Source organism: Salarias fasciatus, chromosome 19 (genome assembly GCF_902148845.1).
Source record: "Salarias fasciatus chromosome 19, fSalaFa1.1, whole genome shotgun sequence".
Classification (NCBI taxonomy): domain Eukaryota; kingdom Metazoa; phylum Chordata; class Actinopteri; order Blenniiformes; family Blenniidae; genus Salarias; species Salarias fasciatus.
In genome coordinates, this window is record NC_043763.1 from 14,861,388 (window position 1) to 14,979,877 (window position 118,490).

General features: G+C 43.3%; 3 protein-coding genes and 1 long non-coding RNA gene across 6 annotated transcripts; 1 reads left to right on the plus strand and 3 right to left on the minus strand.

The window, feature by feature from the left end:
* Positions 1-4,374: 4,374 nt before the first annotated feature.
* Positions 4,375-7,672, minus strand: gsc (goosecoid). Its single transcript, XM_030117227.1, has 3 exons — positions 7,307-7,672; positions 6,345-6,604; positions 4,375-4,524 (listed from the first exon to the last, which is right to left on the minus strand). The coding sequence occupies exons 1-3, from the start codon at positions 7,620-7,622 to the stop codon at positions 4,375-4,377; spliced, it is 726 nt and encodes a 241-aa protein (XP_029973087.1). The 5' UTR covers positions 7,623-7,672.
* Positions 7,673-59,530: 51,858 nt separating this feature from the next.
* LOC115406257 (uncharacterized) lies at positions 59,531-79,887 on the plus strand. 2 transcript variants are annotated; one of them, XR_003933514.1, is made up of 3 exons: positions 59,531-59,603; positions 65,092-65,097; positions 79,871-79,887. It is a non-coding gene; the product is annotated as an uncharacterized LOC115406257 (long non-coding RNA). The 2 variants fall into 2 exon arrangements; XR_003933513.1 differs by lacking the exon at positions 65,092-65,097 and adding an exon at positions 74,110-74,114.
* dicer1 (dicer 1, ribonuclease type III) lies at positions 60,285-82,946 on the minus strand. The gene is made up of 29 exons (XM_030116147.1): positions 82,778-82,946; positions 76,612-76,720; positions 76,296-76,496; positions 76,011-76,173; positions 75,555-75,685; positions 75,036-75,170; positions 74,789-74,949; positions 74,541-74,709; positions 73,379-73,851; positions 73,100-73,232; positions 72,740-72,982; positions 72,508-72,662; positions 72,280-72,412; positions 71,640-71,715; positions 71,374-71,513; positions 70,630-70,809; positions 70,336-70,549; positions 70,076-70,229; positions 69,804-69,986; positions 69,346-69,451; positions 68,973-69,148; positions 67,888-68,650; positions 67,592-67,744; positions 65,387-66,028; positions 64,070-64,325; positions 63,717-63,985; positions 62,985-63,147; positions 62,818-62,893; positions 60,285-62,624 (listed from the first exon to the last, which is right to left on the minus strand). Exons 3-29 carry the CDS (start codon positions 76,407-76,409, stop codon positions 62,459-62,461), a joined length of 5,727 nt encoding a protein of 1,908 aa, XP_029972007.1. The 5' UTR covers positions 76,410-76,496; positions 76,612-76,720; positions 82,778-82,946; the 3' UTR covers positions 60,285-62,458.
* Positions 79,865-117,343, minus strand: clmna (calmin a). 2 transcript variants are annotated; one of them, XM_030116149.1, is made up of 15 exons: positions 116,950-117,343; positions 100,174-100,235; positions 97,901-97,996; positions 97,678-97,761; positions 97,502-97,594; positions 96,202-96,398; positions 95,926-96,119; positions 95,398-95,480; positions 93,176-95,272; positions 92,134-92,222; positions 90,910-90,997; positions 90,777-90,829; positions 90,175-90,315; positions 88,586-88,593; positions 79,865-79,890 (listed from the first exon to the last, which is right to left on the minus strand). In XM_030116149.1, exons 1-13 carry the CDS (start codon positions 117,032-117,034, stop codon positions 90,189-90,191), a joined length of 3,348 nt encoding a protein of 1,115 aa, XP_029972009.1. In that variant the 5' UTR covers positions 117,035-117,343; the 3' UTR covers positions 79,865-79,890; positions 88,586-88,593; positions 90,175-90,188. The 2 variants fall into 2 exon arrangements, with proteins under 2 accessions (XP_029972009.1, XP_029972008.1); XM_030116148.1 differs by lacking the exons at positions 79,865-79,890; positions 88,586-88,593 and having other exon boundaries at positions 88,652-90,315.
* Between the last annotated feature and the right edge of the window lie 1,147 nt (positions 117,344-118,490).

Here is a 118,490-nt window from a genome sequence, read left to right on the forward strand (position 1 = left end):
CGATTATATCTGTTAGTAAAAGTGGCTTAAATTGAGTTGTTTTACAGAAGAATGATTTGTATTTTTTATTTTTATTTAACTAATTCTAAACAGTATGTATCTATACTATACTCATCTTGCTCCACTTCTAACATGTGGATATAGATACATATTCGAAACACAAAGTATATATTAACCCTTTTCATTTCCAGACACAACAAATGTCTGGTGGCTCTCAATGGAAAAACATATGAGTCGAAACTCTGAACAAACAATAAAAAACCCACCAAGATTTATATTAAACTCACCTGGAGGCAAAGTCATGATAGAAGTCTGAAAAACAAACATTGAGGTGAAAAGTCTTACTTTACTCAATCTTATGTCTCATCATTAAATCACACATCTCTTCACTTTGGGCGACACTTTTTAAATGTTTTCACTGACGGAAAAAAAAAGTATACTATATCAGGCCAAAGATTTCCCTATAAAGCCTGAAATGAGCCAAAAGACAATGTTTAACTACTGTCAACAGCCAGAGAAGTGAACGACTGTATAAACCAGACTGACAGTGAGAATTTCACTGTTTTAATATATAACTAACGCAAGAATTTGGAATTTTACAAACAAGGGAAATACTCGTGTTACTATCTCACCTTTTTGTGTGAAAATATATGATAGTGTTAGAAACATTTATGACTCTGTGGGTCATTCGAAGAGTATTTCCTGAGACTGGATCAGCTAAAATGACTTCAAAACAAATTCTGAATAGATGTATGAGGCTGACGGTAACAGAAATTACCGCATCATGAAGGTGTGACTCAGGAAATAGCTGATCACAGACAGAAAAAAAAAAAAATCCTGCTTGGTGTCAAATTTCACTTCTTGATTGCTTCCTCCTTCAGCTGAAATGAATACAACTCAGTTGCTAAACCGTGGTTGAAGCCCTGAGAAGGTTTTTATCATTTCTGAGCTTGTTGGCAGAGTTTTCAGAGGATCCCCCTCTCAGGGTTTAACAGCAGTCCTCTCCTCTGACCTGATCCGGCTGTCAGGACCAGGATGTAATCTTTCCTTACCATGTCCATCTTTCAGTTCCACACAGCAGCCTTCTTCGGAGAGCTTACGTTTAAGGTTGCTTAAGGTTTCGATATCACTGTGGTTTCGTGGACCGTAAATTGTGGTCGCATGATGTAGGTTTATAACGGCGTAGTGACATTAAAAGGAGCAGGCATGTGTTATTGCCAAAAGCTGAAACACTTGAGGGGAAACAAGGCAGCGTATTTACGCATCTGCCTGTTGGATAAGACTGTTTAGAGAACTCTAAAAAAAAAAAAATAAACCCGGACTGAGGCTTTCATAAAGTCTTCCTGAAATGAAATGGGAGTCACTGAGGTTACTTGTTACTCATTTGTCTTGTGGAAGAGACATGGAGGGAAAAAAAACATTAAAATCAGTTGCTGTTAGTCAGGAAGACACACACACACACACACACACACATACACACACACACACAAGTAAAATAATCAAGGCATCTGATTTGGTTCAGATTTACTCGACTGCAGATTAACATAATAATCATATTGCCAGTGTCACTGAGGTCCTGAGGTTCGGCCCCAGCACACACACAGCCCTCTGATCTCAACGTCATGCAGTACGTTTAGGACTAGACACACAATTCTGGTCCAGCCAGCATCTCCAGCAGGTCTGTACTTACCGGTAATCCTGAGGCGTGTTTTGAACATCCTCACTGGAAACAATTGAAATTCTTCTGGGTGGAGGCTGGGATCACACTATAAATACATGAAAACCCACCGACAGTGAAACACCGTGCAGCGAAAAGCCAAAACAAGAATGCATATGATATTTACCTTCATACATCATGTTAAAAGTATATGGAATTCAGAGGTCAAAGGTCACAGGCCCACAGTGTATCCGGTCAGATCAATCTGCTGCAAGTGAATCGAGTAAAAACCTTAATCTGTAAATTCAATTCTGTAATTGTTAGTTATTTGTGTTCTGCAAAAGAGTGATGGCTGTGATTCACACTAACTTTGGTAACTAGATACAGGGTACTTTATAGTGTTGATGCAGTCGGTTGTTGTTTTTGTTTCTATCACAGATGATCTGGAACTTTGCTTGATATGTGTTCTCATTTAGATAAACACTGTTTGAAAAGTAATACGTGATTGGTTGGTTGTTGATGAGTTATTTTATTCTCATGCATGAATTGAAGTTTAGATTCTTTCCAGATTTTCAGCTGCCCGCAGGAATTTCCCTTTATGGAAATAAAGTTTATTGTATTATATGCTGAATTTTGGCCTCTTGTGCCACGCCTTCTTTCTGTTTGTTATTTAATTCCTTTCAATGTACTGAAGTCTACTGACTTTGATTAATCAAAGTATGAATAAGTAGGAATGTGTAAAAATCTCTCCTTTAAGACGTAAATGACCATGAGCTGAGCGTACTGTGGAAAGAAGCTCATTTTGTGGACGGAAACCAATTTGAGTACAAACAGAGGAGTTGAACAAGCGAAACACACAAGCAGAAACAAATTAGATTTAATACTAGTCATTAAGCCTCATCAACAATAACTTTTTATCTGAGGCACACAAATCTGTTATATTTTCTTTTGTGTGCAGCAAGAACTCCATCTTACATGAAACTGTTTGAATAATGGAAAGTACAATAAGGTACCAGTAACACGGCCTGATGAGCTCTTCTCATGGGATATGAGCTCCACAGCATGAAGGCATGAAGGCCTGGATGAATGGATGTTTTTTGTTTTTGTTTTTTTATATATATATATGTTGATACCTCCAAATAGATCTGAACAGGAAACCTTGAATTGCAGGATCAGTGGTATTAAATGCAGGAGTGAAATTATTATGCAAAACCTCCAGCATTTATACACTAATGTTATTTATTAACAGCAACGCAAATAGTGCCGCCTCTAAACCACAACCTGAAAACTGCTGCACAACAGTTGCTTTGTGCGTTCCGTTGATCTGAATCATGCACATTCATTTGTATATATTTATATTCCATCTGCAAACATAAATTCTAGTGAGCCAGCAGGTTAAACTGCATTAGTGTCATTAACATAAATACACCTGTGAGGTGGAGTGATTCCACCTGTGAAGCGTCCCAGTGCAGCTTTACTGAATATCAGCTCATCCAATCACATTCTTCGGTCAGAACTAACTGCTGGATTGATTTTAAATAGAATAGTATAAATAGTTATTTGTATCATGAGTCCCTCAGGTATAGACTACAGTGGAAATAACTAAAGAAGAAAAAAAAATCTAAAGGGAAAAAAATCTTAATTTTTAAAAGGGACCTAACGTGCTAGGACAACTTTTGCAATAAATGCACCAAAAAATACTTGATTCTGTTTGAAACTGATCATTCCCACCTACTTAAATACCGCCTCGCTTTGACTGTTGCTTTTTCACTCTTTCAATAAAAACGTTGGACATGTCTCGATATCTAATGAACAAACCTTTCTTGCCTCTGCATTCCTGTGGTATTTGTACTATTTCATAATTATGTATTAAACGGAAGAAGCGTGCTATTTAGGATGTTATTGAAATCAACCCAGCATGGACGATTTAAATACGATGATTCCTAAAACTCTTGATAAAATTTGGATCATATGACTTTGAAAACATTACATCCATTTTCCCCCTCTTTTGTGAGGTTAAATTTAGCTCAAACGTAAAATGGAAGCAGAAAAGGAACATTTTAATTTTATTTTAAATGTACAATTATCTTTGGAGAATTAAAACTTCCGTTTTTTTAAGCAATTTTATTTCTAATGACGTTGACGTGATCTCTTCAGGTTTTTGCGTAAGTTGTCAATTAAAATCATTAAATAATCCGCGACGCGCCAAAGAATGAAAGAAGACACGGTGCTGATGGTATTTCATTTATATTTTAATGTTTATAGTGGATGTCCGTTTAAGGTGTTTGTCCAATTATTTTTTTCAAAATAAAATCAGATAAAAATGGAGGCATTCCTGCTCACTGCTCTGAATATAGTGACTGTGAATAATTTTACAGACTCAAACGATACTGTCACAAATTAAAAAAAAAAAAAACGCACCAGATTTACAACATTTTATATCACAAAGAAAAAAAAAAACATTACGATATATTCACACAACGTCCGCTGGTAAAGTCACATAAAAAAATATTAAATTAAATATAAATAACTGGCACCATTAATAATAAAATGTAGATTATGTACAACTGTGCAACATGGCAACACTTTTTTTTATTATTGTTTTTGTTTTGTTTTTTTAATCACACCACCAGCATGTCGTCAGTCCGCGTCACGGTCCGCCGTGAGCGCGCACACGTGGCCGCTTCCTCCTCCTCCTCCTCCTCCTCCTCCTCCTATCAGCTGTCAGAGTCCACCTCGCTCTTACTCTCCTCCGTTTTCTCCGCGGACGTTTTGGCGGCTTTGCTCCATTTCTGAGAGTTCTCTGATTCCTCTGACGAGGAGCGCTTCTGCCGCCTCCACTTGGCGCGTCTGTTTTTGAACCAGACCTGAGTGACCGGGAGACACAGAGCAGGTTTTAGAGCCGAACATGCAGAATCCCTGATCTGACCTCCGTCTAAAGCCCCTGAACACACCGCCGGCACCAGAACAGGGGAGCTAGTGGTCATTTCAATGAGATCATGAGGAGCGCTTCTTCTCTTCAGTGATAATTATGTCATTAGAGAAGCTCGAAGTGCAAGGTGTACAACAAGTTGAATGGTGTGTGTGTGGTGTGTGTGTGTGTGTGTGTGTGTGTGTGTGTGTGTGTGTGTGTGTGTGTGTGTGTGTGTGTGAATACATTGGTTGTATTTAAGCAACACAAACTGTTTTCTGAATGATGTGATGTCTATTCTTCTTTACAGCATATTAACTAAATTTAATTTATAAGTTAAGGACTCATTAAGATCACAGACTGGTGCTCTATTGCTTAAATTAGTTTCTTCCTCAACTTGAAGCTCAACATTTTTTCAGATAAAAGTTTTGTCGATTGTGTCTTTATGTTGAAATCTATTTAAAACTCGTACAAAGGATCACTAGTGGATTAAACTGTTCAGACATGATTCTTAGCGTTTAGTTTTTCAAGACGTGAAATATGTTCTATGAATTAAACGTATACTTCTATTTTATCTAGTGTTTTTTCAATCTGTCTCCTCTGTCATTTTACCAGTCCAACTTATGTTCTCCAACCTGAGTCTGGTTCTCCTGGAGGGTTCAAAAAAAAAAAGAAAAGAAAAAGGTTTTCTTCCCGCACATCTAATGTACGCATAAGCTTCTTGATGTGATTGTTTTTCTGTGTGATTTACAGTGAGGTGAAGCTGTTCTGAGGTGACCAAGTCGAAAACAGTGAATCAGGAAATACAGTTCCGTTTTTGTACAGATTAAAACAGAAATTTCCGTATATAGTTTTTTCCCCCATTCATCAATAACACTGAAGATTGTATCTTTGTTGAAATTCATTATTATTATTATTATTATTATTATTATTATTATTATTATTATTATTATTATTATTATTATTGGTCAAATAAAATGCATTATACATGATAATGTATATTGTACAAAAATGATATGGCGGTGAGAATCATCTGAGATTATAGAAATCTCTGAGTGGAGTATCCATCAAACTAAACACAGATGTGGAGTCAGTGGTGACTGCAGCAGCTTTTTTTGTAAAAAGAATTTTAAAATCTAAATCTGAAACACTTGTATCCACCAAGTAATTCAAGGACATCGTTTGTTATATTCTGAGAGGTATTTGGTTTATTTTCTCAGGAGGTCTTGTGTTGAACTGTAATGACTTTATTGCAACGACGTTTCGCTTTCAAATATTGCAAATCCAAGTTTTTGTGGTTGTACTGTCTGATGTAAAATTGATCTTTATCACAATGGACTGATTTATTAAAGGTAAAAAAAAATCCACTCTGAAATGTTGAATCCGTTTCTTAGATTTTAAATAAGATAAAAAGCCAATTGAATTTCAATACGGGTATTTTTTTGTATTTTTGATAATTTGCGTATCTTCTTCAGAAACACTTTTTTCATTCAATTTTCACATTTTTCAAATTGTTGTTTGAACACATACGACGATAAGAAAAACTCTACTCCAGCAATAAATATTGAACAAAATTCCCATTTTGTTATCCTAATTATTTTAGATTCCAAACCCTTGAAGGAATAATAGAATAATAATAATAATAAAATAATAATAAAAACGTATAATTGGATGTAATGGAAATTGAATAAAGTTTCTCTTGAATCGGATCAAATCTGACGGAGGCGCTTTCATCAGAACCAATAACTTAAAGAAACGTCAAAAACGGGCTCTGACCTCCACCTTCTCCTCCCGGAGGTGGACCTTGCGGGCCAGCTGCTCCCGCGTGCCGACGTCCGGGTACTTGGTCTCCTGGAAGAGGCCCTCCAGAGCCTCGAGCTGCTCGTCGGTGAAGATGGTGCGGTGCCGCCGCTTCCTGCGGCAGTGCAGCTGGTTGAGGAGCTGCAGCTCCGTCCGGGAGAGGCTGCCCATGTTCATGTAGGACATCATCTGGTGGGGGACCGGGGAGATCAGCACCGAGCCCGGGCTGTCGTACGCTGCGGGCGCAGGACGGAGAGTTAAAGTGGTGAACGCAGGTCAACGTGCTGTGTGTGTTGATAAAGTACAAACCCATCAACACCCAAGCGTGAAAAACATCCTCGTGGCCAATAATGATGTGTTTGTATTTGTTCCACTAGTGTGTGAAATTACGGCTGATGGAAATAACTTGGAGGAGAAAACGATCAACAGCTATTCTGCCACATCTTATTACATTCAGAGCAGGTCCGAGACATTTAACCCGGGCACATGGACACTGACAACAATGAAATAAAAATTAAAAATAAATAGAAAGATTAAAAAAAAAAAGTCACAAATGTTTCCTGCTCCAGGTGTTCCACAAAGTCCTGTGCGTAATTGCGCAGCTTAAAATCGTGCGTAAAATGATCTGATATTTTCATTTTTGTAAACAGGTATCAGAAAAGTCCAATCACATAACATATGTGATGTCTTTTAAATAGTAAACTAGCACTGTCACGTTTTTCCCTGTTTATTTCTCTATTTTCAGCTAATCTGCGGCCTTTAATATCCGATAGACCACAAAACAAAGCGAACACCTTTTTTTCCTCTACATGCTATTTAGCAAGCAAAAGTGCCATTTACAATTATAGTCATTTTATGAATTGATACTTCTGTTCAGATTCCACGTTGTTATGATCTTAACTTCCAGTAAATATGAATCTGAGTCTGCGTTGCCCTACCTGTAGGGATGCAGGGGCACTGCTGCGCGCCGAGGCCGGGCACGGAGCCGCAGCACGGCGGCCCTCCTCCCGCGCCTTGGACGTGTAACTGTCCGTAGTAGTAGCCATTATATCCAATCCTGGTTCCGTTCACAGACTGCACCCCCGGAGGAGACGGTCCGCACGTGGCCGAGTACAGTCCGTTGTAGTCGGTGTAGAGAGAGTCAGTGAGGCCGGCGGACAGCACCACCGGGCCGCTCCGGTGCAGCAGCAGCGGCTCCTTGCAGCTCGGCCGTCCGGACAGGATGCTGTCGATGCTGAACATCCCGGCTGGCATCACACTGGCGCGCGGTGGGAAGCGAGAAAAGGCGAAATTCGTGAGTTAAAGCGTCTCTAAAGTCAAAAGCTTCCGGGCTCCTTCGGGGGGGAAAGGGAAAAAAAAAAACAAAAAGGTTCCTAAAACTGCGTCATGGTGACTCTGGAGAGGAACTTTTCTCTCCCGCGTGTCTCGCGCTGCAGTGGAGGACTGGAGGGTTTGAGGCCAGCTGCGCGCGGGGCTGTTCTTATACCCCCGTGACGTCACAGCGGAGCGGCGGCTCCGGGATGAGCCGCTGCAGCCGCGAACTCTTATCGATCTGTGTATTGAGAATTAATTCAATTAAGATAATCCGCACTGTTTGCAGACTTTTGGGAACGCGGCTGCTGGGTCACACACACACACACACAGGCTCTGCTTTTGCAGCGTAATCCGATTGTTTCCCTGACAGCGAAGGCGTTCTAATCTGTGAAACACATTTACACTGGGTTTACAGGCCGGGTGTCAGACGGGACACTTTTTCATCCATTCACGTAGAAACAATTTAACGAAACGAAATCCATTCACTGCAAAGTAGCACTTTTTTTTATGCTGTTTTAGAACCATTGAAATTCTGGATAATTTAGAAGACACTCTCATTACACTAGAATACATTTTTAAAATTGCAGCAACATGTGCATTAAAGCGGCTATATGGCCAAAACTAATGAACAAAGAGGGAAAAAATACTTGTGGCGTTTTTTTTATATGGCACTATTCCAAACTAACCGAGAAGAATCACAGCCCGTGCGTAAAGGTGCGGCCAAACAGTAATCAGTTGTTTATTTGTTTGTGTGATTCTTTAAGAAGATGCATATTTCCCATATTAGATATAACTGCCGGGCTTTATGTCTGAGACTCATCTCATTATCCACCCTCCGCTCTCCTCTCCGCGGGGAGCGCATCAGCGCGTTTCCTCTCCGGCAGCGGCTCCCTCTCCGCGGGTCAACGACGCCCAGCATTTCCCCCTGACCGGGATAAGATAACGGCCTATTATCGCCCCCGTTCAGCCCGGGAGAAGAGAACCTTTTGCATATTTACAAAGCCAATCAACATGGGCTGAGTGGATGATGATGAGGAGGAGCGGGAGGAGGAGGAGGAGAAGGCCGCTGGCGGCTGTGGAGGAACGTGGATTCTCGGTTCAGACCTTAATGGAACCTTAATGGAACATTTAACACTCAGCGGGGTCTTCACACGTGCTCGTGTCAGGCTGGTTAGATAAGTTTTGTGGTGTGAGAATGTGCCGTTTAGACGCGGGGAGTGATTACGGAGGAGCGGACGCGGAGTTGAGGCTTCGGGTGAAGTTTATTGCCCCGCGCTAATGCGTTAACGCAGCAGATTTCAATCACCTCTGGAGATGAGTTCCACGTGTTCTCCCGCACGAAAATACCAATTACCCGCAGGTAATTCTTCATTTTGTTTTGTGATCTCTCTGAACTGTGCATACATTTATTCAGTGTGAATATTAGATTTCAACCGATTACTGAGAGACACAATTGATGTATTTGTTTTATGGAAAGCCGTAATTTAAAGTGTTCTTTGTTCAATAGACGATAGCAGGAATTACCGGAAGAACTGGCTTTATTTAATTAAGGTTTGAACCAGGTTCTTAATCTGTGTGTGTTTTTAAATCACATTTTAGATTTTTTTAATTTATACTCAGTTTCACCTCACTTTCATATAAGTAATAATAATAATAATAATAATAATAATAATAATAATAACAAATTACATTACATGAAACTATTGGCAATATAATAAATCCAGGAGTTGAGTTTAAAACAAAACTAAAAAATATATATATTTTTATTTAGCTGTAAAATAGTTATTTTTTTAAATATCTGGCTGCTCTTGAAACAACCTTTGAATATCAATAACAACGACAAAAATAAGAAAATGGCATTAATGGCTGCCACTTACAATATTATTGATTGCATCTCTTTGGTGTTCACAAACTGCTTTTCATGCAGCAGGAAGCATCTCCTGAAACTCACTCCCTCTCTCCCTCTGTCTCTTATTACCAAGCAGAAAGGAGCTGAGCAGCTCCTCACCTTTCTTTTACACCACTGCAAAAAAAAAAAAACACTGACCAGGGGAAGGATTTTTGAGTTCCAATTTCCCCCATCATTTGATAACAGTCAACATTTCCACAATTCTGGGACTTTTTCAACCAGTTCTCCAGAACTGATAACATTTTGTAATATGCCATTTAAAATTCTCCTTAGTTACATTATTCCTTTCAATAATCAGAGATAAATAACTGCTTCTGTTCAACACTCAGCACAAAATGAAAGGGCATTAATTCATTAGGATTCTATTGTGTTCTGCTGCTTCTTTTGTTTTGAATACAGTAAGAAGACATAAGACAAGTTGAAACAGTAATCAATGCTGTGATTACATTAGTTTGTGTGTGTGTGTGTGTGTGTGTGTGTGTGTGTGTGTGTGTGTGTGTGTGTGTGTGTGTGTGTGTGTGTGCTGTCCTCCTATACTGCAGCAGCATACTGCAGCAGAGCCCAGCTGTTGGTTTTTTTGTCATTCTATGCATGTGTTCAGTAATATAAGAGGCAAAAGAGATATTGTAGGTTTAAAAAATAAATTTCAATTTTATTCCATTTCTACATTCCAGCTCAAATAATTTTACAAGTGAGTATCATTTGATTGTGACACATTTTATTTTATATGTACCAGAGAACGCAGATGAGTTTCTCCTTCTTTTGAATGTATGAATTTGATAGAGGCCCTGCTTTTTGTCATCTTTTCGAATGTGGACACACGTTGAAAAAAAATCTTTTCTGTAATGCAGTCACACTGTGATTCCACCCCAGTGGAAAGCGGGAGAGGAAAAAAAAAAGGAGCATATGCTGTTATTATTTTCACATTTATTTCTATATTTCTACTTCCCAGTCGCAGTGAAAGGAGCAAGTCAAAAGGGATTGCTACAAAACGAAATGTCCATTTGAAATTAAAAGCTGTGGAAAAGCACCGTGAAGGCAGCACTTATAGGTGAATAGAAGTGTCAATCAGGCTGCAGATGGAGGCTGAAGACTCACAAAGCCGCAATGGCAGATGCATCTTTATAACAGAGCCCTGATCTGTAAAACCTGGTTAAATAGGGCAAATAAAACAGGGAAACTTGGTAATGCATCTTTCCAACTGGGGATAAATACATGGTGAGAGATACCCAGACACTTGTGTCCTTTTACACCCAAGTAACGGCTGCATGATTCACACCGTGGAACCATCAGAAAACACCCGATAGATAGATAGATAAATAGATAGATAGATAGATAGATAGATAGATAGATAGATAGATCGAGCCCTATACAAAAACTGATTCACTTGTGATTACATCAAAAAGCTTGTATTGTATTTTTTCCACCTTGCCGGACTCCACATTGCGCCCTACAGGGATTAGCACAAGAGAAACTCGAGCTAAAATGAGGTTTGACAAGAAGAGAAAAATCCAAAATCTTTTACAGACTTGTTACAAAAACAAGCATCTGGTTCACGTTTGTTTTGCTTTTTGTGATCTTATCAATCTAAACAGGAAATTTGAACAATTTCTTCTTCTATTTTTTTTTTCCATTTTTCTTCTTTTCAGTTATTTCATGCCACCGAGCCATTCAGACCTGTTTTGAGCACTGACTATCAGGTGTGCAGGAATACTGGAGTGGAAAACTATGCCCCCGTTTCCTCCTGTCAGAATTCCTCACACGTCCATGTTGTCGACGGTTTGAGGCTGTGTGTGACCGTCGGGCTGACGACTGGCTAAGCTACACCAAAATAGTTCTTTCTTTTTTAGAAAATAATCATTACTCAGTTTGTTTAAAGTTGTTTCAGAGTTCTGTGAAACCAATATAGACGATTGGAATTAGTGCTGCTGAGCGTAACCCAAAGAGATCAATGCTCCTTCAGTTAATGGCAGGTGTGGCTCTCTTTATATATTTGTTGTCCAATAACCATAATGCTGCTGGTTCAATCGTCCATCTGAACCCCAAACTGCTCCCAGTGGAGGTCGATCACCTCGCATGGCTGCTGCCATGTTTGGTTTGTGAACATATTTGTTTAAAGTGAACGTGGAGAACGAGGTGAATCGCTTCTGGACCCCTAAAGCGTTGACTTGAAGTCCGTTCATCCCGGTTCTGGTTTATTTGGAACACTCTGGTCCATGCTCCGTTCACATTTTTCAAACAGACTTGCTTTCTTGTTTAGTGCACGTCAGGATGTGGATATTAATGCTCACATACATCAACACACTCTCTCCACAGTCACATCTGAATACAATAACAGCGCAGGATTGATGCATTTCATTGAGAAATCACGTGCAAACTTCTGCAGTTGTTGAGTCCTGCTGAATGGACGATGGCTGGGGCGTCATGGTATTCCCCGACATGCAACACACGAGCTGTTCTTTTGAAAGTAAGGACATATGAAGGAGTCTTCGGCATTACATCCTTCTCAGCCCAGTTTGAATGTGATTGTGCAACCTGTAGAGAGGCTCACTTTGCGTGTGTTCTCTCACTCATGATCTAATTAATGAAATGACTGGAATCCGGGCTGAATGTTCACAATCTGTAGTTCTTGATGTGTTCACAGTCCAACATGTTGATGCTGTCTGCTGTTTGTTTGTCTTTTATCCTGTTTCTTTCTTCTCTTACTCTCCCATGGGTCGAGGCAGATGGGCTTCTTCTTATTAGAAGGTTTTTTTTGTTGTTTTTGTTTTTGTTTTGGTGGTTTTTGCGCATCTGAGTGCGATTTTTAGACTTTTTTTTTTCTCCATAAGACAACTGTTGGAATTGACATTTTACAGACGAATCTAAACTGGATGGAGAATTCCATTTGAAGCAGACGTCCACATGCAAATGTCATTGCGTCATGTTTTATTGTGCAAAAGCAACTAATCAATGTAGGATACAGTCACTTTTTTAAAGATTGAACATCTTGTTTTGCGAATCCATGTGCGGCACTCGTCGCAAACCGTGAATGATCTGATGCGTCTCGTGCCGCCGAACACACTGGAGTCACCGTCATCCATATTTATTGTACATGTCAGGTCTGTCATGTAGAGTCTGCAGATCTTTGTGTTGGACGAGACCATCGTGCTGCGTTCACTGCCCGCTATGAAACCCATGTGTTCCCCAGAACCGTTTGCTGCAGTTCAAGGAGGCGGCCCCTCCCCCCTCCCCCCTCCCCTCCCCCCTCCCCCACCTCCCTCCACCCGCTCATCATTCCCACCACCACCCCATGAAAAGCGTCTGGTTTTTCAGACCCAACCACAAAGTGCCTTGTAGGCCGACCGCAAATTTAATATCTGCCTCACACATCAAAGGCCACGGATCGCAAAAAGTAGTTTTTTTGTTCGGTCGCCGTGTACTTGACACATGAGGTTCAAGTAAGTTGTAAATGTAATAATCCTCGCACAGAAAGGCTTCGGCCTACTGAAAAACAAGTGACAGTGATGAATGATGCGTCGAGGCTGCTCATGCTCGGGGCGAAAACTAATTCGACTCTCCTTCTTTTTAAAGTTGCATAAATCAAAAGTGGGTTTTCCTGTCAGTCGGCAACACTCTTCAAGACAATGGCGGCTTCCACAATCGATTTCTTATTGAATAATCACATAATTTTGTAGCTTGAACTGGATTGATTGCAGCCGTCTTTGAGGACAGTTACTCTACGTTGTGAAATGTCAAAGCAGCCAGTCAAACTGTATACAAATCACATATAAATGATGTCTGTTTAATCACGATTGGGAAGTTAAAGCCTTTTTTTTAACACGATATTCAGACAGTGTGCTGCACAAGTTAAAATAGTACAAACAAATCATAATGTGCCAATTTCCTACAGTTTGGTCCATGAAATGCACTTTGGGAGCATTTGAGCCTGTCTCACATCGGGATTGACTTTCCGGAGAACAGTCCTGAACTGTTAGCAGCAGCGGGAGCTCAGGTTTCTGGAGTCACATGAATATACAGACTATTCAAAGAGGGGGTGAATGGAAACATGTCCATTTTCAAAATGGCAGCGTGGTACCTGCTATTGAGCCCCTTTGCCCGCGTCCAGTCATTTTCTACTTAAATGGTTTCAATTCAGTGCTAACGTCATGCTGTCAGAGGACAGAAATGGCCCGGCCACTCTCTTTCAGTGGTCATCAATCATTCATTATAACTAGAATCCATCAGCCAATCCTGGTAATTACTGATTACAGGCAGCCAGTCATGTGGTGGGATCAGGGAAACACACACACACGCACACACACTGCCATCTGACTGTGTGTCATGTCAGGAATCAGAAACACATTTACACATTAGAAGGTCTGAAACATGCTCTCTGACTTCCCCCTCTTTTCACAGAGGTGCTACTTAACACACTTTGGAATTATAAGAAATTCAAATCAGCTCTGCAGGCTGTGGCAGGAACATAATGAAACCTAGAATTATTCTATCAAAACAAGCCGGCACAGACGTGGCCAGGATGGATTGAACACATTAGAATTTAAACCTCAGGCCTGTCTTAACACAACATGGCACTTGCACTTTACCATGTCTTTTACATATTCACGCCGGATTGTCATGGCAGTGCGTGGAAAAGTGACCCACCATGTATTTACATCCAGCTCCGTCACTTCTAACACCTCGATATGCATCTCGCTTCAATTCACGTTCCTTTAATCCATAAATATGCTCCAGTTTCATTGTAATGTTGAATATGTTTCAGTCTAACACAGATTCTTTGAGCGGTTGACTATACAGCGCTATACGAACGTAACATGAAAGACGACTGAAACAATGACACCACACTGCAGCAAGGTGTTTTCAGACGTTTCCTGTTGAGTTTTTGTCAGGTGAAAAAAGCTATGGTGACCATTATGAATTGCTGAAGCAGTTAAACATATGATCTGCATCGGGTGATGGATGTGGGAATAAAAATTCACAGCAGTGGAGGAAAAAAAAAACATGTATTTAATCACTCGTTGAGCCTCTTTTGGCAGTAATACCACCAACCAGGCTCCGTCTAGCTTTTGGTTACAGCTGGGTTTTCTTTCTTTTTTTTTTTCTTCTGATGTCCTCAATGTCTCAGAGAACATGTTGTCCTTCAGGCCTGCTGTGGCCTGATCTCATCCCACAGAATCCATTTTGGACTGAAATCTGGAAAAAAAAAAAGTCACTACAAAAAGCGCATCCTCTTTCATTGAAGCCATTTTGTATTAAATGTTTAAACTTCTTGCCTACTTGCATCAATTCTCTTCGGTGAGCATTAACCATCAGCTGAAATTATCCTGGAGAAATACACTGATAGCCTTGGGATTATTTTATGACTAAGCAGCCCAAAATCATGATGCTACCTCCACCATACTTCCCAAAGGCACGAGGATTCTTAGTTTTTACTTTGTAAATTGTAATTTTCTCAATGTTTACTGTAATGAAATGTTGTTGCTGCTACAGAATAAAGTTTTTAATTCAATCAAATTAAACAGGAGCCAGACAGTGGAGCAGTGGTCGGTCCTCTCGCCTCAAGGCGTCGGTTCGAGTCCTGGCTTTAGGGCCTCTCTGTAAATATTCTGCTAATGTCAGTGTAAGTTTTCCCTCAGTACTCAGGTTTTCTCCCAAAAACATGTGTGTGAAGTTAATTGGTGCCCTTAAAAATGCCCGTAGGTGTGAACGGAGAGTGTGTGACTTTGATGTGCTATCTGTCCATATTTAGCTTGATAAAGTGGTGTCAATGATGGAAGGAAAAAAAATCAAAACGTGACACAGAGTACAGTCAATGCAACTGTGTAAAAATAGTGACTTTTTGTTGACTTTGGCTTGTTGATGCTGCTCCGAGAGAAGGATTTATGTGTGAGTAGGTGGGTGAGTCTACTCCGCTGCTCCTGCTTCGATCAAAATTAATTCAAGAAAACAAAAATCTGTGAACGTGCTTGTTGGCGAAAGGGTCGTTGGCAGTTGCTGTAACTGGATGTGTTGTCTGCCTCCCCTGTTGAGCGGAGTGCTTTACCCTTCAGTAAAAAGCAGAGGGCCGCAGCGATTCACAAGCTGCCTCGGCAGCCTTGAGAGACCTGATAAATACCAAGTGTGGTGGCACGGCACCAAGGCTCAGGGCAGAGAGGGGAAGGGGAGCGCAGCGCAGCCCTGAAACAGAAACAGACTGTTGAAATGTGGGAGGTTTTTACCCAGCCAGCACCTGGCTTGCATGGGTCCCACCCCTCTGTGTAACTCAATCTGCAAGCTTAACTCTGTCAAGCTACTGGCAGAGGTCCCCCATTAATCCAGTACAGGTGCCAAACAGCCCAGAGTACCCACTGCAGGGGGAAAGGACCTTTCACTACCTGTTTGGGTGAATTTGCACAGATTTTGCGTGTGTTTTTTTCCCCTCCGATTGTGTTTCAAGGTTTGCATGTGTTGCTGGTAGATACTGAAGAAAACCCGGAGCGAAATGGGTTCAGTCTCACCAGGAAGTAAAGAGGAGTCTTTTCAACAACATGTTAAATCCCTTTAAACCCCGAGGGTCTGATGAGGGATTGATATGAGACAATACCCCACTTAAACTGCCTGCTCACTTCGTGCCCCTGGAAATTAAAGCTGATTTTAACAGTACCGCCATTGTGATTTACAAATAATTTGACGTAGAAGCTCAAAAATCTTTAATATCCACTGATGACAGAATGGAATTAGTCACATATTTCCCTCCAAACTTTCATTTCTTCCCCCGGTTGTGTAAGCCCGGGCCCTAATCCCATCTATATATGGCTCGAGCATTAACCCTCGTCAGAAACACTCACACACACGGGCTGCCGGGCCGCTACGAAGACCCTCTTGCGAGACGAGCTGTTTGTCCAGCGGCCTGAACGTGGCCTTTGTTGGGAGCATGAAGGCATGGCGGGGGGGGGGACCGCTGCAGCGTGCCAGCATGAGGGGTTATTCAGGAGCCTGAGAATCAATCCAGTATTACAGTTAAGCCATGTAATAATTACCGTCATTAGAGGTAACTGGAGCGTGGAGATGACCAGGCTCCGCTCGTAAACCTGAAGCGAATGTTGTGCGTTCTTTGGGACGTTTGTCATATACATAATTCAATAATCCTGGAAATACATATTAACATTCCCCCACAGCTGAAAACTGTCAGAACCTTGCCCTGCAGCTCCCTGGATCTGTGCTCGCTCTCCCAGGAGTTTACAAGGTCAACTTCCATATTCCCCCCCCCCCCTCCGCTTTTCCAGGCATAATCTCAGAGAGGAAGAGAGGCTTTTACTGCAAGAATCTGTGTAAAATTCAATTACTGAGTTGGTCTAGGGGTAATTCGAAATCATCACTACACTGCATTTTAATCATACAGACAAATGTAGTTTCAGGAAGAGGATAACACTCTGCGAATACGGCGATCTGCACACGTTTCAAGGCACAAAAGGGGGAAAAAATTGAGATGTGCAGCATCTGAAAACCACAGAAAAATCCGCAATGAATGGTCTACTCAGCCCACATAATCAAATGCTCTAATGCAAAACAGCATAAACAGATACACAGAGCAGCAGGAAGTGAGGGTGAAGTTCATGACTTCAAAATAAAAGATCAATCTAATATAAAAAGGCAGGAAGGGAGGAGATTGGAGGACTTAAGAAAGCAGAGAGAACATGCAGACCCAATAAATCCAACCAGGGATACGGTTATTATCATTTATAAAAATGGAACACAAAGTTGGCAGATCTGCTGTGTGACAGAGGAATATTGATCCACACCTGTTTTCTCATTTTACGCGGCATCTTGTTACACTGTGGCAAAGATCTGAGAATTTAAACCTGACTTCTAATTTTAATTGACAAAATGAGATCACGACAATGACTGCATGCTCACATACATGCACACACACGAGAATCAGCATCAGTTTCAACCATTTCAGCACAAGAAATGCAGCGCTGCTTTACAACGTTACATCTGAGAGAGAAATATGATATTTTTCAAGAAAATTCACTCACTCGACAGTTTAAGAAAGTTTTTAAATGAAAATGTCAAACAGCGGATGAAATTAATTCTGACAAAGTGAGGGAATGTTAAATAGAAACGGTCTTGGTTTAAACCAATATGCTTCTGTTTCAAGCAGTAATATTCTGGCCTCACTTGTCAGATGTTTATCAGTTCTACAAGCAAAGTGCAGAAAAGCAAAAATTCAAACACATACAACTTACTTTTGTTGCTTCTTTTCTTTCTTTTTTTTTTTTTTATTATTTTGAGGTCCAGCGGTGGCGCTGAGGTTGGAGAAGTGAGCGTGTGTTTAATCCCACTGTCAACAGGTTACCACTGTGAGTCTTTCATCCTCCTTCATGTAGTTCAGCTTAACTATAATTAGGTCAGATTTAATTTTACTGCTGCTCCTGAAAACAAAACTGAGCACAATGTCATTGAGTTTCTCCTTCAGAAGCTCCAGCTGGACTGTACTGCTTCAATATTAACAATCAGTATAACACTGTTATGTATTTTACTGCATATTTTAATGCTGTGGGCCTCAGGATTATCACAGCAGGATGAAACTGACCTGTATAACATTTTAAAATGAATATTGATAGAAATATGTCAATGATAAAATTGTTGATTACTTTATGAAAACAAAATTCTAAGAACTTAAAGTATTGTGACTGTAATAGAGACGGATCAAAACATTAAAATCAAAAAATTACAACAGCTTCAGACTATATATAAAGACCTGTGGACCCTACTCTATGATAAATCTAAAAATATCATTTAGTCCTGCTTTCAGCCAAAAATTACTTTCCTGTGTTCTGTATAGAAAAAAAAAATCCATTCCAGGAAAAAAACTTGAGCTTATATAAACAGTATTTCCCTCCAAGTTCTATGTTTCATATGAATATTAATGCAGATATGAATCCGGTTTTAACAGAATTTTTCATGCAGGATGTAACGGAGGAGTTTTAGATCTTGGCAGCAAATGAAAGAATGTAAATATTTTCATACGCAGCACTGAATCAGCTTCACCTTGACAAAAACCAAAAGATACAATTATGTAAAAATTCTGCATCTATTAAGGAATCACTTTCTATTTAAAACACTTCTAACCTCAGAAACCTCCGGTAGTCCGAGCCCCCAGCTTCCATTCACACCTGCAGCAGAATACACGTCCACTCAGTCTGAGGGATCAGCCAGGAATTTGGCCCGCTAATTGGGTCTTAACTTCCCAAAGAGAAAGAGAGAGAATAGTTGCTGGCATGCTCGAGCCTGAGAGAAGGAGGGGAAGGAGGGAGGGGGGGAAGCATGTTTTGAACTCAATTGGCTTTAATTTCCTCTGCAATGAAAGAGAAGAAAGATTAATGAAATATCCCCAAATCCATCCTGTTTCATTTCTATTAAATCACCAGTGAAATCCAAGCGTCCTGTCCAGGCCGAGCAGGGAGAACCCTGGGATAGCGTTTCCCCGTGTTGCTAAAGAGACGTGGGCCGCTTTCTGCTGGTGAGCGATGATATTCTGAAAATTCAATTGTTGCTGAAGTCCGTGTATCGAGTTGCACTTTGATTCCCCCTCAGACTGAAAGTTATTTAATTACGCTGGAGTTCTTACAATGTTTGGGATAAATAAGACATATTCCGTGAACCGGCCAGTCTCTCTTTTTCCCCCGACTGGCGGTTGCAGAAAAACACATCTTCTCAGGAGTCTCCCTGTTGGATTAATGAATAATAGCAGCTGTTTTGCTCGGTGCATTGTTTTCTAAGTCTGGGTTTGCGTAACCGCAGTCACACATGAAGCAGCGCTGGGCGGGTGAAGTGTCAATACAAATGCAAACAGCGTCCTCCTCATTGAAAAACACTGAGACGAGCCGATTGACTAAACCCCACGGGAGTTCCCTAATTCCATCTCAATTAAAATGCAGTGAGTAGTTTATCTGACAATGGAGGAAGCCGGGAACAAACGTCTTAAATGCTAAAACCATTAGACCTGCAGCTGTGTGCGTGTGTGTGTGTGAGTGGTGCGTGCGTGTGTGTGTGTGGTCTGTAATTTCCCTCCGTGTTGGCCCTGCAGGCATCACCCATACAGCGACAGGGCTCGTAGGGTCAGTTTTAGTGTTGATTCTAAGATTCTATCAGTTTTTTTTTTCTGAATTTTAGAACTTATCAAGTCTTATCAAGACTCCAAGCTTCATCATCTACGTCACTTCACATGAGCTATTGTAAAACCTTAGATTCATGAAACTCTCTTTAACAGACTTGATTTTTAAGGTTTATTATGCCTTAAAATTATTAAATGTTTGCTTTTAAATTTCCCTCTACACACTGTGTAATCCCATTGTAAGTGCAGCTATGGTTGCTGTTTTTTTATTTCCTTTCTTTCAACAAACTTCAGAAAACGGTGTATTTAAGTGGTGATTTGCAGGTATTGACAGTTTAAAGAGTGTTTTTAAGACTGAGTGTAAAGGTTAAACAGCTTCAGGAAGATCGTGATGGTTTGGATGAGGTGGAGAAACTAGCAGGTGCTGCTACTTTTTTTAGAAAGCAGTTTAATGGTCATTAGAATTTGAAGCCTCAGTCATCATTAAAGCACACAAACCTGGCTTTCTTTTTTGGAAAGTGGAGTTAAAAACAGTTTAAAAGTGGATTTTCATCACTGAGATCGACTTTACTGTAAGGCACATCTTAATAATGCTTCACAGAGTGCTTTGGAAGAGAAGATATTTACTTAATATTATCTGAAAGGGGAACACAGAATTTCAGTAGCAGGTATTTAAAAGACGTCATCGCCTGAAAATAAGTTGTTAAAAGTAAGTTTCAAGGAGCTTTTTGAAAGGAAGTACAGACTCTGACAGTCTTGTCGCCAGTGGCAGCTTGTTCCAAAGCACAGCCAGAGCTTATTTCACCTGCATCTTTTTTATGTGGCTCATCTTCTCATATGATGAGTAATTGTATTTGTGTGTCTGACTCATTTTACAAATGTGTAAATAAAGAGATGTCAAGAGATGAAAGTTGAATTTAAAAAACTTTGTAAGTCAATAGTGACGTCTTCCTGTGCTGCACGGCAGGTTAAACCCAGATTACTTTCTCACCTTGTAAAGAAGTGAGTTAATGCTGTAATTCAGACAAAGTCAGAAACACCCATCCGAACTTCAACTAACTTTGAAATTTAACCTGGTTACAAGTGTGTGCACGTCCCTGCGTGAGCCGCGTGCTCCACCTTTTCCTTTATTCTGCGTGTCCCAGGACTCCTGTCAGAGCTGTTATCGGTCGAGGAACGTATGTGGCTCACAGCCAGACGTGAACAGAATTCATCCTCACGCTGGGCGCACCACTGTGAAGACGGCAAGAAGCCCGTCAACTCGTTCCTGCTCGCCACATTATCGCCAAATTTAGTGTCGGAGCCGTCCAAAAGAACCTGCGGGCCGCTGGGAAATGTCCCAGAGCTCCCGGCGGTCTGTTCACACGTGCCGCCATGCATTCAGCTCGCCAATCACGATCTACAAGTGTGTGAATTTCTTTCTCTTACAGGAAAACACATAAAAGGTCGGAATCAGATCCCTTAATTTCTTGCAAAGATGAGAAAATAGAGTTTCCTGGATATCTGTCCACTGGGGGAACGTTTTGCTATCTTTGCCTCTCTGGAGGCTGCAGGTCAGTCAGGAGATGCTCCGTTTTTCAGAAATACTTCATGATTACACAACAAGGACAAACAAACAGAATGCAGGGAATATAAAATTTTTATTATGTTGTGGAAGTGAACATCCTCCCAGACAGTTTCACAGTGAGAACCATGACTTGGCGGGAACGAGACATATGACAGGAGGAACACATTTAAATCATAATGACACATCTGAAACTTCATTGTCTGATGAATGCATTTAAATAATTTGACTATGTGTTGCTCTTATTTGTCTTGATGTCAGAGTTAACTGATTTCATCCACTGCTTTAAAAATGTTTTACTTTTAATAAGCTAAATTTATACTTTATTGATAAAGAGTTTGTTTCTCAGCAAAGTCGCTGATTTTTGAGTTGCATTAAGGAAGAGTTTGAAATCAAAATGTTGCCCAGTAGAAACAAAGTTTCATACTTTTCCTATGGTTTGATTTGTCTATATATTATAAGTCATTTCCATTATCTTATCATTATTTTTTTGTCTTTCATTCACTGATACTTTGATATTTGGTTGATGTGGGTGTCTGTAAAACATCATGAAAGATTGGTTACTTTAAAAGACACATTTCATTGTTATTTTATATGATTTTTGTTCTGTAATGTAAGCTGGAGCTTCATTAGTTGTTTGTTTTTGGTGCCGAGAGCTCGAGGGTGTGTGTGTTGCATGGTTTGACCGTTTTGTTAGAAATTATTATGAATTCATCCGTGGAAATGATTCCAAATGTTTGCATGTGAGGAAAAGTGTAAAAAGAAACTGCACGGACTGTAAAAAGTGAATGTCAGAGTTTGTACTAAAAAACAAATTCAGTTCATGATTTTGAAATCAAAGAAACGGATTTCATGAAGAAAATTCTCAATCAAAGAGTTTAACAAACCATTTAATGGGTTAAAAACATTCCATTTGAGGTGATATTATGTGATTTAAAATTCACAATTAGTGAATTAACATTAGTGCACGAAGTGAATGAGGCTGATTTAACTCCTGTAGCGTACGATTTAACTGAAAACATGGCCGTGTATGATCTGTGATATCCTGACTGTTTGCAATAAGGTATTTATTGTTATACAGGCTTTTTTTTTTTCTTCTTTTTTGGTTCCCCCTTCATGCATCATGGAGAGCTGGATTTGAAACTGGATTCGTCCTGAACCAAGGAGGTGGCGAGCCGTCCCAGAACCTGATCTGATGACCCCCAGTGGAGAAAACGCTTAGTTCCTCGTCTCCACCTGTGAATCTCCGCCGTGCGGTAGGAACTCAGAGCTCATGACTTATGACTCCTGACTTTGGAGCCTTGACACCGACTTGATGGCAACCAACACTTATTAAAGGATCCCTTTCAATAGAAGAGGAAAAATACAAGAAAGCTTTCACACATTGGAGCAGATAACCTGCCTTTGTTGTGGTTTTGTGGATCTATTTGCTTTCTTTACTTTCATAGACGTGCTGGCTGTTAAGTTTCCTTTTGTTTTGAAGGTTCTTTAATACAGTTTGTGTTTAATTTCATCCCCTGTCTCCAGCTGATATTTATCTTTCTTGTGCATAACACCACCTCCTTCGAACCTGTTGGCCCTCGAGTCCAGTCGCCCTGTAAATTAGTCGAACCCATTGGTGTGCCTGATGCAACCTTTACCAACGGGTTAAAGCTCTGCAACTTCAACAACCTTCAAGATCTTCTGCCATTATCCATAAAATAAAATTTTCCTCATAAAATTGTGGATTGTACCTGTTTGGGTATTTTAGCTTTATTGGGCAATTTCCCCACTGCTTTTTTGTGTTGACCTTTTTAGACAATTTTTTTCTTTTTCTTCAGCCTGAGTTTAGTTGATTTTACTTTTTATGTTTTCTCGTGGTTTCATCTAATTTTGCTAATATTTGTGGGTTGTTTTTTTTTTTTTTTGTACTACTGGAGTGTGTCTCACCTGTTTCTGGGTCAAAGGTCTTCACAGGTCACCATTTCAAGACTGAAATACTGAAGATCTTTCAAAGCTAAAGAGAAACGAGGACTCAACGATGAAATCTGTTGTTTGTAGAGCAGAACAGCGACATTGTTCCAAGTTGTGCAGCTTTAGTTGGCCGGTGTACGATGGCATGGGGGGGGGTGGCACACAGGAAGAGTGACTGATAACTCCCAATTACACACCGTCATCCCTCCAGCAATGTGTGTGTGTGTGTGTGTGTGTGTGTGTGTGTGTGTGTGTGTGTGTGTGTGTGTGTGTGTGTGTGTGTGTGTGTGTGTGTGTGTGTGTGTGTGTGTGTGTGTGTGTCTAGAAGTGGCAATAGGTGATGGGGTGAGGTGGATCGGGGGATCATCAGTAGCAAATTGCCCGTCAGAGTGAGGGCAGTTAGATGAGCAGACGGCGGCACCTTCAGGATATGTGGCTTTTAAAACCCCATAAACCTGCTGAGCCGCGCGGCTAAACCTCGGCTCTCTGAGTGTCGCTGACAGTTGGTGTTTTCTACTCTTGACGATGATTGGTTTTCAGCGGAACACACCCCGCCAGCCTCACATCCAGCTATTTGTATACCTACACTTCGCTATTTTCTCCTCTTAGATTTCCACCTCTCTTTTTAATCTTCCACGTAGCTTTTGGTTCTCTCATGTTCGGGCGCTCCAGAGTCAGCAAACACACCGCCGCCGCCGCCGCCGCCACCACCGCCGTCAGGCTCCGTCTTCCACCCTAAACTCTGCACTCTGTCATTTGGAACAATAATAAACAAGCGCCGAGGAGAGCAGAAAAAAAAAGAAACCTGCTGAAATCTATTACGAGGGAACGGTGTGGTTATACGGCTGGGGAGAGATGGCGGGGGTGGGAAAGGGGGGGCGGCGGTGGCGGGCGGGCACTTCAACATCAGTGTAATTCCAAATGCCATGCTGATCTGGCCCAGGCTCGCCACATACACTTATCTGATCCTTACGGGTGGTCCGACCAGCACGGCCATGCTAGCGTCTGAGGCCCCTGGTGCTCCGGCGCTCCCTCTGTGGAGGAAGACAGAGTCTGCAGGAGCGACGGGGAAGGGGGATGAGTGCGGTTATGGATCGGCAGATGGACTGATTTTCAATGCTGCAGTTTCCTGTTTGTTTCATTTGAAGACGAGTGTGTTTCTCTGAGCGACAACGAGGACGGACCGCTAAGAGAATGGAGGGAAGCCAATCTGAGGAGTAATTCTCTAACAAGAGGCCGTTTCTGACATGTGTTGTGATCTAAACAGGTATTTATTGAGCGCCGGCTGTGGGGATTATTGGTTGAGTCAGAGCGGAGGACTTTCTGGGATGTTGAACTCAACCCCGTCTGAAGCTGAAGACTTTTAAGCTCCGTGTTTGTATGAACAAGTGAACCACAGACGAAACGTCACTCTGTGTCCTGAGCGAAGTCCCGCCTCCCCGAGACTCAGTGGCAAGATAAACTGTCGAAACCTCCCGAAAATTTAGAAAAAAAAATTCCTTTTGATCAAAAAGGAATGAAAATGTTTTTCGCTCTTATTACAGAGAAATAAAATGTCAGTTTAGAAAAATGAGCAGAAGGTGACTTCATGCTGGGAGTGAAATGTTGGGAGGAAACTTGAAATGCTCTTTTCTCCTCACCTATCCACCTCAGGGAATCCGTCATCTCTGAAACAGCAGCCGTGCTGGGAGGTCAGCTCCTTCTGTGTGATTTAAAAGGTCTGCGGCTCCAGAATTACAATGGAAAAGCCAATATTGGGAATTATGAATGAGGTGAGCCTTTATACTCTTAAATATAGCAATTAAATTCATGTTTGGATCCCAGGTGGCTGCTTGAACATGAATCTTGCAGTCATCCAGTATTTCTGTGTATCAGTGGAAAAACACATTTGTCTTAATTTACTTGAAAACTCAGAAACCATAATTTTAATTATTATTTTAAAACAGAATGCCATATAATACGTTTGCCTCATCAAACTCATGAAAAATAAGGGAGTCTAAAAAAAATTAAATTTTTCATCAACACATAGCTGCATCATGTTAATGAAACTATTGTTTTATATGATTTCATCTGATATTTGATAAAGTCGGATTGAAAATGGCTAAAAATGGGACTAAAAATGAACAAAAACAGGCTTGAGATGACAGTAAATATGCACAGCGTCACTCTCATTTAGTCAGTGGGTCAAAACATTAGAAACTACTTTCAGTGGGATGCAGTGAAGGTCAGACCCATCAATACTAAGTAATGTGTTACTGTGTCTTTCTGTAATGTTTCTGCTCAACAAATTTTAATCAGGTGTTCTCTGATTTCTCAATGTCACGATATTCATCTTTCATTTTTCCCTCACAAATTGTTATTATGCTTAAATCTGCTTCAAGCGGAAACGGAGGCAGCGGTGAGATCTTTGCTGTTTTGTCGTTACTGTGGAAAAGCCGGCCGAACAGGCCCCGCCGCTCCGCTCCCAGAGCAGAGGGGCCTGTGGACAGACGACACGTCGACATGTGACAGTAGGAAAAGCACAAGTGTTAAAGAGAACTCCTCTCAGTGTTTTAGGGGTTTTCTGCCGTGCGTGCCAGTTTTCTGTCACATTGTCTTTTTATCGGGAACACATGTGCTTCTGATGCTCAGGCCCAAAGTCTGCCATTAAAAAAAAAAAAAAAAGTCCCAGAAAAAGGAACACAAAACACATTTCTAACAATGAGACGCCTCCCGTTTGAGTGGGGTTGTCATAAATGCAATGCAGTGATCATCTGCATGATCCAATTTTCCACGGTAATCTGTTCAAAGTCTGACCTTCTTCCTCTTTGTCAGAGAAGATGAATCTGCAGTCAACAACACAGCGACGTTCAGGATGAGAAAACACTCCCATGTTCTTCACAGCTTCCTCTGTATGCAAATGTAATCAGAAAAAAAACCCAAAGTGTTTAAACTGAGAAACGTTCTCATAGTTATGGAGCCTAATTCTGGAACTTCATCTGGATGGAGGATGAACTGGTTGTCAGTTCAGATCTCCACAAATTTTAATAATTGAACAATTTAATGTTGAATACAGTTAAGAAGTATTGATACCAATAAGATTTATTTAGAAATAAGTGACCAAGTGAAGATCAATTTAAGAAAAAAAAAAAAAAATAGTGCACCAATATGCTGCTGGAATTCAGCTGCAATCTGCACCTTCTTGTCGAAAATGTCGAGGAAAATGACTCCCGGCGAGAAGTAAATGCTATTTCAAACTTATTCTAGCTGGAAATGCTCACAGTGAGCGGTAAGGGAGGACTGAAAGAAACAAAAGGAAGTTATTAGTCATGAGTGGAGTTCAAACATTAAACAGGATGTCAGAGGGAAAGAAAAATGACAGCATTGACATGGATAGATGGGAAATTACAAAATGACATATTGATTACATGTAGCGGTTGAAGTTAATGTCACTCGCAGGTGTTTTGGGAAAAGCTTTGTTAAACACTGGGATGAGTTTTGTTTATTACAATTTGTATAATTCATGAAAGAAAAATGTCTTTATCCTTCAAATTGCCAAATGCGAAGTGTTATGATCTCATTCAGAGCACCTGATATAACCCGACTCAAGTTTTATTCTCTGTGTCCAGTGAGTCCTAGTCGGGGTTTATTTCTCATTATATTTATAAAGCAGCGCTACTTATTACAGAAACTACTTGGGACACACAATTATGTTAGCTTTGATATAAATTCAGATTTGTATTCGATTCAGAAAAGTATGGGGGGGAAAAAACTATGAGTTCGGCAAGTAGTGTTCGTTCTATTAATTTTACACTTTAACGAACTGACTTGTGGTAAAGAAACTGTTACTTTTGAGTGACTATGAAGTGTGACGATAGTAAAATATTGATATGTTGTAATTTTCAATGTTAATGTCATTTTCTGGTTATTTTATTTAGTGTGATTGAAAGTACTATAAGGGAAAACCATCACTGTCATGTTAAAACGGTTTAATGGATTTAGTTGCTTTATATTTCTTTCAACTGGATTTTTTTCATGAAACAGTAACATTCACTACATCTGTACAGACTTTTCAAATTCACACTGCAAACATTTGTATCCAAAATGCTGGACAAGTACACAGTACTCTTCTAAAACTACTGACATCTTGACTTACCTTGCATTTCCATGTAAGTGCATTCTTAAAAGCAGACATTTGTTTAATTTTCCCTCAATTTACACTTTCCCCCAGAGAAACAAAGCATATATAATTTATATTTTGGCAATTGTTTTCCACTCAAAGGAAAAAACCTTACTGTGTACAAAAATACAGATCCAAAAGTTGCAAAGATGATTACATGGTGTTAATTGTGTTTAAGAACACTTGGAAAAAAACACTCTGAAGGGGTGTCATTTAAAGTAATTTGAGTATCTTTTAGTAATGTGTCATTCTAAGACACAATAAAACCCTGAATTCACTGATTTATCTTTAGGGTATGTTAAAAGAAAAAAAATTATTTGGGGTCTTATGCTGCATCTGTTATCTGGATCTTCTTGAATATCTCCTGAATCATCTATCTGCTGCGCTTTAGTGCGCCTCCGTATCATAATTCAGTCCTGACATTTCTAATATCTTTGTCAGTATCTGCATCTAACTGTCCACAATCAAATCTCCGCTGTGACCAGTGATGCATAGTTTGAATCTGAATAAAAACAGATGACATTTCATCGTGTCCTCTAAAGCGTCCACATTAAGTGAGCTGTACGTTGGCGTGTTCCACTAAATTCATTATTTCTCCCCTGCGGGAGACGTACGACTCCCCGACACCGGCTTCGGCAGCTGGCAGGCCGAGTTAGACGGGAGAGAGAGAGAAAAAAGCGAGAATCAAAGAGACGAACCTGATCTGGAGCTGCAGGAAAGCAGCTCGGTCCTTTGCAGTGAACCTTGCTGGCTTAATGTATGGGCTTTGTGTGGCCACCGCACAAACGTACATGCATATGAACCACCGCCTCGCTCGTCTGGCGTTTTCCGAACAGATGAGAGCAGCTGATGAAACCTGCCGTTTGCAGAGCTGCGTGTCCATGTGTGAATAATTATAGAGTGTGAGGTGAGTGGCTTTGATGAGGAGCGGGGCGGCGCGGCGGGCCTAATGCATAATCAATACAAACATTAACATTCATGGGGCAGAGTTTGAGCCCTCGACATCTCATTATTGGAGAGTCCATTTTTTCACAGGCTGTGTGAAGGGCTCTCATATACTTCTGGTGAGAGTTCAGTATTACACTCAGTCACTGATAAACACCACCATGACCTTTCATCTGAATCCAGTTTAAAGCTACCAAACCGATTTTTTTTTTTTTTTTTTTTTTTTTTTTTTTGGGATGAGTGAACCCGGGTTTGGAGAATCTGGCCTGAATGTAACATGTTTGTGATTCTAGATGGATACGGCTGTCTGATCTCCTATCATCTACTGCCTGTCATCTCCTTCTGGTGTTCTGCTGCCAAGGCCTTGGTCCCTAATGTTGAAATTCATGTCTTTATGTGTCAAATCCATGTTCCATGTTTAGACTTCAGCTTCAGATTCTTTTCTGTCCTTTTGAATCTTTTCCAGGTCTCCTCTGTAAAGTCTAGATCTACGTTGCTGTGCCTCATGTGCTCCTCCAATTGGAGCATCAACATGGATTTCTTCACAAATCCATCCTATCAGCTTATTATTTGGGTGAAACACATTCAACACATCCTCACATGCCAGGGAAGATCCAGTTTTGTTGAGAAAAAGTAGCTTCTAATCTTTATAGATGGTGGTAACTTGCTGCAGACCAGATGCACATTGATGGGAGGAGATGAATTATAGATAATGATGTGCTGATTTGTTTTACATCAAATGACTGAGTCCCAATAACTCTTCAAGAAAACATTTCACTTCAAATGTTTCGTTCATCAATGAACAATCAATGACTGCTGCATCAAGTCATTTTCTTTTTTTGCCGCTGTATTAGTGTGCATTTGTTAAACCTAAATATGCATGTTTTCTTTCTTTCTTACAGTCTTATCTTCCTTTCCTCATTTCCTGCTGATGCCTAATGCAATATTTACAGCATTAACACTGCAAATGATTGAGCCGAGTCATCTTTGCTGGAATCTCATTCCCAGACTGTAGGTGTTGAAATAAACATTTTTTATTATTTGCGTGCAAACCAGCAATGCTCAGGAGGTGGTAGAGAAGCCCGCTACTGAAGGAAATGTCACACGATATAAGTGTGAGCGAAGATTAAAACTGAAGTATTTGAATTATCCAGCTATCATGTTCTGTAATACCTGAGCTTTGAAACTTGAAATGCATGAAACACACTCAAAACCTGGGCTTTTGAGTGTGTTTCGTGGGTTGACGTCCAAAAAGACAGAAGTGCTATGAGTACAAAAATGTGTAATCTCACAAAGAAAAGAAAAAAATGTTTGATCATCTTTGTTGCTTTTCAGTGAAACAACAAAATGCAGCGATGCAAGAGCTCGTTATTCTGGTCTGAACTCTGGAAATACACAGCCTCATGCAGATTCCGCAGGAACTTAATACGAATGCACCTGGAAAAGTCGTTTCCCTCTTTCCATCCACATCCTTTTGTGTCACACTGGATTCCGCGGCAGCAGCAAACCACGCAGACCAGCCGGGCCTGGTTGTGGCAGGCAGTTTGGACACACTCATACGTCAAAACAAGCATTAAAAACCCTCCCTAACTGTAGATGAGGAGCGGGGAAAGCCCCGGTCAGACACAGCCATCCATTATACACGCTAATCTACCGACGCATTTTAACTTTCGCATCATGTCAGCTTCACGTAGCACATAAGAATTTAATAACAGCATGTCAGTGATGGATATAGAAATCTATTCATTTGTCCGCTGTACCTTATGAATGCACCATCAGTCCGAACGAGCAGCTCTCCTGTTGGTCCATGTTGCTCTTGGCTTTGGCCCTGGCTGGATTAGATCCCCTCCATGGAGGAAATGTATTTGAGATAGAGAACTGAAGGGACATACCTCCTGCCGTACCACTTAATTTGTTACATATGTATTACATGTGGCCCCAGTTATTACATTTACTATTTTTTCTTTCTTTTTTTTTAATCTGCCTTTCGACCTTTATTTATTTGTATGATTTTATTTCTTTGTTTTATCAGGAGAGCTTTAATGTGAAGAGAGAGCGGGAGGAAACATTTCTCATAAACAAACAGCGATTACTTTTAGTTCCAAAAGGTCAAAAGAAAAATATTATGGTTGCACAAGGGTCAAGTGCTGCAAGAAAGAGCTCATCCCCACACACGCTTAAGAAAAGGCCTCTAATGGCTGTTATTTAGTGGCCTTCAAGAAATCTTTCCTCTTCAAGCCTGCAGGAAGCATGAAATAACTTCTATTGTACATTTAGGATGGAGTGATGTGATACACTAAACATATAGTATACATTAATTATATCAAACAGCTGTGAAACTGCTTATGCATGCTTTACAATTGTGTACTTTTGAATACATCAGATTAATTAATGCAACATTCTAGATGAACACAAATGATGACGTCATTGATGATGGTGAACCATATTTGATTGTTTTATAAAGCTTCATGCCGGTTTCTGTTCTTTTTGGGACAAAATGCATTAAAAAAAACAGTGAAATAATGAAAAACATCTTGATGTCTCAGGAAAAGGCAGACGAGTTGTGGTCGAGGATCACAAGTTGTGTCAAAAAGTAGCCACTTAACAACACAGCAGAGAGCTATACTGATACTGCCGAGGGATCGGTGAAAGAAGGGAGCTTGTGCAGGTTCCACAGGTGAACCATCAATATGCTAACAAAATTTCAAAAATTCAAGTGACACTTCTTTTAAAACAAAAAGCAGCCTTGTACCTTTAAAGAGCAGAAAAATTACTTCTTAAATGATACGATCTTGATTTTCCATCAGTCCATCTTTTATAGGATGCAGAAATGAGGACTGGAGGCTGACTGGATGTACTTTCCATGTCACGGGAGAAGAAATCCAACCTGCAGCAGCAGCAGGTCACCTCTCCAGCACTGATTACCCAGGAACACTAGCCTGCCTCATCAGGTCCATCTCTGTCATTTCATGACCTGATAACCAGCCTCACAGCCCCGTACCGAAACCGCATCGGACGCCGGATCAAACCACGCTTGAAATTTGGACCTGATTGCATGGCTGCGTGCCGACTGCAATCGGCCACATCGGGAGTTGATGGTAGACTGAACTATATGTCCTGCAGCCGACGCGACTTTCAGCCCGTCATCAGCCTCGGCTGCAGACGCGGGAGTTTGAGGAGAGCTGCGTGAAAACGAAGAAGAAAAGTGGAGCGTAAATGAATGCGGGGCCCGATTCGTCCTAACCATCCTCTTCTCGAGGCTTTCTTAAGTTTCCAGCGATGCTATGAGCCAAGCGGAGGCACTGGGAAGAGGAGACAGGCCGAGGGGTAGAGTTTCCATCCCACCTACCATGTGCCGCCCCGGCCGGGCCCGGGCCCACTCCGCGGCTGCATTTATCTTATTACACCAATCTGCTGGGATCCACTTCATACACTCGCAGACGGAAAAATATGCAAGGCGATGAAAATGACAAGAAGCCACACTTGTGGTGCGTATCGAGTCCATGAATATAATTCTCATAGATCGCGCCTGCCAAACATCTCAGACCGGCTTAATACCTTTATATCAAATCCCTGTAAAAGCGCATAATTTCTAGTGATTGCTCACACTTGTGGCCTACTTACATTCACAATGACAACCGAGCGGTGGAACCGCTCCAGAGAACACACTCTGTCTCTCCACTGTTTCCTCGTGTTGCCGGCTTATTTATCCTGCACAGTTTTAAGTGGCGGCTGTGGAAAAAGGGAGGAAACAAAGAGTCATTCTCCGACCGTGTTAATACAGAACATTTTTCATGGGGTTCCACCGTTCAGCGGGAAAACGGAGCCCGCTTTAACCCCCTTCTTCGACTCAAGTGCATTACCGGGAGTCGGAGTGGACGAACTGCAGAGCTTTTACGTCATCCCTTGAAACCGCCAAAAAAATGAGGCAAATCAAAGCTGTCAGCTTGCTTCATTTGTATATTATGATTATATTATAATATGAACCTGTAAGTCGCAGAGAGGTTCGTTTACGTCTTCTCTGCTAGAGTCCGTTTGCAATCTAAAAGAGTACATGAAGGTCTGAGGTGATCAGAACTATTTTTAAGATAATTCAAACTGTCTCTATTTTAAATAAATGGCATTTATTATATCGTGATTACTTGGACTGACCTTAAATTGCCACAAGTGACGATACTCTGTTTTCAGATATAAGACCTAAAACTCATGTTAATCTCAAAACTTTATGCAAGTAATGTATAATATATGTGGGTATATACAGTATATTTATGAAAGGTGCAGTGAAAAATGACCACAAAGCCTTGCAAAAATACTGGTGCAGTAGGGGAAGGGGAGGTATGCTTTCTGCCGTCCTCGCTCTCACCCTCAAAATCCACTTCAGCAGCAGTGAAGAAAAAAAAAACATATTAAACAATCTGTTTAAAAATCTAAAGTAAACCTGATTTGTCACTTACTCATACATGCACATTCTGAATCTCGCCAAGTAGTGAATTTGGGTGAATGTCTGACTTCCTGTATTTTCCTCATATCTTTGCGAATGGCTGATGATTAGATTGGCACTAAAACACATTTGCTGATATGTACCGATTACAAGATTTCACTTTGGAAGACCATCCTCCTTCTTTAAATAATCACATTTTTCACTTTTTACACTCATGCCATCATATTATAATTGATATTATAGTTACATATTGATGATTTTCTGTTTTCACTCGACTTTCAACAGTTTAATACTTTCTCTAAGAGACAGATTGAGATCAATTGATATTGATTGAGAGCTCGTATCTTTGGCTGGCGGCTGCTGGTGTTGGAGTGGTTGTTGTACAGGGACTTCGCACTGCTACTTGGGGATGGGTTGAACGCAGAGGAAATAATTTCACTTTCCCATACATACCCATCATTTACATGATAAATATGGGGGAATTCTTTAGCTGTAGCTTCTTTTTAAAAGCTTTGGAGGGATGCAGAGCTGGATTTAGTGGCTAAAAGACCCCATTTAAAGATCGCACTGGCCTTGGTTTCAGCGAAACAGACCACAGGTAGTAAACTCACTTGCTTTTCTTTCCCACTGTGACTCCAGCCGACCAAAGAAAAGCAACCTGATCCGTCTGTATTTGGACATCTCTCAGCATGCCCTGTAATTTGGAATCTATTTGAAATATATGAGAAAGGGCTATAAGTGGGAAGACAAGTGGTACCACAGAGTTTCTGTGAGCTTGAGCACGTGCGCTAAGGATCACTCATATGATCATTATGTAATGAGCGGCGGGCCCTGACCACACCGACTGGGATCTTCCCAAAACACACACACACTTTGAGATCATATCCGGTCCACGGCTGTAACGGTCTGTACGATGCTCTGACTGCAGCAGCAGCAGCATCTATGGATGTCGCTCTAGCATCACCAGGCGCTGGGCGAAACTCAGTCAAAACGCTGACTGATGTTTCCTGCCATTGTGTTTGTATGCTGAATCATTTAACACTGAGCGCTGGCAGCTTCGTCTTTCCCAGACTTGGAAAAGAAATTAATTCTCATTTGCAGCCTGGACAGAAGCAAAGGAACATTGAAATTAATCACAAACTTTTGTTTGGCAGAAATACGCTGAAAGAAATGGAAAAAGCTTTCTTGCGCACATTAAAACAGCAGTGTAGCTGGAAGGTGAGAGAAGGTTTCTGCTCTAATACGAAGCAGATCTAGTCAACCGAGACTTTTACAACTTGTATCCGTTCAAATATGATTTTCGCCTGGTGAAATATGGATAGCTCTCAGCAATTGTCTTCATCACTATTTCAATTATAGACTGTAAAGTGCAAATGCTTCTGGTTTTGTCAATAAAAGATGCTTTATAGAACATTAAAACCTTTGTATCATTGCAATACATTCATGCATAATGAAACAAGACATAGTGAGCGCAAGTGGGCATGAAGTCTTTATGTGGGAGTTCACAGTCACTAGCAGTGTTTCAAACAGGACTTCATTCATTTCACACGTCGGTGTGTAGCTCATGTCGGGTCGTACGACTGGGAAAAATGTTACATATGTAGAAAGAATCCTGCGGCCGCTGAGGGTGCTGCGTGACGTCTGGAAAATGACTGAACTGGTGTCGGTGAACTCGCCGCCGGTCGGCTCTGAAGATCAGAGGTGTGAGAGTGAAGAGGCAAGAAGCAGTGAGCTCAGCCGACCCGTGAAGACAGCCACACATCCCCATGCCATGCGTCACCGCCGGGGGACGCGCGTGTGTGTGTGTGTGTGTGTGTGTGTGTGTGTGTGTGTGTGACCGAACGAACACAAATACAGTCGCTCTGTGTGTCCGACATCAAAGAGGAAGGAAGGAGGCAGAAGTGAGCTGCTCCCGATGTTTAAACTCACAACAAAACTTCAAACTGACCGACCAAACCAAATGGAACATCTGAAAATAAATGTTTACACTTTTTTATTAATTTTGTCACTACTATTATTGGATTTTTATGAATCATTTGAATATTGGTTGAGAAAACATTTGACTGTGTTGGTTAAAACTAGCTGTTCTTGTGACGGTCTGTTTCAGGATGGACGATGTTGCCTCTGGGTTTAGTTCCTGTGTTTTTAACTCCGTGCAGCTCCCAGCTCCCACTTCCTCGTGGATTAATGTGTGTTTTCTCACCATTATGTTAAGCAGCCATATTAGGAGGAGAACTTGTCATGTTATTGCTTCATTTTTTTTTTTCCTTCCTCGTGTCTAATTGTCTGAGTTAAATGTTTGCCTGCGCGCACCGATGAATATATGATTAATTAAGATCCGTCTCCCTAAGCGCCTCTGCGGCCGGGTGTACGGCCGGGTTGTAAGAGGAGACGGAGCAGAAGGGGTCGAATGACTCCGGAGTTAGAGGAGTCAACGGCAGGCGAGCCGCCGCTGCTCCCATTACCTCAGTCTACCCACACGCTGCGCCGCGCCGCGCCGGGACGCAGTGATGTCAGCCGGTTTACTCAGCTTCCAAGCCATTTGTTTCCCTATGAGTAGCTCTTTTGTTTATTTTCATAATTCTGGAGATCACTCTATGCCAGTTTTACACTGACACTAAAACTCAATTAGCCTAATGCGTCTTGCGTTCTCGCGAGCGCCCGGAGAAGTGCCCATTAAAACACCATTCCTGACACTCTGTTTGCTTTGCAGGGCTCAATTATCAATGCACCAGCACCTTTTACAGGACCCTTGGCTGGAAGGTTTTAAGAGCTCCAGGAGAGGTTAGATCTGTGATTTTTCCAGGACTTTCCAGGGGGAACCTTGGGGGGCGCTAAACACCTTCACTGCTGCCAATGTGAAAGCCTCCAAACTGGAAAAAAAAAAAAAAAACAACACTCCTGTTTTCTTTTAGGACCCCTTCTTCTTGATATCAGTTAGCCTCCAGATGATCCATGCTGAAATTATACAGCAGAAATGTATTCCAACTGCTTATAGGCGGTATAGATACAGTATCATGACCTGCCCCCAGGGGTAATAATACAGCAGATAGATTGCTCTCAAATTATCTGGCCGGCTTGGTGACTTAGGATGTCAAACTGATAAGATACTGTGACCGTAACCACACAACACACAACAGCGTAATCAAGCAAAACAGAGGAGGAAGAAAAGTGAATTTCCTCATACCGGGGCCTTTTACTTATTACCTCACCCGAGGTAATTGTTCAACTCTGCAGGGACAGATTTTGAGTGAAGGCATCAGCATCATGCTATAAATTCTACCTATGAGCTGAGAAGGGAAGAAAAGAGACTGAAAGTCCAAGTTCAGTGAAAGTGCAGGCTGAAGCCGGGGCCTGCAGCCAGCTCTGGGTTTCATCTGATTTGCGGTGGCAATAAAATTTAAAAAAAAAAAAAAAAAATGTCAGTGGGCCACATGCCGGTCATCTTAGATGTGTTTTGGATTGAAAATAGGATTAATGTGCTAAAGTGTGATTAAAATGGTTAAACGCAATTAATTGGAATGGACTCCAGTTGGCCGTGGCGGGGAGGAGGAGGGTCGGGTGTGTGTGTGTGTGTGTGTGTGTGTGTGTGTCAAAGTGTTTCTGGATAGATTCCAGCTGAACCGAGTGAACAAAGCATGCTAACTGTCCAGGATATTCCATGTCTTTCCTCCTGTATGTGTCTATGTGCGTGTGCTGCGTGGAAGTGTGTGTTTGTGTGTGTGTGTGTGTTCACGAGCGCACAAGTGCCCTTTCCCTTTGCATTTTCTCATAGTCAACTTGTCTCAGAGCAGATTGAACACAGCTGAGAATGTTGGTCTAGGCCTGCAGCGCAGCATCCTGGGGGAATAGGCAGGAACCACGAGGCTGGACTTGGCTCGCCCCACGACGGCTGAAAACAGCCATGCACCCAGGGCAAGGGTCCAGGTGGATCGGCTGGGGAGAAGGGAGTAATTTGGGGGTTATTTAAAATGATCTATTAAACCCCTGAACTTTAATCAGGGTTGCTACTATACTGACAGCCGTGATTTACCTACAAATCAGTAGGACGGGGATGGGAGGGGATGGATAGGCTCAAAATGGGACCACTTCATCTGAATTATTTTCGAGGGCACCGGGGTTGGGGCATTAGCATTGATGAGGCCCGAGGAAGAAAAAAAAACACCAATAGCACTTAAGAAATCTGCATTCCTTTCCAAACGCGGCAGCTCAACATCATCCACGTCTGGCTGTTGACAAAGAAATTGCTTTATTATCCTTTTCCATCAGCGTGGCCTGCTGGTATTAGCATGTCTCGGCTGAGAGAGGGCTCAGCGCAGTCAATAGGCAGCCTCGGTCGTGTCAGTGCGAGCCAGAATACCTCACACGGGGAGCAGACCCCCGCTTGTTTGAAGCGTGTATAAATACGGGCCGGCTCTGACAGACACCCAAAGTCAAACTGGTTTACCGAGCGCCGGCGCAGCCAGAAAACAGAAACCAAGCCCTCACAGGTCATTACCAGCGCCTGCTCTGTCACTGGGGTAATTGGAAAACCACAGGGGTGTGATGTAATCCACCGCCAGATTACGGGCGAGTACGCACATAAATATACAATCATCGCCGCGCAGTGACCAGGACAAAGGGATAAACGCCTAATTGCGCGCAAGGTGAACCTCTGGGCGGCCCCGGTTCACGTCGAGGCGTCGGTCAGTTCAGGATAACGCAGATCAAATAAATCAAAAAGAAAGGGAGGGTTTGTACAAGCAACAGTTGAAGAGAAACACTATCAAAAAGTCATTAAAATTTTTGAAATCGGTGTAGAAATAAACACATTCAGAAGTCGCGGTAAGGCATCTGCGCACAGAAACGGAGATATCAGAGGAAGCAGAGCTGGTCGACCTGAGGTCGAGAATTCACGCCGAGAGGAAGCAGGAGTAAACAGGAGGGGCGCTGCTTTTCCTTCTCGTTGGCTGTCAGAATTAGATTTGTGCATGTTTATGACAGCTATAACGCAATACTGTCTGAGATTTAGAGCAGACGTGGGAACGCGTCCATAGGTTTTATGCTGGAGAGAGTGGGAGTGTTTACATTCGCCGCAATGTTTTGGTCAATCAAAACTCGGAAAGAGGGTCGTCCGGGGTGGAGATTTGTACCACGAGATGATGTAGTGTCTAATCTGTGAGCTTCATAATGGCAAAAAATATATATAAATAATTAAAAAGTGCATATTTTACTGTTTCTGTCTTTTTCATCTCTCTTTTCTGAACAAGACTCCTGTGATTTTAGTCCATCTCTGAACAAACATGACGTTCCTCCATGTTGTGTTCAGTGTTCTGCCTGACAGACATTCTGTACATGACGGGGTTAAAAAAGAGCGTTCGGTTCACACTCGGCTCGGTTTCACACCTCCTCACACCTGGCCGGCGTGATGCCGTAATGCCTCTCCAGCTTCACAAATACATTTGGTCAGCATCATGTGGAAAGAAGTTTCAGATGCCGTGAGGTGACATGACTAATAGTTTGTTAAAAGTCTTTATTTGGGTATTTGAACTCCAAAGCGGCCAGTTCGTGGCACTTCAAGGTCCTGACATGAATGCACGTGTCAGGAAAAAAAAAAAACAACATTTTGCTATGAACCAAGTATCAAAAAGTCCTCTCATCTCGACTCTGTTTTCAGGCCTGTCTGTGTGGAGTTTGCATGTTCTCTCTACACTTGCAAGGATTTTCCCCGGTTCACTCAGGCCACAATCGAAAGACATCACAAAAAAAAAGGTTGGCTAGATGAGCAGGTAATTTTTCTCACAGATTTATTTTGAAACTTCACATCAGGTTTGATCTAAACTCCAGTTTTTAGGTATTTTGAGCTGAGGTAACCTCAACGGACTTTCATCCATCTATCCGTCTTCTACAGCACTTTATCAAACTCCGGGTCACGAGGTAAAGTGACCATATGTGAAGATAGTTTACAGGAAGATGGCAGAGTCAGAAAGTCACACACACTCCCACATAGAGACAGTCTGAATTCACGAAATAACCTAAAACGCAGAGTTTCAGATTGTGCTGTTTGGTTGAATCAGCGTTCATCATCAGCGCAGGAGACAGAAAGACACTGTTGAAAGCCGGCAGATGTAGATTAATGACTTAAATACACCAGAGAGACGTCTATGAGTTATTAATATGATATTAGATTTTTCCTTTAACCTTTAGCGGGACATTTCTAAACCAAAACCAAACGCTTAAGTTACCCAACACCTATCATTTTCTAATGTCGCTGTTTTTGCCTCAGCCACAAAGTTTTATGGAGCCTTTTCTTTTATGCTGCCTCCGTATGAACTCCCAGTTTTACAGGATTATCATCAATTGATTTTCTGCTTTGCAGATATGACTTTTTAATTAAATTCAGTGAAATTACTGTAATCCAGAGATCATATAACTCTATTTGAACTTGAGGGTTGCAAACGATATTATTATATCAACAAGTGCATTTGGCCGCCATCGCTTCTGTGACCTGCATCGTGAAGATGAAGATCCTTACCATCGCATAAAAAGTATATGGACTCAGGCAGCTGGAGCTAATAAACAGCTGCTGAACCCTGTAAAACCTTTTATAAGTTCCTACCCGAGGGCGAAGGGGAGAACGGGGAGGTAAAAACAGGATGAACACGGGGGAAGGCACCAATAAATCTGCACGGATTAGGACTGAAAACAGGGATCATACGTTTACTGTCAGAGTGAGTCAGCCGTGTCTTCTGTCACAGCTGCTGGGTGGCTGCGCACGGTTGATGTAAATAGTGCCGACGAGCTTCGCAGATATGAGCCGATACAGACGCACGTGGATTCTTAACCTTTATCACTGGCTGAAATTGCTCCCTCTCAAAAAATAAAAAAATAAGTAGCTGTAATTGCAAGAAAAGGAAAGAGAGAGAAAAATAATTCTTTCTGCAGCACTTTCTTGTACGCTCCAATCTAAATACCCACCATCTATTGGCAAACACCTTCACAGTGAAAGAGCCCTGCTTTATGAGAGTGTTAGCTGAATTAACAAATTGCAACGCCAACCAGAAACGCGCCTGCGAGTAAAAACAAGCCGATGCGCCTGTCAGGCTTCCAGCAGGCCGCGCCACCCCGTCCATCTCCCAGGAATTCCAGCGGGGAGCCGAGAAGCCGAGCCGAGGTGTTTCTCCAGATTAGATTTATAATGTTCTGCACTCGGCGAGAGGGCCAGACGTTAGCACGTTGCTAGCCTTCTGGCCCCGAGGAGCGCCTGCAGTGGCTGCGGCCTGACAGCTGCGGGGAGAATTCCGACGCGGCGGGACTTAGAGCGAAGCTTCGCTGAGGCCTGTCGGTAATTGCCCCGGGTCACGGCCGTCACTTCGCTGCAGATGACCCAGGCAGGCATTATATATTATTACCAGGCAGCGATTTCAAACCCATCATAAAATTAACTATCAAGGGTATTGCTCCCAACTTTTAGCTCTGGGGGCCTGGATTTTGTTAAAAATCAAGATCCCACCCCCCCCCCCAAATCCCTGTTCCCCCCCCTCCTCCTCCTCTATGTATGGGCTATACATACTTCTTTTCCACCCCCTGTCTTTTTTGAACATTAATTCCAAACAATGGTACTTTTCATTTGAGAGAGAGCAGAGCGAGGCAGGACTCTGCACACATGGTGAGCAGTGAGGGGCCGGAGATGTGAGAGCGAATTGATCCTAAGTTTTGTTTTCTTCAAGCGCAATCCAGAGATGATCCGACAGACGGACGCTCACGACTCGTGAAATCTCTCGTCCCATCACCCAGCGAGCTCAGGCGTGGCTCGTGGCGCCCGAGCCGCTCCGCCACGTTGTTTACCTTCCCCGCTCGCTGCCTGTTTTTTGCTGATTTCAGGGCGGCTGGTTAGTGAACCGCGCACATCACATGGAAGCTAATTCATAAAACATATGCGAGCAAAGTCGAAATGTCCTAAAGACTGAGGAATCTTAATGAGGTATTTGGAAACAGCCATCAGGAGCAAGTCAGCTCTCGTTTGATGAATGCTCCCTTTAAATGACCTCCTCCTACCATGTTCACAGTCCAGCTGTGTATGAGTATGATATGTGGACTATTACTGATAACTCTGCTTGTTGAAAAGCTTTGGTTAAGTGGATAGAAAAATCCCAGTGAGAGCGATCGTATATCTGCTGGAAACCAGACCTTAGTTTTTTCATACAACTCTTAATCCCTTTTTCCATTATGCAGCTAATGCATACAGTTTTTTTTTTTTTTGTTTTTTTTTTCTTGAGCAATATGTTGCCCTAAGAATGTCTGTGATTTGTGACCAAAGAAATTAAAGACTGTCAAGGAATTTATTAAAAAATAACTTTCTGGATTGGGGGCATTTTCCAAGTTTGGGCGGTATTAATTTCACATTTTGTGTCAATTTAGCTTTTTTTGATGCCAGATACAACACACAGCCTCTGGGCTAGAAGAGCCTAAATTCAAATCTTGATTATTTAATATGGAAAAATGATAATATCACATTGATGCACATACATTTTCTCATCTACTGATCCTAATGACCATTTTCATGCCCAACATTCATAAAAGCACGTTCCTGTGCTGTTAGCACACTTGAATCCCGACATGTCATAGTTTTGTTTTTCAACTTCTAATGTCAATTATTTAAAAGAAAAAGAACATTTTATTAAACCAAATGAAAATTATAGACCTCAGTTAATGCAAGCTTATGTTTAAATCAGATTTAAAATGTTTAAAATGCATTTGCTTTGGCCTTTTTTAATAGGCAATAGCTCCAACAACACTACTTTGAAATGTTTTTTTTTTTACTAGTTTATATTGAAGCGCTACTCTGAGAGGAAAACCTCACAATGCGCCGGTTGTGTTTGTGCATTATTCAACAGCGGCAGCCACAAACCTCTCAGCCAGCTTTATGAAAGCTGGAATACATAAGCTTCAGATAAACAGTCGCATACTGTAATGCATTCGCCGGGTCGCCTTAATGTTTCACAGCTCTTTTGAAGCTTTTCCCGGTTGTAAGGCCCTTATCATCTCCCCTAATGCATAGGTAATCACATGTGTGTCACTTCTGGCCACTTCCCCCTCTGACAGGCCAATCGGGCAGCCACTCCAAACATGAAAAACATCCCTTTTACAGTGTGTTTTTCCCCCTCTTCTGCTTCTTTTTTTTTTATTCCTCCAAAGCCTGTGATGGACACCCAGAGAGACTGTGTGACACTGATGGCTGGGTGAGGGCATCATTTCCATGAGTAAAATATCAAGCCCCTGTCAGACCTGTCAGCTGTTTCACACACAATCATCCAAACACACACACACACACACACACACACACACACAAACGCAGAGCATGCCAGGAAGCTTGTGCAACGCCTCTGTCTCCAGATGTGTATTTTTTCATTCTTGGATTTTGCTTTGAGTGCCAGATGGATGTGGTGGCTCATTTGAGGAATGAAAACATTTGTGTGCCACTTGAGGTGGGCCGCTCGTCCTCGCTCAGGTTTGCTGTCTGGCCTGAGGAGAGTGGGGGGGTGGGAGGGTGGGGTGGGGGGGGATGCTCTCTCACACACACACACACACAGAGGGAGAGAGCGCTTTGGGAAGAAAAGTCATCTGTGTCCTTTGTTTTGTTTCGACTTGCAGAGTTTTCACCATGGTGAAATAAAGCACTGCTGTATGACGGGACGTGTAAAATGGGAAACGACCAGAAGACGCTTCAGCTTTTTCAGAGGTTTTATATTCACACGTGGTGCAGGGGAGGCCAGTCTGTTTGCTTTTTTTAGTAATATTTGCTAAAGATGACTAAAACTGTGAATCATCAGTAAGCAAAACAAACAAAAAAAAAAAAGAATTCATTTGCGTTTGAATTTTAAATGTACATTAAAAAAAATTTGGTAAAGGTTAGATTGGCAATATTTATAGTGAGTAAAGACAAGTAACAACCTGTATAATTTTCTGAGTACCTGGAAAAAATGAATAAACTGAGCAGTGGATCACTTACAAATCATTAAATCAGTCTTGTAACACTGCCTGATATGTCTTTACTTTAATGCCGTAAACTGTGTCTTTGAATGAATTCTATCCAACTAGTTGAGTCTTTTTAGCTCAGTTGTTAGAGAATACTAACTAAGTTGTTTTTTAAGGTGTTACCTAAATAACAGCATTATAAAATAATTGACCACAATGTTGGTCACATATTTAAACCACATTAAAAGAGCACATTTCTCTTGGAAGTGACAGATTGAAATGTCTGGTGTCTTTATATTGCGTGGCTACATGATCATGCCGTCAGAGAGCACAGTAAAAGACAAAACAAGCAGTCTTATGGATATTTGTTCTATTTTATAACCAAGTTTTATAAATAAATTATGCTTTTTGAAGCTCTTGTGAGAATAAAATACAAATTCTTACTGAAGACCACGAGAAATGACAATGCATATGGTCATTAAAACCATAAAGATATTTAATTATCCAAAGTTTATTCAGCTTCTTTGTAAAGAATCATCCCCATAATGCCCGATACAGTGCTCAGGCGCTGGATTTCATATTTGACGTTTTCATTCTTCACGTCTCCCGTAAAGCCAACAGGGACATAAAACTGATCCTGATCCTGAAGGTCTGAATCCCGTCTCATAAACCCGGTGCCGGTGTGCCGGCAGGACAAAAAGTGGCAGCGGGACAACGGGCCCTCCTCAGAGCCGCGGCTTCATTTGTCTGCTTTGCTGGAGTTTGACTTGAATATCAATCCGGCAATTAGCTCCGTGAAACACAGTTATCTCCCATCGCCCCCACCCCTCCCTCCACCTCGCCCACCTCCACCCCTCACCCCTGCTGCTTTCTTGAAGGAATCCACTGTAAAGTGTGATGGAAGAGATTAATTCAGATTATCAGGTGCCGGGGGCCCCTCGGCTCCTCGCTCCCGATATGTTTTCCCTGCATTTAGGGGCCTAATAAGGAAAGCAAACAGAGATATTGCGGCTCCTTATTTGAGGGCCGTTGTTGCTGATGAGCTGGAGGGATAAGGGGTGGAGGATGTGGAGGAAATTGAGCTCTTTCTCCGGCCCAGCAGGAGGCGGCGGGGCAAAGCTTGAATAACAAATGAGTTTTGCCGAGGATTTGGCTAATCATCTCGGGCCGCCACCGCCCCGGGACAACTGGACTTATCAGAGAGCGGGAGAGCGAGGGAAACCCGGCACTTGAACCGGGGACCCTGGGCCCTAATTAACGGCGGCCGCAAATGAAAAGCAGCTGGCAATAATTACATAATTAAAGTGCCTTTGGGGGGAAGAAAAGCATAATTTCTGCAGCCATCGCCATAAATCTTGTGCTGTCCGAGTCCATACGCTTAACATGAACTTTCCCGAGCGGGTTAATGCATTACTCATATAAAAAACACAGTATCCCTTTGTGTTTTGCTTGGACCTGCTTAATCACAGAGAGCATAGGACCGGCGGTCGGCGGATGGCTCTCAGAGAGCCGCCCGAGCATGAAGAGCAGACACCTCCACTTACCTCCATGTGTGAACTTTCTCCCCTTTCTCCCCCCCCCTCGCCTCAGAGTCAAAGCAGAGCCCGGCTATTACTTACTGTATCATAACAGAGCGTTGCCGGGATAAAGCATGTTCAGGAAATCGATCCGGCGGCCCGCGCGTTGCTCGCCGGGAACTCAACCCATTACAGGCGCGTCACTACAAAGCAGGGAACTTTCTTATTCGCTTTAAAGTGTTATTCTGCGCGGTTTGATCATTTATTTGGCAATAGCCACCTTTTCAGCCCGGATGCTGCCCCTGTGTGCGCTGTAAAAAAAAAAAGAAAAAGAAAAACCCACAATCACACTCCCGTTTGAAATCGGCGCGCTCGACATTTGGTTTTACTTTGGATAATTCCAGTGAAACTCAAGTCAGACGGTAACTTTTACTCCCAAAACACTGCAGCCACCAACAGGCGAGCAATTAAGCAATTACAGCCATTTCAACAAAGTAAGCCATAAACACCTCTAAGTGTATTGTGAATGGGCCCAGCACGCTCCGCCGGACCCTCGCCCTGATCTTTTGTCAGACGCTCGGGGGGGATGATTAATAGTTTAATTTTTCTAAATTATTTAGACACACAAATAATTTGATACAACGAGGGGCTATTACCACACCTTGTAATAGACATGTTACAATGATGAAAGCTTTAATTTGTTTTTAGAGCACTTACAGGGGTTAGAAAAGCCACCTCACTCCCTATCATCAATCATGTGTCACTTAACAGAAGTGTTATATTATGGGAGAAATGCAAATATGCCGTGTTAAATGCATGCTGTCCGACAGCTGGCGTTCACCCCGGCTCTTTGAATCTCTGCTTACTGTTTGCACTGTAAGGAAAATTACAAGTAGTCGTCTGGCAGAGGATTTGTCCTCGCCGAGGGAAGAATGGGATCGGCAGCAGGCATGACGCTGCTCTCGGGCAGCCTGTAATTAGCAAGGACAGACAGTGTGAAGGAAATGTGTTTCCGCTCTGCAAATCACACACTGGACGATGTGGACATTTCTGAGTGTTGTAGTCTGGCGGGAGGATTTATGCAAATGCTCCTACTATGTGTAATCGCTGGCATTTACATCACCGGGTTATAAATGTTCTTATTCACATGTAATAAGCTGAGGTAACGGCTCATTTAAATGGAATTGTTTTCACTGTCGTTTGCATATTCTGCCTGGGTGTGTGTGGATTTTTTTCTCCTGCAGGCTGTTTGAGATCACTTTGGTGACGTTGAGCTGCCGGCGTGAATGTGCGAAGGCGGTTTTGTCTCTCTGCCTTCATGATGGATTAGTGAACTGCCCAAGGTGTGAGCCATCTTTACTCATCGTTGCCATGGTTTCAGTACCCCGCGATCGAAACTTGGCCAAAATGGTGCATGAATGGATGGATGTGGGTATTTAGAGGTCTGGGTGTCGGTTTAGCCGAGGACATCAACTTTGGCCAGAGCAAAAAAAAAAAAAAGCGAGTGTTTTCTGTGAGGAGTTTGCATGTTCTCTCTTTGTTCTCCATTACATTACACCTGGTGTGTCTGTGCATCATGCATGTGAATGGACATTCTCCATTTTCACACTGAAATCAGAACTAAAACATGCATAAAGAAACAAAGTTCAGTTCAGGAGCCAAAACATTATGACAGCGATGACAACCTCGACAAGCAGGGACCCTCCAGTCAGTGTGTGGGATTCATTAGACAGCGTTTGCTAACTTTGTATCACAAACGCTGTGGGAAATGTGTGATTGTGAAGAACTGAGCGAGTTTGACATAAAAAAATCATGATGGCCATGGCATCTCAAAAATGGCAGCTCTTTTGAGTTCCCCAGTCTGCAGTGGTCAATGGCAGTGAACAGTGGGATAAATAATGGCCAGTAACATGATAATTTTGGTTATTCTGGAAGCTATAAAGACAATAACATAATTAAGCAGTTAAAGATCTTTTCCAGCCCTGGTTGAGATTTGCTGAGAAATGAATGAATATGACGACAATCCCACGGAATTCCCATAAAAAACTCTTTTATTTCCAAGAAATGCAGCTTAGTGTGTATATTACGAGATTTGTAGCTGCATTTTTGCATTATTTAATGCTCCTTGAATCTCATAATATCTAATTACATCATTGGAAAAATTTTATAATAATAGACTAAAGGATTAAATATTTTATTACTCTATTGGAAAGTAATGTGATGAGCTTTATGATAATAAAACGGGCAAAAATATGAAAATATGCAGGTATTAACTAATTATTCGTTGTTGCATGGGGAATCAAGTAATTTTTTTTCCCAATTAGTCGATACAAAACGTAAATTACAAAGCGCCAATTGCTGCAGAAAAGTATGTGAACGTCAGAATTGGACCAATGAGAAACAGAAAAGAGAAAATCACTCTCCTGATCGGAACACGTCACCAGGAAGTGCGTTCCTGCAGGCCACGTGGAGGCTGCGTTGAAACGCACCACAGTGATGTAGACCACGAGCACGGCTACATGGAAACAATATTCCCCGACTATCAGTGGCAGCTGTCAGCAGGATTACTCATCCAAAGATGGATCAGGAATGGTTTAAAGAACAAAACGAGGAGCTTGATGAAAGGATTTCGCATTGGTGATTGATCGTACTGAACAGGTCCAATCCATGCACGGCGACTTAAAGGATCTGCCGCTGGGAGAAAGACACCACAGCTCGCAGTGAGATGTGTGGCGGAGTCCAAGCCTTGAGGAGTCAGGGCTGTCAGGACGGTTGGTTATTGTCACATAAAAGTATATGGTTAGTTCATATTAGAGTTGAGTAATGAAGCAGACGAATTAAACACCACATTTTTTTACCACTCTTCATTCAGATTGTTATAATCATAAATGACATTTTTGTGATTTTATACTCTTTAAATGTCCTTCAAATGACATAAAACCAGCGTAACCACACACAGATGCATGCTCCGGACTTCACCTTGCTCATCTCGCCAGAGCCTTTCAGTCACTGACACGTCCAGCAGAAGGCTAAGAGCTGTGTGTGCAGTTCAAGGGGATTACGAAGCGCGATGCTGTTCAAGGTCCCGGAGTCTCCTCAGCTGAAGGTCGGCGGCGGCGTTCCCACTGCACCCCCCCCCCCCATTAACCCCCCCTCCTCCACCCCTGCTCCTCTCTTTCATCCAGACCTCTGTGTGTGTTTTCTTTTCCGCCACCAAAAGATGATGTTTTGTTGTATTGTAGCTGGGTTCAAAAGGTCGCATGAAGCATGAAGCCGAAAGAGGTTCCAGCATTTAAGGTAATCACTGACAGGGTCAAAATCTGCACCAGATTTATCACTATTTATGTTTCTGCTTTTCCTTCTCCTTCTTCTTTTTTTCCTGCAGGGATCTACGCTGTGCCGTGCCGTGCCGAACCCGTCCGCCTCGGTACTGTGAAACGACTTTTCCGGGCCAGTTTTTTTTTTTTTTCTAAGCGGCCTTGTTGACACATCAGCGTGCTGCCACACAAACGCAGACCTGATTGGGACCATGAGCGTTCCAGCGCATTTCAAGCGTCTTGACAGACTTCAGGGTTAAGATGTTCTGAATTAGATTTGAATTACAACCACTAAATGCCCCTGTCAAAGCTAATTACGGCTGACACTGCCCATGTGTGTTCGGCCGACTCGCTCTTAGAGGAGAGGCACAGAACTTAAACAAAGAAATCCTCCGATGGAATCGCCCCCGATATTGTCACAGTGTAAAAGGGTAATAGGGAGGTATTTCGCAGCTGAGAATGCTAATCCACACTCAGACTCTGGTGGCGGCTTGGCAGATAAAAGGCCCTGCAGAAAAAAAAAATCACCGGAGGTGTTGATCTGCAGACGAAAGCCAAACACGGCTATTTAGAGCGAAGGTATACGCTTTTATTCTGGAAGATTTTCTGCTTGTTTTGTGTTCAGCTTAATAAAATCGCAGCTAATCGGGGGGAAGAGGTCAGATCATTCCCGGTGCGATGACACAGAGAGGAGGTTTGTACATAACGCCGGCTCCGATGGAGGACCTTTCCAGATACGGACTAAATCTCCCTCAGTGGCTGCAGATGTTTAAGCTCACTCTTTCTGACACGGTAATTGCCCGGGGAGCCGAGGTATCCTTAAACAACGGTCAGCGTCACCGAGAAAAATGAAAGGACGATGAAATAAATTAAAATTCTTGTGTGAAACGGGGAAAATAAACAGCACGTCTGAAATGGCACCGACGGCCCACAGAGGGGGGACTCTGGGATTTCTCAAGGGCCGGGACCGGCGGAGCCGGCGTCCAGTGCGAGCCTCTCCCGCTCGCCTTCTCTCGCTTGTCCAACAGCTCAGGTGTGAAGGAATCAAAGCGATTCCCCGCCGGACCCTCCGGCCCTCAAGCGCCTTTAATCAGGCTCGGCTGGACGAGCCAGGCCTCGTCCTCAATCCAAGCAATCGCAGAAAATGAGAAAATTCTGCTTTTCTTTCTTTGATTGTTTGCTTTTGTTCTGATCCTCATATGACATTGATCAGATGAAACTGTCTGCTTTCTAAAAGCATGCATCATTTTTTTTTTCCTTTACTTTTCTGCATCTTGACTTGACGTTGGTGACGTGCATTTCAAAATTACTTTTACACATTTTTTTTTTCCGAACAATAAGTAAATTAGGACCATATCTTGTACCCAGAACAATAGTCTGTGGGATTTAGGCTTAAAGAGCATATGTACTTAGTTGGGTATATTTGCATCAAAGCAATATGAGACGAGGTTTGTGTCAAGTGAAGAATGAACCCTTTAATTATCTTTTTCCCATTTTTTCAAGAACTTCTCACTGTAATTTGTGGATTTGATCACGCTGTCACGCTGAAAACAGAAAATGAATAAAAGGAAAATCTGCATTAAAAGATTTGAAGTTATTGCCCTTTGGACTCAGCACTGCCCCTTGAGGAGGAGGAAGGAACTGCTTCAACTCCTGCTTTTTCATTCCAGTTTCATGTCAAATCATAACACTAACCAGCGACTGTTCAGTGGAAAGTTAAGACACGGAGAGAAGGAAGACGACAAACCAACCAACGCAAATCCAACAGACTCATCCTGCAGTTTGTGGCGATGCCGACCTCAGAGCTGCTTCGGTTCCTCTGGCTTCATGTCGTCGGCCCGGAAAAGATGCAAGACTTCGACAAGATCATTGAAATGGTTGAAATTACAACCAAAGTATTGTCTACGCACATGCAAACACACACACATAATTCCATCCTTTGCTGAACCCGCAGTGTGCCAGGATGACTTCACTCACATTTAGTGTTCAGCTCAGAAAGGTTAATTTGAGAGATGTTTCAGACAACTTCATCTCCTTACTCTTTTCAGTGTAATTGAATATATTAACAACGTCTGCATTTTGACAGATATGTTATCTGTGAACGGTTCTCAGTTACTGCAAATTTTGCAGTTTGTTTCAGTAAATGTGATATTTCTTTAATATTGCAAATCAAAAGTGATTTGTCTTTAAACTACATATTACTGAAGCACTTGCACTGGAAAAAAGAAAGAAAAAGGTGTTTCTAATGCAATAAAACTACATAATCAAATCGTCAGGTCTCCTGCATCTTCAAATTGTTAAATACTGTATAATTGTTAAACCTCTAATAATTATGTGGGAATTACAATACAATATCAACAGTATGCAATATGCATTATTGTTTTTTATGACGGCCTTGTGTTTCTTTGGGTATAGTGAAATGTAGCTGTGACGATACGGTTGACATATAAATATAATGAAAGATGCTGCTGTAAATTTGAGGTTTTATCAGCTCTGTGTTGTTTTTCACAGTGAGCAGACTTCTGCTCTAAATATCTAAATCTCCCCTGCATCATATCAGTGGAAGGAGCCCTGGCTGATTGGGACACGTTTATGTCCGCTACATTTTTTGTTTATGGTGGAAAATAAAATATTAAATCACCCAGATCTCTGCCAAGAGAAATTTCAGAGTGTTTTTCGAAACGGTATTAATGCCTTTACGTCATTTTTTTTTTTTTTTTTTTTATACAGGGGTATTATTGTTTTCTCTCGAATATCGTTTTGGAGCGCCGCTCGGTTTATTCGTGTTTACAATGGCTCTCATGAGCTCTGATGTAATCCGACTCTAAAAAACAGGTCCAGCAACACCTCGTTACTCGCCGAGGTAGCCCTGCTGTTGCCTTTGCCCCCTGAACCCCTCGAGGTGCCCGTTTGGTGACGCAAGCGGGACCCCCTTTCCCTCGGAGCCGCCTCCCTCCAGAATACAGCAGCCCGCCACTGACCTACCCCGCCGCCATTGCCGCCGCCGCCCGCCCCCCCTCCTCCTCCGCCTGTACGTTGGTGTGCATTACATACAGCAAGTGCAAATTAGGTTACTGAGTAATATCCACGGGGCCGGGGGCCCGCGGGTCTCCAGCCAGCGCTCGTGAAGCATGTTTAAGGAAAACAGTTACAGAGCCGTTATTATCAGGGGTGGGATTAGAGCGGGATTTGGCCGGCCGTAAATATATCACAGCTTCATTAAACGCGGGCGGCGCGGGAGGGGAGGAGTGGATTGGGACGGGGGGGATTTGGAGGTGGAGGATGTAGGTTTGGTGTTCAGGACGGGGCGGTGAGGGTCGGGGTCTGGACCGGGGGGGCTTAGCTAATTCTCTTATTCGGGGCTTGAAGGGGGGTTGATAAGAGCACGGCGAGGCCTGAAAAGCCTTTCCATCTGAAAGCACTTCATTAAGGGCCTCCCCGCGCGGCGGCTCTGCCCCGGCTGCTCCGGGAAGGCATTAAACAGCTGAGAGGCCCCGGCCCATTCAGCACCAAAGTGGAGCCTTGATTTGGTCCGTTTATGCCTCATCATCAGCCGGTCGGGTCTCAGCTTACACCACGGGACGGTCGCACACACAGCTACAGCCGCTCTGATGCAGTTTGGAGAGATTTCACAAACAACCACTTGAGCGTTTAGAAGGATTACAGAGGAACTGGAACAACTGAGCCAAGAAAATGGTGAAAAATAGAAAAACAAAATCAATCAAAACAAACAACAAGACTGTGGTTTCTGCTTTTTGATATTATGAAATGATAGTGAATGATGAAATAATCATTTAACATGTCAAAAACAGGTTTTCTATTCTTTCCCATTAACCTGTCAGTAAAACAAACAAAAAAATATTTTCTGTTACCACAAAAAACAGGGTAGAGATCTCAGTGAAGCCCAGAAAGAGAAATCCAGCCCACTTATCATCAAACAAGGTGGAGGCACCATCATGTTGTGGGGCTGCTTCGCGTCCAGTGGCACAAAGGAAAAGATGGACCAGTGGAAAAGTGACCAGCGATTGTGTTCCTGGCATTGATATGACTGAAAACGTGTGTGTGTGTGTTTTGATTTTTGAAAATCATTTTCACCATTTGTATGTACGATTTTAATCCGCAGATTACTTAAACCAGCAGAAATAGTCATGAACATGACGATATAAAGTACATACCATGATATAAGACTGAACTTAATGACGGTCATCAAGAGCGACAGTGTCAGCGTTCACTGAGCCGCTTCGTCGGATCGCTATGGAAATGTTTATTACGCCGACGTATGAAATCCTATAATAATTTAGCCTGGTCCGATACGATGAAACAACTGAGAGCCTTATTTAGCTGTTGAATGAGCGAGCCACCCAGAACTCTGTGACGGCCCACATGCCTTCTGTCAGAGGCCTCACGCAAGTTTACCGCTGCAAATCAAGTGAACGCTGAAGCTCCATGGGGCCAGTATAGAGGAATTTACAGTAGGGAAAAAGCCTCCCTAATAACACTGTAATATTATCCATAGGCTTCTTATTTTTCTTTCAAAAAGTGCATGTGTCATATTGGGCTCCCTCCTACAAATAGGAATTGAGGGTATTGCACCGCAGCATTTCTGTCTGGCTCGTGAACAGACAGTGCAAATGGAACCCAGGTTCCATCCCTCTGCCCCAAAATGGCACGGTTGTTAAGAAGGAAAACACATGAGACGAGAGTTTTGGATATCAGATTATCATAAAGTAGCACAAGATCCCTTGGTATTTTGTCGAAGATTTTGGTATTAAATCACTGCTTCAAAGTGGCTAATTATGCTAAGTCCTGATTTCATGGTCACAGCTGTACCGTATTACCAATCACAACACGGCGCGGCGCAGGCCGCTGCAGCATCTGAGCGCCGCTCGGTGCCGCGGTTTATCTCCGCCGGTATCGATGTCGCCGAGGCGCTCGGCAGAACCATCTGTGCAGATAACTCCATCTTATCTTCATCAGCGTCAGCAGTCACCAGAGCAAGACCCGGATTCCAGGGGTTTACCTTTGGTTTTCAGACTTGAAGTACAAAAAAAAAACAAAAAAACTCCAGAGTATTGTTACATACTCGCCGTTATCCCCGTCTCTTCATGCTCCATTTCAAAACGCACGCATACTTTAAGCTGTATGTCAAACTTGATCAACAAGTCGCTGGAAGCATGATTTCACTTTGATATGCTGTGTATTTCAGTGAGAAGTGTCTGGATGCCCGAGAAAAGACAATAATTCCATCACGCTTTTTGTATTTAGCAACTGTTAACAGCCTGGATTCTTCTTTTTTTTTTTACACTGAGTAGATCAAACAGAACTTCGCCCATCATGAAGTTTTTATCAAATTATTATATGGATGAAAAAATATATTCATATGTATTTTTTGCAGAAGTGCTTATAGATATAGTCTTTTGAAATCGTCTGATTGCAAAAGAAAAAGCAGCAATAAAGAAGCTCTATATAAACGATCAACATTCACACAGCTCTTGTGAACGGAAGCCAACAGTTATTCATGCGTTTGTTTATGCATCATGTCGGTAAATCTTTAGCATCAGGCAGACAGAAGCAATGAGGGTAAACAGCAATTTACTGCAAGAGGAGCATTATCGTTCCAATAAGCCATGCGGCGTGAATTTCAAAAATGATAAATTCATAGAAACATCAGTTATTCTTGCTGTGTTTTTGATTTTTAATAATGATCTGCGCATTAGTGTTGTCAATAATAGCGATGCATTTACTGATAATGCATTATTTTGAACATGCGCTTATTGCTGAGCTGCTGCAGCTTTACTTCTTTCAGTGACATTATCACAACACATGTCAAAAGTTGATCATGTACGCAAATGCACACACACACACACACACACACACACACTGGCAGTGCCTCTTGGCTTCAGGATTTCTTGGGCTCACATGATACTCTGTCAGAGGAGCCTGACATGTTCGATGTCTAATCTAAACAGACAAACCGATCGCTGCGGCCCAAAGCACAAAGCACACAACAGTCATTCGACTTTAGTTCTAATAACGCACGTCTGGTGCTGGTGTGCGCCGCCGCCCTCAGAGAACTGGGCACAATCAGGCTCGCGCTCTCGTCTTGAGTTACTAATGACTAATAATCATGGGCTCACATAATGGAAATGTTAAGTTCAGCCCCTCTCAGCTGGACGGGACCGGGCTGGGCTCCTCCGACGGAGGCGCGCTGCCATTTTGGCAGGAGACAGTCGGCGCAGTAAAGCGAAGTGCTCGTACGTGCGCTGCAGTGCAGATTCTCGGTAATGCAGAACATCAAGGAAAACACCAAACACAGCCAGCTCCATCAACAGCTCGGTAATCCGCTTTTCGCCGGCAGCACGGAGTTCAGACGCCTGAGTACAGTCATGGAATTGTGCATGAAAAACATGTGTTTGGAGGTTCGAATCCCGCTGCCTCTGAGTTTGTGTAGTGAAGATGAGCTGTGGTTTAAAATCAGACAGTTACTTCCCCCATGGGATCAGAAAACATGTTCTCCATTGCTCTGCTGACCGTCCTGGTCCTGGGTCTGGACCAGGATCACACATCTTTTTAAAGTAAAATCCAGTGTTTAGGTTCTGGATCATTGACGTCCTTCAACCTGAAGTCCAACATGCTCTCATCCACGAGGTCAGAGGTCAGGAGCACATTTCTTATTGTTCACATCAGACAGTTTAGTAACTCAAACATTTAAGCCTCGTGTGTTTTGTTTCAGTAGAAGCTGCTTGTTTCCGTCTTCTTACGTTTCAGTCTTGTAGACTGTTCTTACAAAAAACTACTGAAATGGATTTCTCCACACTATTTTCTGATTTTACAATTTTGTGATTGACTGGATGACAACAAACAGCTTTTTTTTTTTATTATTTATGAGTGATCGAGACAAATACAACTCAGCACGGTACACAGTCAATTGAATTGCTTGTGATCTCTGTGAAACTGAATTGTTGTTAATTGTCCAGCCTTGCAAAGTCAAGATGACACAATCAAAGTGTGATTTCCAGAAAGCAAATCGAACGTTCAGCACGCCATCGTCTGAAAAGGTTATTGGACAGATTTCAGACTGGACGGCGAGCAGGATTGTAAAACGGAATTTATAATGAAGACTTTCACTCAGCCGGGACATAATTATTGGGTTTGCATTGTTATATACTTTGTGTCACAAGTGTGAAACAACATTTAGTTACAGAGCAAGGTGGTGGCCGAATGTCAAGCAGAGCCGACAAAACCTAAGACACAGTGCAGAAAGCGCAGGGCGAAGCCGGAGTAAGCGATGGAGCGGAGGAGCTCTGAGGGAAGGACGCTAATAAACACGAGATGAAAACATTCACCATAATAAGAGGAAAACAGTAAACATGAGAAGAAAGAAAAATAGCATTTTATCTGAAGGCCTGACAGTAAATTACAAAATGGATATCGCCTTTCAGGAAGGAGGAATCATTGGCTGTGTGCGTTCTGTAACACACATTTCCTCGGACTCAGTCAGAGGTCTTAGCATGTTGACTTAAGGCGCCGCTTCCCCCGAATGATGGTCCGAATGCGACATTCTGCCTCCCGACTGGATCTGATCTCCATCAGCGATGCGGAGAGAAACACGCCGCATAGTATTTCTATACACCAAACAAATTAAAGGCCAAACGGACGCTGATGCGTGGTTAATCTACCTGCGCGAGGAGCGCCACAATGAAACAAGGAGAGACAAGTCTTTGATGGGTTCCTGGCTAATGGAGGTTCGACATCAGTCTCATGTCCGAGTCCGCCGAACGTCTCCACAAATGAATACTCTTCATGTGGGAGGAGATCAAATTCTATTTCTCCTTGTATCTGAATGAAGTCCACAATTAGTGGAAATGCAGCCGGAATGGAACGCAGTGACAGCCTGCAGTCCGCCGGCGCCGACGCACAAGCTGATATGTTTTTCATATATTATTATCTGTATAATAAGGTTTTTTTTCCCCTTCTAGGAGAGTTGACTTGACAAGTGATACAACACACACACACACACACCTCTGATGGTGTGAATATCTCTTTCCATCAGCCAACCTAATATCATACTTTTACACTGTGATTCACCCCCTCTAGTTCAGCCGGGCTCATATCATATTTAAAGTCGCTATGATTTAGTCCCCCCCGTTGATGGCGTATTTCTCTTTTAGGTTAAATCAGGGAGATGTGGTGTCAGACCTAACCACTGCTCATTACCATCATCGCAGGAGTATAGGGAGCAATTTACCTGTGGAGCCGCGGTAATGCGGAATGAAAATAGGCCGAGCAGGAGCTGAAATGATATTTCTAATTATGTGGCACCTCTCCCGCCGTCCCCATGCTGTTACCCAGGCCTCGGCTGCCCAAACCTCATTTCAATATTTGCGTCTCATCAGCGCCGGAGGAAGGGAAGTAGTGCCTGAAGGCTGGAGGAGGACCTCTAGCCCTCCAGCAGAAGGTGGTGCGAGTCGTTCCCCCCCACCCCCCCAGTAATGTAACGTCTGCACAAACAAATCAAGACCCCGGCGGCGCGTTAAGTTGACAATACATTAATTATCATTTCTCATCTTCCTATTTGCTCACTCCCTCGATCAACAGCTCGATCGAAGCCTTAAGAGCCTTGACTGATGAGCAGCGTGAGGCCCGGGGCTGCTGGGAGATATCAGGTGTTACCAGCACAAAGAAGTCAACATTCGAGAAGTTTTCTGCAGCCTGTAAGACAATCTCAGCAGTATTAAGAAACAAACATCCTGATGATGTTGAGTTGGACCGAAGAGGCACAACATCCATCCAAACGTCCTGCGTTTATAAGATACAGTGAAAAACAATGAAAACTGAAATAAAATAGCAGCTGGTTTTTACACATGGCGAGAAGAAAGACTCTATAATGAGAACACCTCAACCAAAAATGTGTTTTAGTGTCTTTTGATCCCAAAATAAAAGGAAGTGTTCCCTTTTAAAAGTAACTTATTGAACACAGACAATGAAAGATAAATGATGGCGCACACAGATTATTACGGTCTGTTAAAGTGAATCAGATGTCACTGCATGTTCCATCTGCTCTTGCCCCGTGGATTGCAGTGCATAACGGTGTGTGTGAAACCGCTACGCTCTGAAAAACTCCGGCGGCAGTGAGAAGCCGGCCTTGGCAGGAAGTGAAGAACCTGCTCTGAAGCGCCGGGCGTCTTGCTCCAGTCTACTGCTGCTGCTGCTGCTCACGCTGGTTTCATGTAAACGCTCTTTACTTTTACAAGCACGGTTTTTAACCACTTCAGCGGTATTTCAGAGTTTCCTCAAACTTCGGGGTTCAAGGTCAAGCAGCACATGAAATTATCCCTGAACGCCATGCGGCTTTAGGAGCCGAGGAGTAACGAGAGGCGGCGAGCCGCATGTGCTGAGTGACGGACGTTTCAGCGCTGCAGCAGCTCACTGCACAAATCACTTCTTTTTTTTTTTTTTTTTGGGGGGGGGGGGGGGGGGGGGGGGGTAAAAACAATGCTGGCGATTCCCTCCCTCCTCCTCCTCCTCCTCCGATTCTTCCTCCCTTATTTATTCATGGCCTCCTTTGTTTTTGCAGCGCAGAATAAATGGTTCATGTGACACAGCAGTAGTCTGCACATTATCAGCACAGGCAATAAGTCACCATTAAGCCTGCTCAGTCCCACACTGCAACCCCCCCCCACAACCCACACCTCCACCCCCTCCCCCGCCCACCAGCTTGATTCTATTTGCATTCGGCTCAGAGCGCAGAACTGCGGAAGTCAGATGTTAAATCCATACGCCGCTTCGTATTTTGTCTTTTAAAAGTCGTCGGAAGAGAGGCGTCAGCTGGAAATGTCAAAAACGGACACGTGATGAAGCTGCACATCATCTTCAGCTGTGATCATGTCTGTCGGTTAATATCTGGCTCAGTGTGTGCATTTATTGATTATGATTTGATGCTGCAGTTGCAGTTATCACTTACGATCCAATCAACTTCAAGTTTGAGATAAAAACATGCAGACAAGAAGTTGGGAACAGCTGATCTGCTGTTTGAAAATGATTCACGAGAGAAACTGTGTGCCTGGTTAGAAATGGACACAGCCGCTGCCATAGTTTGACGTGAGCGGAGCGTATAATTAAATGTGGCGTCACCCTTTTTCATATTTTCAGATTACGAGCACGGATGAGACGCAGTGACAAACACAACAGTGTTTACGTGACGATACGTTGTCAAGTTTCTTTACTAATTCTGCAAATCCCTGCAAAGCAGCAGAGATCTCAGAGCTATCCCATCATGCAATCTGTGACTGGAGGAAGTGATCAAACATCCTCCCTATATATGTAAAGACTCAGTGTAATGAGTTTAATCTGTGGCAGAATGACGACAGGCGCGCAGCGCCGGGTGGAGTCCTGCAGGTCCCGCAGGTCCTGGTCCTGCCGGTGAACCTGCCGCTCCGTCCCCGGGGCCCGATAAAGCTGCCGTGGTATAAAGTCAGCAGGCACCTCGGACGGAGCCAATATAGTGGGTGCTGCTGACGAGCCTCAGAGCAGAGCGGCAGGCCGAGCGCATGCGGGGCTGAATGAGTGAAACCAGGCGCCGCCAGCAGCAGCAGCAGCAGCAGCAGCAGGACTCGGAGAGGAAGATGGTCCTGATGGACCAGCAGAGCCACTTATTTCTGAATCTTTCAGTTGGGAAGTTAAATTTTCTGTCCCGTTTGCTAATTTATCTTCACCTGTAAACCAAAACTCTCCATACTGGACTATTACACTACACAGGAGCCGGAGAACGACCATACCATTACTTTTATTGGAGATATATTGGGCTACAATTATAGAAAAAACAGAGAAAAGAAAAAAAAATACAAAGAAAAACATTAAAGGTATTTGTGATCCATAAGGTGCAGACCGCAAACCACTGCAGCACGGTATTACAGTATGAGTGAGGAGTTCAGCTTCTCTTCCAATGTCCCTTAAATATTCGCTGCAGGTTGTGATGGCCCATAATTCCCCACGCTGAAAAAAACAGTTCGTCACTCGGTCCATGTCGCTCCAATCTGCTGGTGTTCTGCTGCTCGGTGAACCGTCTCCGTCCCCCCCCGACCCCGTCGTTCAGCCAACTCATCTCAGCTTGACACTTAAACACGTTCACACTCGGATCTTGAAGGAAAAACCCACTCAATCGCATCGGTTAAATTCTAGATTTCAAGGCTTTCTTATGAGAGAACATCAACAGAGTCTCTGCAGCCACGTTCGAGATTTCACATGAATGTAGAAACGTCTGACAGTATTGTAGACGATCAACTCTAAGAACCCTGGAACCCTTTTGGACAAAACTAGATCTGCTATTTGGGCGTTCAAACAAACCCAAACAGCGTCGGTGAGGTTTGAGTGGATTTTTCCGTTCAGAATAAAGAGCTGTGGGAGAATTCCATTTGAATCCAGACTAACTCGCCACAGCGAACGGGAGCAACGTGTGGTCAGATTCGCCAAGTGAGAGTTTAACCAGCGGGGGTCCGACTCAAATTCAAACCAGCCACTAAATCAGGAGGTCAGCGAACGTGACGTCCGCTCAATACTTTTTTTTGTTTTTTGACAGTGTATGAGTCTCTCCTCCCAAAGCCCCTTATTCTCCTCCTAACGTCGCCTTTTTTTCTTCAACTACCAGCAACTGAGACCGAACCACGAGTTAGTACTTATCATATATACACGTTTTCTCCCTCGATTCACTCCCTTTCACACTCTGACATGAGGTAAAGTATGGCGCCCAAGTGCAATGCTCAATTGTGCTACATGTACAAAAAAAAAAAAACAAACAAAAAAAAAGAACAGAAATAAAATAGTCTGCCAGTAGGAGGAAAAACAGAGTCCGCTCTGAATTACACAGGACCTCCTCACCTTCGGCACGCCTTCCTTCTCAGATTCAACGAGAAAGAGGGGAAAATTAAAAAAAAAAAACAAACAAGATGGTTGGATATCGGTGCCACGCGCGACCGACGAGATTAAATCGCTTATATTCATCAGTCACAGATAGAAATACAGTGGGTGTGGCACCATGAGTCATTTCACATTCTTTTCTTTGTAGTCTCCTCCCCCCGATCCCCGCCTCCCCCCACCACAGCTTCACGCAGAATTAACTTTATTAATCCCGAATAAGCTAAACGGTTACGTGTGAGAGGAGGAGGAGGAGGAGGAGGAGGAAAAACACCCTGAACCTGAAGTCTGGCAGTGGTTCTCTCGGACCGCCGCGGCCGGTTTGCCGGGCGGATCAGAGGGTCAGACACCTGCGGGGGGGATAATGACAGATTGCGCTCTCGTATTTCTGTTCAATCTGATCTCAGATTTTTTTTTTTCTTACATCCTGTGTGAGGATTTCGTTCATTGAATCGTGGAATCAAAAATTTAAAAGTGATCATTGTTAACAGATTGAACAAGATGATAATAAACACCTCAGTCAAATTACACATATTGAGGAGTTGAGGTTTTGAAATATAAACAGAGCCAGTATTTGTGTAACGAGACGTAACAAGTTGATCGCGAGCGACGTAACCAACAAGAACAAAGACTGGAGCTCACATTAAAAAAAAAAAGGCGCAACACTGATGAAATTTAAATATTGAAAACTGCCAGCTTACAGAACAAGCGTTTTTCGTTTAGATAGAAAAACTCTATAGATAGATAGAAAACCATTTTTCCCCACAGTGGAGCAGATTTAACAGCCCAAACAAATCTTTCACATTGATTTAAACGGTTTCAGTCATGTTCTTTTTTTTTTGCTCTATCAACACATTCATAGAGAAGGCACTGAGATTTGTGCCTCCGGTCTTTAAACTCAAGACGTGAGGCACAAATGACTGTGAGGGGGGAGGAAAACCGAGGATTTCGTGGGGTTGAAACGGAGTCGCTTGAGGTAGAAACACCTGCGTGTGGGCTGATTCCATCTGATCAATAGGAGACGGCTAGTCCTCTGCCCAATTTTTTTTTTTTGGGATTAATTAATTAATCAAGAGTGCAATCTGATTAACCTCTGCAGGTCCTGATCCCCGTCGACCAATCCTGCTTTCAAACAGATTCAGAAACGGCGAATCGCCGACGAGCGAGAAGAAACGAGTTAGGCTTATATGTGCGAGAACAACACTTTCTGTCCCGACGCCCCCGCCCCCCGAGAGAGAGGGGGGTGGGAGGGAGTCGTCCACTCCTGTCGGACAGGACGAGCAAAAACCGAACCAGATTTCCAAACAAGAGGGTCAAATAAAGAGGTATTATAGTTACAGTGCAAAAAAAGATGAGAAATTCAAGCTTAATACAAAAAAAAAACATAGCACCAAACAGAAAAAAAAAATTAAAAGGAAAATAAACAATGAAGACAAGAAAATGCATGCAGTTAACTGAGGTATTCAAGTGAAAAAGGGCTTATTGATGAAAAAAAAGACTTTCAGCGAGGAGCTAAATTTGTCGGAAAAAAAAAACCAAACCAAACAAAAAACACAAAGCGTCTGGTTGTTTTATCCCCAGGAATTGACTTCAGCCTCCGAAGTGTCACATCTGCTCTAGCTTTGGTAGGTTACGGGACGCGAGGAAACACTGGTGCGTTGAAATGAGCCGGCCTTTTTTTTTTTTTTCCCCACAAAGACAATTTCAAAAAAAAAAAAAAAAAAAGATCCAATTCGTAGAAAAAGTCTGCAGCATATTGAACGTGTGATATGTCTTTCTTCTTCTCGGTATCAAAACGGGATGATTCGCTCGGTCTGGAAAGACATTTTATAGTGCGAGGCGGAGGGCCGATTCGGCGTCCGTCCGCTCGTAGTATCAAAACGCGCGGAGCCGAATCACAGAGATAATGCCATAAAACACCGAATCCTTCTCTCACATAACTCTAGATATATCCGTAGATTTGGAACATTTATAGAAGCCATCCAGTTGTCATGGTTTGTTTTTTTTTTTGTTGTTTTTTTTTTTTTTATACAATAAGCTACAAGAACATGCAACCTCAAGTGCGGTTAAAAAGGATTTTAAATTACAGTAACTGGGAATGTTGGAATTCCTATCCGTTTTGCAGGATATGAGGGTGAGCCTCAGCATCTAAGGCCGACAATATCATTCATGTATTTTATAGGCTTGTCTTTTTTTTTTTTCTCTTCTTTTTCTTATATATATATTTATATACTTTGCTACGTAATATGATTTTGGTGTCAATGTGACCATACAATTCTCAAAAGAACAGACCCTAATGGAATAAGTGCAAAAAATGATCAAGAATACCATTTTCAAGACAGATTTCCGACAGAGGAGCCGCCGGAGGTTTTGCGCTCCGGCGGGATCTGCGAGCCACGTCTGCCGTTAGCGTTTTCAAAACCGCTTTAAAACTGACTGGCACTAGTGCACAGGCTGAGGAGTTTAGCGTTTTCTTTTTTTTTTTTCTCTCTTTTCTTCTTCCTACATACTTTGATTTACACCTCTGATTGAACTATGTACAATCTAATACAACACAATAAGCAAAAAAGCCTCATCTCACTGACACAGAGATTAAAAACCAAAAAATAAAACAGCGAGGAATTGACACGGCGACCTGACCTGTTTTTTTGTCATTTTTTTTTTCCTTTTAAACACTTTGCTAAACGTTAATAAAGCACTCATGTGATTACACAAAGCAGAGAGAGAAAAAGTAAAAGATTGTGTTTGCGCAACAGAAAAAAGAAAAAAGAAAAAAAAGAAAAGAACAAAGAGGATTGAAAAGGGGGTAAAAGATCTGATGTGAGATTTGTGGTGAGATCAGTCTGCTTCCGTCTCCACACAGTGCTCCCCGGCTGCCATGTTTGTGCCGTCACAGACTGAAGATACGGGGCGTCCGCTGTGTGAGGAAGCCGAAGCCGCCGCCGCCGCCGCTGTTGCCGACTCTCGATCGCGTCGATAGCTTAGGTGCTAATGCTGGGAGCTCAGTTGTTCTGGACCTGAGGTTGATTGGCTTTGAGGCTGCGCAGAGCTCGGCGCGCCGCCGCCGACTTGGCGATCCGGTAGCTGCGGCCGACGCCTTTGAACTTGCCCTTCCCGACGACCTCCACCGTCACGCGGACCTTCCCGTCATAGGTCCTCTCGGCAGGGCTGGACACACCAGAGAGAGGAGGGGGGGGGCTTTACTTTATCCTCATGGATAAAGGTAATAGAATACACTGAAAGTAATCCAAACCAATAAACCACTACAGCCAAATCAAGCTCTGTCCTAATGGAGACACACACTGCTTGTATTTGTGACTTCGACAGACTGGATCTGCGGCTGTTCGTGTTGCCGTCCTACCTGAACTTGGCAGTTTCCGGCTCCATCTCGAGCAGCTCCCTCACCGGAGATCGTGGCACGTTGGCGGAGAATTTCTCTGCGGGCGGCGGCAAAACACACGGCACCCTCAGCATTCAACCGCCAGCATCCCCCACGTGAAACGCTCATAGGCAACGCTGCCTCCTTACCGATCAGTGGCCTCATCATCGGGTAGTAGACTTGCCACACGGTCTCCAGAGACATCCGGCTGTCCATGTAAATCGCTCCGGCCAGCGACTCAAAGATGTCCCCCATGGCTTTGGGGACTTCGATGTCTTCCTCCTTCTCCTCGTCTTCCTCAGAGCGTCGCAACTGGAGGCACGAACACAGAGAGACACTGCCTTCATTAAGAGAACAAAAAAAAAAAATCAATTTAAACAAGCTAACTCTTGGTTTTCATCTCTTCCGGTGAAGCCTTGCTGCGGCCCAGCCATAAACCCGCCATGCAGCTGTTCTCGGCGCGTCACCTTGGCATTGTCCACGTGTGACCGCGCGGTGGAGCGCCGCCGCCTGACTGCAGGACGGCGCTTTATTTCTTTCAGCTGCTTTTTGAGGAGTACGTTAAGCGTTATGTGCCCGCCGTCCCCGAGGCGGAGAAATACTGCTCCGGTGGAATGAATGGAGATCTGGAGCCAAGATAGCCATTTCCAGGCAAATTAAATCCAAATGCATTTTCTCCCCAGCACTGAAATCATGGGTATATGAAACAGATTCATAGTAGCTGACAGCCTTGTTATTCGTCCCCGTCTTTTTGTGAATGCTGAGGATTATTATATGAAGGGAGGGGGAAGAAAAATCTACAACAGTAAAGATTTGATTTCTTCCCACGAGCCTTTGTTGTCCGGCGGTGCGACCAGACTCCTAACGGAGACGGCACCCACCTCGGAGTCCATGCCCTGCATCTCGTTCTTCTCCAGCTGAAACTGCACGAAGTCGTCGATGACGTGGAAAAGCTCCGGCGAGATGGCCTTGAAGTACTTGTGGTAGTCGTACTTGACGGCCAGAGAGGCAAAGATGGTGTTGTTGACGAGCGCCGAGCGCAGGTCGGTCAGCACGCCGGGGGAGTGCTGCCGCGGGTCTTCGTAAAGGTGCTTTGTTATGAGGTAGTCTAGAATTGCATCGCCAAGAAACTCCAGCCGCTGGTAACAATCTGAACACGGAGAAAGAGAAACGGGGCTTACCAAAAGGAGACGCAACAGGAAGTGACGCGGAAAAGTGCGAGCGACCCCCTGACCTGTGATGGTGTTGTAATGGTAGGAAGCGTGGGTGAAGGCCTGCAGCAGGTACGCCTTGTTCTGAAAGGTGTAGTTGATCTTCCTTTCGAAGTTGTCGAAGCCGGAGATGAGGTGGTTGAGCGTCTGATCGGCGTCCGGGTGCTCCAGCATGCAGCGGGGCGGGATCTTCAGCCAGCCGTAGGACACGTCGGCGGCCGCGCGGTCGCGGCCGGGCTCCGCCGCGCCGCTCGGGGTCCCCCTCTCCAGCGGCAACACCTGCGGTCAGGACAGAGACCACGTCACAACAGGGATCCTGACATCAGCTGGTCAAAGCGTTGGCGTTTATTACTGCGGCACCGAGGCGTTCAGGGACGGCTCGGAACGACGACCGTCAGCTGCGTTCAGAAGGAAGTGACTTTACATGTGTGGGCAAATTGAAGAAAGCTTGTGACTTAAGTCTCCAGAAACATGAGGAATTTAACCCAATTAGAAGCAGAACAACATTCAAACTCAACAGAGAAGAAAGTACATGATATTCACTGGAATAGAGCTGTATCGTGTGTTGAAATTGGATTGAAAAAAAAATTTAATTTTTCTGATGACAGAATTTACTCAGACGTCATCAACTAAAATTCATAAAAACATTAAGAGGAATACATTTGGGAAAGCATTGAACACAGGAGTGTCTATGAGCGTCTGGTGGTCTGCCTTGATTTAGGATCAGAGAGTTTTAAAGAAGATATTTACATGTGAGCAGTTTGGAAATCAACACAACAGGCTGCTGATGTAATCTGAACACACATTAAAAGACTCCTTACACTAGATCCGTGTGATGTATCTAAACGGTGGAGAAGTTCGTGAACATCCTCCACTCAAAAGAAAACCTGCACTACAGGTGCTGGAAACCAGCGAGTCCATGGCTGCACGAAGCTGCCTGATCTGCTAGTGAAAACCTTCCCACAATTCAATTAGAGCATGTTTTAGTTAATTTAGTCTATATTTCATTTAATTTAGTCTAATAAACAAAGCAAACTCATAACAGTTTTTTGTTTGTTCTGCTGCTTTGGAGGATTAAGCCCAAACTTGAAGCAGATTTAAAGGTTTTGAGTCTGATTTAGTGAGTTAGTTTAGAGCAGGACGTTGCTGCCTGGCGTTGTTTACTGGCTTTTCTAAACTGGAAACCCAAAGACACGACATGTCTTTGATCTGCTCTTGTAATTTAAGACATGACGCATCCGATGCCTCCACCGAGGTCAAAACAAGGGAGGAAAAAATGTTGAGTTTTAAATTGAATTTAACACACACACAAAAACACACAGTGGGAGGATGGCGCTCACCTTGAGGCCCAGCGAACAGAGGAACATCTGGGCGGCTCTCTCTCCACAGCTGGTCAGGTAGCAGCCCAGCAGGGCCTCCACGCAGTCGGCGATGCTCTTGTCGGCGATGCACTGCTCGGTGTGCAGGTCGTAGGAGATGGACTGCTTCCCCAGCTCCGTGCCGCAGTTCTCCTCCGACGGGTTCCAGAAGCCCACCACGAAGTCGTCCTCCTCGCCGGCCTTGCTGGGGTCCAGGTAGCACATGGCGTCCCACGAGCTGTAGTCGAACTCCTCGGCCGCCGGCCCGCTGGGCGCCTGCTCCGGCGGGTAGTGCGCCGCGGCGGGGTGGAGGGGCTTCTTCGGCGCCTTCCATTCGTACGGAGACTCCATGGTGGTGGAGGAGGAGGAGCCCGGCGCCGGGCTGAGGGACGGCGGGAAGCCGCTCAGGGAGATCTTCTTCCCGAACGCCCCGGAGCCCAGCAGCATGTTGTCGATGAAGCGGATGTGCTCCTTGTAATACTCCAGGTCGTCCTCCATGTTGACCTCGTCCTTCGGCTCGTCCTTCAGCATCAGCTCGCCGTCTTCGTCCATGTCCTCGCCGTCCTCGTCGTCCTCGTCGAAGTCGGTCCCGGACTGCCCGTTGGCCAGGAGCTCCTCTTTGGCCTGGACGAAGAACACAAGCAGCGCCGGGGGAAGAAAAGCAGAGTAATCACGGCTCAACGCTGACATTCAGATTTCCATGGAGAAATTCTGATGAGCCTCAATGTTACAGAGGAAACAGGATTTGCCTTTCATGTTATTTTCATCCGGCCTTTCGCTGCCAAACCAAGTCCATGACTCAGAGACGAGCCACGGTTCTGACTGCGGTTTAGAATGATCGCTACAGTAAAAAAAAAAAAAAAAAAAAAAGCTAATAAAAACACAATTACTACCTCAAATCACCACCGTTTCTGAAAGCGCGCGTGAAGTTTGTTAAAAATCAGCATGTGGTCGCGTAAGTTTCATGTAATTTAAAATGACATTTACGCATCGTATACACGCCGACCACGCCACTCGGTCGTCTTACACAATCAAATGTGATCCTGATCAAAGGCTGTGTGAAGATCTGGCCTTTATGAAGGTCATAATGTTGACTTTGAGAAGAGAGGTTTTCATTTGTAACATATTTCTGTCGCGTGAAACTGAACATTATTTAACTGAAAGGGTTTTGTAATGGCACCCCATTAACACGAATGGACTTATAAAAGTATTAAAAAAACTGTTTGAGTTTTTCTTTTTCCAGGTTACACTGTTTGGCAGTTTCCACACGAGCATTTTGACAGGTGGGTTTGAAAATTTTTTGCACTACATACAACGTCCCACAAAGCAATATACAGATATATGCAGAATTTCAACAGTTTGACTGCAACAAGTCCATTGATACTATAGAAACATGAAACACCTGACACACACTTTCAGAATATTTAAATGTTCATTTTACGAATCTAACTAAACTCTGACCTCTGTATCCTGTAGTAAACAGGAGTAGGAGACCCTTCCTATAAGTTTGCAGTTCTCAGATAACTATACACCCAGTGGTCCCAGGCTTTTTTTAAATAAATTCCCTAAATGCATAATTGACACAGAATATTAATAATCAAAGGATAAATCATGGATGCAATTACACTGATGATTTGACCTCCACTTCCACGTGCATCACTCAGATCAGTCACTGCTCCTCTGGCCCGTTCGGGCCAATCAGAGACAACACTAACACGATAAGCTGCAAACCGACCGTGACAAATAAAATGATTTGGACTGATGCTGCTGCGGAGGTGACCCTCAGAGGGATTTAATTCAATCCTAAACCTGATGACTCTCCATCGGCACGTTTGAGTGATTACTGGGTCATGCTCCAATCTTGTTTGTTTTGTGTTTCATTTTACTTCCATTTTTTTGGCTCTTCTAGCAGATGCTGAAATACAGAGATGAGGAAAATAAAACCAAAACACAGGTACGGTCAGAAAAGGTGAAACCCTGCACTCTAGTGGCCTGATAATGTTAGAACACTAACTTCAGCAACAATATGATTGAACCAAGCAAACAACTGCAGTCATACATTGCTCATTTTCTACTTTGTAAGTAATTCCAGAAAACACATAAATTAAGAAATTCAGTGCCAGGCTGGAGGAGCCTATAAGGCTACAATACAGAGAGATGTTATAAAGCTGGGCTGCGTTCACAGACCTTTTCTGAATCCAGTTTGTCGGTGCTGCTCTTGTCCTGGTTGACCACATATCCAGGAGGCAGCCAGTTGACGGGGGGGTCGAAGATGGACACCACCATCCTGCTGGGAAGTCCTTTCTTCTTCCCCAGGCGGTACAGGTTACAGTTGCTCACCTGGACAGTGAACACACCATAAGTCACAACATGTTCTAAGTCCTTTCTTCTTACGACAGATTCTGGATGAACCATCTTGCTCCAATGCACACCGATAAGCCCTAACATTATCGATCAGCAGAGAGCGGAAGGCGGCGAGTCACCTTCTTGCTGCGCATGTAGCTGAGGCGCCCTTCGTGAGCGTCGGGGTAGGTACAGAACAAGTACGTGGTGATGGCGTGCTTCAGGAAAGAGTCGCCGAGCATCTCCAGCCGCTCCAGGTTGAAGCCGTCGCTGGCGTTGGACAGGGTCAAGGCCTGCAGGATAAGGCCTGGGTTGGGCCCCAACCTCTTGGGGGAGTCCCCTGCCTGGGATCTGTGCTGGGAGTCCTCAGCGAGGTCAGGAGAAGGTGCTGTGGGTGCGCTGGGACCCGTGGCTGCTGGGCTGCAGACTGAGGTAGCTTCATTGGTGAGGTCTGCCGTCCTCCCTGGTGTACATTCATCACTAGGCTGCGGAGGACTGGACCTGGGCTTCTTCAAGCTGTGAGGGGGCTGCACAAGATCTGAGGTAGTGGCTTGTATTGATTCGGGGCTCTGCGGCCCGGAGGAGCTGGGCTGGCTCCATTGGCAATTGTCATGTTGGTGAAGGTGCTCGTCTTGGTGGCAGTCGCCGTCACAGTCGACTTCTGGGCCAGTGCCATTAGTGAGGGTCCTGTTGCATGCTTCGGGGGGTTCGGGGGCTGACAGTGGCTCCCGCTCGGCCGACGCAGAGTGGTCACTACTTGGATGCGTCAGGGAGCTGGGATCGGGGGTTACAGTCTCTTGGTGCTTACAGTGGCCGTCGCCTTCCTCGCTGCAGGACTCGGAACAAGAGATGAACGTCTTGCTGTCGATAGATCTCTTCCAGCCGAAGTCCAAGTTTGGATATCTGCCAGATTAAAGAGCAGGAGGTTAAAACTTTAAGCTGAAAATTTTTGACAGATGACATTTTCCATGCGAGCTTTGCAGTCGAGACATGTTTTTTCCTCTGCTGGTTAAGATCTCTCACTGCTCTTTTCTGACTTTGTGTCATCAGTGAACGGGATCACAGAAAAACGTCAGGTTGGAAAACTTAGAAAAGCCAGAACTGCAGGCCATGCTCTATCAAAGTGTAGCAGACGATGTGACGTAGTATTTAAGGTATCACGTGAACCTGTATTGCAAGGTTAAAAACTTTGTGTGACGTGTTGTGTTGTCTCTGGAACAGGAACCTGAAATCAGGGGGGAGGGTCTGTGTTCCCACTCCGGCTTCGCTGGCTGTCTGGGCTCGCAGCTCCTCGGCGGTCAGCAGGCAGTGGAGGCGGTACAGGATGCTGGGCAGGCACACTGCCTTCCTCCACAGGGAGGCAGGAATGGGGTGGATGGCACAGAGCTCTGGAACCAGGATCTGATGTGCACAACACAACGGTATCGACAAAATGAACTCCGGTGTCAAACTATCACCCAGACCACTTCTTCACAACAAACTATCAAACTATCACCCAGACCACTGTCGCTTAGAGGAAAACTTTCATGAGAGCACCTATTCACTGACAATCTGACAATCTGAGACCAGACTGATTCTTCTCAGAGAGGCGGCTTTACCTGCTTGTTCTGGAGACTCTCCCACTTGGCCTTCCTCTTCTCAGCGCTGCTCAGCGGCAGCGCTTTGCCCTTTTGGTTCAAATGCCGAGGGGTTAATAGGTTCAACCTGAGAGCACAAGAAGAGGAACCTTGAATTTCACACCAGCACAAAAACCTTAAAAGTGAGCATATTTAATACCAATATAAGTACTGCTGCTCATACAGTATTAGTTCTTTTCATTTTAAAGTGAATATATATTATATTTAACTGTGTAATCATAGGGTGTCTGTTATTCTAAGCAGTGCTGTATGTCTGTACAGCTTTGAGCGCAGCATCGAACCAACACGGTGAAACATGAGTCCAACAAAATCTCAACATATTGATGTAGATCCATTTCAGTTTCCCTCTAACAGAACCTCATTCGAAGCCACATTCTGAATGCAAACACTCAGCTGTGCCAATCTGCAGTGGAGCCGACCTGGAGGAGGTGTGGTCCACATCCAGGAGCGGCTGGTTCAGGTTGGACAGGTCCAGGTTGTACTTGGTTTTGTAGTACTCAGCGAATGTCTCATACTCTGGCGAAGGAAACTTGCTGAGTGGCGTCAAGTCTGTGTACACATCAGCGACATAGAAGCGATGAGGCTGGTCAAAGTTACGATACCTAGAGAGGAGCAGCGGGACAGTTATTATGCAGTTCGGACCCCTCGGCGCTTGTCTTCATCTCAGACGTTCGCTCAGATTCTCGGCTACCTTGGAATGATGACAGCATCCTGGTAATCCTCCAGTTTGAAGGTGAAGGGATTCTGCTTGGTGTACTGAGTAGTAGGAATGCCAGTGCGGGCCTCAGACTTCTCAATGTCCTCCATGAACTTAAAGTCCATATCTAGAGTGTTGGAGTCCCCAACTGAACGGGTCATTTGTTTGTAACGGAGAGACGGCGATGAGAGGAGAACGTTAGGCATTGAAATAAAGAGATCGACATGAGCTGGAGAGGGATCGACGCCACTCACCAACATTCAGAGGTAGAACGCAGTAAGCCGAGTCAGCCAGCATGGGCTTGAACTCCAGTGCAGGTTTCTCCAGGCGGAGGATGTGGGAGAAGATGTACTGGTGCAGGCGAGTGATGAGATCGAGCTGGGCGGCGGTGAGCGTGAAGCCGCACTTCTGCAGCTCGATGGAGATGGTCACCTCGCCCGAGCGGGTGTACACTGGGAAATGGGGAATCTGGACGGGTGGAAAGAAGAGAGGTGTCTTTACTGGCTGAAAGCTCGGGGCACGGTGCTGAGGTACGGGGACGGACTTACTCGAGGTATGGGTTTGGCAGTCAGGATGCCGAAGCACCTGGTGGTGTCTTCAGGTGGATACAGCTTCCTCCGGCGGAAGTTGAGCTCGTCGGGCAGAGGGGTGGTCAGGACCATCCCGATCACATACAGGTAGCAGGGCTGCTCCGACACGGCGTAGCTGTCCCGCAGACACTCTGGTATCTGCACACAGGAGGGCCACATGATGATGTAGCAACGTACAGCATCACCCAGTGTCTTCCCAGTCTAACACGTCAAGAAAAAGCAGGTGTCCAAGCAACTACTAAGTGAAAACTGATAAAACTCTTGAAAAAAGTCAGGCTCACTACCGCCACCCAATGGACAAAGAATCCTTGTGAATGTGGATGTGACCTCCACCTCATCTTAACAGGACAAATGCTGCGGTCATATGCTTCTTTGTGCTCTTTCTACCGCAAACACATCGCAGTAAGACCTGGTGTTCAGTCTAACCCTGCCGATCAACCTGCAAAGTCCCAGATTGTTTCCATCACACGGTGTTCATCAGTTAGAACTTCCAGCTGGGCGGGAGCTGAGTGAGTGTGAACACCTGCAGGGCTGCGAGTCTGTTCTGCGCCGCGGATGAAATTGAATGAACAGAGCAGAACCGGAGCTTCGCCTCACACTCACTAAGAGGTTTTTAGAAACGGACGTCTGTGAAAGTCAGCTAATTCAAATCAACTGCTCAGTAGAGCTCGCCCATGGTGGTTGTAAGCTGCTGCGACGTACGGCTTTAGGGTAACACTGCCTCCTCTTGGTGGAGCCTGGCCGGCCCGGGACGCTGGTCTCCTCCTCGTCGTGAAGGTCCAGCTCCTCCTCATACTTTACGGTCTCCTTCCCCACAGGCATGAGGTGGTCGTCCAGCTCACCTGGCAACCCAGAAGAGCAACATGAAGCAACACACACGGGCGAAGTCGCCACCGGGGGAAAATGTTACAATGCAGGCGGACAGCATGTCCTTCTCAACTGTCTACAAAGTTTCACTTCTTTTTTACCTATTTTGTGCAGTCTCTCACAGCAAACGAGTGCAACTGCTTTCTCTGCCAGTCTGGCACAGTTCATCACAGGACCCTGTGGAAAACATTCACCTGTTAATGGATTGTCTACAAAAGTGGGATCAATCTTAGATTGAATAAAAGGCACCGTGTTGGTTTAATGTTTGTTATGGCGACATTCACAGATAGTTTGACAAGACAAGCAAATTAAAAATCTTATTTATTGTTTGCATAGAACAAAAGGTTACTGGCTATTCCATAAGTACCTTTAATCTGTTTGCTTTAGATTTCACCCCACGTTGCCATTTTTAATTCTGATTCCATCCTGAATTAGAGGGCAGACTTGTGAAATGTTGCTATAATATATATGCTACAATTGGTCCTATCCTACTACTATACTGTATTTTGCTCAGAAACGCATTAAAACTTTCTTCCCTCTAGGTGGCTCCATTGTAGCATATTTTGAGTTGCAGAAATTACAGCACAAGTTTGTTCATTAGATTATAAGCTATTTAAATTTTGTGTCTGTTTGTTTTCTTGAAGTATGTGTTGGTACGGCTGCAAATAACAAGAAAATAAAACTGATTCAACCATAAATAAGCACAGCAGCTTCATCTCTGATGCCCATGCTCTTCCTTACCTTCACAGGAACTCGCAGAGGGGAGTTTATGGGTAAGTAGAGAGTGGACTGGAAGCGTCCGTCCCCCGTTTCTGCAGTTTTGCATTTGGGTGCGAGGTGTGTGAACGGGTCACTGGGCAGCCGGGCACAATATCTGAGAGGCAGAGAAAGAAATCCGTTTGAGATTTCTGTCATTTCTGCTTATTTTACAGCTGAACATGGACAGGCATCTTGAGCTGAAGCCAGCACCTGTTGATGTGGCCGATGGCTGTGTTGATGGTGACTCGGGGACCTCCGTCCTCAGACCGAAGGACGTAAGGAGGGAGGATGTTGTCATCGTCCAGCACCTGCTCCACCTCAAACTCGCTCACCTCCACCGACTTGGAGCACTTATTCCTCAAGATCTGATCAACAAACAAAATATCTCCGTTACAGCTTCAGATCTTTTAACTTGAATTTATGAGAAAGCATCTAGAATCACCTTTTCTATGGCTTTGTAGGTGGTGAGATCCTCCTCGAAAGCTTTGGTCCTCTCGGTGTCGGCCAGCATGATGTAGTTGGAGACGGGCGCCCGGGCTCTGCCTTTGGACTGAACGTAGGACCTGTACTCTGTGGGCAGGTCGAATCGCACCACCAGGTTACACTTTGGAATATCCACGCCTTCCTCCACGATGCTGGTCGCAATCAGCAGGTTGGTTTCATGAGCCCGGAATTTGCGAAGAACCTGGAAGAGCGAGTGGAAGGAGTTGTAGTTCATGGGAGGAAAAACAAGAAAACAACACAGCCGCCTGACCTCGGCACACCAAGTTCCCAATGTAACACAATGTAAGTGTGAGCGTACCTCCTCCTGCTTCCTGAACTCCACCTCCATCTGCTTGTTTCGTGGCTGGTTCTTGCCGATGCTGTGGCCGGTGATGAAGTTGCTGCTGATATAAGTGAGCTCCGGGTCTTGCTTGCCTGCCTCCTTAATGAGACTGAGGAAGAAGCACATGAAAGGAATCAATTCAAAAACAATTAATAGTCTGTGTCGTTCAGGTCATTATGCTTGAAAAGTGTCCATCCAACTCAACAAACTGGTCATTTAACACAGTTTTTCTCAAAAAGAGTCATCGTAGTGTACCGGTTGAGGACGACAGCCGTGTAACGTCTCTCCACGAAGATGATCCCGCACAGGATGTTGGTGAACGGCGAGGGGAAGTTGGCTTCCGGCCGCTCCTTGGCCTCCACCTCCTCGTCGTCGTCCTCGTCCTCCGAGTCGCTCCAGGACACGTAGTTGTCCTGGTTGCGGTTGTTGTACCACTCCACGCTCTCGAACTGCTGCCGCTCGAACGGCTTGTACTCCTGCAGGATCTCCAGCAGCCGGAGGACCTTGGGGGTGACGAACTTGAGGTCGAGGGAGGCGGGGGAGAAGTGCTCCTCGCACAGGGCGTGCACCTTCCGCAGGATGGTGTCCGTGAACAGCAGGAACTTGCGGTTGAGCTCCTCCTGCTCGTGCTTGATGTACTTCTGGAGCTCGCGCACCATGATGCCCGCCGCCTTGTCTGCGCACCAGGGGCCCAGCACCTGCAGGACGGCCTGGCAATCGCTCAGGACCTGCAACAGCAGAGTTCAGCTGTGAGTCTGAGGGCTCGCTTTTCTATGAAGCACTAGCTTCTGTCTGGCACTGAAGCAAAACAAAGGAAGCAGTCTGCTGTGAGTGAATTTACTGTGTGGAAAATGTTCTTCAGAGTTGGTGACGCGAGTAATATATCGATGCATATTTTCATAATAAGGATCAGGTTCCGTCATATACATACCTGCAGAAATACCGATATTCCAAAGCATCTCAATCAATTCATTCACAATTCAGAGTTTTTGTTGCAGCTTTTTGTTTAAAAAAAAAAAAAAAGATTGAATGGCCCTTCAGATTACAGGACGACAACATGAACATGGAGATTTATTAAAGCTGAAGCTTGACTTTAAAAACAGGCCGACTGTTCACTGATCCGTGTGACGAAGCAGGGAGGGAGACATGTTTAAAGCAGAGATGTCAAAGTTATTTTGGATCTTGAGAAAGCTGGACCAGAAAAAAAAATAAAAGGCCAACAATAATCTATAAATAACAATCCTATGTTTCTTTTTTTCCCCTTTAAATCCCAGCATATAAACTGCAGGACGAATGAAAGGTTAAGTACTTTAACGGGGTGAGATTCAGTTTTACTGACACTTCTTTAGGTGAGTATGCTCGCACATGACAAAAAAATGCCGTTCAAGAGCGAATCTGCTCCTTCCATTTCCATCACCTGTTTGGAGATGAATGTGGGATCACGGTCCTCTCTGGCGAAAGGTATGTTACAGTCATTCAGGAAGTGGAGAGCTTCGTCCAGCTCTGCCTGCAGACGGGAGGAGAGGCCGCTCTTATCCACATAGGGGCCACAGTCGAGCACCACTTCTCTTGGCTGAGAGGCGTATCTGGAACGAACCACTGGGTGTGAGGCGATGCCGCTGCGTCCTTGCTGCAGCTCACAGCTTGTAAAGGTGACTTCAGTACCTGTCTAAGACCACGAGGTCGGTGGCAGTTTCAGCGTTGCTCTTCAGGATTCTCTCCAGATTCTGGATCTTCTGCTCCAGTTCGGACGGGTCACATTTCCCATTGAGAATCGAAGCTGTGAGACCCAGGACGCGGGGGCTTCCCGAGCCGCCCTCGAACAGCTGCATGAACAGGGGAGACGGCGGCATAATTCACAATCTTCTCACAGGACTGAAGAAGAAAGGCTGCACTCGGAGCGGCATCTCACCTTCATTATGTCACAGTAAGGGTGGTCGGTGATGGCCAGGTGACAATCATCAAACACCACCAAGTTGATTTTAGACAACGGTAAGATTTTATTCCTCAGAACGTGCAGGAAGATGTGACAAGTCATGACCAGCACCTGCGTGAGGAGACAGCGGAAGGGAGAGAATCTCAACAAAAATCACAACAGGATTCTTCTTTCATTACAGAGTGCAGCTCGGCCATGGAACAGTTAACAAAAACATGGATCTATAAGGTTCATTTAACACCTTCAGAATGACTCATACAACACTGAAACTATAAAAACTGATTTCAGTCATCAAAAAATATAGGTATTTTAAAGGAAACTATCTAATTGTTGTAAAAATATTTCATTGGAAGACCCACTAATATCACAAGATAATACTCTGAAAAGAAAGAACCTAAAAGTGGAATCATCAGCTCTAAGCTCAGCCTCACATTGTGAGCTTTTGCTTGTTTTCATGTATCTGAACTTCAAAAAAGGCATAAAATGTGAACAAACCTGATTCTCCATTAACTCCTGACTCCATTGTTGGTCAGGCCATGCTAAAGTCTCCTCCAAATCTGTGTACTCTCCCACCAGGAGGTCAGAGTGAGTCCTGACCGCAGCGGCTTGCTGAATCACACACGAGACTGTAAAACATGGAGCAAAGAGACGATTAAACACCAATCAAGCGCAATGCCCACTTAAAATAGGAGGAGGTGGTTTCAAAACGGAAAGGTGAAGCCGTTTTTAGTCTGCACTCGTCTTTAGTTTATATGGTAGTTATGGGAGTAAAATGAACAGAATAAACAAGTTTTTATTATGAATATGACTTAGATTATTAGATGTCACATTAAACTGACAATTATTTGTGCATTACAACAGTTTTCTTTTCCTTTTCACAATTTTCAGACTTTGAATAATCAGTAACCGGACATACTTTGTGCACGGTGACTGTGTCCATGCTGCACTTACCTGTGTTCACCAGGAAAACCGTTTTCTTTGCACGGTCTTGGTAACCTCCTCGGATTTGGTGGGAGAGCTCTTTTGTTAGAAGTACTGCGATAAAGGTCTTCCCTGAGCCGGTATTCAAGCAGACAATAGTGTTGTGTTCAAGAGCTGCTTCTAGAAGTTCAACCTGCGGAGGAAGGATCGAGTTCAGTGGCGTGATCACTTGATCATTTGTGACATTTTTTTTCTCCCCTGTCCTATTATTGACAGAGCTTGTGAGGGAGAGAAACTCGAGGGCAGCCTCCTTGCCTGATATTTCCTGGGGGTATAGATGTTATCATGGATAGCCTCCTGCTGCCATGGCAGACCAAAGAAAGGCCCCATGGGTGACGTGGCAGGAGTGACAAGCTGTAGGCCTGCCATGCTTCAAAGACGTGGAGGTGAGGGGGCGGGGCTCCTCCAGCTGTCCACTTTATCTCATTTCATCATCTTCTCCGTTGCAGAAGTTCACTGGAATCAGGACGACAAGAGGATGTTAAAGTACTGCAGACGTTACGTTCCTATGGAAGCGTGACATGCGCTGGACACAGACTACATTTTTTTTCAGCCAAGTTGTTTTACTTACAGGTAAGAAGTGGGACTTTCTATAAATGAAGGCAGAACTTAATCTGGGCTTCATGATAGTCAGTCTCAATCAACTCCTGATGTTTCCCCACATTTAGGAAGAAACACGTCTGAAAAACAAACATAAACAACATTTTAGGAGCAGGCATTTCAAAACTCAGAGTCTACTGAACTTACAAAAAATTTGATAGATGCCTCATGTTTTCTTGATTTAACTCCAAATAAGGTATTATGTGAAAAGTTTGACACTGCAGTTGGCTTGGCGTCATCCGAGACGACTTGTGTGACTTAGCTCTAAACTCAAAGATGGACAATAATAACAATGGCAGCCTCCAGAGTGGCATGACTCCCTGTCAATATTCTTCTGAGAGTTGCCCTTAATAAATCCAACTTTGTCGTCTGTCCATACGAATGTCCGTGCACTCATCCTTAACGTTTATGGTGGATTGTTTTCTGTTTGCATGTGTGTGTAGTTTCATTACAAAAACAACCATCAGCACCCTCTGATGGAAAAAGAAAACTACATTGTTTTCAACACATTGCTGTGGTCACGCTAAACTTTTCTGAAAAGAAAACTTGAGATGTTGTGTGAACAGGGCCTCAGTCGCGTGATGTATGGGAATGGCTAGTGTGACGTCACACGTCACTTCCGGGTCCAAGGCTTCTAGCGCGCAATGTAAACACAATGGCTGCTGCCAAAGAACCGGTCACTTTTTTCATGGTAACAGTGAATTTTGCTGACTTTCCAAAGTCAGTGAAGAGGGGTTTAAATCCTTACAACTCAAACCGAGTTGTAATTGTTTCTGTGGTGACAGGTGGAAGTCTGAAATGGAAAGTACAGGCTTCAATGAAAAACAACATTTACGAGGTTGAGGTGAGTGATTAAGGGGCTAGCTAGCATTAACACGAGGGTGTCAGTCGTCGCATCAAGCTGTGTAACTTAACTATTAATTAATTATCTATGTTAGAATCGGGTACTGTCTGTCTGCGGTTTGTGGACAACTTACAGTTTATTCATCCAGGGAAATAATTTTAAACCAAACCTCAAACACGCCATAAAGCAGAAGCAGCACACATTCAGTACAGGTTAAAAAGTAAAATAATAACAATAATAATAATAATAATAATAAAAAAGCCCTTACAGAATATCTAATAATATCTCCCCTTGTGGGATTAATAAAGGATTAATAACTTTGGATAACTCCGCTGGTCCATCCTGCCGGAGAGGAGGCAGTTTTAACAGTGAGAGAAGACACACAGCTGCTGCAGAGCAGCTTCAGATCCAGCGGGGGAAACGCTGCTGTTCAGCCCTGAAAAGATGTGGGATTTTATTTTGTCCTGTGCTGTTTTACACCATATTGTTGTGGCCGATAGAGTTACTTTTGATGCGCCGGCGCCACGAGAGGAGCTGATGTGGGAACCAGCAGGACCTGAAGAACCGCGACTGACATGTAAATAAACTGTAAAGTTTAGCAAATGATTTATTTAATCAGTGATGTGATGCCAGCAGCCTAGAAAATAATATCAGCTAAAGGGAGATTAAATACAGACAGAGGACGTTTAGCCAAAAATTTTATTTAGACTTCTATAAATTGTCTTTAATTAATTTAAGCAGCACCGGGAACGCGCCGCCCTCGTGGACTGAGTCCCGATCCGCTCCGTCCTGTGTCCTGCTCGGTCCGGGGTCCTGCTCAGGACCGGGTCCGGTGCTGGGTGTGTGTGTCTCGGTGGGACCGTCCCGCTGTGGGGAGGAGACCTGGCGGCGGTGCCGCTGCTGTCTGGCTCAGAGACATAATTAAATGAAACAATAAAAATCTGATCTATATAACGTGAGTCTGCCTCATTATTTGTAATATCAGTAAAAAAATTATAATGATGTAATATCAGAGGAAAGCAGTAGTAGGATATGGTTTTGTTGACATCGTTCCTGTTGTTACAACACGGGACACAGCACTGCACCATCGCACCTTTGGACACGGAAGTGACGTATTCAGCTTCGATGACGTAGCTACTAGCCATCCCCATATAATGCAAAAAGCAGGCTGCACAGTGAAAATGACAGTGTGCACCTGGATACCAGATGGTGACGGAGATACATAAAGAACAGAGAGAGAGAAAAAAAAAAGAATCCGTCACTTGACTGCTACAAGCTTTTCAACACATCTTTGACATAACCTCAAATTATCAGCAGGCTCCAGCGAGCACGTCTCGGCCCCTGAGCTATAACCAAACCCAGCAGTGACGGCTGGAGGGGTCGCTCCTATGCGCTGCTAATTAAAACCACCACGGCCTGATAAAACAGCTCTGAAGTGACTTCTGTCACATTTTCAGTGCCAAAGAAGTGTTTCAGATTAGAACGGAGCCGCAGTGCTAACCCAAATACTGGAATCAGCAGCAGGTCAAATGTGCAGGCCGCCAACAAACAGATGACGATTTAAGGAGAAAAGTACAGAATAAAAGCTCAGTGAAGTGTAAACAAAAGCTTGATGACATTCAAGTCGAACATCAGAGCCTAACAGAGCAGTCTTGTCTAAGGATCGACCAATTATCGGCCGATATTGGGCATTTTTCTAATAATTGGCATCGGCCTTTTTTCCCCGCCAATATCCGATAAAAACCTTTGTTTTTACTGTATTTTCTGTAGTATAAGGCACACCTAAAAGCCTCTAATTTTCTCAAAGCCCAAAGGTCTGCCTTATATTTCGGTGCGCCTTTTTTGCAGAAAGTACGGTAATAAAGACCACTCGATTGTCAGTCAGTTGTCTTGACTACGGTTCCCATAATGCATTGTGATGTGATCACATGAGCAAACAACTTCTGCTTGCTTGTAGCTAAGCTAGCTAGTTCAAACAGAACGGCAAACATGAAGCTTCAGGCAGATTCTCCACCTCTAACCTGTCAGTCACCAGAATCACACAGTTTGTCCTCCAGTCTCCCAACCGGAGAGCACGGCGCGCGAGCGGCCCGATGCCGGCGGGCAGCCCGCTCGCCGGGACACCGAAAATGTCTGCCCCCGATGGGACGCGCATCGATTAGTAATAACATTGATTTTAACGTATTTTTTAGCGTTACAGTAGCCTACAACCAGGATTCTCCATTGTTTATTTTATTCTTTTTTTTTTTATTCCTACAGTACACGGACATACAGGGGACAAAATACAAGAAAATGAAGGACAGAGTTTTGTTATCAGCAGCGACAGATAGTTGAATATTGGAGTTTTGGGGAAGTTATGGATGAGATATGACTGCATTATTGTGAGTGTGTGTGTGTGTGTGTGTGATAAATATAATTACATGTATCAGATAGTAATAATAACAATAATAATGATAAAGTAATCACAAAATTACAAACTGAACAAAAACAAAAGGCCTGAGTATAATGAATGTAGACGAAGTGTTTTTTCACTGAGCACCTCACAACTCTCTTCACTAGTTACTTCACTACTAAGTCACTACTCTGGGCTGTGGAACAATGTCCCACCCACAGCTAAATTTTGACACCAAAATGTTCATTTTTACTGCAAATGAATATCGGTTCGACATGTCGGTTATCGGTTTCCATAAGTACCAATAATTGGCATCAGCCCTAAAAAAGCCATATCGGTCGATCCTTACTCTTGTCCTCTCTATTACAGTCGTAATGTAGTTAGGAAAGTGTATAATCACACACTACAGGTCATCCTCAAACTGGGTCACGTCCACTCTAGAGTATTTCTGAAACTCCTGATTTACTGGGATTTGCACTACCATCTCTGGGGATTTTAAGAGAAAGAAAATATGCAGCGAGTGGCAGTTTTCTCCGCCAAAATGTCTTTTTGATGCTTGAAGAAATCAAGAACGGCAACAGTAACTTAAATTGTTATGCATAAAACCATCACTGATCACATCAGCTAGTATACACAGACTTCAACTAATTGGACAATAAAGGACAAAACATGACTGATGAGACATCTGCAGAAGCTACATGATGTCTTCATCCATGTCAGTAAGGTCCAAAATTTCTGAGGAATGTTTAAGCACATTGTTGAATCTAAGCCACACAAATATCGAGCCAGTTCTGGAATGAAAAGGGAAGATGTGTTTAATAAAGTGGCAGGTGTGTGTATTTGTGTGGTGAACAATATATAGCCAGACATGAATCCATGTAGTAAATCGGTCTGAACATTGTACTGGACGAAAAACCCAAGCACGCTGTACAGCCAGCAGCAAGGGTGCTTCTTAATCCTTTTACTAGTGAAGGGGACAATTTGAGAATATTCTGCCTGTTGTAAGCCTTTCTTCCACAACCATTAAGTCTTTCTACAAGTTGTAAGATCTCTGCCGTGCGGCTCTATGTTAAGACAGGAAAAACACTGCCTCCCATGAGGAGCCATGTGCTTTTTTTTTTTTTTGTTTGTTTTTTGAATAATGGATAGATGCCAGGGTCCCACTACATGATTTCCAACACTTTCCTTTGATTTGTCACTGAATGCCACTGTGAATATTTAAACCCTTACATCAAACTGATGTGTGACAGTAACCATTAACTGGATAAGAAACAAATTAGGTGAAAAACTGACACGACAGAGTCCACGGTCTAATCTAACACACCACTTCGTTTGGCACACAGCGGGCGATGGCTGGATGAGGGAACAGCGTGATCTCAGCTCTGTTGCCAACTGGTGCCAAGCTCAGTGACCAGGCCCGTGTCGTGCCCGCCACCACAGGGTCACCATCTGTTGCCAGTGAACAAACAGTAAGCCCAACTAGCTCCCTCACACACTGACACACTACCAAATATCCTCTCTGCCAAACAGATCCTCTCACAAACCTTCAACAATAAACACTTGAACAGCGACACAGCTGCTCTTCATTTCTATACTCACACTATTCAACTTCACACAAACACATCTAGCTTCACAAGAACAGTTGCTGAATGTCAGGACACCATGTTCAATCAACCAACATGTTTTTGGGTTTTTGGATCCATGTACTCAGCTGGTGTGAGCATGCACATCTGTGAATGACTGGCTTCTGAGCACCATATCAACTCCACTAATTATGTTTTATGTCACTTTGCCTTGCATCACTCACAGCATGAGGTGAGCCCCACAATGAAAGGATAAAGCAGTGTAGATTACAACATTCACCATCTTAACAAATCATATCTTAATCACAATTGAGAAAAGATCAGGGGCATCATAAAGACATATTTCTCTGTGCATTCACAGCTATAGTATTCAAGCTTCTATTCCTACAGATGACGGAACAAGACGGATGGATGGTTCGGTCAGATACTGCTTTCACGCATTCAGTTACAACTGCACATAGGTTAAATGATGAGATTAAATATGAAATCTCATTCATCCATCAAACACCAGGTGCAAACAGTAGGACTGTAAAATGCTTAAACAGCTGTAACCTCTAACTACACTGATCTTCCGGCAGTATTACAAATGATGTTTTATTTATTCTTCAGTACTTAAACACATTGATTGTCCAGCTTCAGAAGCTAATCTCCTCTCCGTGAGTTGGGAGGCTGAGACCATGCTGTGTAACATTTGCTAGCTAGTTAGCGCTGGGAACAGATGCATTCCTGCCAGAACATTCACAAATAACTGATGGAGCTGGAAATCCAGAGTTACAACACTTCAATAAAACATTCACGGTTTACTGATATAATTCATCGCTCTATAAAGTAAGAGAATTTGGAAGTACTGGGCCTGATGGTAAACTGGATGCTAACGCCAACACATTGGTTGTTGCCTTATTTATTTTCCACTAGCTATTTAGATGCTGCGGCAAAAAAAAAGGTTTGAGGGGCATCAATTACAAACTTGACGCTCTTACATCCGCATGTTTAACTGCAGAGGAGACTTAGCACGGTCGTACAGGGTACCAAAACCTAGCATAGTTAGCAAACGTTCCACCAAAAGCGGCGTTTGTCTACAATTAACTATAATATTTTAGGTCTTTGTTAATGATTAAAAATGCAGCCATTGTCCCGAACATGCGTTTTAAACCTTAAGGTATGTACAGTGAGTGAAATGACCCAGCGTCGGGTCGCTACCCGCAGTCACAATGCACCATCATCATGTCAGAAGCTAACGAGCTAGCAGCTAACCAAGCTAGCAGAGCCAAAAGAGCAGCTCGGACAGATAAAGCAACATATTCCATAGTCGACTCACCAAACGACTCCTTTTCTTGCGTGATCGTCCCGATTAAAAGGCGAGCTCATTCGTGGGATAGCCTCGCTATCATTTAGTCCTGTTGTCCCGATTTGGTGGCTACTCGTCCACGGGGGGACCACTTCCTTTTACCTGGGCCTCTTCTACGCCAAAACTTTACGCAGACTGCGCAGCCGCCGTCAAAGGCGCTCGCGCGCCAGTCTACTAAACGGAAGAAGAATCGCATCTCTCCGTTACGGGCTGAAAATGTGGAGGTTCCAGTTTACTACCCACGAGTCTGGAAACATGAGAGATATTTCTGTTCAAAATATTTCAAATGGTAAGCTTGAAATTCAAGTTTCTTCGGCATGTGCGTCATTTTACCATTTTACGTGTTACAGAATGTCGCAGAAACGTCTCCAACATGATACACTGTTATAATATAATTAAGAAATATAATACAAATCGTTTAAATATAAAAAGAAATACAAGATAAAAAATAGTTTAATATTTTTATTATTTAATAGTTTACATAAAAATTACACTTGAAAATATACAGTGAAAAAAACACATTCAGAGTAGGAAAAATCCCAGAATATACTAACAATGTTAATCACAAATTTTTAGGAAAATCCTAAAAATATAATAATGGTTATGTAAGGAGCAGGTTTGTGTGAAGTCCCGTGCAAGTTTAGCTTTTTTCTTAACTTGTTTTAATCACTTTGATATTTTTAGCATCTTTATTTATCTTTATTTATGATCTTAAAGATAGTTTTGATCCAGTGGTATTTCTTTAAACTTCAATTATCACTCAACGGGAAAGTAAGAAAGGTTCTACTTCCCAACATTTTCAACTTCTGATTTCAGTAACCGGGAGTATGTTGGTTACGCAAAGATCTAACCTCGACTGAAAGAAAAAGATCTGGTTCGACAGATCTTGTGACATATTAATAAACATGGCATAAAGGACACCAAGAGTCACAACCACCAATATTACCCACGATAAGCAAGATAATGACAATCAGCAATAATCCTCCATTTCCCATTAAGATCTCACAAGACACTGACGTTTTAGGAGCACAGATTCTACATCTTGCCTGTGAACACAAAGTTAAGCAGTCACAAAAAACTAATGTCTCAGTGGTCAGCTCAAAGGTTGATAAATGCACTGTCTATAAATAAATGTAGTTATTGGTTTGTTTATTATTAATTATAATACTCACATATCAAAACAAATCTGAATAAACCAATTTTTTTAAATCATATTTCTTGGGGAAGCTCTGGCTGTATCCCAGAAGGAGCCACAACACCATCAAGATCTGAGAAGTTGACGTTAAAGGGATGAGCATGGTCAACAGCAATGCACAGTGGATATAAAAACTTTGCACACCCCTGTTGAAATGCCAGGTTTTCGTGATGTAAAGAAATAAACACAAGACAAATAATTTCACAACTTTTTCCACCTTTAATGTGACCTATAACCTGTACAATGTAATTGGAAAAAAAACCCCTGAAACCTTTAAAATGGAAAAAATATTTTTTTTTAAAAATGAAAAAATCTGGTCGCATAAATATGCACACCGTTGAACTAATACTTTGTTGCAGCACTTTTGGCTTTTATTACAGCAGTCAGTCTTTTTGGGTATCATTTGCCTATCATTGTGGCACATCTTGATGTGGCAATATTTGACCACTGTTCTTCACAAAACCGCTCCAAATCAGACAGACTGCGAGGGTATCTCCTGTGCACGGCCCTCTTCAGATCACCCCACAGATGTTCGATGGGATTGAGGTCTGGACTCTGGCTGGGCCATTCCAAAGCCTTAATCTTATTCCGGAAGGCTTTCTTTTGTTGACTTTGATGTGTGCTTTTGGGTCATTGTCATGCTGAAAGTTGAAGTTCCTCTTCATCTTTAGCTTTCTAACAGAAGGCCAAAGGTTTTGTGCCAACACTGAGAGGTATTTTGAGCTGTTCATAATTCCATCCACCCTGAAAGGCCCCAGTTCCAGCTAAAGAAAAGGGTTAGGGTTATGTTTTTCTTTGTAAGATAAGGCTTCTGTCTTGCCACCCTTTCCCCATCGCCCAGACATATGAAGAAGGCGGGAGATTGTTGTCACATGTATGACACAGCCAGTACTTGCCAGAAATTCCTGCAGCTCCTTCAGTGTTGCTGTTGGCCTCTTGGCAGCCTCCCTGACAAGTTTTTTTTCTTCATCTTATCAATTTTGGACGGACGTCCTGTTCTTGGTAATGTCAGTATTGTGCCATATTTTCTCCACTTGATGATGACGGTCTTCACTGTGTTCCATGGTGTGCTTAATCCCTTGGAAATTCTTTTGTAGCCTTCCCCTGACTGATATCTCTGATAATGAGATCCCTCTGATGCTTTGGAAGCTCTCTGTGGATCACGAACTGTGCTGGAAGATGCGGCTACAAAGATGTCAGGAAAAGCCTGCAAGAACAGCTGAACTTTATTTGGGGTTGATCAGAGGCATTTAATTGGTGACAGGTGTGTGCTGACTCCAGTTTAACCTGAGTTTGAATGTAATTGGTTAATTCTGAACACTACCACATCCCCAGTTATAAAAGGGTGTGCACACTTATGCAACCACATTATCTCAGTTTTTTATTTTTTATTTCTCCTCCCCGAAAGATTGAGCCCATGTCAATATTACCATCAATATTTCTGCTCTAAGCTGAATGGAATGACCTGTATTTTTTATGTGTTTTATTGAAGGAATTTTTAAAACCTTCAAGAAAATTGCCCAGAAATTATTGTTATTGTGATAAAACAATCTTGCTTCAACATATAAAAACACACATACCCAATCCAATAGGGTCATGTCTAATAAGTTTTCCATTAAAAACAATATATTTTCAGGGTGTCTGAAGTGTTTTCTGGGGTAAATGATGTTCAGATGGATGACTATATGACTTGTTGCACATGTTCATTTCATTTATTGGTTGTGTTACATGATGTCCTGCAGGTGGCAACATTACAATACATATACAAACCATTTTTCCTGAGGATTTGACAGTTGCCGCTTGTCTATGGAGCAACAGTTGCCTGTCCCCATTGCTTCCTAGTAAAAGGAAACCAGTTCAACAACACAATTAATTCATAAATCTGACACTTTGGCTTAAAGACAGATCATTCTCGTAAAATGACACGAGGAATAAGTTAGCTGAAGCGGAACAGAATAACGGGTGGAAGATGGTGGGTCTGTGGCCATGGTTACTGGACACACACATGAATGCACACACGCACGCACACACACACACACACACACAGACAGTCTGACTTGTAAAAACTTAATGCGCAGCCTTTGTTTCACTGGTTTTGTTGGCTTTGAAACCCTGCCACTCATCTATTTTTGGAGAAATTGGGACTCAAGTCATGTGAGGACAGACTGGCACATGCCCACACACCACTGAAGACACTGCCATGGAAAACCAGTGTCCTGTGCGAGAATGTTTTCTTTCTATAGTTACTTCAACAAGAATTTCCTTCCTCTGAGATGAAAAAAAAAAAGTATTTCTATTCTGTTTTATTCTTTTTTCACAACATGAATGGAAAGCCTTGGATGTTATGTGATATAATTAATTGATAATAACTTTGACATCTCAAACAACGACAAGAAGAAAAGGAATGAGAGAGAAGAAAATGAGGCAGAAAAGAGAATAAAACAATAAGAAAGTAAACTTCTTTAAAAAATTATTTCAACTCCATTTAAATTCAGAACCACTTGCTTGACATAACGGACGAATTTGTATGAAAAAATGAAAAGAAACTTGATGTGCTTCAGTACTTTTGAAATCCTGACCTGCAGATTCAAAGTTTAATAACATGATTTCCTATTAAAGTAGACCTAAATCATCAAAAACCTTGGGAAACAGTCACTGATTGATCATTTAAATCAATCTTTTTCCAGTGAAAATACTTAATGATCCACACGACATTTTCAGCAGTGAATCACACAGAAGCACAGCTGTCCCAGGGAATTTGACGTGAATATACTCAAACATAATTAGGTGTTAATAAGAAAAGAAAAAAACTTTGGAAATTGTTTGGGGGGAAAAGTGTTTCAGGTACAAGGGGGCTGCTAAGAAATTGATTAACAGTTTTTTTTTTTTTTTTTTTAGAAACAATCCTAACAAGTGAGAAATTCTAATTACCTTCCTATTAGCTGTTAATGACTGTAAATAAAGCTGAAAATAACCCTGAATATTTACAAATAAAAAATGTTGCTCTCAAATGGTGTATTCCACTGATTCCATAAGGTTTAAAGGAATGCTGCATTTAAGTAGAAAATAAACAACAATAAAGCCAAACACCTTTTTGTTTTCATCAATTTAATGGTGACTGAATTGATATTTACTGAGTTAATTTAAAAAAAAAAAGTGATTACATTACATTTTTTGTTATTTGATGGCATAATCAGAGAAATGAATCACAGCCACATGTTTATCTGATGGTCTTGAGGGAGAAATTTGCATTATGGCAAAATTCAAAATGAAAACAACCTGAACGAGCCCTTGGTTGGAGGGAGAGCTGGCAGAACGTCTCTGTGGTCCATTTCCAGGCTGGAGCTCATAAACACGATTTGTCCTTCAACACAATTCATTTTCATTGCACAACTTAAAATTTTCACACTGACAGAATCAACATTTTCCAATGATCTAAACTTTATTAGTGTATTCCCACTTTCTGTGAGTCTACCTGACAGTTCAGGGTTCAGTGACAAACAGGGTTTGCAAAATGTGAAGAAATTAAAGACTTTCACAGCCTTGTCCTAAAATGGCCAGGTTTGTTTGTGGGTAAATGTGGTTTTTCACCTGATTGGATATACTAAATACAACTGAAAAAAACACATGAGGTGCTTTGAGTCTTCATAGTAACCTGCAAAAAATGTCATTTTAATGACCTGAGAGTGTCAAGAACACAACCTGGAGAGTCAAACACATCGATTTTAGGACAAACTTGTGATTCTTGGTTACATAATATGTCTGTATGTTTTGTATATTAACCACACATGTAAATCCCCTAAAACATTTGCCCGATTTGATTGAATAAACTTTACAAAACAAGTAAAAACTACAAAATATTTCATTACAGAAATGCTGTGAACAGAATCTGAAGGTGTGCATCTTTGCTTATTTTCTTCTTTATATTTCATCCAATCAAATCAATCAGTCATTGATTCTGTGGCTTAAATGATGGGAGGATAAAATACAATTCAACCATAACATGAAATAATAATGTATAAAAATATACAATCTTACTATGGCCATTTTTCTTCCCATTTAAAACATCTCACTATTGATATTTCAATATATTTGCGATAAAACATTATGCATGTACTACAAGTTTATACGCTACTCTGAACATAGAAGCTTTACTTAGAATGGTGTATACTTATTCTATACTTTGTAAACTCTGCGGTAAAATAGTAAACTCTGACATTCAGTGTTCAGCCCTCACTGTGTGCAGCTAGTGTAGAAACAAGAGCAAGTTCTACTTCTTACAAGGATAAAACCTTTAAAAAAAAAAAAAAACCCATCCATGCTCTCATGTAATGTGGCGTGGATGCGCTGTGCTATAGGAAGGATTCAGGCTGTAGTGATCTGAGTTGGGATGAATGGCTTTTCTTTTCTTTTTTTGCTGGACGGAGTAAACAGAGACTTCCTCTGCAGGCGGGCCGGTGGAAGCAGTGACCATCAAATGCCAAATGTTTAGTACCACTTTGTCTCGCTGCCTTATTTACAGACATTGTTCAAAAAGTAAAACAACATAGAAAGAAATCTCATAGTAAAGCATTCTCTTTCCATTTACAGGCTTGGACAAGCTCAAGCGTAGCTTAGTCACATAAACATCTTTATCATACAACTTTTCTTTAAAAAAAAACAAAAAAAAAAAAAACATTCATACATCTCTACAAGCCATAAAACTTTACAATGACGTGATGTGCCTCAGGTATACGACGCAGAACTGGACTGATGTCGAGTTATAAGAGCGTTAGAAAGATGATCTGGCCCTTTAGAGAAACCGTCCGTTTTAGCACTTCCAACGTTATCTTTGGCAGTTTGTTTTTCTCTTTCAAAAGTTCAACAGATTCAAACCTCCCTTCGTTCAGACCGACACGACCTCGTCGCAATAGTTCACCAGCTCAAATTCACATTCTGTCATAAGCAACCCTGTTTCCAGGATGTTGGGACGGTGAGTTCAAAGCAGGTTTGGTGAAAATGGTTTCAGCTCACAACTAATGTGAGCTGAAAAAGTGTCTCGTTGGCACTAAACTGGGCAGGAACAGAGCAACCATGAGACGCTGAATCACTCCGAAGTTAAAATGAGGAGGAGGAGACCGCAGCTCTCCGAAACTGAAAACTATTCAACTTTGGAAAAAAACGTGGGTATTTTATCATCTGTTGCATGTTTTTCTAGCGTCTCGCTATCAGAGAACAGCCCGTGGTGACGAAGCATGAATATCACGTTCATGTAAATGTTTCCACAGTTCATCTCCGCTCACATGAAACATGTCGCTGGCATCCAACTGAAAATCAACTACACAAAAGATGTAAATGATTAGTGCATTTACTTTTACACAATGTCCCACATTTTTAGAGACAGGGTTGCTTCCACTTTGTTTACGTACACACACTCTCACTTCAGCTCCACTCCTTTCTGTCGTCGTACTGATGCTTCACTTGTAACCTTGTCGTCTGGGCTAAATGGCTATTCATCGTGCTTCCTTACATTCAGAGTATTTATATCCATCTAGAAACCAGAGAGCGCTGTACGGCCGCGCAGTCTTCCTCGATGAGCTTTGTCGGCTCTGCACTGCAATAAACCACAACACGTTCAGCGTCTTTCTCACATCTGTGGCGCACTGAGAGGACGTCTCACTAGCACAGCTGCAGTAGTGTATAAAGGTGCAACTGCAAGAGACGTTTATAAAGTCAAAATATTCAAAAATCTGTGAGAAAGTTTCTATCAACGGAATTTTTACCTGTTATATCGTGTTCCTACAGCCGGAGTTCACTCAGATTTAATCCTGTTAAGCACAAATTTTACCGACTTTTTCTACAGAATAATGTTATCACTCTTTTTTTCCCCTCATTTGAAATGTCTTCTCCACGTAGTCTTTTTTTTTTTTTTTTTTTTGCGGTGACACTGCAAGCGAACAAGCGAAAACTTTTAAACGCAACAAGCTCTACAAGTTAAAAATGTACATCCTACTAAACGCCTACAGTCACGTTATGAAAAGCAGAGAGAAGTGGCAGTTGAGCTGTGTGTGTGTGTGTGTGTGTGTGTGTGTGTGTGTGTGTGTGTGTGTGTGTGTGTGTGGTTTTCCTTAGGCATAGAGTTGTACCTGACAAAGATCTTTCTCGACCTGTGAGAGTGTGTATTATCTGTGTGTGTGTGTGTGTGTGTCAGCGGTTGAGGTTAAGCAGCAGGCTGGGCAGTGTCTTCAGGTCCATCTGAGGCAGCAGCCAGAAACAGTAGAGCAGAAGCCAGAGCAGCAGGAGGAGATAGAGCTCCCAGTTCTCCCCGCCGAACCTGCACACACACACACACACACACACATCACAGAAATGAGGATGACTCACTCCGCACTTGTGGACGTTTTTCCTCATTTTGCTTCCGATAGAAATGCAAATGCCGCTTAACACGTGTCTCCTCTTTCCGACCTCGATGACACCTTCCTTAAATCTATCCTGGAATCCTCATGAATAATTCTGCCGAGGCGCGCTCTCCGGTTACTCGCCTCACCTTTGCCGCACTTAAAGCTACCTTATCAGTATTTAACAGTTCGCCAGCGGATTGAAAAGTCGGGGGGGGAAAAAAAATGTTCACGACAGGTAATTTAACAAGTGAGGGCAGCAAAAGCTCAGCTGAGGCTAATTGAATTAAGTCTGAACTGAACTACATCAGACAAGCAGGATGTACAGTGAGGATGATGGAAGTAGATCAGTGAGGTTCAGCGCAGACGTTTGGTGAAGTAAAGGTGAAGTTCTTACCAAAAGTCAGAGTTCTCATCGTCAGTCTTCTTGGAAAGAGTTCTCTGATTGTCCTGTGAGCGAGAAAGCACCAGGCTGTCAGTAACCAGCGGTAGTTAGTTTGGTTAGATGTCCATAATAAAGTCAAACCCACCGCGGATTCGGCTGGACGGGCTCCCTTCCTGTGGCGAAGAACCGGAGCACTCAGGATGTCGTCTTGTCTGATGAAACTTGCGTCGATTCTAACGGGACAAAATCAGTTGGATCAAGTGTCGGCAGGAGAAGGAGCGGCGCATATCGATTCCTTGAACTGGTTGGATAACACGCTTTGAACAGTTCAATCATGTTAGGGTTACAGTTTCCTTTTTGACTGTTTTACATTATGCGACCATTTCTTTTGTAAAATAGAATCAACAAACAGCAGGTCTGATTCACAGTGTCCAGAAAATATTAGTAAACCTAAACAAATTTTGGAAATATCGATGATATTCAATACATTTTCAACACAGTGTTTGTTCAAATGCACCGTGACTGTTCAGTCACGGTGCATCTTGAAGAAATAAGAGAGAACTGGACTGAATTATCTTCCAACCTCTTTTGGTAGCATTACTCAGAAATGACGTCTGCCAATAGGTGCACATCAGACCTGCAGGAGGAATTTTGGCCCAGTTTTCCTCACAGAACTGCTTCAGTTCAGATTCTTATGATATCTGCTTTGAGTGGTTTTCTGAACAGCTTCTCAGATCTGTACTCGGAATATCTCACTTCAAACAATGTAGTTTTGTTTATTTGGTTTTTTGTTTGAAGAATTTTTGTAGGATAAATACGTGCGCAAAGAAACCATTGCCTGTCCATCAAATCGCAACTGAAGGAGGACCAAACCATGTCCCGTCCATCACTCCCCATCATACAGCGAATCATACTGTTTCCTCTACATCTAGACTGATGAAATCTGTGAGATGACTTAGTTATTTTGGTGGCTTAGCAAATTCCAAAAAGCTGGAGCCTCTTCATAAATCAGAATAGCTCCAAACCTGACTCACATCTGATTCCTTTGATATGAATTCAGTTTTGCCAACTCCTGACTCCCTCGAGCTGTTTTTAGACATTTTTTTAACATTTTCTGGCTGTGCTCTATAAAGAAACAAAACCTGTACCGGTATGTGTCTGCTCAAACAAAAGCATGAAAAAAACGCGAAGTCTTTCCGTCGGGATCAGGCTGGTCTTCATTTTCCTCACCAGCCTACAGAAATACCTCCTCTCGGTACATTTATGGGAAAACGTAGGAGGACGGGTCAGAGCAGTCCCGTCCACCACCACCACTGGCTTCCCCGGGGTAAAAGTCAGTTTCTCAGTGAACTAAGAATAGAAAGCCTACCTCACAGGCTCCATGTTTTCCCTGGCACAGATCGGATTCAACAAACACGGTTCCCGGGACTCCGGAGCGCTGTCCGTCTCAGGGACCACCTGATAAGGATGAGAGGAAAGACAGAGGCAGGGCGGAACATGAATATTAAATAACGTCACTTCGGAGGATGTTGGCTTTTTTTTTTTTTTTTTTAATTTTCAGAATGAAAATAAGTTACGAGGCACATTCTTACTGTTTACAAGAACTCAGAGAAATATACTGGAAAAATATTACTCATCAGTGCATGCGATTTAAAAAGTTCACAATATTACATGAAACATCTTTATGAAATAGATTCATGATTATAAATATCATGCATGTCTCCACAGACAGTCTATTCTACTTTATGGTGACAATAATCATGTAAATACTGTTTTGAGGGATTGCTCACTCTACTTAATGATGGAGAAAATATCAAGGGGCCAAAGTGTCACGGTGAGCTGCTTTCGGCTGTGATTTTAAATCAGTGAGCAACAGATGAGTGGTCCTAACGCTGTCACTGTGTTTTATGCGGGAGTCAGTTTCAATACGAAGCCGCATGCATCTTGAGACAGCATGAGCATACTGAAGCGAGCAGCCTGAAGCGTTGGGCGGACATCAGCGGAGCGGGGAGGTGCGACTGTGGATGATGAATGCCTGTTGTCATCCGCACCTTCGGTGTGATGCTGTGGAAGTGTGAGCTGTCACATCGCTTCATGTTCCCGTTCGGACATTTGGATCAACACACACACACACACACACACACACACACACACACACACACACACACACACACGTGTTTGGAGAAGGCAGATTGAAACCTCGACGGTGGTGACGTCAAAATTGACGAAAATTTTAATTTAAATATAAATATGATTCTGCAGTACAGCCACTAGCCATTTAAGCCCTTAGCTATTTAAGAGGTGTTAACCAGATGATATTCTGTCTTCGCTGGTTGTGAGATGTGATATTGTGTTTTAAGTTGTTTCACTCTGGAAGAAAAGAAAAGGATCTATGCAAAAATCAAATGTACCTTTTCCTGCTCTTGAACGAATGATTCGGGCCCGTCGCTGAAGTCCTGGTCCAGCAGGCTGGGTTCTTGGTCATCTGGTGAAACCTCCGAGGCCGGTGCCGGCTGGAGAGCAGACACGCTCAAAACCGAGGGCCAGCTCTGCATCTCAGTGTCGGGCGGCTCCGTGAACATGAGCTCCTCTTTGTCAGGGTAGAACAGGTCCATGGGTTCGACACGATCGCCGCCGAGATCCTCCGTGGGGGAACATCTTTCAAAGTCTGAATAGAACGAGCCCTTGTTTGTGGATTTACTCTCCGGATCGTCAGATGAAATCTCAGCCTCCTGCTTCAGGCTGACGGATTCCGACGCGTTCTGCTGCGAGTTCGCTGCTCCACCGTCACTGAGGGTTTCAGCCGTTTTGTCCTGTTGTTCAGTCGAAGCCTCTTCAGTGTCCATGAACTGAGTCTCAATCAGATCTGTCTCCGGTCCGTCATGAAGAGCCTCACGTGTCTGGTCGGCTTCACTTGTTTCCGTTGCTTCTGCGTTTGATGACTGGCGAATGTTATGTCCATCTGTGTCATCTAAATGTTCATTTTCTACTTCCTCTGAAACCGTGATAGAAGGAAGCTCAGCGGGAATCTGATCATTTTCAGTGAGGATGAAAATCTGATCGTCTGGATTTTGATCGGCACTTGTTTCCTCACGGCCAGATTTCCTTTGCGCACAAACATCTTCATCAGTGTTACCTCGCTCTTCTGGATCACACGTCTCCTCCTCATCCAGCTCTTGTGATGCACCTAGAATTGAAATCAAAGGGACACTGATGCCCAGGTGTGTTTTCGAGGCTCCGTCTTGGTTTGTCGTTTGCGTTTCATCTGGAGTTTCTGGGGAATTGTTTGAAAGTTCTTCTCTTGTTTCCTCTTCTATTTTAACAAACACTTTATTTTCTTCACTTAATTCCGACTCATTTCTTGAATTTTGTGTTTCATCCTGGAGAGGAGAATCGGTTTTCTCACTTGCAGGATGGTTTTCAAACTCCTCAGGCTCCTTCACTTGTTGCAGACTGTCAGTCTGATGGTTAACTCGAACTTCGGGAATCTGCACTTCCTCACTGAAGTCCTGAGCGTCTCTGTGCTCACCTGAACTGCTTGCATCCAAACTATTCTGCTCAACAAGCTCTCCGAAGTGATCGGGAGCGGGCGGATGACTGTTAGTTTTTGGAAGGTCGTCCTCAGCAGATCCAAGAGACGGCTGTCGTTCTTTGGGAACTGCGTCTTTTTCTGAATGACTGAAAGAAACTACAGTTGCTGTAGCTTCAGTCTCACTTGGATCAGCAGCCTGTTCTATTGTCCGATCCTCAGTGTGGTTGTAGTATATTTTCTCTGTTCCATTCACCGCTTCCGCTTCTTTTTCCTCAGAATGCCCTTGGACTTTGCATTGTGTGCTCTCCAGCGAGTAAATCCCTTCGTCGACGTACGACTCAGCCAGCGACTGCTCATCCGGGGCTCTGTCCTCTGAAGGCGGGGTAAATCCCTCCTCCAGCGGCATTACGTCCACAGGGGTGGCCCGGTACACCTCCCAGGCCGTCCCGCTGTCGCACAGCGAGCTGTCACTTCGGCTCTCGCTGAACTTATCCGGCGTGACGCCGAGCTCGCTCTCCACCCAGGAGTCCGGCGAACCGATAGCGGAGTCGCCAATAACCGACTCCGTGTTGGCAGATTCAGGCACTGAGGAGCCGGTGGGCGAGTGGGCGGAAGACGGCTGCGGGGACACGGAGGTGGAGTCGGCCGAAACCTCGCCGGCAGGTTTCTTATCGTTCTCGAGCGCGTCGACGGGAGCACCGGCGTCCTGGGAGGAATCGGCTAGAATGTCGTCGCTGGACCACGAGCGAGCCGCGGCCACCTTGTAAGTCGGCGACATGACGCTCCTGTCTTCCGACACGGATGAAATGAGGATTTTTGGCGGGGCTTTGGGCCCGCAGTCCCTCTGGAACATGTGGGAGCGCTCCTTCACTCGGCTCCGATACGTGCCGTTCCTCAAGTAGTCCGGCTCACTTTCCCGGAGGTTGAGTCTGCCCATGGAGACGCTCCGTTCAATAATCTGGTAGGCTTCCTCCGGCTTAGAGACAAACAACATGACATGAAACTTATGAGAACTCACATTCCAGAATATAAAATGGGTGTTATATCACATCATATAATCAGTAGGACTGGTATCGTCCGTGCGCTGTGGAGATTTCGTACCTCCTCCACGCCAGGGAAGTGCTCCAGGAACTGTGACACATACATGATGATGGACTGCTCATCTGGCGCATTGATTGTCACATCTGAAAGACAAGAAAAGCACATCAAACAGCCATAAAAACAGCCCAGTTGAGTAATAAATAGAAGCGGTGCAGAGTAGCAGAAAGCACAAGCGTCTTCGCTGGTTTTGCATGGATTCAGTTGCCTCGATGGCAAATGTCACTGTTCGAACATGAGCTTCTAGGCTCTCTTCTAGGGAGCATAACTAATGCATTATTAAATAGTGGGACTAGTGGTAGGAGGATAAAGATGCTATTTCACTGCCTCTTGTATAGAGAGCAGATCCTACACTGAGGTAAATATAGCAATACTCTGCAAAGGTTGTACCGTTATATTCTTAGACCAGTGGGCACAGCAACATCGAAAAAGCTTCAATATAATGGTTGGAAAGAAAAGAACTTGATTAAGATCTTATGAGAATCCAGAGGTTTTGATTGTGATGATTATTATTAACTGCATTGTTGTTACCCTCGGCTTCCAGCAGGCGTGGTATGCCCAGGCTGTAGTGGGCTATCCTGAAAGCGTCTTCCAGATTCTCCCTGGCAGTCCTCAGCAGGGCCTTCCTCATGTCAACCAGGCTGGAGTCGATGGACTTGATGACGGCCAAAAAGGCCAGACCACTGGTCCAGCTCTTCCCAAAGTCCTGCACCGCAACGCCATACCTGCAACACGACCCATTTACAAAAAAAAACATTTTTAATTTGCTCCTCCGATCGCACTCAAATCCCCTCAGGTCCCACTCACTTGCGCGTTCGCTTCTGCACCCACTGCAGCAGCTTCTTGATGGCCTTGCTGTGCTCCCGTATGGCCGTGGAGGCCGACTGCCTCTCGTCGGACGGCGTGCTGCAGAAGGACGCGTCAGAGTCGGAGCTGGTGGGGATGGACGACAGGCTGGAGCAGGAGGGGAACTGGCTCCTGATGTTCCCGGTAAGTTCCTTAATCTGGGCGGAAAGGGAGAATCAGATTATCCTCCTCTCTCTGTCTTGTTTTTCCTCAGTTCGGATCCAAAACATGTTCCTGGGGATTACTGACTCGAGTGTTCCATGCCGACACTTGAGCGTGCAATTTGCTGAACGATAATAATTATTATCTGACTCCGGAGTGGTTTGCAGGCTGCTTTCAACTTGGTGTTTATAAAAAACAAACTTGCGCGGGATTAGCATAGAAATACAAATTGGAGACTATGCCTTTTCTTTCGGAATAAAGTAGACACAAAGTAGGAGCTGTTCTGGTTCAAAATCCCTGTCGAAAGATAACAGACAGATAAAACCGAGTCTCTAACAGGATTTATTACATAATGGTTCCCACGGCAACCAGGACACGGGATGGCAACACTTCAAACAGATCAAAATCAAAATTAAACTCCTCAGAACATCCCGACGATCTGAATCAGGCTGAAAGGTGGACTTTTTCAAAAGAGTGTCGGTTTGCTCATGGCGGCTGGAGATCTGCAGCTTGTGAGAACGATTTTAGAGGAACCGCTGTTGATCTGGAGGGGATTTCCGTGATAAGTCAGCTGTTCGCACGCTACCTGCAGCTGATCAGCAGCCAGGACTCTCGTATTACTATCAAGCTTTCAGCCTTTCGCTTTCATTTGGATGAGCTGATGTCAGTTTGACAAACCGCAATTCCACTGTTCAGAAATATCTGTTGTTTCGTCAGCTTACAAGTGAAACATGTAACATGTTTTTAGGAGTATTTTCAAAAGCACTTTCTTTTCCTTTTAATATTATTATATGGAAAAAAGACACATGTAACGGCATTTCTTCTTTGCCCCTGACAAGAAAACATTATAGGCCAGGATTTTGTATACTTTTTTCAAAGATAATCACACCGAAACAGAATATTGAACAATTTGGGTGATTTCTTTAATCAAAAGGGAAGAAAAGCTAAAGTTAGTGAGTCAAGACGCAATGCAAATTTATGAAAGTATTCTGTTAATATAAAGATAAAATGAGAAAGTCAAGATCAAAAAACAATAATATAAATACATTTATATGCTTAAAATTGGGTGTAAAATATTACAGAAGTGAAAAAAAAAAACCTGGAAGAAGAGGATGATGTTCCAAATGAGTCCCAAGATAATGGAGGAGTTCCCATCAGCCACGTCAGACGCATCAATGCTGACCAGCTTCACCTGAGGGAGCACACATTTTTTTTTTTATGTGCTGACAGCTTTGACATTGATCAAAGAGCACAGCAGCTAACGGGGACACTCACGTTCCTCTCCTCCAGGAAAGACAGGACCTTGGCGATGTTATTGAGTCTGAATATACGATGAGACGACTTCTTGAACCCGTGAAGCTGGAAAATAAGACAGAAGGACGTCATAAATGTCACAGATACTGTGTACGCTGCAGCATGAACTGGCACCGGACATAGCTGTGCTACAGCCCTATATGGGAACATGAGAAAAATAAATAAATTCTATTTGAAGTCTGACCAGTTTGCAGCCGGAGAGCTCCTCCAGCAGGGCCATGAGAATCCGCCCATCTTGGATGTCCTGGAAAAGGTCGTTGACTTCAATGGGGGGGTCGCACTGAGGACGAAGAGAAGAAAGCGGGAATAAATACCATGACTAGAATGTATTTTTAGTCTTGAACCGCATTTAATTTAGAGCGTATTCTTGTTTTCTCATGCTTCAGTAGCCACTCCCATGAAGAAAAAAATCCACAAAACAACGGTGTCATGAACTCATTTCACATGAAGGTCGTGTGACGTTTGCTATAATCTGCTGTGCATTCAGTGTGAAACAAGGCCGCCATCTCTGTCAATCACACCCTTCTGTCCCATTATTGACAGAAATCCACAGTGAAACGGAAACTCTATAGTTTTAAAGAGGCAAAAACAAACTACTCACTGTTTTCAGATGAGATAGCTCTGTTATGAAATCCAATCTACACTACTTCTGAGACCTTTTTTCTGGTAAATGTGCATTCTCAGGCAGAGGTGAAGGGGGCAGGGGGGGCCAAGTGGCTGCTGGAACTTTCCAAGATGACAGAAGACAAACGCGTGATTGTCAATTAGTGGGTCAGAGCTTTGACACATGGCCAAAACAGTGAGTGGCAAGAAGAGAGGCTCATTGTGCCGCACGAAACAAAAGGCCTGATCCGACGCTCCAACTCACTGCTCACTGTGACCCCCCCCTCCTCCTCCCCCCCCAGCTCAGGAATGACAAACAGAAACCGAAGAAAAGCTCAGGGGTGGAACTGAGACGCTCTGCAGAAACTGCATGTCAGCGTAAACACAGAGGCAGGTGAGTTAGGAGGGACAGAAACCACTGATTTAGAAAGTACTGGTGCCAAACTGACAGGCTATTCTTAAAAACAAGAGAAAAACAGGTGATTACTCAACGATAAAACACAACCACAGATTAGATTCTATCAAGCAGGTTGAAATGCTCGATGGGCAGAAGCAACACTTTGCAGACGTCTGTCGATTCATCAAACGAACAACAGATGAAGTTGGAAATAATTGGAACAGTCATGATCAGAATAAATCCAGAAAACACTTATTTATGAATGACAGCAGGCAGAATTCTCATATTATTTTACTGACTTTGCTCATTATCAGTTGATTTTCACACACTATAAAAGGATGAGTAACAAAAAATAATGGGTGGGTGGGTTGAGTAACTAATGCTGCTTAAAAACACAGCTATAAATGAGGTTTTTTTTTGTTTGTTTATTCTGGAAAATCTTTAAAAATCAGTTGCAGTAAGACATATTGAAACACCTGAAACAGCTTCTATAAAAAGTGAAAAACTTGGAATATCTAAAACTACCATGATAATTTTACATAATTTTAAGACTCTGCATAAAAATTAAGATAATAAATAAATAACTAGTATCAATGTATTTAGGCTTACATCAAATGCTGTCAAGAATGTAGGAGTTTCTTTAGGTGATATTAATATAATACTGTATGTTTTTTAAATAAACAAAAATGTTTCTGATTATTTGCTTTGGAGTCGCTCTGGCAGAGAGAAATCACTCTGAATAAAATGAAGGCCACCAAAACGTCATCCTATCGTAAAGAGGGCTGAATCATAACAGATTATATAACACTGTTTATAACCCAGAGTTGTTAATTTGACATCAATTGTGAAATGAATGACTGAAAATGAAGCTTTATGGAATCAAAATGAAGGCATTATTACTTGCCCAATTATAGTCATTTACCGTAGTTTTATAATATTTAAGAAATGAATGAACTTGATATTGATTATAAATATGATTCATTGATCATCTTCCTTGCATCAACACATTAATTTCTCCTGTGTTTGACATCAAGCAGCAAAGGAGGCCCATCCTCCGAGCAAATACGACATACTACATACTACAGCTCAGTGACGACGGCGAGCTGCTGAGAGGCGAACGACCACCTTATTAGCGCCGTAACATTACCGCGCTGCGCTCCGACCGACGCTTTACGGCCCGATGAAAGTTTAATGTTGCACAAAGACAGTTCCACACAGCCACATCTATAATTTAGCGAGGCTGCAGCTGCAGTTTATGTCCAGCACGTGTTCCGGCGGCACCGTGTCAGTGATCAGCGGTGGGTAATCACACAGAGCCGCCCTGAGTTTCGGAATGGAATGGCAATAACACACAAAATCGACTCGCTCCCGGACTGTAAAGAGGAAGCAATAACGGCAGGAACGTTGTTTCTTCTCTCGAGTATTTTCCGCTGATCCTTGAGTTTCTGTATACAAACCTTTTCTAAATGGAGGTTCATCCAGCGGGTGAAGGTCCTTTTCTGCACCACTTCTCTTTCAACTGGAAAACACAAAACACAAAGACAAGAGAGGAGGATTAGATTCTATCATTCAGGTTATATTCGGTGCCTGATAGTCTGAGCGCGAGCGCCCTGTTCTGAAAATAAAACACCCGTGAAAACTAGCAAGTCTGCACAGACTTCTGTGCCTAATACACATTTATTTTACTTCATGTGCTTTTATGCAACACCGACATTCATTCTGCTGCAGGAGAGATGAAGAGGACCCTCGATTTAATACCCGCTTAATGCTCCGACAGCTACGCATACTTCTAACTGATTGCTGAATTGTATACTGCTGAATACAACTCAAAGAGCCGCTTACAAATTATGCGATTAAAGTTATTTTAATTAAGCAGTTAAAAGAACTGCTGTAGACTGCTTTCTGAGGCGACTGTCCAGCATCTCAGTACAGTAACTGAATACTGATCGGGTGACTGCAGGATGTGGATTTTCTGTTCTTGAAGTCTTTGGTAACATGTATAGCGCTGTCCTCACACGGTCCTGCAATCAGCGAGCAGGTTGCAAATGATGGAGAGACTTTTATAAATGTAGATATTAATGGGAGGGAGTCTGCGTTGAACAGTGGAATGAATCCCTCAGTCCTGCTATAAAAACCAACAAAAAAAAAAAAAGCCATAGCTGTAAAATGGTACATAAAGTGGACATATTGGCGGAGTAGCGACCGGAGGGAGGACAGGAGCTCTGGAGGAGTTACCATGGCAGCAAAGTCAGCTGTTAGTCATTTTTATGTCCTCAACGGTTCGCTACATGCGCTGGGGCTGAAACCCTGCATCGTGCACACCGAGTGAAATGAGAGCCCTGGATGCAGAAGAACCGATATTGATCGTTTCATCCTCCAGCAGAGGATGACTGCTCACCGTGGGCTAATGAGGCAGACTACCTGCCCGGCATCAGAGTCCGCATCTAGCCTGAGAGTCAGTCTGTGTAGCTCTGAAGGCAACACGAGGAGACAGATTTGTCAATGTGCCCCGTCAACTGAGCAGCAGGCTGGCCTGTCTGGTTCTTGGGAAACGCCTCAAAGGCGCAGACCCCGCCCCCCACCCACCCCTCCTCCGCCGCTGTGAGAGAATGCAGGAGTTTGGTTTGTATTCAAGAGGCGTCGCCGAGGCTTAAATGCATGAATCTTCGTCAGGGCAGCGGTAGACGAGGCAAATAAGGGAGGGGGGGCAAGCTTGAAAGAGAATGACAAGACGAGATAAAAGACAGAAAGACGGTGGAGAGTCTGAGGCAGATCAGCAAGAGGAGATGAAGATAATATTTATTTCTGACTCATATGTCAAAATGTCATGAAGAGACATTGTCTAACCTGCACTGAATAATCAATCATTTAATACGCCTGCATATACATTTGTTTCTGACTGAAGCAACAAGTGGACATTCCACTTCCTGATGCAAATCCAGAGACCTCTGGCCGCCGTGGAGGAATGTGGGGGAAACACACACCGACTGTGTGGGCAGTTCAGAGTGGATCCGTGTAGGCCGACGGTGCGGCAGTGATTCATTCATAAGAGCCTGAAGATGGGACATAAATCAGTGGGTGTAATTATGCAGAAACGCACTTTCAGCCACTCACGTGGCGATGCGGCGACGCCAGCATGGCTCAGCCAATCACAGCAGCCGGCTGCGCTGTAGGAATCAGCGCTGATGGCAAACGTGGCTAAATGTGAATGTGGGACTCACTCTCAATGAACAATAATTGAAATGCCTTGAAAGGAACGATGAATTAAATGAGTTTGTGTTTGAGATTGTTTCTGTTAGACATTAAAATTGTTTTTTTTGTCAGTTTACACAACTGTGATCTGCTCAACACTATTATTTCCCTTTTTGTTTCAGTCACACTCACCCCAGAGTGACTGCAGGCCTCATAGCAGCACGACTATAAATGAAGGCTCCATTTGTTGGAAAAGGCATTTCCAGGTCAGCAACATTATTTTTCCTCTAACTGGTAACATAAACGGACTGTGACACACACTTCCTGTGCTCTACGCAATATTAAGTGTTAACATGTTTTGAAGCCAAACAAATCTGACACTTTCAAACACGGTAACTTTCTGAATAAAAGAGACTTAAGCTGAGTCACTCGACCTGGGATATTATTCTTGAGCTCCCGTCTTTCACGTCTGGGTAAAGTTTGTCTAAGATAAGCCGCGTCTGAATTCAGGATCGCTGGCCGGTCTCATTTGTTTGCCATGCAAACAGAGGAGGCTTTAGTCCCCTGAACTGACATTTTGTTAGACTGCAGCGTGAATCATGTGTGTGGCGCGACGACTTCTCCTGCAATTCTGGCCGTCGGGGAGGCGGAGGAAGCGAACAAACATAAAGACCCGGCTGTAAACGAAGACTCTTTTGTCGAATTTGAAGGAATCTCTGTGTCATTGTTTTGTGGGTCCGAACCAAAGCGCACATTACTTCTATTCACTCCCCGGGGGGAAAGGAAAAAAATAACGGATACTGCTGAGACAACAATGTGTCTGACACCAGTAATGATGACCAGACAGTGCACGGCTGTTTCAGCGTGGTTCATTAAAGCCGTCTTTATAAAAATAAGCATTATTTCATGTGTGCAGAAAACAAGCATGAACCATCTGAAGGAAAACCTCACAAATATATATATAAAAAAAAAATCTATGAAGTCAATATGAAGCCAAAGCTTTTAGGCCCGGTTTACACAACACTGTGAAAAGCACATGCCTCCACACACTGGAGCTTCACTTTCGACACTCGACAAGAGATGAAAGCCAGCAATCGTTAGATGTTCCCCGAGGAACCGTCTTCCTTTAATGAGTGCGTAATGAGTGTGTGTGAGTGTGTGTGTGTGTGTGAGGACCCACACATTAAATTCAGGCTGCAAACACACGTGCAGATTTGAGACCGAACGCAGCCTGAGGTAAGAGAATTTGGAAAACACCAGAAGGGCTCTTTTACTGAAATATTCATGCAGCAGCTATGACAGGGGCATCCCTGCACTGCAGTGCTGCATCATTCAGGGAGATTACATAAGAGCAGAGTTCACACAGAGGCGCTTTCTCTCGGAAAAACTCTTCCCTTTTACCTGTGCAGCAGATCTGTGTAAGGATGTGAATACATAACAAAGGATAAGCTTGGTTTAACTCAAGTTAAATATAGCTCATGAAGAGAATTCTGTCACAGCTCTGCACCCCTTTAAAAGAACAGTGTGTGGTGCATTTAATGCAATAAACCATGTTTTGTGAGTGGGGTTTTCACTGTGCTCTCTGCCAAAGACATGCTTGTTAGGCTGACTGGTAGATGCTCTTTATCTTCTTAACACCCAGTTTGATCCAGATGCAAATCCCTGCAAGAGTTGATCTTATGCTGGAATATAAAATGAAACAGGATCCAACAACTCTGACATGTATGAATTCACAGTCCATGGAAACATATGCGTACTATATGCATTTCCTGCATATAATAAGCATAAGTTATCTGGAATATGTCCATTCTGAAAGTTGATACTGTAATGATATGTTTGTGATATATCATATAACCCTAGAAGGAGACCCATAGGAAGATCAATATGTGCTATAATGTCATCTGGGATTAAAGAACCATGTGAACATGAAGCTGTGGCTTCTGTAACAGCGCTGCTATGGCTATAGCAGATGGGGCACCAAAATTCAAAACTGTGAGAAGAAACAACTGAAAATGCATCGTTCTGATCTGAGCTTTGTTTCTTTAGGATATCATCTCGTGTTACGAGCCGTCAGGCTACACCAGCGAGGAGAAAACGTGTGTTCAGTGAACACAGAGTAACGCTGGCATTCAACCAGACCTTAAAAGGCCAGAGCTGATAAATTAACACACAGAGGCCATTCTTTGTTTCTAAAACACCTATATTAAATCATTATTATTATTATTTCAAATCATTTGTGATTAAAAAACATAAAAAAAATAAAAATAAAAAAAAAGAAAGAAAGAAAGAAAACATGCCCTCAAGTTATTGGCTGGCTTGGAAAGGAAGGATAAGATGTGAACAGTCACCATTAGTCTTCAGTTTATCTTTCGGATTAGGTTAATAAGTCACAGACAGGACGAGGGACATCAAACAAACGGCTGCGTCAAAGGCAGACCGACACACACTTGCTCTGTGTGTCCAACAGTCTGTTCTGAGTTTGTGTTTCTTGTGTCACTAAGTTGGATAATGAGCAGGTACAACTGGTGACGGTCTGTATTCTAATGCAGACTCACAGCTGCTCTCCTGGTGAACAGGCTTCACTTTAAGAAACGTTTCCTCAACTGAGGTTGTATTTTGAAGCGTCACGCTCATGATAACCAACCAGAGATCTGGAAACACACCGCATATCAGATGCTGATTATGAGTCTGAAATTGGTACCATTCTAGAAGTTGTTTTGAACGTCTGTTTGTTTTTCCACCTCAGTGGGTAAATAGATATTCTACAATCACAAAAGCATTACAAATGTTGTATATATAGATCAGATCTTTCCAACAAGTCTAAGTTTAGACTGACAAAACAAGCCAGGAAGGAAAAAAGTTTCTAATTTTTCCAATTACACAACGGAAACATTTGCTCTCTCGCTCCTTCATGTCGTCAGCATGTTGGCGCGCTCCACCGTCCCGGTCAACGGCCGCAGTAAAGCGCTGGTCCTGGTGTCATTGCTCCTGCCGGACCAGGAGCTGAGTGACTCGTACAGAGAGAGCTGCGTTATTTACAGTCACGTGTCTGTAACGTGCACCAAAACTCCTGTCCAGAAGTACTGGAGTGCGGAAAAAACAAGTAAATGAATCAAAACTTAAACTAAATGCATCGATGCAAAGAGAAATATGACCACTTCTCTGCTTCTAGTATCTTTAATACTTAGTTTACTTTAATATTTTGGTATTTCAAATTGGTTGTCTGTTTTAAAAATGGACTGCATTATCATAAATATATGTATTTACACCAGAAGGAGTCTGACAGTTTCCGAAATGTCTTGTTAACTGAGATGAAAAACGCATAACGCAGATGTTTTGACATGGACACTTCTGAATCATGCAAGTCAAATTAATTATGGCGGTATGTGTTGAAGTATGCGTGTGTGATGATAATTAGCTCGAACATGCATCCAGTAAAAAGAATGAGCGCTTATTTAGAAGTCACAGCTAAGTCTGCGTGTTTAGTTTGTGGGGAACAGTTTACTGGAAGAATGACAGTCTCAATCAACATTACAAGATAAAACATGAAAATAAACACAAACAACTGAGATATGAGAGAGAGAGAATCATTAAAAAAAATAAAACATGCAGCTTTTTATGAAGTCATATATGGAGTCTGGCTCTTCACAGCGATGCCAGTGTTTCATTTGTTGGCCAGATTTCGTTGGCCTTCGGAGAAAATGACGGAATATGAAAGAATGTTTTCCTCAGTCTCTGCTCCGTGGAGCCAGAGCGAGCGGCTTTGTGAAATCACCTGTTGGAGCCACTTAAGTGACTCGACTAAACCCAACACAATATACCCCGGCTCCGGTGATCCCGTGTCAAACACCGTCCGCATTCCTGCAGACTGTACCGACGAACGGCTGCGCTGCGAGGAAAGCTCATGTGATCTGCCTGATAAGCTGAAACAAAAACTCAGAAAACACACGAACGAAGTGAAAAACGCGCAGGGGTTTCCAGTTAAACTGGGCACAAAAGCAGGGGAGACAACGCACAACAGAGCGAAACGTAAGGACAGCTCAGGGTGAATCAGGGGAAAATTGAAACGCAATCCCCGGTGTGTGGGCGTTTTTCCGCCGCGTTCACCCACTTGAGTGAACACCCCCAGAGGCGAGGGTCAACCTGAGAGCGCCGCCTGGTGAGGCACACGCCACTGCCATCATCTCTGTTAACTCAACTTCCAGAGGGCCTTCCTGCCGGGACTTTTTCCCTGCATCTAATAAAAAAGCAAGGCGGCGGACCAATGGCGGGCTGCAGACGGAGAGCGAGCTAAACCAGGCTTACATCACCGGCCGGCGGAGGTTTATCTGACAATATAACCGATGACCTTATAAAAAAAAAAAAAAAAAAAAAAAGAGAAAAGAAAAGCACAGTCTATTTTTAGAGGAGGAAGTGGGCGTGGATTTATAAAAGTGCACTTTTTCAGCCTCTGTTTCTGATCACTCACCATGCAGTGGCTTTACATGGTAAAGACCGCAGGGGTGAGATAATGCAGGAGGAACGATCTGGTGTTCGAGCACCGAGGCATTCCATGCAAGTGACTGACTGTTGGCACACAGCAAATAAAACAAATAGGTTACCAGCCACATAAACATGTCGAGAAAAAGAGCAAAAACCTGGCACAATTAAAGGAAAATGCGCAATGTTTGCAGCTCCTGGAGCTGTGATCCACACATGTCCAGTTAATAGTTAACTCAGTGCAGCGTAATCATTTCTGCAAGAGGATCGATGAAGAACCTTCACTCAGATTTTTCATTTAATTTTATCAAAATCACACATCTTGTCGTCAGAAGGAACACTTTTAAGTTTTTATCACAACCAGTTTCACCGATCCAAAGGAAACATATCCCAGGAGTTTCTCCCTGGCCCGGTGATCCTCCAGCTTCCTCCCACTATCTAAACACAGGCTTGTTGAGTTAATTAGTAACTTTAAAATGTGTTTTTGTAGGAGCGAGTGAGCCTCATCCAGCCTCATCCAGTCTGCCCAACAGGCCCAACTTCATTCAGGGACAGAAACTGAGGTAAAAGAGGTAAATGGCAGGTAGACGGAGACTGTAATGAATATAAAGAAACCTAATCCAGAACAGATGAGATGTGCCTCTTTTAAAGGTCCGGTATCTTTTAACACATTCTTAGATCACTGTGGAATGTCTCGTAGCTTTTTTTAAAAAAGAAGAACCCAAACAACTGATGCTGAAACTCGTCCTTGGATGCCTTGCAGTTCACGCCTGCTCGCTGCTCGTGTTACCATGACATCGATTTGTAGTTCACTTTGGTGTTTATTTGGTTCTTTGAAAGAATACAAAAGACAGAGAGAAAACCACAGCCGCAGCCACACATTTAGGCAAATTTAATACCGAGGAAGGTCTGCTACCATTATTTTAGAAAGATATATATAAAATTAAAGATTCACTTCATTTGTAATTATATCTCCTGAGTAAAAAAGAAACATTCTCGTCTTAAAAAAAAAAAAAAAAAAACCTGACTGCAAAAGAGAAAGAGGGAAAAGTTACATAAATGTGATCTTTCCAGAGCGACTCATGAGTTGTTGTGATCCAGGCGGACTGGCACGGTGAGAAGAATCATTTTAATGAGCCGAGTTTTGGGTCCATCTGCCCAACAGAGGCACAAAGCCTTCGGAGCCACACTGCAGAACTCAGAGGAGAACGGCAGAGAGCCTCCAGTTGTTAGTCAGAGTTACGTAACCCGACATATTTGCACCCTGCTTTGCATTTTAGAGGCAGCACCTGTACGGCACAGAGTCGGCCCCGGAATGCAGTCGGAGCATTTTCTCCACACAACACTTCTACATAATAAATGAATTATTCTACCTACACACATGCACTGAAACCAGTCGTCCATACACGCCGAAGAAAGACCGAGGAGACTTTCTGATAGGAAGACTACCATCTGAGGAGATCCGTGTCTATTTTATCACATTTTCTGATCGCATCATTGATCTCCTCTCACTGCCTCCAAGAAAAAAATGAAAACAAAAACAAGAAAAAAAAAGCAGGTGCTTATTCATCTTGTGGCTGTACTTCACGCAGCCTCTCAACCCACACTTCTGCACACCTACACTGCACCCAGACCGAGCTTCACTCCGCGTCGCAACTTCAGCACCAACTCAGGCAGAAGAACCATCTTTAAAGTGACTGCACAGTTTCATCTTAAACTTAAATCTGTTAATAAAACTGCAGTTAAATATCTGTGCATTGATGAAGAAGACGTTACAAAGCAGTTTGTGGTAGTCAAAGGCTTTTGCTGTAGTCATCAGATGGATGTTAACACCGCCAAGCTGCATCCAGTGATCCGATCATGAATGCTCACCAGTGGAAAACCAGCTTCAGTTCATCAATAGTACAGTCACCGTTTGCTGCATCAATGAAAATGTGATCAACAGAACTGACAGAACAACAGCAAACACACAAGAGCATAAAGGAGCTGGTCTTGCATCAGAGGTCATAGTTAACAGTTGATGGAGCGTCTACATGAAGCCTGACCACTAATTCCACTATTTTTAAGACGGGGCGGAGGATTTGTGCCGACTAAGGTTTTCTTGAGTGATTTCAAGGCTTGGAGGAGGAGGAGAGAAGAAAGAAGGGATCAAATAAAAAAGGAGAGGCCTTTGTTGTCTTTGTTAAACTGCAGAATACTTGCAGCACTTAGCGCAGACGAATGCTCGCCGCCGTCCATGCGGCTCCTGGATGTAGGGGGTTTGGGCCCAGGTTCAAGAATGCCACTTGAGCCCATTGTGAGCAGCGGAGGCTGGGTGTGTGTGTGTGTGTGAGTGAGTGAGTGAGTGTGAAGTCACTGCTGTCTGCTGATGCTCAGACAACACTGAGTCCTCAGAGCACCGCTCTGTCTCTCCGCCATATGATGCTCTGTTCTGATTCTGATCAGCGCTGCTGTGATTTATAGAGATCCTTCTCACACACACGCATGCACGCATGCACGCGCGCACGCACGCACGCACACACACACACCTGCCTCTCTGCACTTTGGGAAAACAAGTAAACAGTATCAACATATTTAGTATTTTATTGTCTATTTTTTCTTGTAACAAATGCTAACACTATAATTATGAATAAAAAATATTACTGAGACAATATTTTCAGAAAACATCACTGAAAAATCATCTGAAACATCTGAATGACAGAAGTGAAAAAGCACAAACATAAATTTTAAACTATGAAAAATCTGTTGTTTTTTCTTTTTCTCTGTTATGCACCCTTGACATTTTAATTCAAAGAGTTAAACTGAAATATGGCGTTCAGTCAGACAGTGCATTCACTATTCTATCGGATTGATGAGTGATTAATAAAACTTTATACTGTGATCTCACTAGAATGTGATCTATTACTAATATTTTATTTCTGGCGGTCCGCTTAATGTCAGCTTCCTGTTCGCCAGGCTGTGAGTTAATCTGGCTGATAGGAACCAATAAAGGACGAGCACCTGTGATGCGGTGTATTGATATGTGTGTGACGGAGTGTGTGTGAATTGACAAAGTGACTGACAGGATAAAGTTTGGTAATTCTGCTTGAGCAGTGAAAATGGGCGACATATAACTAAACATTTCACCAATATTGGTTGAATACTGAATAACAAAGACTTACACAGCACTTCAATGCCCATTATAGAATTGAGTTTAATTATCTGAGCATGCTAACGGTGCTAGCAGTCCTGTGGTTTATATCAGGATACAGAGCAGCACTGCACTGTACCAAAGACTATAAAGCCTACAATCTGCTCTTTAACTCGAAAGCTGATGGTGGAAACAATCATTGTCAACATTGCTGAAATTATTTATTTGGAGTAAAGAGTGAGTATATTTCTTAATTTCCACTAAAAACAACCCACACCTCCTTCTGTGAGCGCTCCTAAACCTCCCACTTCCACTTCCACATCTCTTTTTCCCCCACTGGGAAGAGGGACCGCTCGCATCTCTCAGATACTTATGCAACAATGTGCTTAAAATAGGCTTTTTGAGGGGAACTGCCACAAAAATGAAGACTTAAAGGGGACTGGCACGGCCTTTATTACTGTTACTTTACTAAAGTGGAAATGCTGCATCCTGGTGAAGAAAATCAAATCCAATAAGCTGAGTTTCTGGTGGACTGTTTTCAATTTAAGTCCCAACAAAGGTTTTTTTTTTTCTCAATTTTTTCACCCATGAGTTAAAATTCAGTTTTTATTCCTCTGATTCAACATCATGCATTTGCTTGGATGATTTAATCAGCAACTTAGACGGAATGAAACTGAGCTGTTATGAAGATTTCCGAGTCATTTGAGAGGTTAAAGTTAAACCCTTCAGTTACTGAAAGCGAACCCACAGCTTCTTGATCTGAATCAGACTGGTTTGATTGCTTCTGTGAACGAAGCAGCCACTAGTCAGTTATCGCTGATAAATAACCGAGTGTTGCACAGAGCAGGGCTCGATACGACTCCCAGTAATGGTTACTGTGTTCAGACAGAAACCTGCAGCGGCGCAAGGTGGGAGGCAGAGTCTCATTTTGGGTGTGTGTGTGTGTGTGAGTGTGTGTGTGTGGGATGTGTGATGTGGGAATGTTCAGCTCAGGGACTTTAGTGCTGCAGTGCACAGAGAAATCCCCCCCCCCCCCGCCCTCTCCATCCCATCATGTGTTACGTAACAACCTCCAGGCCATTGTTTTAAAGCTGAAGCTCACACAGCTTTCAAGCAGAGAACCAGGCGCACATCAGACGGCTCGTCCCCGTCCCTCAGCGGAGCGGCCCGCACGTATCGGGGAGCCGAGTAAAGGAAAAGCGATAAAACCAGCCAGGGAACGTACAGCCGACGTGTGTCGGGAGGCGACAGCCTCACTGCTGCACACTCCAGAGGAAACGGCAGACGCTGCAGGGCTGCAGCCAACGGCGCGTCCGTCCAGCACAGAGCGTCCTGCAGAAAAAGGCGATACTTGCAGGTCCTCGGGCTTCACGGTGGCACACTTCACCAAAACAGGACTGTTTCCTGCTGGAAACTCATGCAAGCACATCGAATCCAAAACAGTAGAGCTTAAATGGATTCAGTGGAGAGTGCAAGTATGCAAGAGATTTAGGCAAATATGCAAGTTTTTAAAAAAAGAAACAATTGTTTTTGGAAGAGTGAAAGGCTTCTCCTGTCTTGAAGGAGCGCTTTCGGACAAGGGTGACGCCTGAAACAATTAAAAACAAGCTATTTCAGCAATCCAGCTGACAAAAACATCGATGTCAAACATCTGTCTGTGCATCAACAAGGCACGAAAGGAGTTTAAAATACTGTACATCAACACACGAATACTGTGATGAATGAATAAATAAGAAGATAAAAGCATAAGCGCCACTAAGACAGGATGACATAAGCATATAAAAAAATTAAATAATCTGATGTTCTCCTATTACTTTATGTACTTAGACTTGATAATAAGACACTTCATTCTTTATGAGTTCATGCTAACCTCTGGGAAATTACAGATTTGAGGATCCATTTGTGATTCAAATTAAGATGCAGGTGAATTAAACTCATATGAGCCCAGTTAACATACCTGATATAACCACTTAGATATTGAGTGAAACACGTCCCGGGACGTGGGACTTCATCCGGCTCACTTGATGCACTTCTACATCTACCGAAGTGTTTCTATATCACAAATCTTATTACCGATGTTAAACAACATTACACATCGATGTTAACCTAATACTGTGCTGCACATTGAATAATAAGCAGAACAGCATCTGACTGCAGCAGGTAAATGTTTTTAACACTTTTATCCACACATTTTCCTTCACTTACAGGATGTTTGAGGGGCTTTATGTCCTGCAGTTTTCATGTCTCTCTCATAACGCTTTAATAGAATTCAAATCTGGGCTTTTAATAGTCCGCTCAATAAGCCTCCCTTCCTTTTCCCTGCTGGATTTGCTGATATTCTCACACTCATTATCATGTTAAAAGGTCCAGTTGTGATTTATTTTCTCTTTTGAGCAGATGGACTCTCATTATCCCTAAGCTTTCTTTGACATGACTCGGTCTCCGCTCCGTCTCTGCGGCGGGGAAGCGGCCGGAAACCTTTCCAGCACTATATGCTCCGCAGATGGCGTGCACTTCTGCCGCTGACATGTTGCCTTTGAACCAAACATGTTTACTGTTCCTGCTGCCAAAAAGCTCTGCTGTCCCGGCAACGGAGAGGCCGGTTGATCTGGTGTCTCCGTCCTCCGGAGACAGTTGACTTTGACATCAAAAGATGAATATAAGTGAGCGTGTCAGCTTTTACTTTCTGTAGGCAAATCCGTCCGCTAATGCACAAAGGTCTTGAAGTCATGCCGTGCTCTCAAGAAATCAGAACAGGTTTTAGGGTTCCAGTTGATATGTGACGGCGAGAACAGACATTGAAAACTGAACTATGAGTAGAAATCTCAACTTTTTTACAGTTTTCACTCCTAAAAACTGGAATTCTGAGTTCCTATGCAACCGGATTGCCCTATAAACTAAACAAATAACGTTTGGTTGTATATCCCTTTGTTTTTTTTCTTGTAGGAAGCCGCTTCAGCCCTGATATGACTAAGTGGTCAGTCTCTTCCTTTATTTTTCTCTTCCAAAAAAGAAGAGACTCACAGTCCCTCGTCGCCATTCACAGCCTCGTTTCTTAAGACTGCAGAGATCTCTCTATAGAGCCAGTGAAGAAGGAACTGCACATTTTCAATACAAAGATTCAAATAGTACAAGCTTTCCTTGTTCCCCTTTGTTAAACTCTCAACTCATCATTGTATCAGAAAAAAAGCCGCCCTGTCGTTTAAAGAAAGACTCTTAGACGGTAGAGTTTCTAAAAAAAAGTCTTTCACATCGGAGGGAAAATATTTATCAAAGATAAAGTAGTGTGTGTGCTTTAGAAAGCTCCAATGCTGAAGAGACAGACATGTTAAAGAGAGGATCCGAGCACTGACTTTTTCACGGCTCTCTCTTCTGGACGGTTTGTGGATTTTTCGGCGTGAAAGTGAAGTGAACATCTTGGTTGTACTGTACAGGCTGTGCAGAGTGTAGAGGCAGTCAAGATGCCAAGTTCAGTCTGTTTACACTTCATCAAACGCATCAATGGAAAAAAGAATTCAAAGCTTTGATTGGCTGTTATGAGATGGACCCAAAAAAAAAACAAAAAACTGATTTTAGGGCGACTTTAAAATGAGCCCAAAATCTGAAATCACACTCAAATCTCACAGTTAATGTGAAAGAACATGGCAAATAATGATGGAGTTTTGAGTCTTTTCAATAAAGTTTTCCCCCAACTATACTCTTCATGACCTCAGCTAAAAATTGTATTATTTTGCGATCAATGTCTTTTAATTGAGTCCATAAAACTAAAGAAGAGAGGACTGTGCATCCTGTTCAAGTTTTAACCTATCTTACTGTGCTATTTCTTAAAAAAAAAACTGATATTTTCCACCTGTTGCCTAAGAGTTTCACTGCCTGCTGTAAACTCCTGCGTTTGTCTGCTGTGCACATGAAAATAAACATCCTGAATCTCGAATGATTGAAGGAAAAAACAATGTTGGAACAGGGAGCACCGACAACACTCAAATAAAAAAATAAATAAATCTGCAAAGTCAAAATAACAACCGCCAATCAAATCCTGGGATTTTATCGGCAAACAGCTTCTTCCCTCAACAAATGACACATGATATGACCACGCTTCTTAAAAATAGCACATTCCAGCACTCTGTCTTCATTTTGCCTCTGACTTCAAAGACAGGACGGCGTTGCGACTGACAGTTGTGTTTCCAGGGCAACTGTTGCCGAGTGGGTGCAACACGATCCACAGTCCAGTGTAACACACTTTGGTGTGTTTTCTCTGGCACACAAGCAGAGGATCAGGCTGATGCCTTCCAAATATGATGTCTTTCAGTAGCAGCGCGATGTTGATTCCAACTAACTGTCCAACGAATACGACTTCAAAGTATCTACTTCGCTGTCCTCGGTGTGTGATGGACGCCACGTCTCTGATATTTATGGGAATTGAGAAAATGACACATCATGTGACACATCGTGCCATCATACCGCCAAAAGTCTCTGGAATAGGTTGTAACAGGCAAATGGACGGACTTCACAGAGCTGAACGTCTTCAGGAATGCCGTCAGAACCACCAGGCGTCTGGCGACGGATCGCACCTCCAGCAGGTCGTCACAGCGAGGGACGCCAGCTCAGAGCCAAAGACGCTTCTGGAACGTGACGCGGAATTTGCACTGCGGAAATTAGAAGGCTCCCGTCTGGGTCACTGAACACAGTTAAAATGAGATAATCAGGATCATAAATTTAAAAAGTTCAGTCTGAAAGGATTGATGAGTAATGGTGGTGCTCACCAGTCTGATCAGGATCTACCAATACACTGAAATTTACAGTGAAGGTCTGACAGCAGAAGAATCGTGTCTCGTTCTGTTTTGGGCTCCAGAGAGAATTGGGTTAGAGCTAAAACAAAGCCCTTTCTTTTTTCACTCATTAAATCAATTACTTCCACTTTAAAGAGCAATCGTTGTGAGCCGGCCCCTCCAGTCTCTGCAAGGCCCTGTTGGCAAATTGGAAACACTTAACAATTTATTATAACCCCCCCCCCCCACGTGATTCCCAGGTTCACTTCGGTTCAAACGCCGGAGCAGAGATACACGTCAACACCATTCAAAAACTCTGATTTCTTAACTTATTGTGAAGAAGAAGTTTAAAATACCATATTAAACCAGACTTGCACAGATATTAACATTGAGGTAATAATAAATGTGTTTCAAGAAAAAAAAATCTACTTCTGGTGAAGTTAGGTAACCTGTTTTTTTTTTGTTTGTTTTTTTTAAACCATTGTTTTTGGCTGTTTCTCATGTGAATTACAAACCAAGCAAAGACAACCTGACATCATGGCATGCAGTGGAATGAAGATGTTTTTCTGATCTTATCAGCGGTATCAACAGTTTGCACAACGGTTCCAGTGATAATCAGGTGAAAACAAGCAGGGGCTACGGTGTCTTCTTACAGCCGGCCACTGGGAAAGATGAAGACGCAACCGGTACAGGAAAAAAAAAAATATAGAAAAATGTGATGGATTGTGGGCAAGCAAATCTTACTGACCATCTACTACGATCCGGTGCGCAGATTCAAACTTGCCTGCTGGAACCTGAATGCATGAAGTAAACATGCCAAAATAACAAAACTCCAATTCTTCAGTCTTAGCATTAACAACAGGTCATGTCTGGAAAAAGATCCAATGAAGCCCACAATTCCAGCATATTTTCAAATCCTGACAGCTGATCCAGTGTTTTTTCACCAATCCAGTATTTGTACTGAAGCAGGCCTCTCCTGGGATTTATGCTACACAAGGAAATGAAAGTCAGATTATCTCCACATCAGCTATTACTGAAAAATGGATGACAGGGCATCACGCTAGGTTCAAACCTGACAGTATAAATGTGATTAAATCTGATAGCTCCCTCAATGAGATGGAAGAAAACGGCTTCCTCATCAGTCTTTTCCCTGAAATAGAAGTTTATCAAGTCTTTTTTTTAAGATGCAATGTTCCAGCCTACACAACATACTGCAAAATGTGTGATGTGAACATTACTGCAAAAAAAAAAAAAAACAGACTGAACTGCAAAAGATGTTTCCATGCTCCGTATGTCAACATGTTTGGACAATCAGATGGAGCCAGAGTGTGTTGATGATGGATCCTGTTTCATTTCCTTGATTCAACATTACGTCACACCTGGTGGCAGTGGCCAGCCGGCACAAAAGCATCAAGACTCAGAGAAAGTCACCAGAAAGAGGGAAGCAATAAACTGGATTAAAACTGAGTTCAAGAGGAGAAAGAGCAGGGCTATTTTTGGCTTCAAATCCTAAAGTACAAGGATGTCAGCGTCAGATATTTACTTGTTTACGTATCGGACGTCTTGCAATAGTTGACAAGATTACTGCAAGTTGTGCATCTTAAAGTCCCAACACAGTCATGTGAGCAGGGAAGGTCGTCTGCCCTCTCCGACCCAAACTGACATCTGGAGCCGTGAATCCGAGCCTTACAATGTTCTTTTTGAAAGATGAAGCCTCATAAGCCTCTTAACTTAATGAGGTCGCAATGGAAAAAAGAAAAAAAAAAATCACATTGCTCTGTGACATGCACAGAAACAAACTTTAGACTGCAGACACTAATGCCATTAAAAATTAATTCCCTGCCATGGCTCATCTGAAAAGTTTCACAAACACTGGCAGCCTCTCATCTCTCATTTTGGAACATTGCAGAGTATTTCATAAGGCGGGGATCCCAGAAAACAAAACCGACAGATGTAGAAAGGTTCAGATTCACAGGCTGGGTGGCTGTGAGGATTGTGGCAGCAGTGACAGCTGCCTGGAGGAGTGCTTGCTCTCCCTTCCTATTCCTCTCTTCTTCTTCTTCTTTGAATGCATTTTTCTGATTGTTATATTTTTCCAAACATCATCTACTGTATTCATTCAGCATTCAAATAAGATGCAGTGTTTACAGTAAACAGTTCCATCACTGATTACAATGCATACTTAATTTTAAAGTCACTAAATAACACGCAGACAAGAACTCAGACAGGCTGCAGTCAGATGGGGTATTTTCTAGGTGCAGGATGAGAGCTAACCACTGCACCAATCTGACAAACCAGATTAACATTTATACAAGAACTAAACTGATCAGTGCGTGCCTGCGGGTTCATGTCTTATTGGGTTAAAACTTGAAGATCTGCTGGTTAAATAATGAAGTTTAGCCGCTGAGAGACGCTCTCTACCGTCCCGGTGAATGGATGAGTCGAGAACTGCGCGCTTGTTTGAAAACGGACCTGTGTGTGAAGAGCTGGGAGGTGTGTGTGTGTGTGTAGTGTGTCTAGTGTGCATATTCTGCCACTTGTGGAAAGTTTCTCCCCGGATGGCTGTGTCCGGCTGCAGAGGCGAGCTGCGCGCGGCTCCAGGCCGGGCCGGACCACGATCCGGACCCTCCGGGACCCTCCGGGACCCCCCGGGATGCTCCTACCTTGCAGGTTCTGCACCCGGATGTCGCTGATCTGCCCGATAAATTCCTCCCGCTCGAACCAGTCCTCCCACTCGTGTCCGGCCATCTGGAGACTGCTGCAGGGGGGGCGGGAGGAGGGGAGGAGGGGGGGGGGGGGACCCAGGACGGGAACACCGAGCGCAGAGCTCCCGCGGCGGGCTGCTCTATTGTCCGGCCGGAGGAGTTGGATCCATGCGGGCTGAGAGCTGGATCCCAGTCATCCGGAGTGGAGTGGAGGGGAGAGGGGCGGGGGGGGGGGGGGGCGGGTGGCGGATCACCGCACCGCCGATCACCGCGGCTGGGCTTCCCGTTCCCGGAGGCACGGCAGCGATGGAGCTCCGAGAGGAGAGGAGCCCGGAGAGGAGCGCAGGGCAGCGGAGGAAGGAGCCGCAGCACCTGGTTGGTATTTCCGAGGTGGGATGGAGCTGATCCAGAGCCCGCCCACCTCTCTCTCTCTCTCTCTCTCTCTCTCTCTCTCTCTCTCTCTCTCTCTCTCTCTCTCTCTCTCTCTCTCTCTCTCTCTCTCTCTCTCTCTCTCTCTCTCGCCCCCTCCCCCCTGGTGTAACTCACAAAAACAAACCTTTTAATAATAACCTGCTCTCAACATGCACAGAGCAGGTTTGTTTATTTTCTCCTCTTCTTCTTGTTGATGGAAACATCATGAATAAAGAGTCTCCTCTTTTCATTCATTCTCTTCTCCATGTAGTTACTGCGCAGAAATCTATGCAAGCATGCACTTCCATCTTTAACATGCTGCTGTCAAAAAATACTTCGAAACAACTTTTCTTACCTGTAAAAATTCAATTTGCACAAATGCAGCAAATAAGCCCACATTATTTTAATTGTCATTATTTTCACAGCAGATATCAGTCCCTTCCATCAAACTACCAAGCTGAGGCATTAACAGATAGATAGATAGATAGCTAGATAGATAGATAGATAGATAGATAGATAGATAGATAGATAGATGGAATGTTTGAGGCGACTGTGACGCGTGACCCCGTAACGCCGCTGTAGGCCTCAGCAGCAGCAGACCTCCCATGATGCACCGAGCAACGCTCCACCACCGCCTTTCAATGTACCTCATTAATTATGTGGCCCTTTATGTCCCACAGGCTGTACTTTCTCCTCACGTGTCTGCTTTTTTTCCTGTTTCTTTCTGGGTATAGCTACATGCACTTGCACTAAAAAAAATTAATAATCTTTTTCCATCATATGAGAAAAACCTTTGGGGTTTTTTTTTTTTCCATAGAGTTGTAGCATGAAATATTACAGCTGTATTACAGAGCTCCATGATACTGTAGATATTAGTTGAACCAGCTTACACTTTATTACCTCTACTTTATGTAGAATACAATATAATTTGAAAAAAATCTTCCCACTCTGTGTTGAACTTCTTGTTATTTCTGTGGTGACCGACCCCACCACCCGGCCTGCAGCTTGTTTGTTGTTCCCTGGTGCTCACCGCTCTCCTCTCACCTTCGGCGCTCGAGACAGTCAGCCACCCACCTGAGCTGGGTTCT

What these genes read in the sequence shown, in the direction of transcription:
- clmna (XM_030116149.1), bottom strand. Translation starts at nt 117,034, where the DNA reads ATGGCCGGACACGAGTGGGAGGACTGGTTCGAGCGGGAGGAATTTATC. An exon ending in CCGGGTGCAGAACCTGCAAG is followed by an intron (nt 100,236 to 116,949) that starts GTAGGAGCATCC and finishes TGTGTTTTCCAG; the next exon opens with TTGAAAGAGAAGTGGTGCAG. An exon ending in GAAAACATGGAGCCTGTGAG is followed by an intron (nt 90,998 to 92,133) that starts GTAGGCTTTCTA and finishes TTGTCCCGTTAG; the next exon opens with AATCGACGCAAGTTTCATCA.
- gsc (XM_030117227.1), bottom strand. Translation starts at nt 7,622, where the DNA reads ATGCCAGCCGGGATGTTCAGCATCGACAGCATCCTGTCCGGACGGCCG. An exon ending in GTGCCCCTGCATCCCTACAG is followed by an intron (nt 6,605 to 7,306) that starts GTAGGGCAACGC and finishes CTGCGCCCGCAG; the next exon opens with CGTACGACAGCCCGGGCTCG. An exon ending in TCCGGGAGGAGAAGGTGGAG is followed by an intron (nt 4,525 to 6,344) that starts GTCAGAGCCCGT and finishes CCGGTCACTCAG; the next exon opens with GTCTGGTTCAAAAACAGACG.
- dicer1 (XM_030116147.1), bottom strand. Translation starts at nt 76,409, where the DNA reads ATGGCAGGCCTACAGCTTGTCACTCCTGCCACGTCACCCATGGGGCCT. An exon ending in ATACCCCCAGGAAATATCAG is followed by an intron (nt 76,174 to 76,295) that starts GCAAGGAGGCTG and finishes CTTCCTCCGCAG; the next exon opens with GTTGAACTTCTAGAAGCAGC. An exon ending in CCGGAAACTGCCAAGTTCAG is followed by an intron (nt 62,625 to 62,817) that starts GTAGGACGGCAA and finishes TGGTGTGTCCAG; the next exon opens with CCCTGCCGAGAGGACCTATG.